A 144,179-nucleotide genomic window follows, 5' to 3' on the forward strand; every position below is an offset into this window, starting at 1 on the left:
CATGATTAAAAGCAAAAATGCTCACATAGCAATGAAATGGGGGTTGTGGGGAGCACTGGGGCTGCATCTCAATGATCCTCAGCCCAGCTGGGATGGATAGGGGCTGTGTGCTCCTCTGATCCTTGTGTTGGAAGTAAGCCAGGCTGCTGAGAATTGGGAAGGGCTGATCTGATCTGCAACAGTGGAAAATCACGGTAACTTAAAACTAGAGACTGGGATGGCCAAAATGGAATTAAGAAGGTTAGTCTTTGAGCCTCAATACCATAGTGTGATTTGTTCTCACATAGCCTCACAAATTTTTTTCTCATCAGCCATTAGGCCAGAAAAAAATCAATCATTGGCATATATTGAGCACTTATTGAGCTCTGTACTAAGTACTTGGGACAGTACAATGCAATAGAGTTGGGAAATATGATGCTTGCCCATAAGTATCTGAGCTGCAAAATCTGCATCAGCCTTGGCCAGACCTGAAATTCCCTTCTCACTCTTATCCAGCCCTCCTGCCACCTTCTGTTTTCCATTCCAACAGCCTAAAAGACCAGTTTCCTCCACAAGCAGAGATTCCATAAAAGCCCCATTCCAACCGAAAAGAAAGGAGAGGCAGAGGATATTAAGTTTCCTTTCAGCTGACTGATTTTCAATGGGCCCCCTGCCTGATTTTCATTTGGCCCATCCTGATTCTTTTAGTCCCTCAACTCCAGGGCACATGAGGCTCTGCTTCTTTCCCTGACTCATAGCTACAATCTCGTTTACTTACGCCCACACGCATCTTTGCCTTGTGTATTTTCAACAGTTTTTCTCCATGCTCCCTGGCCTCATCTAGTTTGTCATCCAATTAACTCTGCTGTCACGTTTCCTTTCCTCAGTAATGAGCTGTCTATAAAGCAGTAGCAAACGAATAGAAGGGAAGCTAAGCAACACAAAAAAAGAAGGAGAGGAAAAGGCAGGGAGCTATTCCAGATGTCCCAGTTCTGCCAACTCATGAATTTTAAATAATTTCCAGCCGGCACCACGATATATTATTAAATGGATATTGCCCTGATTAATATCTTAGAGTTAGTGCCTTCCCTTGACAACATGGTAGACTTGTGGTTTCACTCACTAATGGAAATTATAATACACCACCAGGTCACCTTAAGTCTTGTACATTGGGCAAAGAGCCTAAAATCCTTATATTGGGATCAGCTTGGATTTTCCTGTTATGCCTGCAAGCTGCTCAGGACAATTAGCGCCACAGTGAACGTATGTAAACTGATCAGTTGGAGGAGAGTAGAACATTGAATTAACTTATGGTAATTTTGAGTCCTCCAGTTTACTCCCTCTGCAGAATCACTGCAGCAGTTTGAGCTGTGAAGTAGCCATTTGTGTCTGAAGACCTTTGTCAGAGGGGGAGAAGGGAAATATGGTGGAAGAACTGTCTGACTGCTTTCTGATTTTGTTTAGAAACCAGAGAAGATAGCCCTGATCTTGGCCCCAAAACCCCATCCATAACTGCATTCACGCTGAAGATCTCTAGGATGATTCAATTAATCAGTGAATCAATCGTATATCAATCGTTTCCTGTGAACAATGAACTTACAGCCTAGAGGGGGATTCATACAATTATATAAATAAATTATGGATGTATGCATAGGTGCTGTGGGGCTAGGGAGGGGTCAATCAGGAGTTAAGATCTTAAGTATCAGGGTGTCGCAGAAGGGGGTGGGAGAAGAGGAAATGAGGGTTTAGTCGTGGAAGACCTCCTGGAGGAGATGGTTTTAATAAGTCTTTGAAGGTGGGGGAGAGTGATCATCTATAAGATATGAAGAAAGAGGATGTTCCAGACCAGAGGCAAGATGTGGGCAAGACATTTTAGGCAAAATAGATGAGATTGAGGTCTGGTAAGTAATCATTAGATGAGTGAATTATGCAGGCTGGGTTGTAGTAGGAAATCCAGGAGGTAAGGTAGGAGGGGGCATGGTGATTGAGTGCTTTAAAGCCAGTGGTAGAGTTTCTGTTTGATGTGGAGGTTGATGGGCAACCACTGGAGGTGCTTGAGGAGTGGGGAAATATGGACAGAAAAGTTTTGTAGAAAAACTAAACAATTAGAGCAGCAGAGTGAAGTAGAGAATGTAGTGGGGTGGTACAGGGGGCAGGGAGGTCGGGGAGGAGATTACTGCAGTAATCAAGGTGGGATTGGATAAGAGTTTGGATTAACATAGTAGCAGTTAGTTTGGAGATGTAAAGATGGATTTTAGTGATGTTGTGAAGATTGAGTCAAGAGGATTTGGTGCAGATTGAATATGTGCGTTGAATGAGAAAGCTGAGTAGAGGATGCCACCAAGGTTACGGGCTTGTGAGACAGGAAGGTTGGTGATTCTGTCTGTAGTAATGGAAAAGTGAGGAGGAGGATAGGGTTTGCATGGGAACATAAGACTTGTGTTTAGGACAAGTTGGTTCTAATCCCGCTTCTGCCACTTGTCTGCTATTTGACCCTGTGCAGGGCACTTTACTTCTTTGTGCCTCAGTTACCTCATCTGTAAAATGGAGATTGAGACTGTGAACCCCATTCATTCATTCATTTAATCATATTTATTAAGCTCTTACTGTGTACAAAACACTGTACTAAGTGCTTGGAAGAGTACTATATGATAACAAATAGACATATTCCTGCCCTAAATGAGCTCACAGTCTAGAGAGCCCCATGTGGGACAGGGACTGTGTCCAGCTTCATTTGCTCATACCCACTCTAGTGATTAGTACAGTGGCTGGTACATAGTAAGCTCTTAACAAATACCATGAGAGACAGAGAGAGAGACAGAGACAGAGAAGTTAAGTTTGAGGTGTTGGTGAGACATCCTGGAAGAGATGTCAAGAAAACAGGAAGAAATGAGTGACTGCAGAGAAGGAGAGAAGTCAGGACTAGAGATTAGATTTGGGAATCAGCCACCTAGATATAAAAATTTTGGTATTTGTTAAGTGTTTTCTATGTGCCAGGTACTATATTAGTCTGTTCTGCTTCAGTTGTCTATATATTTATTTCAGTTCGTTTCCTGTTGCTCTTCAACATTTTCTATCCCTCAGTGACAAGCAACCTAGATTATTCAAGGAAATACACTAAAGATAGGATCACCACAGCACAGGTCCACTGACTTCTGTCTTCCTCCCTCACAGTGAGTCCTCGCATGACCAAATCCTGCATCTAAGAGGAAGGTCAGGGGCCATTTTGTCCATTCCCCTGTTCCCTAAACAATTCAGAACCAATTTTTTTGTTTGTTTTCAAAAATCTCTCCAGAGTAGAGACAGTACATTGCTGGGAAGAAGTCAATTAGTCTGCTCAACATGCCCTTGAGGCAATACTGCCAGGATGCTCTTGGGGTTCAGTTAAAAAGAGGTGGCCCCCCAAAAAAGAACAGTTGAAAGGAAATGTTCTGAAGCTGTGGAAACCCAGCACTTGTGACCTTCTGGGAAGAGGAGAGGAGGGTGGGGTTGATTACAGGATAAGGTTCCGCTAAAGCTGCCTCTGCCATCTCCTGCCTAATTACAACTCATTCACCTCTTTTGAAATTTGATTCAAGTATCATCATCAGGCCTTTTTTTAACATTTGTCAAATGCTTATTAAGTGCCAGACACCGAACTAAGTGCTGGAGTAAATACAAGTTAAAACCAGTTTGGACACAGTCCATGATTCACATGGGACTCATTGTCTTAATGCCCATTTGACAGATAAGGTAACTGAGACACAGATAAGTGAAGTCACTTACCCAAATGTTACACAGCAGACAGGTGGCAGAGCCAGGTTTAGGCTCCAGTTCCTCTGACTTCCAGGTCCATGCTCTATCCACTAGGCCACTCTGCTTCTATGGCTTCCCCAAACTAGCTCCCCCTGGCTTGAATAGCTACCATTCTCAATCAGTCAGTCAATCAGTGGTACTAATTGAGTGCTTACTATGTGCAGAGCATGATGTCTAGCACTTGGGAGAGAACAATACAACAAAACAAATGGACACATCCCCTGCCCATAACAAGCTTATGGTCTAAAGGACTGTAGAAGTCTAGAGCATTCCCTCAGAGGACCTATGCTTTCTGCTTCCTGGGGAACTTCCCTAGCTCTCCCTGATGCCCACAAGCTTTGAAGGTTCAGTACATTGTTCTCCGTTTTTACCTTCTCCCAATTCCGCAGACCACATTTCCCCTCTCATCCCTGAAGCAAACCAAAGTAGACTTTTGTCCACCTTGTAGGAGAGTTCCACAAAAAGGTAAAAACTATTATTATTATGGTATTTGTTAAATGCTTACTCTGTGCCAGGTACTGTACTGAGGGCTGGGGGTAGATACAAGCTAATCAGGTTGGATACAGTTCCTGCCCCACATAAGGGCTCACAATCTTAATCCCCACTTTACAGATGAGGTAACTGAAGCATAGAGAAGTGATCTGCCCAAAATCACACAGCAGACAAGTGGCGGAGCTGAGATTAGAAGCCGGGTCCTTCATGATTCCCAGGCCCACATTCTATCCATGCTGCTTCTCTGGTATAGCCAAATTATTCAGAATAACTAAATATGTTTCCCTGATCTAGACTCAACCTGGGGCCCATTTTCAATATAGAAAGTTGCAGTTTTAGACCAAATTTTAGTTAATGTTCATTGTCTGAATTAAAATTTATTTTCCTAAGTTTCTGCTCCATCTCACTTAGATTGTGATTCCCTTCTAAGACAGGAACCATTTATTAATGGATTTGCTCATAATAACCCCAGATCTTAGAATGGTGCCGTGCCATTGTAAAGGCTTTATAAATATTATTATTAACACTAGAAACTGCTATTACTACAAATAATAATAGTAACTGTACCAAAGCCCAGTGAAACATACTAAAAACTAGTTCTCAGTGTCCTTGAATTCTTGTTTAACTTCAAAGCAAAATGCATGTTTAATATTTAAACAAATTGCTTGATATTTACCCAGCAATATTTTTCTTTTAATGGCAAGCCAGAATTAAACAGGAATGGGAAATATTTCCACAGACTCAGATTTTGAATCACATGTCTTTACTCAAAAGCAATATCCCTTTATGACTACTACTGGAGGTAGGGGGAGAAAGGCAAGTTTCAATTCATTCTTTCATTCATTGAAAGGTTACTGTGTGCAGAGCACTTTACTAAACGCTTGGAATGCACAATTAGGCAACCCAACAACAGGCTCACAGTCTAAAAGGGGGAGACAGCTAAACAAAACAATTAAATGAAATCTTCATCTACAGATGCATTTCTGAGTTTGTCAGAAGTGTTACTCATCATGTGGACATTCTAACAGCTCCACTGGGGCACTGGAAAGAGTTTTTCTCTCATAGTCAACTCTCACCAAGATGATTTGGGTAAGAGGTTTTAGCTGAATGATTTGGGGCCAACAGAAAATATGCATGAAAGGTACAATGTCAATTTTACTTTTAGAAAGAGGAAAGTATGGTCTCCCTCATCAGTACTGATTTGGATTCTTCAATCTTGTTTGAAGAATAAACAGTGATAAAATGCCAGTTACCCACCAGGGAAAACATCCCATATAATTCCTGGTTTAAAATGAGCAATTGTGTTTTTCAAAGCATTTTAGAATGATTTACAATGCTCTGAATATTAATAAAATTTATCAGTGTTGATTTCCTAAAATGTTTTCACATTAACTGTTTCAATTATTAATTTCTGAGAAGCAGTATGGCCTAATGGAACAGCTCAAAATACCTGGTTTCTAAGTCCCGCTCTGCCACTTGCCTGTTGTGTGACCTTGGGCAAATCTTTTAACTTCTCTGCACCTCAGTTTCTCCATCTGTCAAATAAGGATTACATTTCTGTACTCCCACACTCTTAGACCATGAGCCTCATGCAGGACATGAACTGTGTCTTTTTTGATTGTCTTGTATCTTCTCCAGCACATGCCACAGTCATGATTTTCTCCTCAGTGCATACTTGCCAGATAAGAAGTATCATTAGCCCCATTTTGCAAATGAAAAATAGGCAAGAAAGGTTAAGAGACTAGCGCACAGTCACACAGCAGGCCAAAGCTGGACCTAGAACTGGATTTCATGATTTTGACCTGTGGCCTAGTGGAAAGGACACAGGGCAAAATCATGAAATCTAGGTTCTAGGCCCAGTTTTGTGGGGAAGTCACTTAATCTTTCAGTGTGCTTATTTCTCATCCATAAAATGACCTATCCATTAAGGCGTATTGCCTTTTCAAACAGCTATGAGGTTGCTCATTGTCTTCCCCTTCCTTTGTAGACCATAAAGTACAGAGGTGAAAGCACTCAGAGATTTGGGGAGGACTATTATTACACCAAACAGCAAACACATCTCGCCTGTGCCTTCCTCTATCAGAGTCCTAAACCCACTTTCTGAAAGCTCTTTCTAAAACCAAGGGTCTTGGTTGCAACTGCCTCACCTCCCCTTAAGGGTCTCCTGGTAGATATCACAAAGAGGGGTTTCCAGCTGACAGGGTTGGAGAAGGCATTCTGTTGGCTGGGGGACACTTTTCAAAGGACTAGACCCATCCAATGATGTCTTCTGGAAGTCAGAATAGGTCTTAATGTCACTAGCAGTCCCTCCCACACTGGTTCTGCCTTCTGGGACCCTCTTCTACCATCACCTCAATCAATCAATCATATTTATGGAGTGCTTACTGTGTGCAGAGCACTGTACTAAGTACTTGGGAGAGTACAGTATGCCAAAGTTGGTAGACTTCCCTGACTGAAATTGCTGTTTATTGGAGTGACTGACTTTCCTATTTGCAAACCCTAAGTCTCACTGTCTGCCTGAACTAATTCAACCCGAGGCTGCACAACGCAGCTCTGCAGGATCAGTTCTGGGGAGATGCCAGCTAGCCTTAGGAGACAGGGACCCGAGTTCATCTGTCAAGCAGTTTTCCTACCCTAAATTTTTTAATGGTGTTTACAGAGTGCTTGCTGTGTGGAGAGTGCTGTGCTGAGCACTTGGGAAAGTACAACAGAGTTGATTTGAGTCGATCCCTGCCCAGGGGGAGATAAACATTAAGAAAGATTAAGAGTAGGGGATAAATGTTCATTCCATGGGTGACAGACCAAGGACCTAGTTTTTAGAGCTGTTTAACTTAGAACAGGGAGCCTCCCAATGTCCAGTTGAACCTCTTACTGAGGGACTACACAAATTGATTATAAATATATTGATTTGCATACTGGAATGTTTAGGCCCTAATTCAGTGTTCCATCTTTCCATTCTCATTTTCTCCTGTTGTAAATCATTTTGTGTCTGTCACCCCATGAGAAACTTGTGGACAGGGAGCATAGATTCTACCTATAGTCCAAGCTCTTTGTTGAGGGGGAGCAATGTAAGCAGAGGGTTTGTTCTGAGGGGGAGATTTTTAAGAGTGGAACTACATATCAGTATGCAGTCTGCTTACAACAGTGATGGGAGACTGGAGCTGATTTGGTTCAGCATAAAGCAGCTCTAGCCCTCTACTCTATGGACAAATAACTATTAAGTGATGCACTGTGGAGAGTTGTTTTTTTAGTCAGGCCAGGATCAGAGGCAGGAAGTCAGAATGTGGTGTTAATGAGACATCAAACGCCAAGCCGACTGTCAATAAGGCTTGGTCATACATGCACACAAGGATGGGATCTGTCTGTCAGTAGTTTCGTGATCTAATGCAAAGGGCAGCTAGATACCTACAGTTTGATCCTCAAAGAATAGGTTTGGACCCCCATTTTCTGTGTCTTGCATAGGTTTCCCTCTCCAACTGTGGGAATTATATTTCTGAAATCCTATTAGTTGGCAAAACTCCATTTGGTAAGAGCAAAGACTCATTCATTAGGGAGGTCAAGAAGGTTTGTGGTGGTCAAAATGAAGTGTTATAAGTCTGCATCAAACATGATAAATATAAATAATGAAGAAACATAGAAGGTGTAAAAGTCATTTTACTTTCCTGTAATAAAGTGGTCATAACCCAAATGCAAAATATTATGAAAAATGGACCAGAACTTGACTGTTTAGTAAGTTAACTTTCCTGACCCTTTGCATGAATTGTTTGAATTGCTTAGAGTCCTTGATTAAGAGCAAAAATGTCAAAATCTCAAAACCGGGAGACAAATGACTGGATCTTTATGGTGAAAAGCTCAACACAAGACTGAGCGTGGGGGGTCAATCTGATTCTAGAATTGAGAATGCCGTATGGTGTGAGCAAGAATGTGAGGGATTTGAAATGGTAGGTGGTAGGGCTAAAGCATGGCCTCAGAAAACTGTGTTTATTCCAAACTGTAGACTGAGATTGCCAAAATGATATCCAGAATAACCTCACCAGCAACAGGATTTATTAAATATCTACTGTGTGCAGAGCACTGTACTGTCTATTGTGTGTAAAACACTACTGATTCCCTACTATGCTCCGAACTCTGCACTGAGTGCCTACTATATGCAGGCCTGCTGCATCCAGAGCACTGTAATGGATACCTTCGGTGGGCAGAACATTTTATAGAGTACCTTTTGTGTGCAGAGCACTGCACGAAGTACTAGGGAATATGTGCTAAAATTAAAATCAACATCCCTTTCCAATATTAAAAGTTGACCACGAAACTGTAGTTTGTAAGGGAAATGTGCATCAAGATGCTTTGTTGTTATCAGTTTACTTTCCCCTCCAAACAGTTGGATTGGCTCAGAGTCAGTGGCATGATTGTCTAGGAGGGTTAGGGCCTAGAAGAATGTGCAAACAGGATATGCTACCCTTAAACCAATATTCCCTCCTTTTGAAGCCTTACCTCCTGAAATAAGCTTGTTGTGGGCAGGAAAGATGTCTACCAACTCTACTGTATTGCACTCTCCCAAGGTACAGTGCTCAGCACTGAGTAAGAAGCAGCGTGGCTCAGTAGAAAGAGCATGGGCTTTGGAGTCAGAGTTCATGGGTTCGAATCCCAGCTCAGCCACTTGTCAGCTGTGTGACTTTGGGCAAGTCACTTAACTTCTCTGTGCCTCAGTTCCCTCAACTGTAAAATGGGGATTAAGACTGTGAGCCCCACGTGGGACAACCTGATTCCCCTGTGACTACCCCAGCGCTTAGAACAGTGCTCGGCACATAGTAAGCGCTTAACAAATACCAACATTATTACATTATTATCACTCAATAAATACAACTGAATGATTATTTGATTGATTGAAGTATGTAAACTGCAGCAAAAAAAATGGATCTGGAGAAACTAATTATCTTCCTCCTCCCAACCACCCAAAAGTCATCAGAAGCATAATAATTACAATAACTGTGGTGTTTGTTAAGCCCTTACTATGTGCCAAGCATGTAAATCTGGATGATAATAATAATATTAATAATAATTATGGTATTTGTTAAGCTCTTACTATGTGCCAAGCACTGTTCTAAGCGCTGGGGCAGATACAAGGTATTCAGGTTGTCCCACGTGGGGCTCACAGTCTTAATCCTCATTTTACAGATGAGGTAACTGAGGCACAAAGAAGTTAAATGACTTGCCCAAAGTCACACAGCAGACAAGTGGTGGAGACAGGATTAGAACCCATGACCTTCTGACTCAAAGCCTCAGCATCCTGACCTCAACCTCAGATCTGCCTGCAACAGGGGAAACGGGATTACAACCGAGGCTCTAGACAGTGAGATCCAACAAAGTCCTTGATTTTGGCTCTGGCAGCCATGTTGGAAACAGTCAAGGCTCACTGGGGGAGATGAGCAGAGGTGTCTTCCTATTCCATGCAAATTATTCTCCCTTCCATATCTACTTCTCCCTCTATGGGCCTTTGGGTGCTTCTTGCTCCACATGATTCCCCTTTCCCTCCATGTTCCTGCCTTCCCATCCTGTCTGTGTCTCTGTCTCCCCTCCCTCTCTGGCAGGTTGTTCTCAATATCTGTGTCTGCTTTACCCCCACATTAAGTGTGGTTGACTGGCTATTTTCATGAAAACTGTACAGTTGATTAATCAATATTATTTATTGAGCCTTTACTGTGTGCAGAGCACAAACTGTTCCATGATTCCTCCCCTCAGAGTATTTTTTTTTCTTTTTGACCTACACGACTAATCTCCCAATGCCCAGTGGTGGAGATGGGCATTCTTAAATGTGATACCATGCAAATCTGTAAGCCCAGAAACCTTGGGCTAGATTCAGCCCATAGAGATTTCTAAATTGTTATTGTATTTGTGAGGTAAAGAAGTAAAAATGTATGCTTTTCAAAACTGATATCTCAAAGCAGAAACTTTTCCTCTGAGGCTGTTGTAAGTAGGCTTCATTATTCTCTGAAAATTGTCATGCCAGATCTAATCTTTTTTATTCTCTTTTCCTAATGACTCAGCAGATATGACACAATTTTCCTCAGAAACCAATGTCTCTTAAAAAACATTTCAGTTAACCTTTTCAACAGAAAGAACTACCCATTTTATATCATCAATAATGCCACCATGTTATTACTACCCCATAAGGCAGAGATCAACCCCCAATAATCTCATTACATATTATTTCTGAGACATTGATTCATTCAAAATCCATTCACTTGGGAATTTTCCTTAAAAATATCTTGGGTATAAGCCAACAGTTTAAATTTGTTGATTTTTTTGGTTTAATAAAGTATTACCGGATGAAATATGATTATTTACAACTTATTCCAATTAGGTAATTACACACTTGGGGGTGTATGTACAGTTTTGTGATTTTAAATTGTGTTGGACAGAGAATCGGAAAATAGATTGTCGGGAACAAGTGTGAACTCATGGAATAGGTTATGAGATCAAATTTTTTTAATTTAATGTCTAGGTTTCTGAAATCTAATTGTTTCTCTTTCGAGTCTTTTTTGATGTCTCTTTAAGTACAAAGATAGGTAGCAGGAAAAGGTGATAGGCTAGAGGGAGCTAGGGTAGGTTGAACTTTAACTTAACTTCTGAACTCTGTTACCACAAGGTAGCCAGCTAACTTCACTTACGCCCTCAAGAGTAGGAAAAGAGGTTATTTACTCACAACAAAGGAAAATAGAAATGAGCAGAAACAGCTAAAATATTGACACCCCAGACCAACATGCTCATTTGGCATAATTACACTTATTGACAAGGCACATATCTATGAGAGAGCTTATTAAAGGGCAGAATTGACCAAAAGCAAAAAAAATTAACTTTCCTTGAAATAAAAACAGAAATTTCTAAATGTTTCCTGTTTCTAAGAATCGGGAGGAAAAAAAGAAAGATTAAATGCATAGTTCTAGAATAGCTCAGCCACTGTGAAGATGAGGAAATAATCTTTATTACCCAATCTGCTTTTGTGCTCCCTGCCTCTAAGGCATTTAAGGAGAGTTGAAGAATGTTATCTACCTTTTCTTCATGTCAAAACCTATGCCCTACTATAACAGTTTATTGCTTTACCTGGAAAAATATAACTCCTTTCTCAAAGCTTCCTCCACAATTGCCTGTCTTTTGTTTCATAAGCAGATTTAGCTTCTATTATTCTATGATTCATTTCTACTATTCTTCTCCCCAAATAAATAAACTCAAGGAGAAAAGTACTTAGAAACATGAGTGGTCATTTTTGTACTTGGGCTCAAGTATATCAGGTTGGACATCATCCTACCTATGCATCGTTTCATGTTAATGATGTACATTTATTTGTATTTCTTTATTGTACAATGTATAGGGTTTTTTTGTTTTTTTTCAGAGCAGCTCAAACATAGTTATAATCAGGCTACTAACCTTCATATCACTGCAGGAAAATAGTTTGAGGCAGTGTTGCCTAGTGGAAAAAAGCACGGTACGGGTGCTCATGAGTGATTATCATGTGACCTTGGACAAGTCACTGAACTCCTCTAAACCTCAGTTTCTTCATCTGTAAAATGGGAAGAAGAGAGATTGTGAGCCCTGTATAGGTCAGGGACTGCTTCTGATCTCAGAACCTTGCAACTCCCTCTGTGCTCAATACATACTAAGCTCTGAATAAATGCTAAAGTTATGACTATTCATTTGTGTCTCCTCTAAAAATGAAAGAGGAGGGGTCAAAATGGGAGGTGCCACCTAGAACTATGGACAGATGAGGTTAGAGGTCTAAGCCCTCATCCAGGTCCAGAAAATGGGTCAGGCCTTCTCAGCTCTTTCTCAAGAGCAGATCCCTTGCCTGTTTTCAAAGTCTACGCCCTCAACCTCGGCCTTCGATTCAAACCTTCTCACCTTATAAAAATACCTGCACCTTCTCTTGTTTCCTCCCCGTCCATCATCTTCAGCCATTCACTCTGTGATGGCTCCTTCCCCTCTGCTTTCAAAGATGCAGTTCCCCTGTACTAAAGAAAAGCCCTCCTCATCTCCTTACCTAAGGCTTGTCTTCCCCCTTGACTTTCCCATCATTGTAATAATAATAATAATGTTGGTATTTGTTAAGCGCTTACTAGGTGCCGAGCACTGTTCTAAGCGCTGGGGTAGATACAGGGTAATCAGGTTGTCCCACATAAGGCTCACAGTTAATCCCCATTTTACAGATGAGGTAACTGAGGCACAGAGAAGTTAAGTGACTTGCCCACAGTCACACAGCTGACAAGTGGCAGAGCTGGGATTCGAACTCATGACCTCTGACTCCCAAGCCCGTGCTCTTTCCACTGAGCCACGCTGCTTCTCAACCATCATCATTCTTCCTGTCTCACAAACCCAGAGCCTTGGAATTATCCTTGACTCATCCCTCTTATTCAATCCACATATTTAATCTGGCACCAAATCATGTTGGTTTTACCTTTACACCACCACTTAAATCCACCCTTTCCTCTTTATCCAAACTGCTACCACGCTTATCCAAGGACTTATCATGTCCCACTTTAATTAACACATCAGCCTCTTCGCTGACCACTATACTTCTTGTCTCTCCTCACTTCAGTGAAGACTTCACTCTGGTGCCTGGATCATTTCTCTAGAAAAACATTTAGTTCATGTCTTGCCACTCCTCAAGAACCTCCAGTGGTTCCCCATCCACCTGGGCATCAAACAGAAATTCGTTATCATGGGCTATAAAGCATTCAATCAGCTCTCCCCGTCCTATCTCTTCCCTGCTTTCCTACTTCAACCTAACCTATACCCTTTGCTCCTCTTATGGCAACTAACCATACGTCGATCTCATCTATCAAGCCACTGACCCTTGTCCACATCGTCCCACTGGCCTGGAACTCCCTCCCGCTTCATACCGGACAGTCCACCTCTCTCCCCACCTTCAAAACCCTACTAAAATCACTTCTCTTCCGGGAGGCCTTCTTGGAATAATCTCTCATGACCCATACTCACTCTCCCTTCTGTGTCATCTGTGCACTTGGATCTGTACCCATTAAACACTTGAAATTCATCCTACCTTTAGTCCCACAGCACTTATTTATATATCCATAATTTATTTTAAAGTTTGTCTCCTCCTCTAGTTTATAGATTCCTTGTGAGCAGTGATCATGCCTGCCAACTCTATTGTACTGTACTTTCCCAAGAACTCAGTTCATGCTCCTCGCACAGTAAGTGCTCAGTTAGTACCATTGATTGATTGAATGATTCTCTGGATCCCACTGCCCTGTCAGGCTGTCACCCCATCTCCCACCTCCCATTCCCAACCAAACTCTTTTGACAGGTTATATGCACCTTCCTTTACCTTCTACAATCTAGGTTTTGTCCCCTTCACAACACTGAGATCACTCCCTACAAGGACACCAGTGACCACAGTAAGCACTTAATAAATACAATTGAAATACGATTGAATTGAATGAATGGCCACCTTCTTGCCAAATCTAATGGACTCTGTGTATCTTAATCCTTCTGAGCTGCTTTCTGGTCTTGGAAATATGGTCCACTTTCTTTTCCTGGAAAAAACATCTAATTTTGGTTCTCATGACACAGTCCCCTCTTGGATCTTCTACTTCTTTGGCCAACCTCGATCAGTCTCTTTCTCTAGGTCTTCCTCAAACTTTCACTCCCTAAGTGAGGGTGTCCCTCAAGGCTCAGATCTTAGTCCCCTTGTTTTCTCAGTTTACACTCACTTTCTTGGGGAGTTCATTTACTCCCCAACTACCATCTCCCTGTAAATTACTCTCAAATCTACCTTGTTAGCCTCAACCTCTCTCATTTTCTGCAATTTCACATTTTCTCCAGCATCCAAGATATCTCCGCATGATGTCCTGCTGTCACCCCCAACTCAATATGCCCCACCCAATAGAGAAGCAGTGTGGCTCAGTGGAAAGAGCACGGGCTAGGGAATCAGAGGTTATGGGTTCAAATCCCAGCCATGCCACTTGTCAGCTGTGTGACTTTGGGAAAGTCACTTAACTTCTTTGTGCCTCAGTTACCTCATCTGTAAAATGGGGATTAAGACTCTGAGCCCCACATGGGACAACCTGATCATCTTGTATCCCCTCCCCCAGTGCTTAGAATAGTGTTTTGCACATAGTAAGCGCTTAACAAATAGCATCATCATTATTATTATTATGTTCAAAACCTAATTCCTTATCTTCCCTCTCAAATGCTCTTCTCCATCTAAGTTTTCCATCAAAGTTGATACCACCATCCTCCAGACAGCTCGGGCTCATAACACTGGCTTTGTCTTTGACTCCTCCCTCTCTTTCGATCCCCATATTTAGTTTGTCACCAAGTCTCATCAGTTCTTCCTTCACATTCTTTCCAGAATCTGCCCCTTTCTCTCCATCCAAATTGTCACAAACCTGATCTAAGAACTTACTGTACTCTGGCTTCACTGCTGCATCAGCTTCCTCACTGTCTTCCTTGTCTTAAGTCTTTCTCATTTTTATGAGGGGGTTTGGATCATTTTTCTAACACACTGTTCTCCCTACATCTTCCCACTCCTCAAAAACCTTTAGGAGTTGCCCATTCCTCTCCACATCCAGCAGAAATGCCTATCAACTTTAATGCACTCAATCCATTCTTTCTCTCTTATTTAACCACTCTTCATTCATTCATTCAATAGTATTTATTGAGCGCTTACTATGTGCAGAGCACTGTACTAAGCACTTGGAATGAACAAGTCGGCAACAGATAGAGACAGTCCCTGCCATTTGACGGGCTTACAGTCTAATCGGGGGAGACGGACAGACAAGAATGATGGCAATAAATAGAGTCAAGGGAAAGAACATCTTGTAAAAACAATGGCAACTAAATAGAATCAAGGTGATGTACATTTCATTAACAAAATAAATAGGGTAATGAAAATATATACACTTGAGCAGACGAGTACAGTGCTGAGGGGATGGGAAGGAAGAGGGGGAGGAGGTTAAGCTGCGGAGAGGTGAAGGGGGGGCAGTAGAGGGAGTAGAGGGAGAAGGGGAGCTCAATCTGGGAAGGCCTCTTGGAGGAGGTGAGTTTTAAGTAGGGTTTTGAAGAGGGGAAGAGAATTAGCCTGGCGGAGGTGAGGAGGGAGGGCATTCCAGGACCGCGGGAGGACGTGGCCCAGGGGTCGACGGTGGGATAGGTGAGACCGAGGGACGGTGAGGAGGTGGGCGGCAGAGGAGCGGAGCATGCGGGGTGGGCGGTGGAAAGAGAGAAGGGAGGAGAGGTAGGAAGGGGCAAGGTGATGGAGAGCCTTGAAGCCTAGAGTGAGGAGTTTTTGTTTGGAGCAGAGGTTGATAGGCAACCACTGGAGGAGTTTAAGAAGGGGAGTGACATGCCCAGAACGTTTCTGCAGGAAGATGAGCCGGGCAGCGGAGTGAAGAATAGACCGGAGCGGGGCGAGAGAGGAGGAAGGGAGATCAGAGAGAAGGCTAGACGCAGTAGTCTAGCCGGGATATAACAAGAGCCCGTAGCAGTAAGGTAGCCGTTTGGGTGGAGAGGAAAGGGCGGATCTTGGCGAGACTGTAAAGGTGAAACCAGTAGGTCTCGGTAACAGATAGGATGTGTGGGGTGAACGAGAGAGACAAGTTAAAGATGACACCGAGATTGCGGGCCTGAGAGACAGGAAGGATGGTCGTGCCATCCACAGTGATAGGGAAGTCTGGGAGAGGACCGGGCTTGGGAGGGAAAATGAGGAGCTCAGTCTTGCTCATGTTGAGTTTTAGGTGGCGGGCAGACATCCAGGTGGAGACATCCTGGAGGCGGGAGGAGATACGAGCCTGAAGGGAGGGGGAGAGGACAGGGGCGGAGATGTAGATCTGCATGTCATCTGTGTAGAGATGGTAGTCAAAGCCGTGAGAGCGAATGAGTTCACCAAGGGAGTGAGTGTAAATGGAGAACAGAAGAGGGCCAAGAAGTGACCCTTAAGGAACTCCAACAGTTAAAGGATGGGAGGGGGAGGAAGCGCCTGCGAAGGAGACTGAGAATGACCGGCCAGAGAGATAAGAGGAGAACCAGGAGAGGACAGAGTTTGTAAAGCCAAGGTGAGATAAGGTGTGGAGGAGGAGGGGATGGTCGACAGTGTCAAAGGCAGCAGAGAGGTCAAGGAGGATTAGAATGGAGTAGGAGCCATTGGATTTGGCAAGAAGGAGGTCACGGGTGACCTTAGAGAGAGCAGTCTCGGTAGAGTGGAGGGGATGGAAGCCAGATTGGAGGGGGTCCAGGAGAGAATGGGAGTTAAGGAATTCTAAGCAGCAATTGTAGATGACTCGTTCTAGGATTTTGGAAAGGAAGGGTAGTAGGGAGATAGGGTGATAACTGGAAGGGGAAGTGGGGTCAAGAGAGGGTTTTTTTAGGATGGGGTGACGTGGGCATGTTTGAAGGCAGAGGGGAAGGAGCCATTGGAGATTGAGTGGTTAAAAATAGAAGTTAAGGAAGGGAGGAAGGCAGGGGTGATGTTTTTTAAAAGGTGAGCAGGAATGGGGTCCGAGGCGCAGGTGGAGGGGGTGGCACTTGCGAGGAGGGAGGAGATCTCCTCTGAGGATACTGGAGGGAAGGAGTCTTCTTCCACTACACCCCAGCATGCATTCTTTATTCCTAAAACTAACCTACTCTCTGTGCCTCTTTCTCATCCCTCCTTGACAACCTCTTGCCCACATCTCTCATCCTGTCTTTATTTCCCTCCCCTTCCCATCTGACAGACCTCTGCTCTCCCCATCTTCAAAGCCCTTCTGAAATCACATTTCCTGGAAGTCTTACCCAGTTAATTTCTCATCTCCCTACCCTATTTAATAATGATAATAATAATATACCCTATTTAATAATGATAATAATAATATACCCTATTTAATAATAATAATAATAATTGTAAAGTTCTTATTATGTACGGGGCACTGTACTAAGTGCTGGGGTGGATACGAGCAAATCGGGTTGAATACAGTCCCTGTCCTACATGGGGCTCAGTCTCAATCCCCATTTTACAGATAAGGTAACTAAGACACAGAGAAATGAAGTCACTTCCCCAAGATCACAAAGTAGACAAGCGGTGGAGTCAGGATTAGAACCCATGTCATGCTGCTTCTCCCCCCTCAGTTGTAACTTCTGCATTTCAGTGCTACTTCTGCATGAGGATACTCCCTTGTAGCACTTTGATACAAATCTTTATACTCCATTACAAAATAATCATGATTTATTTTAGCTGTATTTCTACAGATGAGTAAACTAAGGCATAGGGAGTTTAAGTGACTTGCCCAAGGTCACAGAGCAGGCAAATGACAGGCCTTGAAGGAGAACCCCGGTCTTCTAAATCCCAATTCTGTGATTTTTCCACTAAGCTACACTGTATATGTCTAACCTGCATGACCGTGGATTCCTAGAGAGCAGGGATCATATCTACTAACAGGGCTCTGCACATGAGTTCACAATAAGTACCATTGATTCATTAATAATTAAAATTTATGGTATTTGTTAAGTGCTTGCTATGTGAAGAACACTGTTCTAAGCAATTGAGGATGGATGCAAATTATTCAAATGAGACACAGTCCCTGGCCCAAATGGGGCACGTAGCTAAGTAGGTGGGAGAACAAGAATTGGTTGCTTGCTTGATTATGGATTGATTGGTAATCCATGGTCACAAGCCCTGCCAATTCTGTTAAATGTTTGCAGCATCAGTTGCCTCTATAGTTACTTATTTTCTTTTCTTTTGGCACCTACTCTCTTTTTCACTTTAGGAATCTGCAATGCTTTACTTTGCAACTTTCCCTCTGAATCTCTCTCTTACACTGCCTTTCTCTCTCTCCCCTATTAATTTTGAATGGATTTTTCTTTGTCGGAAAATATAAATAAAATTGTGCATCCGTGTAAATCAGTTCGCTCCTCTTAACCACTTCAGTATGAAATCGCCTCGAGTGAGTGTTATGTTGGGACTTCCTTCCTCCCCGAACACCTTCCAAGTTCACGGAAGCGGATATTTGCAATCAAATGGAGAAAAACGGCGCTGTAACTATCTAGCCCCGATCCCTGAGAGTCCTGCCTTTTTTTAAAAGCAATTTCTTCCTCCCCTTTTTGGGGACAGAGCTGTATTGCACTGAATTTCCTCTGCCTCCAGGTTGGTATCCGGCACCTCCGAAAGAAGACCGAGCGTCCATCCCCTGCGAAACTGTGGGCAGAAGTGATGGGTGGGGAAAAATCAGCACTTCCCGGTCACCCCAAGCGCTCCCCAACTCGCCATCTATGCAGTCCGGGGCAACCAGTCCTGGGCGCATGCCCCTGGCAGGTCGGTCCTGAGCAGATGCTCATGGCATCCCGGTCCAGGGCAGATGCCCACGCCAGGTCGGTCCCGGGCAGATGCCCCCGGCAGGTTGGTCCTGGGCAGTTGCCCACGGCAGGTCGGTCCCGGGCAGATGCCCCCGGCAAGTCTGTCCCGGGCAGATGCCCACGGCAGGTTGGTCCAGGACAGTTGCCCACAACAGGTCGTTTTCCCGGGCAGATGCCCACAACAGACTGGTCCTGGGCAGAAGCCCACGGCAGGTCGGACCCGGGCAGATGCCCCCGGCAGGTCGGTCCAGGGCAGATTTTCATGACATCCTGTTCCAGGGCAGATGCCCCCGCCTGGTCGATCCCGGGCAGATGCCCCCCGGCAAGTCATTCCAGGGCAGATTTTCATGACATCCTGGTTCAGGGCAGATGCCCCCGGCAGGTCGGTCCCGGGCAGATGCCCACGGCAGCCCGAGGATCCCTCCTGGCAGGGCGGGGTGGAGGGGTGGTAAAGGGGTACTTTCTAGACTCTGAGCCCGGTGTGGGTTGGGATTGTCTCTCTTTGCTGTATTGTACTTTCCAAGCGCTTTGCGCAGTGCTCCGCACACAGTAAGCGCTCAATACATACGACTGAATGAATAATAGCCTAAACGCGGCTCCTCCCTCCCCTGCCGGCCAACAGAGCGACCCCTTCCCTCCCCCTCACCCCTTGCTCTCTGCCCCCCCTTTCCCTCTGCTCCCCCTCCCCTCCCCTCCCCACCCTCTGCTCCTCCCCCTTCCCCTCCCCTTAGAGCACTGTGCTCATTTGTATATATTATTTATTACCCTATTCATTTTGTTAATGAGGTGCATATCTCCTTGATTCTGTTTATCTTGATGATGTTGTCTTGTTTTTGTTTTGTTCTGTTTTGCTTCGCTGTCTCCCCCTTTTAGACTGTGAGCCCGTCATTGGGCAGGGAGTGTCTCTGTCTGTTGCCCAATTGTACATTCCAAGCGCTTAGTATAGTGATCTGCACATAGTAAGCGCTCAGTAAATACTATTGAATGAATGAATGGTCCATGGGTGATGCTGGACCTCCAGAAGTCCAGGCTCCCCTCGACCCCCGGCCCCCTAAGGCTTGGGCTGGAAGAGGGGGAGAGTGGAAGATGCGCGGCGGGAGGAAAGATGGTCCTTTCTCTGGGAGCGGCCCGCACTGGTCCTGCACCGCCGGGACCTCCAGGCCGGGAGGGATGAGGGGGGATGGACCGGACCCCCAAACCCCTGACCTGGGCACAGGCCTCAAGGTGACCGGGAGCAGGGGCTGGGGGAGGAAACGGGGGGCGGGGGGGACGGTCAGGAGTCTGCGGGGGATGGAACAAAGAACCGGAGCTCAGCTGCCTTTAGCGCGCATACACACACACACTCTCACACACCCTCTCTCTCACATACACAAACCCTCTTTCTCACACACACACACTCTCACACATACACACACACACCCCCTCTTTCTCACACACACACTCTCACACATACACGTGCTCACGCACACACTGTCACACACATACCCTCTCACACACACTCTGTGTGTGCATATATCTATGATTCTATTTATCTATTTTGGTGGTACTGATGCCTGACTACTTGTTTTGTTTTGCTGCCTGTCTCCCCCTTTTAGACCGTGAGCCCCTTATTGGGCAGGGATTGTCTCTATCTGTTGCCCAGTTGTACAGTCCAAGCACTTAGTATACTTGAGCACAGTAAGTGCTCAATAAATGCGATTGAATGAATTAACTCTCTCTCATACACACTCTCCCACACACACTCATACATACTTCCTCTCTCACACACATTCTCTCACAAACACACTCACACATACACACTCACACACACACACATTCTCACACATACACACATTCTCACACATACACACTCACACACACATTCACACACACACACTTTCACACATACACATTCTCTCACACACACACAGTCTTTCAAACATACACAGCATGGCTCAGTGGAAAGAGCACGGGCTGGGGAGTTCAAATCCCGGCTCCACAGCTTGTCAGCTGTGTGACTTTAAGTCACTTAACTTTTCTGTGCCTCAGTTCCCTCACCTGTAAAATGGGCATTAAGACTGTGAGCCCCACATGAGAGAAGCTGATCACCCTGTATCCTCCTCAGGGCTGAGAACAGTGCTTTACATATAGTAAGTGCTTAACAAATGCCATCATTATTATACACACTCACACACACACAGTCTCTTACACGCATACACACTCTCTCACACATACTCTCTCACACACTTTCACACATACTCTCTCACACACATACTCTCTTAACCATACACACACACGCTCACACACACATTCTCACACATACTCTCAACCCTACACACACTCACACACACACACATACACAGTCTGTCATACACACTCTCTTACCCATAGATACACTCACACACATACACACTCTCTCATACACACCTTCTTACCCATACACACACACATACACACTCTCTCACACACACCTTCTTACCCATACACACACACTCTCACACACACACACACACTCTCTCACACACACACTCTCACGTACTTTCTCTCTCACATACGCACACTCTCACACTTTCTCTCTCACATACACACTCTCACGCACTTTCTCTCTCTCACACACACACTCTCACGTACACATTCTCACTCACTCTTTCATACATACACACACTCTCACACACTCTTTCTCACACAAACACTCTCACACACCCACACCGGCTCTCATATCCTCTCTCACCCACACATACACTCACTCTCTCACCCACTCTCACCCACACATACACTCCACTCTCTCACCCCCACTCTCTCACACACATACACTCTCTCCCCCACCCCCGAGCCCCCTTTCTCCTCTTCTCATTCATTCATTCATCGCTATTTGCCCAGGGCCCCACCCTCTTCTGTCTGTAGGAGGGCCTGGCCCGCGCCTCTGCAGCCCCCCGCCTCTGCCCGTCCGTCCGGACCGTGGATCGATGGGCCCATCCGCCCACGCCCTCAATCTCTTTGCAATGTGCCATCTGCGTGCCTGGAGAATCCTCTCCCTCCCCACGTGGGCATGCTGCCTTTCCTGCGGGCAATCGCCTCTCTGGGCGTTGTAGCCGTCCCCCTCCTCCCTAAGCTTTGCAGGAGGAGACCCCCGGCCCCTCCCCCCGGCTGTGAGCAGCTGGGCTCTTTGGTGGGCAAAGAGGAGACCCCCCCTCCTCGTCCCCGTTTTTCCCCATCCCTTCCTCACTCCAGGCAGAAGGGGGAAAAAAAATGTAAGGGAGGGGGATCTGGGGAAGAAAGGGCTGGAGGAGGGGCAGGCCGCACCTCTCGCCCGGGGGACCAGCCGGACCCCACCTCTTTTTGCAGGGTCCATCGCCCCCCTCCCAGAACAATAAATCCAGGGAGGGCGTGCCTGCCGCTCCTTTCCCGGTCCCTCCCCTCCCTTCCCCGCCCCTTTCCCTGGCAGCTGAGCTCGCCGTGGGCCACCGGAGCCGGACCGGGATCGTCAGGCGTGGCACCCCCGGGGTGCGCCTTGGCCATGCGTGCCCCCTGGCACCCACAGGAGCGCCTCGCTGCCCCCCCTGCAGAGGCCAAGACGGCGGCATTAGAGGCAGCCCTCCTGCGCATCTCCTCCTAGGTAATCCCAACTCCGCGGGATCCAGCCCCCCATCTCCCCGGGGCTGGGCAACCCTGGCACCCCCCTGGCACCAACCCCGGGAGAAATGGAGGGGGCGCGGGGGAGTGATCGTTTCCGAGGCCTTGGTGGGACTCTGCTGATGCCCGTTTACTTCCATTGATGTCTGTCTTTCCCCGCCTGTGAGCCCGTTGTGGGCAGGGATGGTCTCGATCTGTGACTGAATTGTACTTTCCAAGCGCGTAGTACAGTATTCCGCACACAGTAAGCGCTCAATCAGTAGGATCGGATGGATGGATGACTCCAGCGTTCGGGATGTTGGGGAAGAGGGGGCAGTCCTTTGGAGAAGGTGGGTGAAGAAGAAAAAGTAGGTATTTGTTTTGGTGTCTGACTCCCCCGTTGAAACTGTCAGCCCCTTGTTGGGCAGGGATTGTCTTTATCTGTTGCCCAATTGTACATTCCAAGCGCTTAGTACAGTGCTGTGCACATAGTAAGCGCTCAGTAAATGCGGTTGAATGACTACAGCTTGCAGAGGTGTGGGGTGAGTGGCGTGTTCGCGGGGAGAGACGAACCCACGAAGGTTTCTGTTGCTCCGATGTGCGAGAGATTAAATATCGCCGAGGGGGATGGATTAGGAGCCTTCAAGTATGGGCTGTACATTGACATAAACGTTGTTGCAGCGGTTAAAAAAAATGTTCTCCGGGGTACCAGATGAAATTAACCAAAGCTTTAAGAACTGGAATTCTGGCAGCTTTTTCCCCCCTTTTCTTTGCAATTGTGTTTAAGATGTAAGGACATTATCGTGGATCATGATGGTCCAGGTGTCTTTCTCAATTGCAGTTACTACTACGTTGGACTTTTAATGGGAAGGTTTATTTTTTCCCCCTTTCCACCATTTGCTGAATTGGTGTTTGACTCCTTTATGTATTCTCTCTGGCCCAGAGAGGGGATTTAGCAGGGTTTAGGAGAAGCTAGTGAAGTTTAAGCTGTGTGTTTTCAGCCCGACTCGCCTGCCGAGGAGAGCTGAATAGATATGTTTCTCTAAACAGTGCTTTCCAGGAATTTAAATGAGACTTTTTTTTTGTGATTGCTTTACAAGCCTCCCCGACGAGAACGGTATTTGTTTTGTCAGGTTGAACTTTCTAAGCGGTTTTTTATTGGGTGAGGCACTTTCTCAGGAAAAACCTCCGTTTGGCTGAGTGCTGCTGAACTTCTCTTTTCTGGGACACATCGATCTAGGTTGAATGTACATTTTGTCAATCTCATCTCCTCTGTAATTAAGTCAGGCAAGATCCATTTAATCCTTAGTCAAAGTCGGAAAAAAAATGCACTGAATCAGTCGTTGGAGCAGAGGAATCGTTGGAGAGCCGGCTAATAACACACTTAGCTTTCATATAATTCCGCACATGTAATGGGTTATAAGCACTGAGACATTTGATACTTTATTTCAGTTTACTAGGAGAGTGGATGAAAGGAAGCTGAAATATAAACTTGTCGATTAGAAAGCCAGTTTGTGTTGAGAGGAGAAACTCCTGTAGATAGTTGGAGATCAAAGATCATCCTGCTGTAGCCACTTTAGGGTAAAGGCTTAATTGAAATGGAAATGGATGTGTGGGCTCGTGTGTCCCTCCTGTGCAGTAAAATCCACGGTATTTTCACAGACTTTATTCAAATATTAGAAAAATGATCAGGGATAGTACCCAGGTGGATGGAAAGGGCAAGAAAAGTGGGGGACAAAAAATCAGACAGGCTTCCTTGAGCCCAAAGCAATCTTTTAGAAAATAAAGGAACTTCAGTCGAACTGGTGCAATTCAGTTCTAATTACCATGGCTGATGGTTTCCTGATGCATTCTTTCCTTCCCTAATTATTCAACTTTAGAGGCCAGGTCTCAGATGGGTCAGGATCTCCCTGGCTCTCTGACCCCAGCCCTTTTTGAGGAAGGGGTGGAAAATGTGACCCTGAGTTTTGGGCCCATTAAAAGTACCCTGGAGAGAAAGGTCATAATAATTTAAACAAAGTCGTGTTGCAAAATATTTCTGTGGCTTTTGGAGGATTAACTTTATGCCTTTGGTGATGTTCTTGAATATTTCACTCTTTTCCTTCAAGTCTCCACTGTGTTTTCAATTACTCAGCGTTTTGTAACAAGTGGGTTGGCCATATTCAAGCTAGAAGTAGCACTTTATGTTCAAACTGGCCTTTGCAGTCTGAGGGACACAGAATAATTTGTTTCAGCAGAGTGCAACACATAATTCAGAGGCTGGAAACAGATTTACAAAGAAAGGATGAAGGAACTGGGATTGTTCAGCCTAGGAAAGTGAAGCAAGAGCTGAGTGACATACTAACAGCCTTCTAACATGGAAGTTTTTTTAATTGGGAAACACCTTCAGTTGCAGTATTGTGATCACAGATTAAGGTTAGACCAGGACTCTCCCTTTTTTTTTTTTTTTTAATGGTATGTGCCAGACACTGTTCTCAGAGCTGGGATAGATATAAGCAAATCAAATTGGATACAGCCCTTGTCCCACATGGGGCTCACAGTCCTAATCCCCATTTTACAGATGAGATAATTGAGGCCCAGAGAAATTAAGTGACTTGCCCAAGGTCATACAGTGAACAAGTGACAAAAACAGAATTAGAACCCAGGTCCTTCTGACTCTCAGGCCTGAGCTAAATTCAATAGGGCACTACTTCCCCATTTAGGAAAGGGACTGTCCAATCTAACTGTTTTGTATCTACCCCAGCCAGTGGCATGGAGTAAGCACTTAATATATACCATCATCACCTCTCCAGAAGATTTCCAAACAAGTGTCCCCAGGGAGAGTCTTGATGAATTCACAGGTTCACGCCCTCTTAACACTTTAGAGTGAAACTAATGTATGAAAACACAGAAAGGTTATTAGTGGCATCAATTCTTTGAGAATAAAGTTATGCTCAAAATAATTTGGTACTCTTCCACTGGGTATTGTAGGAGTCCTCAGTACATGAGCTTCTCATGTAGAATTGGATGCTGAGGGCATGCAGGCAGTAAATTTCAGAGTTCTTAGAAATGTACTCATTAAGAGTGAATTGAGGAAAGCCGTGTGGTGTTCACAAACCTCAAACCTTCATCTTTAGGAATGATGATTTAAATAAAGCAAGGTCATGACTCACTGGACCTGACCCTTCCATTTCAGACTGAACTAGGGAAGCAGTGTGGGCTAATAGAAAGAGCATGGGCCTGGGAGTCAGAGTTCCTGAGTTCTAATCCTGGCTCTGCCACTTGCCTGCTGTATGACTCTGAGGAAGTCACAACTTCCCTGTGCCTCAGTTCCCTTATCTGCATAATGGGGATTCAGTACCTTCCTACTTAATCTGTGAGCCCCATATGGAACCTGATTATTATATCTACCTCAGTGCTTAGTATAGTGCTTGATATGTAGTAAGTGCTTAACAAATCCCACAATTTTTATTATTATTACCTGGGCTGGGGAGCTCAACTGCTCAGTCCTTTTTATTATTGGGTGAGGGTCAGAAGATTGGAAAGAAGGAAGAGGGAAGCAGGAAATAGGAAATTTTGATTTTTGTTTCTCTCCTCACCCACCCACAATTTTAAGCATTTGTTGAGTAATACATTTTATTCAGTAACATTAACCTCCCCCTCCCCATCTCCGTCAAATTAAGTTCACTAAAATGATGGACTAGAGTAATCTAAATAATTGTTTTGATTCCACAGCCTGATATTATTTTAAGGGAGAATAAAGCAATCTGTCCTGGTTCCTAGTTTTGCATTCCAACCTGTAATTTTCTCCAAATGAGTAGCCCAAAGGTAAAGGGGCATAGCTTCAGTCTTGCATCCTGGGATTGAAGTCTTTTGAGGCAGATTTACCCTGTGGTGGTGAGAGGTCAGCATGCCTAAATCCAGATGAGATTTCCTAATTTAGAAGTGGGGAAGGTTCCCTCCACACTCCTTCCCTAATCATCAGGTGGGGCAGCCATCTCTGGGAGAGGTTCAGCCCACAGAGCTGCTCCCCAGTGCCCTAGGGGGCCCCATGCCTCTTGCTGAGCTGTAGAGTGCTTGGTCCAAGATCATATTGTCCCTGAAAACCAGTGGCCCCTAAGTCTTTGGTTAGGGTGGAGGGAAGACAGTGGCAGCAGTTTAAGGGTCGAACTACTGTATCGGCTTAACGTTCTGCACATTCCTGAGTGACTTATCCTGATCTTTTCTCATGATGACCATGTCTTTCCAGTTTGGGGAGGAATAAAAGATAGATTTTTCTTCCCATCAGACCTTTTTCGAGGGTTAAGGGGACCTCTTTCCTCAGCCCTGAGGATTACCTTTACAATACTAGAACGCTGTGAGACCATAGTGGCTTAAAGCTTTTTACCTGAAGCGATGAGGACACAGAGAATGCTGCCCACCTCTCCCTAAATCCATTATATTCCTTGCCTTGACATTGTCACCTTAGGCTGTTTCCTCTGTGACTTGTTGCAGTTACAATCCACTGTTCCCATTGTCTTGGTAAATACCATAACTGGGTGGCTGATGAACCCTTTAGCTTGGGATAGGCAGTTTTACTCCAGAATTACACAACATTTCAGTCAGTGGTATTTATGGACCACTTGTATTTAGAGCACTGTAATAAGCACTTGGGAGAGCATTTCTGGCCTTTCCTGCTCAGCCCAGGAAGTCACTGGCAATGCCTTGTGGATGTCACCTACCAGCGTATCGAGGTCATTTACCCTGGGTGATCCTCCAGGTTTAGAGAGGAAACTCTGGGGAAGGTTAAGGAAAGGAGATCCAGATGGGACAATTCATTAGTCAATAAGTGGTTATAGTAGTAATAATGATGGTACTTAAGCACTTACTGTATCTCAAGCACTGTTCTAATTGCTGGGGAAGATACAAGTTTATCAAGTCCCACACAAGGCTCACAGTCTAAGTTGGAGGGACAACAGGTACTGAATCCCCATTTTACAGTTGAGGAAACTGAGTCATAGAGCAGTTAAATGACTTGGCTGAGGTCACGCATTAGGCAGAGCCCTCGTTAGAGCCCAGGTCCTTTGACTCCCAGGCCTGTGCTCTTTCCAGTAGGCTACACTGAGTGCTTACTATGTGCAGAGCACTTAATGCAGTGCTTGGGAGAATATAATGTAATAGAGTTGGTAGACACGTTCTCTGCCGCTTCAGAAGCCTACAGTCTAGAGGGGCAGGTAGACGTTGAAATAAATTGCTGATAGGGGAAGTGGCAGAATATAAGGATACATGTATAATTGCTGAGGGTGGAGTGAATATCAAGTGCTCAAAGCATGCAAACATTCTAGTGCAAATCTAGTGGATTTATACTGGGCCAAAGTGGTTCATCTCAATCATAATTACTGAGCACTTACTGTGTGCAGAGCACTGAACTAAATGATTGGGAGAGTCCAATATAACAGAGTTGGTAGACATGTTCCCTGGCCAAAACGAGTTTACAGGCCAGCAGATGCCTCTATTCTAAACTTTCAGAGTCCAAGGTTGTTCCAGGTGGTCCTTGCTGTGGCTTGGAGCTGCCTCCCAACATATAATTCCCCTCCCACCTCCACCACACACACCCAGTTCTTCAGATCCATTTTCTAATCTGCCCAGGCATCTGTCTCCTACAGGAGCACCAATTAAGCAATCAGTGGTATTTATTGAGTGCTTATTGTGTACCGAGCAATATACTAAGCTCTTGGTAGAGTACAGTATAATAATTGGTAGACATATTCCTTCCCCACAAGGATCTTACAATCTAAAAGGGAAGACAGATATGAATATGACTTAGTAAATGGCTGATGTACATAAGTGCTGAGAGTCAGGTGAGTACTTACTATGTGCAGAACACTGTATTAAGTGCTTGGAAGAATGTAATGTAATAGAGTTGGTAGACACATTCTCTGCCGTGCCAGAAGCTTACAGTCTATAGGGGGACGTAGATGTTGAAATAAATTGCTAATAGGGGAAGTGGCAGAATGTGGGGGAAGTGGTGCAAATGTAAATGTAAAGGTGACACAGGCAGTGGGAAAAGAGGAAATGAGGGTCTGGTCAGGGAAAGCCTCTTGGAGGAGATACACTTTTAATAAGACTTTGAAGGTGAGGAGAGTAATGGTCTGTCTGATAAAAGGGGGAGGGTAATTTTGTTTCAGGCCAGAAGCAGGATGTGGGTGAGGGGTAGTTGGTGAGATAGATAAGATTAAGGTACAGAAGTAGGTTGGTGTTAGAGTGAAGTTGTAGTTGGGCTGGGTTGTAGTAAGAAATCAGAGAGTTAAGTTAGGAAGGGGGCAAGATTGAGTGCATTGAAGCCAATGGCAGCCCCAGAAATGATCTGGTCTTGTAGGCTCTTTGAATTAGTCCTTTAATTTTTTTTTGGGGGGTGGTGTTTAAATGCTTACTATGTGTGAAGTACTGCTTTAAGTGCTGGGGTAGAGACAAATTAATCAGGACTCTCACAGTCTAGGAGGAAGAACAGCTATGGAATCTCCATTTTGCAGTTAAGGAAACTGAGGCGCATAGAAGTTAAATGACTTGCCTAAGGTCACATAGCAGGCAAGTGGTAGAGCCAGGATGAGAACCCAGGTCCTCTGTCTCCCAGATCCTTGCTTTATTCACTAGGCCCTTTCATTTCTTTTGGAGCTTAGCTTTGTCCACCTGATTGAGGTTGGGCAGTCAGGCTGGGACTTAAATGTCCTGAAATGCCTTCTGTAGGGAGTAGTTGGAAGAATTAGCATCTTTGACTTGATTTCTTTCTCCTCATGATTTTCTTCCCTCCCAAGTGCCTCCCTTCTCTCTGTCCCTTCTTGCCCCCTAGTGTCTCCAAGCTTACCTGGTGGGTTTGCACACAAAAACCCCACAAAACAACAAAAAACCCCTCTGGACCTGCAGTTTTTCACACTCTCTTCTCAGGAGGCAGAGGTGAGTTCTTCTCTAGGGTTTTGGAAAAAGCTAATTCTGATGGAGATTAGTGTGGGTAGATTTAACCTCCCTGTGTTTACTAACTCTGTTGTACTCTCCCAAGTGCTTAGTTCAATGCTCTGCATACAGTCCATGCCCAATAAATGTCATTGATTGATCTAGGATAGCCCTGCAGGGTCTGAGAAGAGGATAGAGGTTACTGGGATGTTATTAAACTTGAGCAACAGGCAACTAGGGTATTTGGAGAATATAGGCACTGAAGTTGGAATACAGTGATGGAGATTGATATGGGAGGTATACAAGGATTAATGGGATGGAATTTCAATATGAAAACATAAGACGAGGCTCAGGGAAACTTCACCGGTGGTAAGATTCATTGCATTAATGAACAGTATAGCAAGAGAGATAGTGAAAGTTTTATCCTTTGGTATCTTTCAAACAATATTGTGTAAAGCATGAATAAATAAGCTTGTTTTGGGCAGGGAATGTGCCTGTTTATTGTTGTAGTGTACTCTCCCAAGTTCTTAGTACTGTGCTTTGCGCACAGTAAACGCTCAATAAATATGATAGAATGAATGAAATATGCTATGGAGAGAATGCCTTTATCACATGATTGCTAAGTCCCCTCTTTCCACAGTTTATCATTAACACATTAGATTCAAGGCTAAGTAGAAATCTGACATGCAGGGCTTCAGCCTGAAAAGAGTGTTTTATTAAACTTAAAGCAGTTGGCTTGCCTTGTTCAAATTATATAAATTTATCAAGTGGAGGTTTTCCCATTTTGGCAATTGTTGTAGTTTCTAAAATGACTTAGTTTTTTAAATTAAATTGGGGAAAGGGCAAATCCCTTAGATAATCCAATTGCTTTCATTGTTTAGAAGTAACTTTGAAAAGTAGTTTCTGTGTGTGCACAATGATTGCTTTCCTGAAATATTCCATAAGGGTTTTATTATGTGTTAAAACCCGCATTTATAATACTGACCCTAAGTGGGGAAGAAAAAAGAGAAAATTATCCTGAGGCTATACCTCACCATAGTCTACCCAGAGATATTTGGGTCCAATCAAGAGGTAGTAAATTATTTCATAGCTGCAGAGGTCTTGCTAAAATACAGTGTGTTTTTTATTATTATTATTAGAAAGATTCATTTTACAGGCCTTCTGAAAATCATTCCTCTCCCTGGAAACAAGCACAGACCTTGAGGAAAATATATCTTATCTTCAAGGGTTTTAGAAGTTTTGTGTAGCCTAGGCATGTGGGCTAAGTAAATGGAATTTCCTGGCTCTAGTTGCTTTAGGGCTTAGCCTCCTGTTGGATAAAATGAGTGGATTGTTTGTTTTCAATATAGATAGTGGCCATCATCATTAACTATAAGAGCAAGTCATTTAGAGAGACAAAGGAAAATTCAGCAGGGGGCAAGATAGAAGGCTTCAGAGGCGCTACTCCTCCTTAAAAATGGCAGATAAATGCAGGCTAGAATGTGTTTTGTTTTTCTCAATCATTCACGTTTATTGAGTGCTTACTGTATGCAGAGCACCGTAAGTGATTGGGAGAGTACAATATAACAGACTTGGTAGACCTGTTCCCTGCCCACAATGAAATTTCAATCTAGAGGATGAGCTTTCAATCTAGAGAACTGTAATTTTGCACTTAGTCTCAACAGTGTCTTTTCTTCCCTGTAAATGTGATTTTTTTAAATATCAATCCATTTTTTATGGTATTTAAGTGCCTATTAGATGCCAGGCACTGTACTAAGAGCTGGAGTAGAGACGAGCTAATCAGGTTGAACATAGTCCCTGTCAGTTGTATTTCATTCATTCAATCATTTATTGAGCGCTTACTGCATGCAGTGCACTGTACTAAGTGTCACTGAGCACATATGGTGTGCAGAGCACTGTACTGAGTGCTTAGGAGACTCCAATACAAAAATAAGCACACATTCCCTGCCCACAACGAGTTTACAATCTAGAGGGGCAGACAGACATTAAAATAAATATTATGCATATTATACATCCCCCACATAGGGCTCACAGTCTTAATCCCCATTTTACAAATGAGGTACTGAGGCACAGAGGAGTTAAGTGACTTGCCCAAGGTGACCCAGCAGACAAGTGGCAGAGCTGGGATTGGAATCCAGGTCCTTCTGACTCCCAGGCCCACGCTCTATGCACTAAATGATGTTGCTTCTCATATTTATTTGAGCACTTACTATGTTCAGAGCACTGTACACAAAAAGGTGGAATAAGCTTTATACTGCAGTCCTGAAATCTTAGGAGGGTATGCAGCTGACCCTGCTCTGTCTGCTAGATAAATGTTAGAAAGAGTCCTTAAATATAAATTATTTCCTAGTTCTAATAAGCAAGGGTGAGTGAAGTTAACCAAGATAAAATTACAGTCAATCCGTGGTATTTGGTTTAGTGGCAAGAACGTGGGCTTGGGAGTCAGAAGGCCATGGATTCCAATCCCGGCCCTGCCACTTGTCTGCTGTGTGACCTCGGGTAAGTCACTTCACTTCTCTGTGCCTCAAGTCCCTCATCTGTAAAATGGGGATTAAGACAACCTGATCACCTTGCATCTACCCCAGTGCTTAGAACAGTGCTTGGCACATAGTAAGCACTTAACAAATGCCATCATTATTATTATTATTTATTGAGTGCTTACTATGTGCCAAGCACTGTTCTAAGCACTTGGGAGAGTGACCACCTTGACCTTCTGTTCATTGGTAATAATTATGGTAGTTTTAAAGCGTTATGTGCCAAGCACTATTCTAAGCACTGGTGTAGATACAAGTTAATCATGTTGGACACAGTCCCTGCCCCACATGGGGCTCACACTCTTAATCCCCCTTTTACAGATGAGGTAACAGGCCCAGAAAAGTGCAGTGACTTGCCCAAGGTCACACAGCAGACAAGTGACAGAGCTGGGATTATAACTCTGTCCTTCTGACTCCCAGGCCCGGGCTCTGTCCACTAAGCCGATCCTCACTTCATTTGTGGACAGCCATGAATTGTGGTGTCCTGAAGCCAGTCTGGATGCTTGACTGGTCATGGGGTTTTTACAGTTAAATCATTTGAGCTAGTAATATGACTGTGTCAAATACAGAAGGTTAATCTTTGAGCCTGTCCTAAATTCAGGAAACACTCATAGATGCAGTTTAAATAAAATACGAAGAAAGTCTCATTTACATTGAAAAAGGGGGGAATTTATTCACCTGGAAATCACAAGTATTTCCCCTACATTGTTCCTCTACCTTCTGTTCAAAATGAGGAACCTGGGAACTCTTAACCAATCAAGTGGTTTGACTAAAGGAAAATTTCTTAGGTGGTAATAGCCTCTTGTAGGTGCCCTGAGGTGTATAGTGTGTCATTAGCCATTTGTGATGAGGCTTTCCCCACCTGTAACTTATTTTAATGTGTCTCCTCAGCTAGAGTGTTGTAATCACCTGGAGGGTAGGGATCTTGTCTGCTTACTCTGTTCTAAGTGCTCAGTACAGTGCTCTGCTTACAGTAAACACTCAAATATAGTTGATTGGATGCTTGCACTGGGGCTGTCCTATGTATTTTTTTTTTTAAAAAAAAGGTCTTCAGAGAATCAATTCCAGACTTCAATGATTTTCTTTTTAATAGCAGAATTTGTGATTTTTGTGAAATTGGTGTGATATTAAAATATCAAAGGAGTAGAAAAGCAAAAAGGCAAGGAATTGTGGTATTGGTGCTCAATACAGCATATTGATTGTTTGATATTACGGCTCTCTGCTTCAGTTCAACTGCAGAGCCAGGACTGTTTGGTGAAATATGAGCTCAGCAGGAGGTGAGTGGTGTGTGAATCATGTTTGTGTTTTTATTTTAGACTGTTTTTGCCTTTTGAGCACTTCAACATAAAGGCTCCATAAATGCAGGCATTGACAAAGCACCCAATTCCAAAATCAGAATAAATTAGTAAATGTAGGTGTGGGAATGATGGAGTTTGGTGTGGGGGAGCTTGATACCTATCCTCTTTAATTCCCACTGAAATGATGAAAATAATAATTTTGGTATTTTTTAAATGCTTACTATGTGTCAAGCACTGTTTTAAGCACTGGGGTAGATACAGGTTGTCAGACACAGTCCCTGTCCCACATAAAGCAGCAGAAGCAGCGTGGCTCAGTGGAAAGAGCAAGGACTTTGGAGTCTGAGGTCATGGGTTCTAATCCCAGCTCCACGACTTGTCAGCTGTGTGACTTTGGGCAAGTCATTTAACTTCTCGGTGCCAGTTACCTCATCTGTAAAATGGGGATTAAGACTGTGAGCCCCACGTGGGACAACCTGATTCCCCTGTGTCTACCCCAGCGCTTAGAACAGTGCTTGGCACATAGTAAGCGCTTAACAAATACCAAATACCAACATTATTATAAAGTCTCACAGCTTAGGTATGGATGCATAAACTGGATCTAATCATTTAGAAAACTTTATGACTAATTAAACAAAAACCCTTTATAGTAGATGGGGAAATTGTGACCTTTTCAAAAGCATTATACTTAGAAAATACATGTGATAAAATTATAATTAAAAATCCTTGAATTCAGGTTAGAGATTTGGGTGGGTGGATGGAGGGGTTATTCTCAGAGTGGTTTTTGCCTCTAAAAGTTTGGGAGAATTTGCATCTGAAATATAGACTCCATTCATTATGGAGACTCCAGAGAACAGAAAAGGTAAAGAAAAAGACAAGAAAGAAGAGATGTAAAAATGAGTCACTCTAAGTTGGCTAGGCAGTGAAAGTGTAATATTAAAAACACAGCCCACAAAGTTTTATGTGTTTAATTCAAAGCAGGTATATTAAAATAATATTATATAAATTCACAAATTCTCACAAATCCAAGCATTTTGGCTCGCATTTTGAAGGACCTGCAAATGTATCCATTTAGTTGCCTAACACCGTGTTTGGCAGCAAATACACATATTAGAATTTACATCACTTGTATCCTGGGTCCTCAGAATAGAAAACTGTATCCTCTGTTACCTGCTGCTGACAAATGTTGGCTTCTCTACAACCTGCCTGTGGGGCATGTTCTATTTAAGTGGTTTGAAAGTATGTGATTATGCTTCTTGTACTTGTCCAGATTCTTTCTCCTTATGGAGACAGTGACATTTACAGTATCTGCAGGCTGAATGAATTCTTTGGCTCAGGCTTTTAACATTTACCCGCATTGGCTCCTGAAACCCTCCCTGTATTGACATTAGCCCTGCAATTAAGGTGATCTGATCCAAACAAACAGGTTGCCTGTACGGCCACATCGATGGAACTGGGCCATGGAGACTCATCAACATTGCCCACTAGCCAGAGTTTGAGGAGTCAAGTGAATCTTTCAAATTCTTGAGAATTTTTAAAAGTGGACTTGCTTTAATAGCTGTAGTGTTTTTTATTAGCTTACCCTGTGCCCAGCACTCTCCTAAGTGCTGGGGTGGATACAAGTAAATTGGGTTGGACACAGTCCCTGTTGCATGTGGGGCTCACAGCCTTAACCCCCATTTTACAGTTGAGGTAACTGAGGCACAGAGAGGTTAAGTGACTTGCCCAAGGTCACACAGCAGGTAAGTGTTGGTGTCTAGATTAGAACTCAGGTCCTTCTGACTCACAGTCCTGTGTTCTCTCTACTAGGTCATGCCACTTCTCTCTGAGGTCCACTCAGGTGGACCCTGTTTTTCAAAGGTTGTCCTGCATCTGAGACTTGATTAACTCTATCAGTTGATACAAGGAAACCTAACCAATGTTTAACATGAGCAGTTCTATACCCTCATCAGAGAGGGAAAGCTTCTCATATTCATCACATAACACCTGTACCGTCTTTTCATTACTGGATTCCAAAAACACTCAGACCGGTGCGACACACATAATTGGCAAATAATTAGTCAAGGAAGTAGCTGGATGCTGTCCACTGAGAGTGATAAAAGCACATTGTAGTGGATGCATAAATATAGCCAATCTTAATGATAAAATCTACAAAGATGTTCAGCCCTGGGGTGAGGGGTGGTTAGTAATCAGTCCCTTTTCAGGATGGGTTCAACTGTTATTAGAGTCTGCAGTTCCATGAAAAGGAATTCCTGCAAGGACTGGATAGGAGAGAGAAATTTGAATCATTGCTGCTTTGGCAATGGGGATAGAGCCATCCCTGACCATAATTAGTGGTTTCTTTATCCTTTACCTCTCTTTGGTGCCTAACCGTTTGAGGGGGAATCTGCCGCTGTCTTGTAAGCTTGAGGACTTTGGAAATTTTGGGGCAATATCCCAATATTGGAACTCTATAAACGGAGACATATAAAACTGGGTTAAATGAGTAATCCTAACATTCATCAATCAGTCAGTGGTATTAGAGTGCTTAGTATGTTCAGAACACTGTACTATAAAAAGTACAATAAAAGAGAGTTGTTGGACATGATTCATTCATTCATTCAATAGTATTTATTGAGCGCTTACTATGTGCAGAGCACTGTACTAAGCACTTGGGATGAACAAGTCGGCAACAGATAGAGACAGTCCCTGCCGTTTGACGGGCTTACAGTCTAATCGGGGGAGACGGACAGACAAGAACAATGGCACTAAACAGCGTCAAGGGGAAGAACATCTCGTAAAAACAATGGCAACTAAATAGAATCAAGGCGATGTACAATTCATTAACAAAATAAATAGGGTAACGAAAATATATACAGTTGAGCGGACGAGTACAGTGCTGTGGGGATGGGAAGGGAGAGGTGGAGGAGCAGAGGGAAAAGGGGAAAATGAGGCTTTAGCTGCGGAGAGGTAAAGGGGGGATGGCAGAGGGAGTAGAGGGGGAAGAGGAGCTCAGTCTGGGAACGCCTCTTGGAGGAGGTGATTTTTAAGTAAGGTTTTGAAGAGGGAAAGAGAATCAGTTTGGCAGAGGTGAGGAGGGAGGGCGTTCCAGGACCGCGGGAGGATGTGACCCAGGGGTCGACGGCGGGATAGGCGAGACCGAGGGATGGCGAGGAGGTGGGCGGCAGAGGAGCGGAGCGTGCGGGGTGGGCGGTAGAAAGAGAGAAGGGAGGAGAGGTAGGAAGGGGCAAGGTGATGGAGAGCCTTGAAGCCTAGAGTGAGGAGTTTTTGTTTGGAGCGGAGGTCGATAGGCAACCACTGGAGTTGTTTAAGAAGGGGAGTGACATGCCCAGATTGTTTCTGCAGGAAGATGAGCCGGGCAGCGGAGTGAAGAATAGACCGGAGCGGGGCGAGAGAGGAGGAAGGGAGGTCAGAGAGAAGGCTGACACAGTAGTCTAGCCGGGATATAACGAGAGCCCGTAATAGTAAGGTAGCCGTTTGGGTGGAGAGGAAAGGGCGGATCTTGGCGATATTGTAGAGGTGAAACCGGCAGGTCTTGGTAACGGCTAGGATGTGTGGGGTGAACGAGAGGGACGAGTCAAGGATGACACCGAGATTGCGGGCCTGCGGGACGGGAAGGATGGTCGTGCCATCCACGGTGATGGAGAAGTCTGGGAGCGGACCGGGCTTGGGAGGGAAGATGAGGAGCTCAGTCTTGCTCATGTTGAGTTTTAGGTGGCGGGCCGACATCCAGGTGGAGACGTCCCGGAGGCAGGAGGAGATGCGAGCCTGAAGGGAGGGGGAGAGGACAGGGGCGGAGATGTAGATCTGCGTGTCATCTGCGTAGAGATGGTAGTCAAAGCCGTGAGAGCGGATGAGTTCACCGAGGGAGTGAGTGTAAATGGAGAACAGAAGAGGGCCAAGAACTGACCCTTGAGGAACTCCAACAGTTAAAGGATGGGAGGGGGAGGAGGCTCCAGCGTAGGAGACCGAGAATGATCGGCCAGAGAGGTAAGAGGAGAACCAGGAGAGGACAGAGTCCGTGAAGCCAAGGTGAGATAAGGTATGGAGGAGGAGGGGATGGTCGACAGTGTCAAAGGCAGCAGAGAGGTCAAGGAGGATCAGAATGGAGTAGGAGCCATTGGATTTGGCAAGAAGGAGGTCACGGGTGACCTTAGAGAGAGCAGTCTCGGTAGAGTGGAGGGGACGGAAGCCAGATTGGAGGGGGTCTAGGAGAGAATGGGAGTTAAGGAATTCTAGGCATCGATTGTAGACGACTCGTTCTAAGATTTTGGAAAAGAAGGGTAGTAGGGAGATAGGACGATAACTGGAGGGGGAAGTGGGGTCGAGAGCGGGTTTTTTTAGGATGGGGGAGACGTGGGCATGTTTGAAGGCAGAGGGGAAGGAGCCCTTGGAGATTGAGTGGTTAAAAATAGAAGTTAAGGAAGGGAGGAGGGCAGGGGCGATGGTTTTTATAAAGTGAGTGGGAATGGGGTCCGAGGCGCAGGTGGAGGGTGTGGCACTTGCGAGGAGGGAGGAGATCTCCTCTGAGGATACTGCAGGGAAGGATGGGAAAGTAGGGGAGGGGGTTGTTGGGGGGGGGGGAGGGGAGAGGCGGAGGGGTGACTTTGGGGAGCTCAGACCTGATCGTGTTGATTTTCGTGAGGAAATAGGTGGCCAGATCATTAGGGGTGAGAGATGGGGGAGGGGGAGGAACAGGGGGCCTAAGGAGAGAGTTAAAGGTCCGGAACAATCGGCGGGGGTGACGGGCATGGGTGTCGATGAGGGAGGAGAAGAAGCTTTGCCTGGCGGAGGAGAGGGCAGAGTTAAGGCAGGAAAGGATAAATTTGAAGTGTGTGAGGTCGGCTTGGTGCTTGGACTTTCGCCAGCAGCGCTCAGCAGCTCGAGCATAGGAGCGTAGGAGGCGGACGGAGGAGGTGATCCGGGGCTGTGGGTTAGTGGAGCGAGAGCGGCGGAGGGAAAGGGGGGCGAGAGAGTCGAGATGAGTACAGAGGGTGGAGTTGAGAGCGGAGACCCGCTCGTCGAGAGTGGGAAGAGAGGACAGGGCGGCAAGGTGAGGCGAGATGCTATTGGAAAGACGGATGGGATCGAGAGAGCGGAGGTCTCTGTGGGGCAGTAGCGAAGATTTGCAGGGGGGAGGGAGTGTGAGAGATGAGGCAGGTGAGAAGGTTATGGTCAGAGAGAGGGATTTCAGAGTTGGTGAGTGAGGAGATAGTGCAGCGGTAGATGACGAGATCGAGGGTGTGACCGAGTCGGTGAGTGGGCGCGGTATGGCGGAGGAGGAGGTCGGCAGAGTCGAGGAGGGATAGCAGGCGGGCGGCAGAGGAGTCGTCGGGTACGTCCGTATGGATGTTGAAGTCTCCAAGGATCAGAGTGGGCAGAGAGAAGGAGAGGAGGAAGGTGAGAAAGGGGTCAAGGTGGTTGAAGAAGTCGGAGGTGAGACCGGGAGGGCGGTAGATGACGGCGACAAGTAACTGGAGTGGGTGGTAGAGGCGAATGATATGGGCTTCGAAGGAGGGGAAAGAGAGGGAGGGGGGAGGAGGGATAGTGCGGAAGCGGCAACAGGGCGAGAGGAGGAAGCCGACGCCTCCTCCCTTACCGGTGAGTCTGGGGGAGTGGGAGAAGGAGAGGCCTCCGCTGCTGACAAGGAGTTTGCATACTACATGGTGAAAGAGACCTTAAAATCAATTGCAGATAGGGTAAATAGTAGAGTATAAGAATATGTACATAAGTGTTGTTGGACTTGGGGTGATTAGCAAAGTGCTTAAGGGGTACACTGTGTTGTCAGAATAGTCAGGGCTCCTATTACTCAGGGGTGGTGTTCTTGAAGATAGGGAAAACCTGCATTTTAGTCCATGTACCTTGACCTACACATGGATGCGCCATAATCATTTCTTCCAGCACTGCATTGCCCTCTATAAAGATAGGATAATAATAATAATAATGTTGGTATTTGTTAAGCGCTTACTATGTGCAGAGCACTGTTCTAAGCGCTGGGGTAGACACAGGGGAATCGGGTTGTCCCACGTGGGGCTCACAGTCTTAATCCCCATTTTACAGATGAGGGAACTGAGGCACAGAGAAGTTAAGTGACTTGCCCACAGTCACACAGCTGACAAGTGGCAGAGCTGGGATTCGAACTCATGAGCCCTGACTCCAAAGCCCGTGCTCTTTCCACTGCGCCACGCTGCTTCTCACTCCTTAATTCCACAACAATGTTTTACCCACAGTGCATAACAAAGCATGTGTTATGGAAAATGGAGTGAACTTGGTATCATAATCAGTTATTCTGAATTGTTAAAAATAATGTTTTTTATTAAGCACTTACTATGTGTCAGGCTTCGTACTAAGTGCTGGAGTGGCTACAGGCAAATCAGATTGGACATAGTCCCTGTCCCACGTGGGGCTCACAGTCTCAATTCCCATTTTATACAGATGAGGTAATTGAGGCACAGAGAAGTGAAGTGACTTGCCCAGGGTCACAGCAGACAAATGGTGGAGCAGGGATTAAAATGCATAAACTTCTGACTCCCGGGCCTGTGCTCTCTCCACTTCAGCATGCTGCTAAGGTATTGCCCCGGTTACAGAAGTCCTACAGTTCTACAGAAGTCCTGGTGTCCCCTCCCTTCCTCTCAGAAATCTCCAGAATAGCAAGAGTGGGAAGCCAATTATCCAAATGCTGGTTATCAAAACTGTGATAGTTTGCATAATTAGAAATAAAAAGGCTGGATAACTAAACAAAATTGGGTTAGCATCTGTCTGGGAGAGGTTGATCCAATTTTGTTCTATTTATCCAAACTTGCCATTATCCGGACTGACTCTCAGTTCCAATTGGTGCAGATAATTGGCTTTATGCTGTAGTAGAAACCTTACAGGGCTTCCCACCCAGTTCAACTTGGATGATGGACTTGAACTGGGAATTGTTCACTAAACAGATATTGTTCATTTCCCCCACACAACTGGCTTAAAATAGGGACTTAAGCAAAGTCTCCTCAGTTGTAACTGAGCCATTGCTTGCTAATGTGATGTTTTTAACCCAGAGAAAAATGCAGGGGTCTGAGGAATATTTAAAAGAACTTCCCAGCTGCTTGACGTAGTTGCCCACACAAAGGACTTAGAAGCAGGTGGGACAGGGGACAGGATTCTAACTCTCTGGGGCCCTGCTATGTTTTTTTTTATGGTATTTGTTAAGCGCTTATTCTGTGCTAGTTGCTTAGTACAGTGCTCTGCACAAAGTAAACACTCAATAATTATGATTGAATGAATGAATAAACACTGGGGTAGATACAAGCTAATCAGTTTGGGCACAGTCTCTATCTCATATAAGTCAGTCTCCATTTTACAGATGAGGGAACTGAAGCACAGAGAAGTTAAGTGAGTTGCCCTAGATCACACCTCAGAGAGGTAGCAGAGCCAGCACTAGAACCCAGGTCCTTCTGACTGCCAGCCCCGTGCTTTATCGACTAGGCCATGCTGCTCTGGAAATTAAGTGCAATGCACTTTGAAGAGTGTTTTTGGAGCTGGCTCTTAATACCATCCTGTGGTGGACCAAGGGACTATGTTTCTTCCTTGGGAACAAGAGGTGGGGCCAGGAGTTTGATGGAAGTTTCCAGAATAAACCTGGGCCTAAGTTTGGACTTTGCATTCAGGTGTTTTCTCCCTCAACCCAAACATTTTTGCATAATCCATAAAGGGTATTTATTGAGCACTGTAACTAGACACTTGGGAGAGTACAATACGATAGAGTTGGTAGATGCATGGCTCAGTGGAAAGAGCCTGGGCTTTGGAGTCAGAGATCATGGGTTCGACTCCCGGCTCTGCCACTTGTCAGCTGTGTGACTGTGTGTCTGTGGGCAAGATCCGCCCTTTCCTCTCCACCCAAACGGCTACCTTACTGCTACAGGCTCTTGTTATATCCCGGCTAGACTACTGTGTCAGCCTTCTCTCTGATCTCCCTTCCTCCTCTCTCACCCCGCTCCAATCTATTCTTCACTCCGCTGCCCGGCTCATCTTCCTGCAGAAACGATCTGGGCATGTCACTCCCCTTCTTAAACACCTCCAGTGGTTGCCTATCAACCTCCGCTCCAAACAAAAACTCCTCACTCTAGGCTTCAAGGCTCTACATCACCTTGCCCCTTCCTACCTCTCCTCCCTTCTCTCTTTCTACTGCCCACCCCGCACGCTCTGCTCCTCCGCCGCCCACCTCTTCACCGTCCCTCAGTCTCGCCTATCCCGCCATCGACGCCTGGGCCACGTTCTCCCGTGGTCCTGGAATGCCCGCCCTCCTCACCTCCGCCAAACTGCTTCTCTTCCCCTCTTCAAACCCTACTTAAAACTCACCTTCTCCAAGAGACCTTCCGAGACTGAGCTCCCCTTCTCCCTCTACTCCCTCTACCGCCCCCCCTTCACCTCTCCGCAGCTTAACCCTCTTTTCCCCCCATTTCCCTCTGCTCTTCCCCCTCTCCCTTCCCATCCCCTCAGCACTGTACTCATCCACTCAACTGTATATATTTTCATCACCCTATTTATTTTGCTAATGAAATGTACATCGCCTTGATTCTATTTAGTTGCCATTGTTTTTACGAGATGTTCTTCCCCTTGACTCTAATTATTGCCATTGTTCTTGTCTGTCTCCCCCGATTAAACTGTAAGGCCATCAAAGGGCAGGGACTGTCTCTATCTTCCAAGTGCTTAGTATAGTGCTCTGCACATAGTAAGCACTCAATAAATACTATTGAATGAATGAATGGATAACTTCTCTGGACCTCAGTTACCTCATCTGTAAAATGGGGATTAAAACTGTGAGCCCCACATGGGACAATCTGATCACCCTGTATCCCCCCAGCACTTAGAACAGTGCTTTGCACTTAGTAAGCGCTTAACAAATACCACCATTATTAGATGCAATCTCTGCCCACAAGGAGTTTACAGACTGCAGATCATCCCAGAATCAGATGCCCACCCTAGCCTATTTTATAGACTAGCAGGTCCATTCCTTCACACGAAGGGGTGTTGTATTGAATTCATCAGAAGGCTCTTGCCCCGCCAACAAGGCTATTTTATTTTCCTAGTGCATCACATGGTCCTCTCTCCCTTTACCCATCCCCAGCTCATTGTGTTTACCTTGTAAATACATTTTTCTGCAGTTTTACAATCGTGACCTTAATGTGGGCCTGGATTTTGATTGATGCGAATGACCTAATGGATAATAAGCAATGTAGCCTAAATAATGTGGCCTCAATGAGAACATCGGGATCCCAGACATTAAAACAAACCCCTCTTATCTCCTTTCTGGGTTCCCAGCATTTTTGATTGCAACATTGGCTAGACAGGCTTGGATTCATACTGTACGAAACAGTCGGTGGAATGGAGGGGGAGAGCAAAGCACATTCTCCTGAAGGAGGACAAAAGGAAGGGGATTTGGCCTGCCTTCTGGGTAACAAGTATTTTGTAGGGGACCTTGTACCTTCTCTAAAGAGGCTCCATGCAATATGTGGAAGATTCCTGAAAGCAGATTGTTTCAAAGTCAAACAGCAGGGCTCTTCCCCTTGACTCTGACTTTACCTGTTTAAAGTGGATGAGCTTCAGCTCCCATGGGTGGTCCTTCAAAAAAAACTCTAAAATATGCTTCTTCTTTTGGAAAGGGTGGAGAAAATCCCCTCTTGGTGTTGAGCAACTAAGTATTTTCTGTTTGGCTGGGGGCACTACTCTGTGCTTATTTTGGATGGCATTTTAATCATTTTACAGTGTCACAAGCACTGTTCTAAGCACTGGAGTAGATGCAAGTTAGGTCAGGCACAGTCCCCATCCCACATGGGGCTTTCAGTCTAATGGGAGGTATCAAATCCTCATTTTGCAGTTGAGGAAGTTGAGGCACAGAGAAGTTGTGACTTGCCCAAGGTCACACCGTAGACAAGTGGTGGAGCTGAGATAAGAACTCAGGCCCTCTGGCTCCCAGTACCTCGTTCTAGCCACTAGGTCATTCTGCCTCCATAGCGTTTCCTAGCAAATACTTGCTTCCTTTGGGTTCATTCATTCATTCAATTGTATTTACTGAGCGCTTACCATGTGAAAAGCACTGCACTTTAAGAGTAGTATTATTGAGCATGTCAAAGAGAACACTGGATATAGATCTTAAGGCATTTTGGACCCAACTCTGGGAATATTCACATTTTTGAGAAGCAGCTGGCTTAGTGGAAAGAACATGGGCATGGGAGTCAGAGGTTGTGGGTTCTAATCCTGGCTCTGCCACTTGTCTGCAGTGTGACCTTGGGCAGTCACTTAACTTTTCTGAGCCTCAATTACTTCATCTGGAAAATGGGGATTAAGACTGTGAGCGCCACATGGGACAACCTGATTACCTTGTATCTACCCCAGTGCTTAGAACAGTGCTTGGCACATAGTAAGGGCATAACAAATACCATCATTATTATAAACAGTCCTAGACATCATGGCCACAGCTGAGAATGCCTTTTGGATCTAAGGAGCTTCTGATAAGATACCGGGGACATTCTTGGCAATTCTTACCCCTGTCTGCACAGGTGGATGTTTCAGGCATGGCCCATAGTACGTTTATACTTGTGTTGCCAAACAAGTGGTGAAAAGCTCCTCCCCATCTGAATGCTCTGAAGAGAAGGTGTCTGCCTCTTATCGAGTGCTAGAGGTCTGTTAGGTAGCTAATGTTCTAGACTCACCGTGTGGTCCTGGACTCACCATTCAGTCCTGTATGGAGTCAAGTAGGGGCTAAGGTCAAGGAGAAAAGTAAGTAATAGTAATAATTATTGTGGTACTTAAGTGCTTACTATGTGCCAAGCACTATTTTAATGGCATTTTTAATAATATTTAAGCAATTACTATGATAGACTCTTTATGGAGCTCTGGGGTCTCGTCTTATGCCGTCGAGTCGTTTCTGACTCAGAGAGACACCACAGACACATTTCTCCCCAAATGCCCCGCTCTCCATTTGCAATCATTCCGGTAGTGTATCCATAGAGTTTTCTTGGTAAAAATACGGTAGTGGTTTATCATAGCCTCCTTCCGTGCAGTAAACTTGAGCCTCCACCTTTGACTCTCTCCCACGCCATTGCTGCCCAGCATGGGTGAGTTTTGACTTGTAGCAGATTGCCTTCCACTCGCTAGCCACTGGTCAAGCTAGGAATGGAATGGGTAGGCCTCTGCTTGACTCCCCTTACCGTAGCTGAGACTGGTAGAATACTGAGCTCTGGGGTAGATACAAGTTAATCAGGTTGGACATGGTCCCTGTCCCACATGGGGATCACAGTCTTAATCCTCATTTTACAGATGAAGTAACTGAAGCTCAGAGAAGTGAAATGACGTGCCCAAGGTCACACAGCCGACAGGTGGCGGAATCAGGATTAGAACCCAGGTCCCTCTGATCCCAGGCCTGTGCTCCGTAAAGTAAGACACAGTTTGTGACAGGTGTGAGGTGAGAGTACCAGCCCCTCTTTTTGCCTTCACTGATTTTTCTGCAGTTCAGTCCTTTTCCTGAGCCCTCCAGGCCTGGTGGAAGAATAATAATTGTGTTTTTTGTTAAACATTTACTATGTGCCAAACACTGTACTAAGTGCTGGGGTAGGTACAAAATAATGAGGTTGAAGGCAGTCCCTGTCCCATCTGAATTTCACAGTTTAAAAGGGAAAGAGAATCCCCACTTTGCAGATAAGAAAACTGAGGCCCAGGGAAGTGAAGGGATTAATCCCTAGTCCCACAGCAGAAAAGTGGTAGAGCCGGTATTAGAACCTGAGTCCTCTGACCCCCAGGCCTGTGCTTTTACAGTGCCGAGATCAGTCAGTGGTATTAGAGAAACAGCGTGGTGTAGTGGATAGAGCATGGGCCTGGGGAGGAGGGAATCAGAAGGACTTAGGTTCTAATCCTGGCTCTACCACATCTTCTCTGTGACCTTGGGCAAGTCACAACTTCTGTGGGCCTCATATAATAAATTATAATAATAGTGAATAATAATTCTAACTGTGGTATTTAAGCACTTAATATGTGCCAAAAGCTGGGGTAGATACAAGATGATCAGGTCCCACATGAGGCTCACAGTGTAAGTAGGACAGATAGAAGAGGTATTGAATCTCCATTTTGCAAATGAGGGAACTGAGGCCCAGAGAAGTTAAGTGACTTGCCCAAGGTCACACAGCAGGTATGTGGCAGAGCTGGGATTAGAACCCAGGTTCTCTGACGCCCAGGCTCTTTCTACTAGGCCACACTGCTTCCCCGTGAACCAGTCAGGAAAGGCTTTCTGGAGGACATAGGAGTTTAGAAGGGCTTTATATGTGGGAAGAGCTGTGGTTTAACAGATCTGAACAGGGGGAGGAGTGGCAGACGTGAGCTGGAGGCCAGAGGCAGGAGGGTTGAGAGCAAGCTAAGTGTTTGGGAGGACGAAGAGTATGAGCAGTGGGTTAAGAGCCAAGTAAGGTGGAGGGCCTTTAAATACAGAGCAAGAAATTTCTGCTCAAAGTAGGGGGAGATGGGGAGCAATTTTAGGAGTGGAGAGTTGTGGTATTTGTTACACACTTACTATGTGCCCAGAACTGTGCTAAACCCAGGGGTAGAAACAAATTCCTCATGGGACACACCATCTAAGTGTGAGGGAGAACAAGCATTAAATCCCCATTTTGCAGGTGAGGGAACTGAGGCACAGAGAAGTGAAGTGACTTGGCCAAAGTCACACAGTGGGAGAAGCAGCATGACCTATTGGAAAGAGCATGGTCCTGGAAATCAGAGGACCTGTGTTCTGCCAGTTGCTTGCTGTTTAACCTACAGCAAGTCACGTAACTTCTCTGAGCTTTAATTTCCTCTGTTATAAAATGGGGGTTAAATCCCTATTCTCTTTCCTTAGAATGTGAGACTTATGTGGGCCAGTGACTGTATCTGACCTAATTAACTTGTACCTACCCCAGTATTTAGGACAGTGTTGGCATATACCATTAAAAAAAGTCAGATCTAATATTAGAACCCTGGTCCTCTGCCTCTCAGACCCATGCTCTTTTCATTAGGCCACTTTGTTTAGAACAGTGCTCTCTCTCTGCAGTGTGTGCTTAATAAATAGTATTAATACTACCATTACTTCTGGAATGGGAGGATGGTGCTGTTACCAATCAATCAGTTGTATTCATTGAGCACTTACTGTGTGCAGAGCACTATATTAAGCACTTGGGAGAGTATAGTATAACAGAGTTGGTAAACATTTTTCACTGTCCACAGCAGAGGTGGAAAAGGTAGAAAGAGGCCTGGTTTTAGGAGCAACTGACTCTAGGTTCTGTGGATTTCTGCAAAAGTTCCCATTCGACACTTACAGAGTTGTCCTCAATGTGGGCAGGGAATGTGTCTCCAACTCTGTTACGTTGTATTCTCCCAAGTGCTTAGTACAGTGCTCTGCACATAGTAAATGCTCAATAAATACCACTGACTTGAATTCGAAGACGGCAACACTTACAGTGAAGTTCACCTGTGAGAGCTTGTGGGTCAAAGTCTAATTTGGGAGCCACAGGTCTGACCACATTGTGCACACAAAAAGACTTTGTGTTATGTTTAATATTTACAGTGCCTCCCTGACTCTCATTACTTAAGATTTTTTTTTCTGGATTTCAGCCACCCTTTTCTTAGGAGCAATACACCGTACAGATTTGTCCTTGGCAGTTGACTCTGTTTTCAGCCGAAAAGAAAAAAAAACATTTTGTTGCAAAATGCCCATTACATTTATAGCAATAACATATGCCTGTTACTTTCTTGTTGGCCAAGGGATGTCATTCATGGTCATCCACTGTGAGTGACCTAGGGTGGCTGAATCCCACTCTGGTAAAGGAAATATGTTCTAAGGTGGCAGTTGGGTTGACATGACTGGGAAGGTGGGAGATTTGATCAGGGAATACTTCCTGGAGGTGGTGCTTTAAAGGAGGGATTTTAAGATGGTTTTAATAGGGATCAAGACTATGAGCCCCCATGTGAGACATGGATTGTGTCCAACCCGATTATCTTAATATCTACCCCAGCGCTTAACAGTGCCTGGCAAATAGGGCTTAATAAATACCAATTAAAAAAAAAGTTTGAAGGTGAGACATATGGCTTGTTCATGTTGGCCATTTTGAGTTTCAAAACCACCACCAAATAAGACCACCCAGTTATCCTATAATGCTGGGGTTTTATTCCTGCAAAATACTACATTAAGGAAAACTTGCATCTTAATACCTAGTCTTCCCACCACACACATGCTAACAACTCTTTTTTCCAGCACCACGTCACGCTGGATACAAACAAGCTCATATTGTTACATGAACGTTCCCTAATTCCCTTGTAGCTTTCTAGCCAAAAAAAGCATAGTTTATGCTGATTCGTATGTTGAGACATATTGGAATTATGATCCAGGAAACCCAGACTACGATTCTTCTCCGTTGCACTCTTGGGGTCTTGGTGCTTACCATAAGACCTATCCATAAACTGTTGCATATGGATGTGCTCTCTATTGTCTTACAAGCAAAAATTAGACATTTTCCATCTTCTAAATATGTATAAAGGTCCTGCCCCTTTTGCCCCACCCTCAGGGGTGGGTAACAGATAAGAAATAATATGGAATTCCCCAAGTTACTTCCTGCCTATTCAGCCTAAACTGTCTCAAGCTATTTTGCATCCTGACATTGGCTATTATTTCCTAGATGTCAGGAGGGGCTCAGCCTTTGGAGTGACTGATTGGCATGTGATTTTATATCTGAGGGAAAACAAAATCTTTTGGGACTTGAACACTCTTCTGTCACCAGGTGTTGACTCAAGATGGATTTGTGTGTAAAATCTCCAGGGGACAGAGTAGCCCTGCTGCTTGAAATACATTGGAGAGATCTGATGGAAACTAAAGGCTTGCTTGGCCATTTCTCTTGCTCCCTAATTATAGTAATTAATGCAAATTGTGGCATTTGATTATTTGCTCAGTGCTGGGGATAGAGACAAGGTTATCAGATTGGACACAGTTCATGTTTTCCCTGTAGCCCACAATTTATCCCATCCCTATTTTACAAATGAGGTAATGGAGGCCCAGTTTTAAGAGGTCATTGATTTGTATAAGGTAACACAGGTTGTTTCCAATGGTAACTCTGGAACTTGAACTCCAGTCTTCTGACTAACAGTTCTGTGCTCCTTCCAGTAGGCAACCCCATCCTCTTGCTAATTATTATTATTGTTGTAGTTATCATCATTATCATTATTATTATAATTGTATATAAGCACTTACTATGGTTTTTTATGGTATTTGTTAAATGCATACTAAGTGCCAGGCACTGAACTAAATGCTGGGGTAGATATAAGCTAATCAGGTTGGACACAGTCCCTGTCCCACATGTGACTCTCAGTCTTAATCCCTATTTTACAGATGAGTTAAATGAAGCACAGAGAAGTTAGTGACTTGCCGATGTTTCCAGCACTGTTCTAAGTGCTGGGGTAGATACAAATTAATCGGGTCAGACCGTCCTTGTTCCATATGGGGCTCACAGTCTAAATAACGATATGATTAAATATTCAGTGAAAGGAGAAACAATCGATTAATCGTCCCCATCAGTATTCTTTACTTGGTGCCTGCTGTATGCAGAGCGCTTCAGTAAGCACTCAGGTAAAGATGGAAGTAGAAGGCATGATCTGCAAGCAAGCTTACCCAAAATCACAATTACTATAGCTAAGAGTGGGGTAAACAAAAATCAGTTTAAATGATAAGCACAAACCATGTGTGCAGGAGTGGCTAATGTAATGCTATAAATTACTTGCATATTTATCCTTAGCATTTTGTGGGTGTTTTTTTAAATCAGAATTTTGTTTGCATTTATATGTATATATTCTATATATTATGTGCATATATCATATACAATATATTATTTGTAATTGAACCTTCAATTTTATTCTGATTCTACTCCTTGCTGCTATTTCTCTGTCTACCCCACTAGTGTGTGATCTATCATACTTATTGAGTGCTTACTGTGTGCAGAGCACTGTACTAAGGGCTTAGGAGAGTGCAATATAACAGACATATTCCCTGCCCACAACAGGTTTACAATCTAGAGGGGGAGACATTAATATAAAGAAATGAATTACAGATATGTATGCAAGTGCTGTTGGGCTGGGAGGGAGGTTGAATAAAAGGAGCAAGCCAGGCCCATGTATTTTTATTTCTGCTCTATTTCCCAAGTGCTTAGTACAGTGCATTGTACTCAGTTGGAACTCAGGAAATATCATTACTACCTCAGAAAAGTGGTGAATTGGTCAGGGAATGCTTCCTGGGGGATGTGAGTCTAGGATTTTTCAGCTCAAATTACTAACTTGTTTTATTTAAAAGCTCCTAGAAATGACCTGAACATTTCCAAGGAAGGAAGGTCGGACTGAATTTCATTTTCAGAGTATATAAGGAACTTGAGCACTTACAATTTGATGAGCTGAAAATCTGCATTGGATCTTGGGCCCCCAAAACTAAGGACTCAGCTGTGATTCAGCTCAGGAGATATTCATCTTTAAATCTGAAATCCATATGACTTATGGGAAAAGGAAGCTAAAGAAGGAGAAGAAAAAGGCAAAAAGTAATGAGGAATCAGTTCATGGCTGGCCTGGTCACTCGCTGAAAGGAGATGGCATTTGTCGAAAGAATTCCTCACCCACGTCCATTACCATAAAGATGTTCTTAATCAAATAAAACAGAAAACGGTACGATTAAATGCCAGAATGAAAATTAACTAGGCTGAAAATAGATTCAATAAGGTCACTCTGGAGATTGAAACAGAGACTATCTGATGTGTAATGCACCATTCCTATGTGTATCTTGAAATTGGTAATTGTCTTATTGATTCTATAAAGAGTAAGTAAATCTGCAGTGAGGTAGGTGAACACATCTGCACATGACACGATCCATGCCATCTTGGTGCCTTACAAAGTTCTTTAAAAATATTCCACTAACAAAGCACAATATATAAGCCACTCGAAAGTGGGTGTCAGGGGTGTCTGTATGTTTCTTAGGCACCTGGAACAGTAATAATAATTATGATATTTGTTAAACATTTACTATGTGCCAGGCCCTGTACTAAGCTCTGGGATGGATACAAGCATATCAGGTTGGACACTGTCCCTGTCCCTCACAGGGTTCGTGGTCTTAATCCCTATTATACAGATGAGGTACCTGAGGAATAGAGAAGTTAATTGACTTGGCCAAGGTCACGCAGCAGGTAAATTGAGGAGCTGGGATTAGAATCCATAACCTTCTGACTCCCAAGCCTTTGCTCTGTCCACTAAGCCATGCTGCTTCTCAGTACATTGCTACAGTATGTTGCACGTGGAATGTCTTGAGCCAGGGATAGGGGAATATCTCATGATAAATCATCTTTTGAGGCTCAATCCAGTTTCAAAGATGCTGGGACTAGGGATCTACACAAAAGCATTGATTATAGTTGGACTGGTGGGATAATGTCACTTGCATTTTCTCCTCTCTCCATTATATTCCTGCTGGAGAAGGGAGTGCGACAAGCAAGTTGCACTTTGTGAAATGCATGAATCAATGAATTGTATTTATTGAGCGCTTATTAGGTGCAAAGCATTGTGCTGAACACTTGGTAGTCATAATAATATAATAATAATAATAATAATTATGGTACTTGTTAAGCGCTTACTTTATGCCAAGCACTGTACTGTGTGCCTGCAGATAGAAGTTAGGTTGGACACAGTCCCTGTCCCACATGGGGCTCACACTCAGCAGATAGGTGGCAGAGACAGGATTAGAACCCAGCTCTGACTGACTCCCAGGCCCGTGCTCTATCCATTGAGCCATGCTGCTTCTCTGTATGTGTTCTAAGTACAATACAACAGAATCAAGGAGTCTGGAGCAACTTCTTGAAGCATATGAAGGCAACCTCCCCGACCCTCCATGTCAGTGCAATTATGAACCTCCTTCCCCCAAAACATCCCTATAAAACAAAGGATCCCAAGCTTATAATCAGTTTTTTTTTAATAACAAAACTCACAACTTACTGTAAAAAAAACTTTTCACAGTTAAAAGTCATTGCAATATACAGTGGAGGCAATAATTTTCTCAGAACTCAGTTTTATTACATTATAGTTTTTAGTACTTAAAAAATAACTGCCTGCAATAATGAGTACATGCAAGAATTTTACATACAAAGCTTCTTTTCACTCCAGAGTGTGTGTGGGCAGGAAATCCAGCAGTATCTGTTCAATGTGAATCCCTTTAGTCAGGACCATGTTAATCCCTCCACCATTTGTTTGCCTGGGGCTAATGGATATTCTGTGCAACCCTCCCCCCGCCCCCCCCCCCCCCCCGCCAACATGTGATGAGTGATGTCATTACATCATACAGCATATAATGACACTGAAGGCATCTTTCTTTTTATGACATTTAAGGGCTTACTATCTGTCAATCCCTGTTCTAACCATAGGGGTAGATAGAAGTTAATTAGGCTGGGCACAGTCCCTGTCCTCACAAGAGGAGGGAGACCAGTATTGAATCCACATTTTACAGTTGAAGAAACTGAAGTTCAGAGAAGTTAAGTGATTTACCCAAGGTCACACAGCAGGCAAGTGGTGGAGACAGGATTAGAACCCATGTCTTTTCGCTCCCAAGCCCATGTTTGAACCACTAGGCAACACTGCTTCCCCTATTTAACAAATTAAAGCCAGCTCCATCCTCATGCAGGCTTCCTTGGCTCCCTGAACTCCTCCCCACCCAGCACAGTGGATGCTGATCTGCTCAAATGTATGTCCCAGGTGAATCTCCCATTAATAATCACAAATCCCCCATACAAGGTAGGCTATACTGGGGTAGCTACTTCAGGGTCAGCTTTCTAGCAACCAAGGACTTTGGGGCTGGGCCGGGAAGGAAAAGCAAGGTGGAGTCCTCTAGACTGTAAGTTCATTGTGGGCAGGAAACGTGGCTACCAACTGTTACATTGTGCTCTCCCAAGTGCTCAGTCCAGTTCTCTGCATAAAGTAAAGCACTCGATAAATGCTACTGAATGGTGGGTTGGTGGGTTGATCCTCTGCCCCATTTGTCTCCCTGCAGTTGGAGGGGGCACACTCCACTTCCCAATGTGTGGAAGCTGAGCCAGGAGCCAGGGGGTGTGAGCTGGGTGGGCTTGGGCTGCAGCGCCCTGCTTACCTGGAAGCCGTGGCTCCCGTTGGCCCTTCTACACACAGCCCTTGGCGGGAGGCTGAACCCAGAGGGACTGGTGGCAGTCCCCCTGCAGGATTTAAACTATAAGCTTGTTGTGGGCAGGGAACACATCTACCAACTCCGTTGTATTCTCCCAAGTGCTTAGTTAGTGCTCTGCATACAGTAAACTCTTGGGCAAGTGACTTCACTTCTCTGTGCCTCAGTTACCTCATCTGAAAAATAGGGATTGAAACTGTGAGCCCCACATTGGACAGGGACTGTGTCCAACCTGACTTGCTTGTATAATAACTATGGTGTTGGTTAAGCGTTTACTATGTGCCAAGCACTGTTCTACGAACCGGGGTAGATATATGGCAATCAGGTTGTCCCACGAGGGGCTCACAGTCTTAATCCTCATTTTACAGATTAGGTAACTGAGGCACAGAGAAGTTGTGACTTGTCCAAGGTCACACAGCAGACAAGTGGCAGAGCTGGGATTAGAACCCACATCCTCCTACTCCCAAGCCTGTGGTCTTTCCACTGAACCACACTGCTTCTCATAAGAATGTTGGTATTTCTATCTATCCCAGCACTTAGCGGCTGGCACATAGTAAGCACTTAACAAATACCATAATTATTATTATTACCACCATCAATTGAGATAAATGAGTTCGAATCCCAGCTCTGCCACTTGTCAACTGTGTGACTGTGGGCAAGTCACTTAACTTCTCTGTGCCTCAGTTCCCTCATCTGTAAAATGGGGATTAAGACTGTGAGCCCCATGTGGGATGACCTGATTCCCCTGTGTTTACCCCAGCGCTTAGAACAGTGCTCTGCACATAGTAAGCGCTTAACAAGTACCAACATTATTATAAAGAGTGAGAGTTGAAGGCAGCTTCAGGCAGGGATTGGAGTATTGGGCTGGCAGAGCTCGCTCTGTCAGAACTGCATTGCAAAGTGTCCAGGGACCCTCCCTTAGTCCAGGACTTCAGTCTCATGAGCCACTCCTAGACTGTGAGCTCGTTGTGGTCAGGGAATGTGTCTTATATTGTATTCTCCCAAGTGCTTAGTACAGTGCTCTGCACACTCAGTAAAGCACTCAAGAAATACGAGTGAATGAATGAACACTGTATCTGTCCAGCCAACTTTAGGTGAGGTAGAGGGGAATGTCTCTTGAGTGTCATCTTCTCAAGGGCAGGGATAATATTCGTGATAATAATTGTGGAATTTAAGTGCTGACTGTGTCCCAAGAACTGTACTAAACGAGGTAGTAGAGTCAAGATCATCATGATGGATATAATCCCTGTCCCAGATGGAGCTCACAGTCTAGGAGGGAGAACAGGTTTTGAATCCCCATTTTGCAGATGAGGGAACTGAGGCACAGAGAAGATAAATTCATTCATTCAATCTTATTTATTGAGCACTTACTGCATGCACCGCACTATGCTAAGCCTTTGGGAAAGTACAATGCAGCAATAAAGAGAGGCAATTCCTGCCCACAGTGAGCTCACAGTGTTCAGGGGAGAAACAGACATCAATATAAGTAAACAGACATCATTATATAGAAATAAAATTGCAGAAATATACATAAGTGCTGTGGGATGGGGAGCAGTAGAAGAGCAAAGGGAGCAATTCAGGATGATGCAGAAGGGAGTGGGAGATGAGGAAAAGTGGGATCTTAGTCTGGGAAGGCCTCTTGGAGGAGGTGTGCCTTCAGAAGAGTTTTGAAGGGGGTGAGAGTAATTGGCGGATTTGAGGAGTGAGGGCATTCCACGCCAAAGGTAGGATGTGGGACGGGGGTCGGTTGTGAGTCAGGCGAGAGCGAGGCACAGTGAGATTAGCAGCGGAGGAGCGGAGTGTGCAGGCTGGGTTGTAGAAGGAGAGAAGTGAGGTGAGGTAGGGGGCAAAGTGATGGAGAGCTTTAAAGCCAATGATGAAGAGTTTTTGTTTGATAGCGAAGTGGATAGTTAACCACTGGAGATTTTTGAGGAAGGGGGTAACATGCCCTGAATGTTTCTGTTGAAAGATAATCCAGGCAGTGGAGTGAAGTATGTACTGGAGAGGGGATTATGATGATGATGATGGCATTTGTTAAGAGCTTACTATGTGCAAAGCACTGCTCAAAGTGTTGGGAGGGATACAAGGTGATCAGGTTGTCCTATGTGGGGCTCACAGAAGTGGCTTAGTGGAAAGAGCACAGGCTTGGAGTCAGAGATTGTGGTTTCTAATCCTGGCTCTGCCACTTGCCTGCTGTGTGACTTTAGGCAAGTCACTTAACTTCTCTGGGTCTCAGTTCCCTCATCTGTAAAAATGGGGTTTAAGAAATGTGAGCACTACTTAGGACAATCTGATTACCCTGTATCTCCCCCAGTGCTTAGAACAGTGCTCTGCACATAGTAAGTGCTTAACAAATACCATAATTATTATTATTATTAATCCCCATTTTACAGATACATCTCTTGAAGGCCTTTCCTGATTATTATTTCTTCTTCCTGGGTCATATCTTTCAACTACATCCTCAGCCCTTCGCTGCAAACCAATAACTTAGTCAACCACCTACCACTCCATAAATACTACCGATTGATTCATTGAAAGGTTTGTGGTATGAAAGGTAGTCATGATTGAGGCTATTTTTAATCATTCAATTAGTTATTTGTACTTGGATCTGTGACCATTGGACATTAGATATTCACTCCACCCCCAAGCCCACAGCACTTATGTATATATCCTTAAATTACATGTTATAAATTACATATTTATTCATATGAATGCCCATCTTCCCCTCTAGTCTGAGCTTGTTATAGGCAGGGAATGTGACTGCAAGTTTTGTTATATTATACTCTCCCAATTATGTAGTATAGTGCTCTGCCCATAGTAAACTCTCAATAAATGCCACTGATTGATTTATTGTTTTGATTGATTATTTGAACACTTATTGTGTGCAGAAATTACCTGAAATAATCAGTCCTTTGATACATTTTTTTTCCTAGTGGATGAGGGAGTTAAAAGGAATGTTTGTCATTAGGATGATTAATTATGAATATCAATAATTATAAGATGGTCTTTAATTCTCAATTCAAAGAATAGTAGCCAACTTTTGACTGATAGATCACTTTGTGGTCTATTGAAAGATGCGTCACAGGTTTATTCCAGATCTCTTTAGAATAAATTTATATTTTACTTTGGTCTCCATCTGTCTGCAATAATACATGCTTTTTTTCAACTTAATTTCAAGGCAGAAGTCCTCTTGCAGTCCTATTATCCGTGCTCTACTCTTCCATTAAATCCCAGCATCCCCTAACTCTGTTTTTAGGTATTCCATCTGCTTGTGACATTTTCAACCCACAGATAGAATCCCATTATCCATCCCAGAGAATGACCCACAGAAGAAATTTCTGTTTACTAATCATTGACTTGAGTAATGTCACTTAGCTTTGCAAAAGGCAAGGCCAGAAAGAGGAAATGTCAGCCCTTTCACCATATTCCTTTGATATTTTTGTTATGGTATATAAGTCTTTACTATGTGCCAGGCACTGTATTAAGTGCTGGGGTAGATGTAAGGTAATCAGGTCCCACATGGGGCTCACAGAGTAAGTAGGAGGGAAAACAGGTTTTGAATCCTCATTTTGCATATAAGGAAACTAAGGCACAGAGAGTTAAGTGACTTGCTCAGGGTGATACAGAAGACAAGTGGTGGAGCTGCGACTAGAACCCAGGTCCTTCTGACTCCTAAACCTATGCTCTATCCATTAGGTCACACTGCTTCCCATAAAGCCATTCAGAATGTAAACTGGGGTGGCACCCTAACCTAGTTTGTACCATGGCAATACTATTGGTCACAAAAATTGGTTCTGTTTCATTCAACAGTATTTCTTGAGAGCTTACTATGTGCAGAACACTATACTAAGTGCTTGGAATGTACAATTCGGCAACAGACAGACACAATCCCAGCCTAGTGACGGGCTCACAGTCTAATCAGTTTATGCCCTTCATGAAAAGTAGCCAAATGTGTGCTCTTGAGGTGAGTTAGTTTTCTTCTCCTGTGTTGCTGCTTCTCAGTCTAGAATCATCAGGTGTTGAATTATTTTTTGTATGACTGTCTAAAATGGCAATGGGATGGGTGTTACAAAGCCATTTATGAAAGCTCTGAGATTAGCCTTAGTCACTTAATAATTATAGCATCCGAGGAGAATAGAACCGTTTTCATCATCTTTGACCCCTTTACAGTGATTTCATTAAAAATAAGATTTCATTCATGGTACAGTTCTTAAACAGGATAAGAAAGGGGCCAGAGTTCAGTGTCCTTGCTCAAGACATGCTGTGAGGCCAGTGCATAGCATATTAATAATCATTCATTACTGGTTAAAAATGAAGGCTGAATTCTGATCTTGTAGCAGAAATTCCTTTTGGAGGTGTATTTTTTCCTTTCAGATTTAAACTCATCTCTTCATACTGCTCAGGAGTCGATTAGAGAGCCAGATTGTGTTCAGCCTTATCACATCCATTTGAAATAGTTTTGAGGGACTATGAGTTCAGTATTCATGTGATAGTGGTCATAATCATTTTCCTCTCTCAAGAAGCAATTTGGAAAATGTGTATTTTGTACTTCAGCTAATGCTGTGTTAAGTCAATGTAATACAGCAATGGCAAACATTTGGAGAGCAAAGGAGAGGAAAAAAAGCCCTTATTTTAATCCTGCCAAGAACCAAAATAAGAGGAACAGTTGCACCCGAGTGAAAGGCACCATGAAAATCCGTATTGTTTTATCATTATGGCCCATTATTATGAGTGTTACCATCAAAGAATGAGGATGTGATTTCTAATATAATCACTTTCCCATTTATCTGAAAGCATTTTTCATTGTGGGACTTGGTCCATATTTTATTACATATTTCTGGGCAGTGATGGTGGCTGAAGCATTTTGCTTTCCTGAAATTACACCGAAGCTATGTTGTTACCTTAGTGGATTCACAGTTTGACAGTCACAAAAGCAGCACCAGGTGCTGCAAACAACTGAGCATAACAAGGCAAAGTGTTTATTGTGTTTGCTTTGGTTGGGGCAGTTAGACACACATTGGCCTTTTCAAACAAAGCAAGGCACACGTGTGTGTGTGTGTGTGTGTGTGTGCGTGCGTGCGCGCACACACACACATTTCACTTCCAGGTATTTGGGCAGGGAACATGTGAATCAACTCTGTCATACTCTCGCAAGCACTTATTGCAGTGCTCTTTACACAGTAAGTGCTCAATAAATACAAATTGTTGTTTAATCAGCTTTAATACGAAGGATAAGTACATTTATTTGCCCCAAAGTAGGTTCTTCCAAATCTTTTTTCGTGGAGGGGTTAAAGGGAGGCAAATTCCATTTTCTTGAGCATGGTGCTTTTCAATCAGTTGTCTTTATGGAGCATCTGCAGTATATTGAGCACTGTGTTAAGCACTTGGGAAAATGCAGTGTATAGCTACCAACCGTTTAGTAGCTCTGCACTCGGTTCAAATAAGAACAAAATCATGGGTTTAAGAGTAAGTTTGAAAACTTTCTTTATTTTCCACTCTTGACTCAATACATGTACAAAGGTTTGCTTCATTTCTCCGCGTTCAAATCTAACCCTTCTTCCCAACCTCAGCTTGATTGACATTTGGGATTATTATACTCTTTAATGGAATTTAAGCACTTATTATATGCCAGACACTTTACTAAGTGCTGGGGTAGGTTCAAGATAATCAGGTCAGACATAGTCCCTGTACTATATAGGGCTCACAGTCTTAACCCCCATTTTACAGGTGAGGAAACTGAGGTACAAATAAATTGAGTGACTTGGCCAAGGTGACACAAAAGACAGGTGGCGGAGCCAGGGCTAGAACCCAGGTCCTTCTGCCTCCCGGGCCCATGCTCTTTCAACGAGGCTATGCTGCTTTCAACTCCACTGCATTCTCCCAAGTGCCTAGTACAGTGATCTTCATGCAGTAAGCACTCAATAAACAAGATTGATTGACAGGATGCCATTAGGTTTCTGGATTATTGCTTTGTTTCTGTGACTTCTGCCTTCACCTTACTCTCACTGCAATAACCCACACATGAGGCATAGCTGGCTCTTCCCCTTGAGTTAGGAGCAGGTGGGTTAGACGGGAAACCACCCCAGTTGGAGAATGGAAGGGCACAAAAATGCCCTGCCTCCTCATATCCAACTGGCAGTTAGTCTCCCCTCCTTCAAAGATGAATTGAAGGCACATCTCCTCCATAAGTCTTTCCCTCACTAAGCCCTCCTTTCTTCTCCCATTCCTTCTGGGTTGCCCTGACTTGCTCCCTTTATTCATCTCCCCCACCCAGCCCCACAGCATTTATGTACCTATCTGTAATTCATTTATATTCTGCCCCCCCCTCATCCCGCCTCTAGACTGGTAGCTCACTGTGGGCAGGGAACACATTTATTGTTATATTGTGCTCTCCCAAGCACTTAATACAGTGCTTTGCACACAGTAAGCGCTCAGTAAATACGATTGAATGAATGAATTAATTAATTCTTTCTGTGGAAAGGAGTGCAACAAACACTGCACACGAGGGACAGTGTCAAAAACAGATTCCAGCACTGGGAGCGTCATAGTAAAACAGGGCATTCAATCCATGGTACTCTTTGAATGTCTACTCTGTGCAGAGCACTGGACTGTACGCGTGGAGAAGTGCATCAGAAGCAAAAGATACAAGTCCCTCCCCTTAGAGGTTTGCGATCTGAAGGTAATCAGTCTGGACCACAGACCCTGTGAGCTTAAGGGTAGAAGTTTTAAAACACTGGTTTGTCAGCCAGAGGGAGGGAGAACAGAGGAGGGACAGGAATGAGGAGCAAAACTAAAAGAGTTCAAAGGCAAATAAGTTCGATTGCAGGTGATCCTTATTACTTTTCCGTGACCTCTTTTGCCCCTTCCTCTCCAGGCCTCAAGTTATCTAATAATTCACCTTGCTTTTTGGTGATCATCATCAGTAGTAACTGAATGTCTGCTGTTGCAGAGTGCTGTAGTGAGTGCTTGGAGATCATTATCCTGGTCCTTAAGGAGCTGACAGTTTAATGGGGGAAGACAAGCAGACATAAACTGATGCATGTAAAACAGTTAAAAGGGTGAGAATAGAGAGCTATATAACAGGTCCAGGTGGGGAAGTAGATCAGATCTAAATAAAAGTCGAGTAAATGTGAGTGTTTACTTTATTAGGCCTTAGGGAAGATGAAAGCTCAGTGATGCCTCCAAACCCGTTAGCCCAGATAAGTTTGGGCTGCAAAAAGAAGCAGCATAGCCTAGTGGCTTGGGAGTCAGAGGACGTGAGTTCTAATCCCGGATTTACCACTTGTCTGCTGTATGTCCTTAGGGAAGTCACTTAATTTCTCTGTGCCTGTTACCTCATCAGTGGAGTGGGGATTAAGATAGTGAGCCCCATTCGAGATGGGGACTTTGTCTAATTCGATTACCTTGTATCTACCCCAGCCCTTGTAACAGTACTTGGTACATAGTAAGTGCTTAACAAATGCTAAGTGCTTAGTATAGTGCTTTCCACACAGAAAGCACCCAATAAATATGATTGAATTGACAACAAATAGAATAATTATTAATAATTATTATTATTATTACTTTGCCCATGAATGTGGTGAAATTTTTAAACTGTGAACCTGTTTGTAGATTGTGATCCCATTGTTGGGCAGGGATTGTCTCTAACTGTTGCTGAATTGTAAATTCCAAGCACTTAGTGTAGTGTTCTACACACAGTAAGCGCTCAATAAATACTATTGAATGAATTTCATTGTCAGATAGAACTGTATAGCCAGTGTCTTTGAGAAACAGTCCATCAATCAGTTATACTGACTGAGCACTTACTCCATATCTGTAATTTATTTCTAGTAATGTCTGTCTTCCCCTCTGGACTGCAAGGTAGGGAAAGTCTGTTTATTGTTATGTTGTACTCTCCCAAGCACTTAGTACAGTGCTCTGCACACAGTAAATGCTCAATAAATACAACTGACTGTACAGAGCTCTGCACTAAACTCATCTGCATTAACATCATTCTCCTCTGATAAATGGCCTACTCCATTCATTCATTCATTCAATAGTATTTATTGAGCACTTACTATGTGCAGAGCACTGTACTAAGCGCTTGGAATGTACAAATCGGCAACAGAGACAGTCCCTGCCCTTTGACGGGCTTACAATCTAATCGGGGCACAGTGCCCCGATTAGACTGTAAGCCCGTCAAAGGGCAGGGACTGTCTAATCCAGGCACTGTCTAATCCAGGGACTGTCTAATCCAGGCACTGTAACCGGCATATATTTCCTAAGGATGGTGCCTGTGTTCCACACCCTCTGCTAACTAATTTGCTTTGGATTAGAAGAAAAGAAAATCTTGCCTCACATATCCTCCCTTGCAAATTCACATACGGTGCCAATTTTCCCCACCAAAATTTCCATAAGAGCAGTGAGTTCTGACCACGTTTGTCCCTGGATTCAAACACATCTTCACACCCTCTTCTCGATGTTAGTCCTAGAGAGATCTTGCTCATATGATGTCAGGACTTGGGAGAGTGAGGTCATGAAGCGTACTTTTACGATTTGTGAAAGCAGTCTGATTATAAAATTGGAGCTGGGGAATAATCAAATATATAGAGAGAGGGAGTGGGAAAAGTTGATTTTTTTTTTGACCCTTCGGGACCTCAATCCCTATATTTACCTTAAAACATATGGTTGCCATAAAACTTCTAATAAAGGCTTCTAAGTTTCTGTAATAAATGTGCTGTTGGTGAACAGGTTACAGACAGCGAGCCTCTCAGGGGCATGACTCCAAGTTTGAAGGCTTTAATTTAAATGGGATTGTGTATAAATAGGCCAACCATATGTCCTTCTGAAACCAGTCTGCCTACCTCGTACTGTCCCTGCAGCTGCTCTTCCTCATTTTAAATGCTTGGACTTCATGTACAGTCTCGAGCATGTTCAGTGCTGGCTTGGTTTTGGGCCTGTAGCAAGCGTGGGATTTGGAATTTTTAGGTTCCTAGAATACTGGAGTCCTTTGAGCTCGCAGCCTCCACAGTCCTTTTCCCTCACACTCTCGGGGTCACCTGTAAGTAAGCTCATCCTCTAGACAGATCTAGAAGATCGTTGTGAGCAGGGAATGTCAGTTATACTGTTAAATTGTATTCTCCCAAGCACTTAGTACAGTGCTCTACACACAGTAAGTGCTCAGTAAATGTGCTTGACTGAGGGGAGCACTTACAAGCACCAGATGGTGGTCCAGACATCCTCTTTCAACCCCAATGCTAGGGGAGGCCTGGGAATCAATAGCCATGCATTCCATTGCTTCTGCACACAAAAGCATGGAGAGTTGTTAATGTCCTGAGGCTTGGGTGATCCTTAGGAGCCAGAGATAGAATCATAGAACCTCAGTTGTATGAGAATTTGAGATGTCACCAGGTGGTTCTAGAAACTGACTTTAGAACATTGCAAAATCTTTTTTTTTTTTGACTTTCAATTTGGAAATCCCACTGGATAGGATAGTGCCTAGGGTCCAGAACAGAGAGCAAATAGATAATATTTAAAACAAATGAAAATATAATTTTATTTGCATATACATTTGCATCTAGCATGGTTACTCATCAACTTTTCTCCAGCTGTTATTGTTTGCTTCAGTAATCCTGCTGCCCACCCACCCCTTAATAAGCTTCAGTTTCCCTTTACCACTGGCCTGTTGTCAGGGGTGGGGCAGGAAGCCTTCTTAGCTGTCTCTGGTTCCTGAGCTTCAACTAGGTGAAAGAGTGAAGCATCCAGCCTCCCCTTGGGTATCTGTACTGCAGCTGCCCAGACAATGTGTTGGTTGGCAAGGGCAGCATTGCATAGTGGTTAGAGTGTGGGCCTAGGAATCAGAAGGTCATGGGTTCTAGTGTCGGCTCTGCCATTTGTTTGCTGTGTGACCTTGGGTAATAATAATGTTGGTATTTGTTAAGTGCTTACTATGTGCAGAGCACTGTTCTAAGCACTGGGGTAGATATAGGGTAATCAGGTTGTCCCACGTGAGGCTCAGTCTTAGTCCCCATTTTACAGATGAGGTCACTGGGGCACAGAGAAGTGAAGTGACTTGCCCACAGTCACACAGCTGACAAGTGGCAGAGTCAGGATTTGAACCCATGACCTCTGATTCCCAAACCTGAGCTCTTTCCACTGAGCCACGCTGCATCACTTTACTTCTCTGTGCCTCAGTTCCCTCATCTGTAAAATAATGATTGTATTTGTTAAGTACTTACTATGTGCCAAGCATTGTTCTAAGTGCTGGGGTAGACACAAAGTAGTCAGGTTGTCCCACGTGGAGCTCACAGTCTTAATCCCCATTTTACAGATGGGGTTACTGAGGCACCAAGAAGTTAAGTGGCTTTCCCGAAGTCACACAGCTAAGTGGTGGAGTCGGGATTCGAACCCACGACCTCTGACTCCCAAGCCTGTGCTCTTTCCATTAAGCCACGCTGATTGGGATTGTGAGCCCCACTTGGGACAGGGACTATGTCCAACCCAATTTGCTCGTATCCACCCCAGCGTTTAGAATAGTACCTGGCACATAAGTACTTAACAAATGCCATAATGATCCTTTTTATTACTAAATGCCTTCTAAAAGCGGGCGGGCAACCTCTGGAAGAAGCCACTCCTTCATCCTTCTCTCTGTCCCTGTACTCTGCCCTCTCCAATAAGCATAATTTTAAACTCCGTTAAGGCAGGGACTCTATCTTTTAATTCTCTTGTTTGTGCACAAAGGCCTTGGACAGGTGTACCCCACAATAAAGCAGGTTAGGCAACTTTCTTGACTAATTTTATTGTGGGATAGAGTGTCCCATAGACGTACATGTTTAATGTTGGAATCTGTTCCAGAAACTCTGGAAAATTAATAAGACCTTCCTCTATGAGCTGTATAGACTCTTAAAATAAACACCACAAAACTATTGTCTAATCTTTGTTAATCATTTAGTGCTCAATGACACAATATCTAAGGAATTTTAATATTGTGAGGTTTTAGAAGGCATAAAACCTAGAAGCAGCATGGCCTAGTGGATAGAGCACAGATCTGGGAGTCAGAAAGACCTGGGTTCTAAGCCAGGGTCTGCCACTTGTCTGTTGTGTGACCTTGGGCAAGTTACTTAGCTTCTTTGGACCTCAGTTCCTTCATTTGGAAAATGGGGATTACGACTGTGAGCCCTCTGTGGGACGGGGACTGTGTCTAACCCAAATACCTTGTTTCTACCTCAGCACTTAATACAATCCCTGGCACACAGTAAGTGCTTAAAAAAATCCACAATTATTATTATTGTTGTTAGAAACTAGGTGATAGAGTAATGATTTTTCAACTTTAGTCTAATTTAGGTTCATAATAATGATTATGGTATTCAAGCACCTGCTTTGTGCTAAGCACTGTACTAAGTCCTGGGTAGTTACAAAATAAGGTTGAGCAGCAGCCTTCTTGTCTTCATGAAATGCTCTGTTACAGACCAAGTCCTTCTGAAGACAACTTCACCTTTTTGAACTCTCTTCTCCATCCAGAGTCTTCTTCAATTATTTTATAAATCTATCTGCTTTCTTTAAAATTGATACAAGACTTTCAAAACCAAAACTCTTGAGCTACTGACCATGATTTCTCCTGCAGTTTGCTTTGGCATCATGCAGAGATGCATTAGATTGTTTCTGTATCAAATAATGACAGATGTGTCCCCAGGTGTCATGTATCGTAGGAGGTTGTATCCTGGGATAAGGCACCAAACAACAATGGCAAGATCTCTGGGTTTGGGGTGTCATGAGGTGACTGTAACCTGGAAGAGCCTGTACAGTGCTTTACGCAAAATACAAGTCCAGTACACCCAGGCACTCCAATCGGTGATATTTACTGAGCACTTACTGTGCGCTGAGCACTGTTTTAAGCAATTGGAAGAGTATAGTACAATAGAGTAGTATTGCTCCCAGCTCACAAGGAGCATTCAAACTAGAGTTGATTTCAAACTCTTGGGAAGCAGCATGCCAAGAGGAAAGAACACGGGCCTGGGAGTCAGAGGACGTGGGTTCTAACCCCAACTACATCACTTCATTCATTGTCGTATTTATTGAGCACTTACTGTGTGCAGAGCACTGTACTAAGTGCTTGGGAGAGTACAGTACAACAATAAACAGACCCATTCCCTGCCCAAAACAAGCTTACAATCTAGTAAGCAGAAGTAGCTTGGCTCAATGGAAAGACCCCGGGCTTGGGAGTCACAGGTCATGGCTTTGAATTCCACCTCTGCCGCTTGTCAGCTGTGTGACTTTGGGTAAGTCACTTCACTTCTCTGTGCCTCATTTACCTCATCTGTAAAATGGGGATTAAAACTGTGAGCCCCTCGTGGGACAACCTGATCACCTGGTATCCCCCCAGTGCTTAGAACAGTGCTTTGCACATAGTAAGCGCTTAACAAATACCACCATTATTATTATTAGCATGAATGATAATATTAAAGTTAGCATAAAGTCTAGTATTATGCTAAGATTCTTTTTTTTTTTTTTAAATAAATCCCAAGTACACTGCACCTCCCCCTAGGTTCTTATTTGAAAGTGCAGTGCTGCTAGATTAGGCCAGGAGAAAAGTCTCCTTTAAGAAGAACCCATTCCTAGTAAAGCTGTACATTATAGCTCTGTACTTGATTAATCTGCCCCATTCCCCCCAGTTTTAGTTTTGCACTTTATAAATTCTGTTTGTTCAAGCAAACCATTCCCAAATTAATGAATGAGAATGTGACTGAGCAAAACAACAAAGTAATATAAGCCCTTCCACATGGCTTGGGTGCTACAAAGTCCCTGTCCATTTGGAATGAAAGGAAAGTTATAAATCGTAATAAGCCAGTTTGAAGGGCATTGTTTTTCTTAGTGACTATGCAGTCACCTATTGATAATGAGCTCAGCCTGTTGTCAGTCCATGATGAGTGTTTGAAGACTGACTAAAGTAGGCAGATAAGAGTGAAGGCCAGGAGGGGGAAAGCTTCACTCTGGAGACCCGCCTACATGTTCTCCCTGCCGTGCATCAATCTATCAGTTATATTTGAGTGCTTACTGTGTTCAGGGCACAGTACTAAGCACTTAGGAGAGTGCAATCTAACAATATAACAGACACATTCCTTGTCCACAGTGAGCTTACAGCCTAAAGGGCTGTAGACTTTGCTATAAAGCCTACAGACTTTGATATAAAAATTATGGATATGTACATGAGTGCCATGGGGCTGAGGGGTGGTGAAGAAAGGGAGCAGGTCAGGGCGATGCAGAAGGAAAGAGGAGGTGCTCAATAAATACAACTGAATGAATGAAATGAGGGGTTAGTCAGGGAGGGCCTCTTGGAGGAGATGTGCATTCAATAAGGCTTTGAAGATGGAGAGAGTAATTGTCAGGTTTGGAAAGGGAGAGCGTTCCAGGCCAAAGGCAGAACATAGGTGAGAGTGCAGCTAGTAATAAGTTTTGGCCTTTTCCTCACCTACCCTACAATTACAGCTGGCACTTCACTGAAAAAGTTCCTGGGTGACCAGTGCCACCCATACATATGGCATAAGTGGCCAGCATATGTGTTGGTTTGCCCTTATAATTTGGGTTTCCCATCTGTCTTGTCTCTTCACTATAAATTCTGTAGTTCTGTTGAAGGAAATGTATTTGAACTCCTGTATCTCTCTGGGTATTGGACATTTTGGTCCAGTTGGAATAGAGACATTTCTTAGCAAGCCCAGTCATCAGAGGACCTGGGTTCTAGTCCCAGCCCTGCCAATTGGCTTCTTGAGCATGACACTTGAGCATGAAATTCCCTGGTGGTAGAAAAAATCCACACCGTTAGATTGGAAGCTAGTTGAAGGAAAGGACTTTGCCTTTCACCTGTATTGTGTGTTCCCAAAAGTCCCAGGTCAGAACTCTGCTTATAAGAAAAGCCCAATACAGTTGTTGGTACATGATAAGCAAGCAATGAATTCTGGTGACGATGACAAAAAGCTAATGATTATTCATGACCATGGCGTTAAGTTTCATTTCCAATTTTAGACCTCTACAGTCTCCCAAATGGTAGTACAATGCTCTCAACTGGCACACAGTAAGCTCTCAACAAATACCAGCAATGGATTGATAGTGCAGTGATCAGTACTGTACCTTGCTCTGCTCACAGCGTGGCTTAGTGATTACAGCACAGGCCTAGGGGTCAGAAGAACCTGGGTTCTAATTACGGATTCTCCACGTGTCTGCTGTGTAGCCTTGGGCAAATCACTCAACTGCTTTGGCCCTCAGTTACATCATCTGTAAAATGGGGATTAAGAGTGTAAGTGATTAACTTGTATCTACCCCAGTGCTTGGCACATAGTAAGCATTTAACAAGTACCATTATTAGTAGTAGTAGTAAATATTGCTGATGATGAGAAGCTAGTGTGTGACTACCGGAAGCGTAATAGTCCAACTTGGTTGTACTGTACTCTCCCAAGCACTTAGTACAGTGCCCTGGACACATAAGCTCTCAATAAATATGATTGACCAATGGATTGATTGGCTCAAATTAATGGGAAACATTGACCACAGAGGCAGCAAAGCGTGCAGCTGCTATGCCACTTTGACTGGGAAGACCCATCCTTTCTGTTTCCTAATTTACATCCCCTTCCCTGGAGAAGGACGAGCCCTGAGCTGGCACTCTGAAGCCAATGTGGGGAAACAACAGAGACAGAACCTCATTTAATGAAACATTAAGATACAGTCTTCCACTTGACCTAGCCGACTTCCTGGAGCAAAGATTTGCGGAAATTCCCTCAGCCACAAACTGAGCAGGAAGGAAGAGGGCCTTGGTTTTTCACCTTTCATCACCAGGAGGAAGGAGGATATTTGTTGTTAAATATGGAAACAGATGTGGAATTGTCAAGAGAGAAATTTGAATTCTGTTTAGGATTAAGTTGCCTTCCTCCTTCCTGCAGACTGACGTGCCCTTCATTCAATCTGTGGGATTTATTGAGCACTTACTAAGCACTTGAGAGAGTACAATACATTGGGGGTTGGTAGACATGATTCCTGCCCTCAAGGAGTGTACAATCCAGAGGGCAGCGGCTGACATAGATCGCAAGGCAGTGTCTGATTCTGTAAAAGTGTTCTTTATTGAGATACTTCTGGATCAGTCGGTATTTATTGAGCACTTACTGTGTGTGTAGGTTCAATTCTGAGTCCCCTCCTATTCTTCATCTACACCCACTCCCTTAGATAACTCATTAGCTCCCATGGCTTCAACTACCGCTTCTTGGTGGATGATACCCAATTCTACATCAATCTTAGTGTGTCCAAAACAGAACTTTTCTTCACAACCAAACATTGTCTTCCCTCAGATTTTCCCATCATTGTAGATAGTACCACCATCCTTCCTGTCTCACAAGCCCATAACCTTGGCATTATCCTTGACTCATCAGCCTCATTCTACCCATATATTCAATCCATCACTAAATCCTGTAGGTTGAGCCTTCACAACGTTGCTAAAATTTGCCCTGTCTCCTCCATCAAAGCTGCAACCATGTTAATTCAGTCATCCTATCCTGCCTTGATTACTGTAACAGCCTCCTTGCTGACCTCCCTGCCTCCTGCCTCTCCCTACTCCAATCAGTACTTGACTCTGTTACCTGCAACATTTTTCTACAGAAACATTCAGGCCATGTTTTCCCCACTCCTCAAGACCCTTCAGAGGTTGCCCATCCACCTCTGCATCAAACAGAAACTCCTCTTCACAGACTTAATCACCTAGCCACCTCCTACCTATTCTCGCTATTTTCCTGCTACAACCCAGCCCACACACTTAGCTCCTCTAATGCTAATTTTCTCACTGTACCTCCATCCCCTTGTCACTGAACTCTTGCCCACATCCTGCCTCTGGCCTGAAATCTCCCTCCCTCCTGAAATCTGGCAATTATTCTGCCCAGTTTCAAAGTGTTGTTGAAGGCGCATCTCCCCCCAACGGCCTTCCCTAACTAAGTCCTCTTTTGCTTTTCTTCAGCTCCCTTCTGCATCACCCTGACTTGCTCCCTTTATTCATCCCCTCCCCATCCCAGCCTCATAGCACTTATGTACATATCTGAAATTTATTTATTTATATTAATGTCTGTCTCCCCTTCTAGACTTTAGGCTCCTTGTGAACAGGAATCTTGTCATATTATGCTCTCTCAGGGCATTAGTACAAGTGGTGTGTGCACTGCAAGTAAATATAATTGACTGACTAAGCACTTCTCCACCCTTTAAAAATACACAAAGTGCACCCTCCTTCAAGACACCTACTGAAAATTTTTACTTCCTCAAAAACTTAGTGTTTTGTGGTCCCATTTAGATAGCTTTGCAGCAAGTAGATGGAGTCAAATTACAGAGACTATTCCCCTCAATCTTAAGCCCCTCCAGCAGCCAAAACCCCACAGAAATACTTGTCTGGGTGGCAGGTGACAGTAGCTAATTAGGAAAACTTTGGCAAAAATAAGCTCCTGACTAGCAAAAACATAAAGGTGACATTTTTGATATAATAAAATACCAAACCAACTCTCTTTCTGAGTCCATGGTGTGAAAATCTGTAGACTGCAAGGTGGTTGTTGGTGTGGTCTAGTGGATAGAGCACAGGCCTGGGAGTCAAAAGGACCTGGGTTCTAATTCCCCTCCACCCTTTGCTATGTGACCATGGCAAATCACTTCACTTCTCTGTGCCTCAGTTCTGTCATGTACTTAATAATAGTAATGATGGTATTTGTTAAGCACTCACTATGAACCAAGCACTGTTCTAAGCGCTGGGGTAGATACTAAGTAATCAGGTTGTCCAACATGGTGCTCACAGTATACATTCCAAGCACTTAGTACAGTGCTCTGCACATAGTAAGTGCTCACTAAATACTATTGAATGAATCCCCATTTTACAGATGAGGGACCTGAGGCCCAGAGAAGTTATGACTTGCCCAAAGTCACACAGCAGACAAGTGGCAGAGGCAGGATTAGAACCCAAGACCTCTGACTCCCAAGCCCATGCTCTTTCTACTAAGCCACACAGCTTCTCTTAAGTCTCTTAAGACTGTGAGCCCCATGTGAGACAGGGAGTGTGACCAATCTGATTTAGCTTGTATTAACCCCAGTTCTTAGTATAGTGCCCGGCACATAGTAAGTATTTAACAAATATTATTTTAAAAAAAATTAAGGCCACAGAGTGCTGGATTGGATGGATGTGGATTCCAGGAGTCCCCACAACACCTAGCGCTTAACAAATACCACAGTTATTTTTATTGTACTCCCCTAAGTGCTTAGTACAGTGCCCTGCACATAGTAAAAGCCCAATAAATATGATTGATTGAAAACATCTTGATATTGTGAGTGGCATTCTGTCGATGCTGTCCGGTGGCCCCTATCAGAAACTGTTTTGTCTCTGATGAATTGTTACAGCATCTCTGTCAGGCAGGGCCGTTTCACAGATGAGGAAGTGGACTTCCCCCAGGTCGGCCAGCTGAGCGTGAGATCCGGCAGCCTCCGGCTCAGCCTTGCACTCTGCTCCCTCAGTACAATTCCTAGACTCAATAGCCGAGCAGCCCAAAATGGCAACTAGAAATCAGGAGTCAGTTCTCCCTGGGGCTTCTCTGGGCCTGGGTTTCAATTTCAGCATGGTCAAGTGGAAAGAGCCTGGGTTTGGGAGTCAGGAGGATCAAGGGTTCTAATGCCAGCTTTGTATTTGTCTGGGCAAATCCCTCCTCTCCCACTCCCTTCTGAATTCCCTGACCTGCTCCCTTTATTCATCCCCCTTCCCAGCCCCACCACATTTATGTACATATCTGTAATTCATTTATATTAATGTCTGTCTCCTCCTCTAGACCGTAAGCTCACTGTGGACAGGGAATGTGTCGATTGATATACTGTACTCTCCCAAGCACTTAATACAGTACTCTGCATACAGTAAGTGCTCAGTAAACATAATTGACTGACCCATTTCACTTCTCTGTGGCTACCTCAGCTGTAAAATGGGGATTAAGAGAGTGAGCGCCTTCGGGACATGGACTGTGTCCATCCTGATTAACTTGTGCTTTAAGCACTTACTATGTTCCAGGCACTGTACTAATACTAGTAGAAAATATTTAGGCTACCAGAGTGCCATTATAGGGTGTAGATTCCAGGAGTCCCCACGGCACCTAGGGGCTGGAGAAAGTTAAACAGCTTCGAAAGTTTCAGACCAGAGTTGCCAACTGTTGAGACTAGCAGCTTGAATAAAAATGATTGGCTTTCAAAGGATTTTACTAACAGGTCAAAAATGGCAGAGGGAAGGCAGCTCACCTGTATTTACGGACGTCAAAGTATTTTTCTGGGCCTTATCAACAAGTTTTTACAAACTGTCTGAGAATTTATGGATCGCTGGCAACTCTATTTCGCCCTTGAAGTCTAGGTGTGTCTTGGGAATTATAGAATTTGTCCTGTATTTCCAATCCTCCATATCTTTGTTGCTTTCATTTCTTGAACTGCCCAAAGAAGGACTTTAGTCTGAAGCATCAAATGAAAGCATTGTTCTCTAAGCTGTTCTTTTGGTGTAAATCTGAATCAATGTGAAATGTTTGTTGGTAAATCTAAGAGTGAACATGAAAGTGGTGATTCTGACTGTTCTTAAGGAAAATGTTGAGTCAAATTCCATAGGCAATGAATAATTTCACTATACACCTTCAAATGCTAGAGTGAAGTAAAGTATAAACACACAAGAGCTTCTGAATGAAGTAAAAAAAGGAAACATTCCACTGGCTTCCAGATATCACTTCCTCTTCTCTAATTCCTTGCTTAAATTGTACAATTCAGGATGGAGTCAGAAAAAAAAAGTTTGGAAGAAGAATATTTTGTGCAAGTTGTAAAAATGATTTCACATTCCCAAATTAAGCAAGGGATGAAAGGAGATTTAGCTGAGTCTGCTGAGGAAGTGGGAAAACCTGCCGGGAGGGGACGGGGACCTTTAAACGAGAAAGGATTGCTGACTTGTGAATTTCAAATATTTTCTGTGTTCTGAGTGGGCAGATTAAAAGAACTTTCTCCTGGACTTTTAGTACCCCACTATTCACGTAATGCTGCCAACAATCGCCCTGGGAAGGAGGGTTGGTAATTCAGTAGCTTTAGCCATTTAAAATTTTCCCCTCTACAAGGCTCATGTGAGCACGCTATTAGAGAACAATTCTGCATTGGCCCCAAGGGACTAATGACTAGCCCTAATAGATTTTCCCCCCTTCTCGTTTATATGATTTATGACCCACCAGGTGATGGGTTATGTCATTTGGGTAATATATTTTCTAAGATGTAGTGTATAATTTCTTCCAATTTAGAATATTAGGAAAATGTGTTTCTATTCCATTGAGCATAGAGTTTTTTTACACTCTTCAACCATTTGTTCATTTCAAGGAAAATGGTAATATACAGCACATCTGAGTCCTTTGGGCTTCTCTCTTTGCTTCCTAGTGTCTATAGACATGTCCCATGTCAAAAAAACACATTGACACTTTAATGATCGCCACCAGCCATTTCCTCCCTGGAATTTGCAGTTGATTGTGATGTAATCATCTTGCCAAAAGTTTCTTTAATTGCCATCAAAGAATTCCCAGCTTTACTTTTTCCACAAGTCTAAGGCAAATTTTTCCACTTGGTTATTAACTCTATGCCCAAAACCATATAATTCCATATCGCGTTTCATTTCTGGTGAGGCATTCAAAGCCCTCTGCCAACATCTTGTTGGGTTTCATGGTAGCATGGGGAGAAAGGAAGAGTATTCCTGTTGTCCCCATTTTCTAGATGGAGAAATTAAGGCCCAGGGTAAACTCCTTGTGGATAAACTCCATGTCCTCCAATTCTGTATTATTGTACTCTCCAGAGCAGTTAGTACAGTGCTCAGAACACAGTAAGTACTCAATACATACAATATATACAATTGATAAGCAACAGAGCAGACCCTAGAGCCTGCCTCTGAGTTTGTTGGTTTTTGTTTTTTTTATATGGCATTTGTTAAGCACTTTGTGCCAAGCACTGTACTAAGTGCTGGGATAGATACAAGCTAATCAGGTTGGACACAGTCCATGTCCCACATGGGAATCACAATCTTAATTCCCATTTTATTATTTCATAGATGAGGTAACTGAGGCACTGAGAAGCAAAGTGACTTGCCCAGGGTCATATAATAATAATAATGTTGGTATTTGGTAAGCGCTTACTATGTGCAGAGCACTGTTCAAAGCACTGGGATGGATACAGAGTAATCAAGTTGTCCCACATGAGGCTCACAGTTAATCCCCATTTTACAGATGAGGTAACTGAGTCACAGAGAAGTTAAGTGACTTGCCCACAGTCACACAGCTGACAAGTGGCAGAGCTGGGATTCGAACTCATGACCTCTGACTCCCAAGCCCGAGCTCTTTCCACTAAGCTACGCTGCTTCTCAGTCATATAGCAGGCAACTGACAGAGATGGGATTAGAACCCAGGTCCTTCTGACACCCAGGCTTGTGTTCTATCCACTAGGTCACACTGCTTGTAAAACATCAGTAGAATATTGTCATATTAAGGTTTCTGCTGTGGCTCAGTGGAAAGAGCATGGGCTTTGGAGTCAGAGGTCATGAGTTCGAATCCCGGCTCTGCCACTTGTCAGCTGTGTGATTGTGGGCAAGTCACTTAACTTCTCTGTGCCTCAGTTACCTCATCTGTAAAATGGGGATTAAGACTGTGAGCCCCACGTGGGACAACCTTATTCCCCTGTGTCTACCCCAGCGCTTAGAACAGTGCTCGGCACATAGTAAGCGCTTAACAAATACCAACATTATTATTATTATTAGGATAATATTTTGGGTGATTACCGGGTATAGAGTGTTGTACAAGGCTCTCAAGAACAAACAATAGAAGTGAAATGATGACATTAGTGGTATTGGTTATTGACTATGTGCCTAAGCACTGTTCTAAATACTGGAGTAGATACAAAATAAGTGAATCAGACACAGCCCTGTCCCATATGGGGCCCCCAGTCTAAGGAGGTGGGTAGATAGAGTTCTTATTCTGATTTTACAGATCAAGAAACAGAGACCCAACAAAGTGACTTGCCCAAGATCACCAAGCAGGTGAGCGATGGAGCCAGAATTAGAACTCAAGATTCCTGACTCCCCATCCAGAGCTCTTTCCAGGGGGCCTCCCTGCTTCTAGGGAACAGTGTGGCTAAGTGGTTAGAACATGAGCCTGGGATTCAGAAGGCCCTGGGTTCTAATCCCAGCTCTGCCACCTGTCTGCTGTGTGACCTTGGGAAAGTCACTTCACTTCTCAGTTCCCTGATCTGTAAAATCGGGATTGAGAATATGAGCTGCGTGTGGGTGGGGACTGTGTCCAACCTGATAAACTTGTATCTACTTCAGTGCTTAGAATAGTGCTTGGCACATTGTAAGTGCTCAACAAGTACCATGATTATTATTTTCCAAGGCTCAGTCCCTGCCCTCTTGGAGCTTAAACACTAATGGAGAAGCCTAGAGTATCAAGGCCCATCTTATTTGGTTTAAATCCGGTGTCGGCTCAGATGATGGTCACTGCAGTGCTCCATCCTGGAGCTCCTAATCTTAAATAACAGTAGTAATAATGGTATTTGTTAAGCACTTACTATGTGCCAGACATTGTACTAAGTGCTGTGGTAGGTACAAGCAAATCGGGTTGGACACATCCCTTGTCCCACATAGGGCTCACACTCAATCCTCATTTTACAGATGAAGAAACTGAGGCACAGAAATGAAGTCACTTGCCCGAAGTCACACAGCTGACAAGTGGTGGAACTGGGATTAGAACCCATGACTTGACTCCCAGGCCCATGCCCTATCCACTGTGCCATGCTGCCCAAGAGGGGTTCCCTCTGCTCCTGCCTACCACACACACCTCTCCCCTGAGAGCCTCTTAACTGGGTTCCCCGCCCAGAGATGTCCAGTCGAGCAGGCTGGCTCTGGGTTTCTCCTTGCCAACTGTTGGATTATCTCATTCCAGGTGGTGCCCTGCTGTGCCCAACGCACCCCAAAACCGCTGCCGAGGAGCCTCCCCTGGCCCTGCCATGAAACCAAACCTGAAGCAGTGGAAACAGCTGATGCTTTTCGGGATATTTGCCTGGGGACTCCTGTTTTTGGCCATCTTCATCTACTTTGCCGACAGCAACCCCACCGCGCCGGTCCCCAGCACCTTCTACGTGGAGCCCCGCAGGCTCCTGCCCGTGCAGGGGAAGCAGCGGGCCATCATGGGTGCCGTGCCGGAGCCGGCCTTCCCCGAGGGTGAGGCGCGAAGCGAGACGCGATGTGAGTCGCTCCTTTGCGCCGACCTCCCCGACTCCCTCTGGCCCGAGCCAGAAGACGCCGGGGATATCGAAGAAGAGTTTTTCTCCCCTCAGGTTCAGAGAGGGCGGGAGTCCCCAAGGGCGCACGATCCCGCCCTCGGTGACTCCTCGTTCACCGCCGACCGGCCTGGGCCTCGTGGTCTGGCCAGGCGTGGGGCGAGCCTGGTTTCTGCCGGGGAGCAGGGCCTTTTCCGGTCCGGCCGAGTTCCCCGGAAGAGAATAAAGAAGAGACGTTCGAAGCGCGGGAGGAGCCGGCCGCCGGAGGAGGCAGACGAGTGGGAAAGGCTGTATAGCAGCGCCATGTCACGTTCCTTCCTTTACCGGCTCTGGAAGGGTAATGTGTCGTCGAGGATGCTGAATCCCCGCCTGCAGAAAGCCATGAAGGACTACCTGAGCATCAATAAGCACGGCGTGCGCTTCCAGGGCCCGAGGAACGGCAGGCTGACCGGCGAACAGCTGCTGTGCCAGCTCAGGGACCGCGTGCATGTGAGGACGTTGGATGGGAAGGAGGCCCCCTTCTCGGCCCTCGGGTGGGACAAGCACGTCCCGCGGACTCCCCTGGCCAAGCTCTATCCCCGCGGCTTCGGGAGCTGTGCCGTGGTCATGTCTGCGGGGGCCATCCTCAACTCGTCCTTAGGCGCGGAGATAGGTGGGTCCCGTTACCTTCCGGGGGGTGGGGAGGGAAGGTCGTGGGCCGGGTCTGGGGAAGGTAGGTGGGAGTGGGTAGGTGGGCCTCTTCAATCCCTAACCGTCTAGCCTTTATACCCAGCGTTATGATTTTGGTGTGACAGGCCTTTCTTTTCCTCTAACGGTTTCTCGAGCACTGCAGAATGCTGCTCCTCCCTCTGTCCTCAGAGTCTTCCATACCACATCATTTGAAGGGCCCAGGTATCTAAGTCTCCTCACTCTTCTCTGCTGCTTCACATCCTGCCACCTAGGATGTCTCTGTCCATCATAAAGCGAGATGGGTCTGTACGCTACGCTGAGAAGCATAGTGGCCCAGCGGATAGAGCACGGGGCCTGGGAGTCAGAAGGACCTGAGTTCTAATCCCAGCTCTGCCACTTGTCTTCTGTGTGACCCTGGGTACATCACTTAGCTTCTCTGTGCCACAGTTACTTTATCTGTAAAATGGGGATTAAGACTGTGAGTCTCATCTGGAATGGGAACTCTGTCCAACCTGATATGCTTGTACCCACCCCAGCGTTAGTACAGTACTTGGTATATAGTAAGCGCTTAACAAAAACCACAATTATTATTACATGAAACAGGTAGCTCTTATTGTGGGGGCAGGGGGAGCACTCTGATAGACTGCTAACACTCTAAGTAAATATTTGAGCACTTACTGTGTGCTGAGCAGTATACTAAGCGTTAGGGAGAGAACAATACATTAATGTTGGTAGACATATTCCCTCCCCACAGTGAGCTAACACGGCCCAAGCACCAGGCAGGCTAAGTCTAAAATCAGACTGGGATCAGCCTCCCAATTTCTTACAAAGTGACAGGAGCCTAGAAGCCATTGAGGAGAACTAATTCCTCCTCTTGCCTGAGGTTTGAAAGTGGCCATGAAGGCCTACAATTTTCCAGCCTCAGAGGCAGGTAGATATGCTTCTGGCCATCGGCAACCATTTTGGGAACTTGACTGTCTTGTTTGCCAAGAGGACCTTGCTGAAGTCTTTTGAGAGCCCTGCGAGAAGCAGCGTGGCTCAGTGGAAAGAGCACGGGCTTTGGAGTCAGAGGTCATGGGTTCGAATCCCGGCTCGGCCACTTGTCAGCTGTGTGACTTTGGGCAAGTCACTTAACTTCTCAGTGCCTCAGTTACCTCATCTGTAAAATGGGGATTAAGACTGTGAGCCCCACGTGGGACAACCCGATTCCCCTGTGTCTACCCCAGCACTTAGAACAGTGCTCGGCACATAGTAAGCGCTTAACAAATACCAACATTAACATTACATTATTGCCCCATGCTGTCAGTTGTGAATTCCCTGTTGGTTTCTGTCTGAATTTGGAGGGCCATGCAAAAGGCATCTATCAATCTATCTCATTTAATGAGCACTTAATGAGTGCAGAGCACTGTACCCAGCACTTGGAAGTCTACAATATAACAGACCATAGACACATTCCCGGCCCACAATGAGGTTACAGTCTATATAAGGGGAGGCAGTAATATAAAAAAAAAAACTGTGGATATATGTATGTGCTGTAGGGTAAAGGGAGGGACTAATAAAGGGTCAAAGTGTGAGAATGACTAGGAGTGGGAGAAGCAGAAATGAGGGCTTAGTCACCAGTAGATCAGGGGCCCAGGATCATCCTACAGATATACACGCACACACACACTCACCCTCCCTCCCCCCAGACACACATCTTTTGTTCCAAATTGGGGAGCTATTTCTACTATACTGTACTCTCCCAAGCGCTTAGTATGGTGCTCTGAAAATATCTCAATGTGGGCAGAAAATGTCTGTTTATTGTTATTCTCTCCCAAGGACTTAGTACAGTGCCTTGCACAAAGTAAGCACTCAGTAAATACGATTGAATGAATGAATGGCTCAGATGGGATTATTCTGCATCCCAAATTCTGATATTTAACCCAATCCCATAGCTGTCCCCATTCCCCACCTCCCAGGACTTGCCTCTGTGGCAGACCACATCCACAGAGTTATGCCACCCCAGTTAGGCTCCCTGGCATCAATGCCCACGGGGCTTCTGTCCTCTTCTCATTATCTAGAAGCTCCAACAGTAACTTCTGCTGTAGATTGTAAGCTCCTTGTAGTCAAGAAACATATCTACCAACTCTCTTGTAATGGTCCCTCCCAAGCCCTTAGTACAGTGTCCTTCACACATTAAGCACTTAGTAAATAGTGATTGATTATAAATTCTCACCAGTGTTCCCTTTCTGAACTGCTAGTTCTCTCATAGTGTTACACACTCCCCCTGCCCCCTGCAGATCTCCTATACTTATTTAAATATTGGCCAGGTCCTGATGTGTTAAAGACCCTCTTGGGGAGGAAATGTCATGCCCTAATCTGTATTGGACAAATGGAATTAATGATGTTTATTGAGCGCTTGCAATGCAGAGCACTGTGCTAAATGCTTGGGAGAGTAAAATGCAGTAGAGTTGGTAGACATGATCCCTCTCTTAGAAGAGCTTACAATCAAAAAGCTGGCTGTGCCCATCAATAAATCAATGGTACTGAGCCCTTACTATGTGCAGAGCACTTAGGAGTGTTTAAAGGCAGTTAGTATGTTAAGACATCATCCCTTTTAATGGTATTTGCTAAGCTCTTATTGTGTGCCAGGCACTGTACTAAAGATATAAGCTAATCAGCCTTCAGGAAGTTTACAAGCTAGTCGGGGAGGCAGATATTATAATAGATTACAGATAGGGGAGATGGCACATAATGGATGTGTACTTTTGCAGTGTGGGGCTTGGATGAGTAATAAAATGCTTAAGGGGTAAAACAAGCCACTTGAGGTAATACTAGTGCCAATTTGTGCTAAGCAGGCAAGGCTAAAGGTTTTGGAATCTCATTCCACTACGGACACAACCAAGCTCTTAGAATTAGACCCCTTCTTTACCCTCCCCTGCAAAAAAAAAAAAAAAAAACACTTAAGCTAGAAGAAACAGTGTTTTTATTTCTATTAGCTAACACCAGTGGAGTGTCAGTTCTGTGATAAGTTCCTAGCAAAACAGAATTAATAATAGCTATAAAGTCCTGTATTTATGAGGCACTCTCCTCTAAGAGTTCAATGCTTTTGTGTGCAGACATTGTCTAATTTAACTGATTAGGCTTTCAGGAGCTCTTGGGAGAGGGCAGGAATCATGATCCCCATTTGCGTGTAGGGGAAATTGAGGTGAAAAGCCACTTGCTCTGTTCCATTTGGCCGGACTTCAGATCAGTATCAGTTTGCCCAGTGCCCTGTTCATTAGACCACACTGCCTCACTGCCATTTTTATTTCTGGTATTTACATGCTTACTATGTGTGAGGCACTGTACTAAACGCTAGGGTAGATACGAGTAAATCAGATTGGACACGGTCCTTGTCCCACAAAGGGCTCACAGCCTTAATCCCCATTTTACAGATGAGGTACCTGAGGCCCAGAGAAGTTGTGACTTGACCAAGGTCACACAGCAGACTAGTGGAGGTGGACTTAAAACCCAGCTCTTTCTGACTCCCAGTTTCATGCTGTATCCACTAGACCATAGCTGCTTTAGGACTCTGCCTTTGCAAACAGCTAGACAGTTTGGTAACTATTTTGTGGGCAGGGGTCAATCAATGGTATTTATAGAGCACTTACTGTGTGGAGAGCACTGTACTAAGCACTGCTCACCAGGAGCTTTTGGTTTAGAGGTTTTGTGACTACCAACTCACAGTATACTCTTCCAAGTGCTTAGGACAGTGCTCTGCACACAGCAAGTGCTCATTAAATATGATTGACCGAAACAAGGAAAAGTCTAGTATCATCCAAGGTCAGCAGTCTCTTTTCTGAGGTAATGGTGGGAAGCGTCAAAAAAAGGTCAATCTTATTGCTGCCCAGACATACTTGGGCCTACAGCCATCCTCAGCCTCTCCTCTTCCTCCTGGCACTGTCCTCAGTGCTAACTGGACATATAAATTCATTCCCTGCTTCTGGCTTTGTCTACTGCTCAGGGTGAAAGAATTCCAAGTGAGGGAAGGCGGGACTGGAAGGGCGAGGCCAAAGGCCTGCCTGGTGGTGGAGTGCTCTTGCCGTGAGCCACCCCAGGAATCAGTACTAGACCTCTGAGACAGCAATCTGGGGTCTGCATTCTTCTGGCCTCTGCCCAGCTAGGCCCCGGGCCAACTGTTCCCCCTTCCTCTCTGGAATAAACCAACACCAAAGTCCAAGTGCATCTTTAGAGACCCTGGCTAGTGCGGGGCTGCACTTTGGGCTTTGGGCATTAGTATCCTTGGCACAAAACTGTCACCCACTTCCTACTAACCCGAGAACCAGTTGGTCCCCATCCTGGTCCCACACCTGCCACATGGCATCGTAGGGATCCCAGACCATGGGCGCCAGCCCAAGTTATAATAATCATTGTGGTGTTTAAGCGCTTACTATGTGCCAGACACCATATTAAGCTCTAGGGTGGATGCGGTTCGTGACCCACGTGGGGCTCACTATCCTAATCCCCATTTTACAGATGAGGAAACTGAGTAGTGACTTGCCCAGGGTCACACAGCAAACAAGTGGTAGAGTTGGGAGTAGAACCCAGGTCCCTTCTGACTCCCAGGCCCATGGTCTATCCACTAGACCACACTGCTTTGGATGTGACCAGATTTGGGTTTGAGACTTTAAGGGGCCCAACCTCTGGACCCCGAAGCCCCAGGGTAGCAAGCAATGGTGTTTACTGAGCATTTACTGTGTTCAGAGTACTGTACTAAGTGCTTGGGAAAATACAATACATACATCTGGCATACAAGTGACCTCAACCTCTCCCATCTTCTCCTCCTCCTGCCCCTGTCCTCAGTGTTTAACTGGACATCTAAATCCATTCCTTGCATTTGGCTTTGTCTATTGCTTAAGGAGAGAGAACCCTAAGGGAGGGAAGCAGACATTTAAACACATGTTCACCCTTCCTGTTGCGCCCAGCTCTGCTTTGGCATCTGGCTGTGAGTTGCATCCAACCTCTTGGTTACTGAGAGGAAGAAGAACCCCCTTTTACACATATGTCCCACTGAGTCAGAGAGGAAACAGCTCACACACTTGAGTCTCTGATGGGAGGGTTAGGGCTGGGCCAGATATGACTCTGATGGTTACGAACTCGTTCATTTATTCAATTGTATTTGAGTGCTTACTAAGCGCAGAGCTCTGAACTAAGCTCTTGGAAGAGTTCAGTATAACAATAAACAAGCAACCTGATTAGCTTGTATCCACCCCAGATCTTAGTACAGTGCATGGCATATAGTAAGCGTTTAACCAATACCATTAACAACAACAACAACAAAAAAAAACCAGACGCATTCCCTGCCCGCAATGAGCTTACGCCTGCTGAGACCCCAGAAATTAAGCACTTAGTACAGTGCTCTGCACACAGTAAGCGCTCAATAAATACAATTGAATGAATGAAACTTGCAGCCACTGGCAGAAAAGATGGGAATTGTCATTCAGCCTGGATTTAGAAAGCAGCATGGCCTAATGGATAAGAACATCGACCTGGGAGTCAGAAGGTCATGGGTTCTAATCCTGGCTCCACCACTTGTCTGCTGTGTGACCTTGGACAAGTCGCTTCACTTCTCTGGGCCTCAGTTAACCTCATCTGTAAAGTAGGGATTAAGACTGTGAGTTCCATGTAGAACAGGGCCTGTGTCCCACCTGATTAGCTTGTATCTACCCCAGTGCTTAGAACAGTGCTTGGCACATAGGAAGCGCTTAAATACCATCATCACTATCATCATCATTATCATTTACTGGTTATAGGGCCCCTTAGTGGAGCAGCGTAGCTCAGTGGAAAGAGCACGGGCTTGGGAGTCAGAGGTCATGAGTTCGAATCCCGGCTCTGCCACTTGTCAGCTGTGTGACTGTGAGCAAGTCACTTCACTTCTCTGTGCCTCAGTTCCCTCATCTGGAAAATGGGGATTAACTGTGAGCCTCACGTGGGACAACCTGATTACCCTGTAGCTACCCCAGCGCTTAGAACAGTGCTCTGCACATAGTAAGCGCTTAACAAATACCAACATTATTATTAGTATTATTATTATTTGGGTCAGGCTGGTTTTTTTTCCCTGGCCTTTGTGTTCACTACAGCAGGGGCTCTAAGTCTACAAACTTGTGGTTCAGCTGACTCTCTACCGAGGAGATAGGGAGGGGGAACTTTTCAGAGAAGTTTTCTCTCCCCGAAAGGCAGTAAGATCAGGAAACCCAAGCAAACCTGCCCCATCTCTGATCCATTGAGCAATCAAATGCAAAATGTCATTGTGTCCCAGAGGGAAACACATTTCTCTTGTTTTCCCTTAGCGCCCTCTTGTGTTTTCCCCGGTGGCTGTACAGTCCCATAGCTCGTGGTTCTTAACTCATCACCTGAGCCACCAGCTAAATTGTTTCTGAAAGGTGATCGATCGCTCAGGCACTCATGAAACCCTTCATCTTGGATGTGTTGTTTTAGAGCACTTGGGAGAGTACGGTATTACAGAGGTGGCTATGTTCCCTGCCCACAATAAGCTTATAGTCTAGAGGGGGAGATTAACATTAAGTGAATAAATTATAATAATGTTGGTATTTGTTAAGCACTTACTATGTGCAGACCACTGTTCTAAGCGCTGGGGTAGATACAGGGTAATCAGGTTGTCCCACGTGAGGCTCACAGTTAATCCCCATTTTACAGATGAGGTAACTGAGGCACAGAGAAGTTAAGTGACTTGCCCACAGTCACACGGCTGACAAGTGGCAGAGCCAGGAGTCGAACCCATGACCTCTGACTCCCAAACCCAGGCTCTTTCCACTGAGCCATGCTGCTTCCCGATGGATATGTACATAATTGCAATGGAGTTGAGGAAGAGGTGGGTACAAATCCATGTGCAAGGGTGGCACAGAAAGAGGGGAGAGGAGGAAATGATGGTTTAGGGAAGGGCTTTTGGAGGAAATTTGTTTTTAATAAGTTTTTGGAGATAGCAAGAGTGATTGTGTGTTGGCTGTGAAGGAGGGAAGGCATTGCAGGCCAGAGGCAGGATGTGGGCAAGAAGTCAACACCAAGAGAGACAAGATCACGGTACAGTGAATAGGCTGGCATTAGAGGAGCCAAGAATGTATGCTGGGTTGTAGTAGGAAAACAGTGAGGTAAGTTGGGAAGTGGCAAAGTGATGAAATCCCTTAAAGCCAATGGTAAGGAGATTCTGTTTGATGTACTGGTGGAAGGGAGTTTCTTGAGGAGTGGGGAAATATGGACTGATCAATTTTGCAGAAAAATGAACCAAGCAGCAGAGTAAAGTTTGGACTGGAGTGGGGAGAAGCAGGAGGCAGGGAGGTCAGCAAGGAGTCTGATACAGTAATCAAGGCAGGATAGGATAAATTTTTGGATCAACACGGTAGCAGTTTGGATAAAAGGGAATGGGTGGATTTTAGCACTGTTGTGAAGATGGAACTGACAGGATGTGGTGACAGATTGAATATGTGGGTTGAATGAGTTGACTTCAGGATAACAGGAAGGTTATGGGCCTGTGAGACAGGGAGGATGGTGGTGCTGTCTCCAATTATGAGAAAGTCAATGGGAGGAAAGGGTTTGAGTGGGAAGATGAGGAATTCTGGTTTGGATATGATAAGTTTGAGGTGTCGGTGGGAGATGTCCTGAAGGCAGGAGGAAATGCAAAACTGCAGAGTAGTGAAGAGATCAGAACTGGACATGGAGATCGAATCCCAGCTCTGCCACTTGTCAGCTGTGTGACTGTGGGCAAGTCACTTAACTTCTCTGTGCCTCAGTTACCTCATCTGTAAAATGGGGATTGACCGTGAGCCCCACGTGGGACAACCTGATTTCCCTGTGTCTACCCCAGCGCTTAGAACAGTGCTCTGCACATAGTAAGCGCTTAACAAATCCCAACATCATTATTATTATTATTATTAGATTTGGGAATCAACCACATAGAGATGAATCATGGGAATGAACAAGGTCTCCAAGGGAGTGGATGTAAATGGAGAATAGAAGGGGACCCAGAACTAAGACTTGAGGAACTCCCACATTTAAGGGGTGGGAGGCAGAGGAGGAGCCCGCAAAAGAGACTGAGAAGAAGCTACCCAGGCAGAGTTGTGGCAGCTGGCTGGGGGATTTATAGTTCTGGCAAGAACAACGAACCTTCCCATGGCAGAATGACTGGACTACAGGATAGTCTTCCCAGCGTGAGGAGGTTTGAAATGGGGGAGCTCTCTGTCCAGACCTAGATTTGCTTGGCCTATGCTGGACTCTTTGTGGCTAGCCGCACAACGCTGCTAATCCCTTCAGCAACTGTTCTTCCTTCTTTCATGGAAGACCAAAGAACAAACCTAATGCTTTTTACCTTGGTGTGCTCTTACTGATATCCTAATGACAGTGAGTGCAGGCTAAACTTCCTTCACTCAAGGCCTCTTGATCCACACATAACTCAAAACACACTATCTTGGCAGAAATTTTTTCTCCCTATATTTCAAGTTGATTATTTTAAGCCCCACAGGATCATAGTCAGTTAATGGAAGGTTTGGGTTTGGGCTTTTCAAGCTCTGATGGTAGAGGAGGTTTACAGTGTTTGGCCCCTACAAATCTCAATTCACAATTCCCTTCCCGCACTGACTCGACATTTCTCCCACTCATCTTGACTCCATTCTGAGCAGAAACAGCTTGGAAAAGACAGCTTGGATTAGTCAAAACTGTAGGGCCTTTGCCCTCCTTTCCAATTCACCTTACTCCCCTGAGGACAGTCTAATTCCCACCTGTGTAATTTTCTCCCAGTGCTTACTACAGTGCTCTGCACCCATTAAGCATTTAATAAATGTGATTACTACTACTGCTATCACCTTGACTACTGTATCTGCTCTGTGATGTTTCCCTTCTACATTCTCAGCCTTTGTAAAGTCTCTAATAAAGGGATATGAAAGAAAAATAGAATCACCTGCCATTGCCCTAGAACAGATGTCAATTTACGTAAAATAGAGGCAGAGCTTGGTTTTACACCACCATTAATTCCCGAAAATTTCATATTAAGATGGAACCAATAAGGATTGATTCCTGAACCAAGGTCAGATCCCCCTCTTTTTAAGAACATTACCCAGAATTGTGCACTTATTTGGTAATATATGAGCAATAGAGCTATATTGATGTTTTTATATTGAGTCAGATTAATTATTAGGGTATCCAGTTTTACCTTCAGCTCCCATACAAGCAGTGTGACCTAGTGGAAAGAGCCCTACATTCCAATACTGGCTCCGTCACTCGTCTGCTTTATGGTCTTGGGTAAATCATTTCACTTTTCTGTGCCTCAGTTCCCTGGTCTGTAAAGTGAGGACTAAATAACTGTTGTCCCTTGTGCTGTGGTGGTTAATGTTTGCAGTGCTTGACGCTGAAGAGATCTGCTCCCTTGATGACAGTCCCCCATGCAGGTCTGTCAATCAATCAATGGTATGTATTAACCATGTACAGTGTGCAGAGCATTGTACTAAACTCTTGGGAGAGTCCAATAGAGCAGAATTAGACATGTTCCCTGCCCTTAATGGGTTTACAGTCTCAGCAGTTGATTCCTCGATTTCAGCTGGCACACGGTACTGTCTGAAGCTTTGTTTTACCACATCCTTAAAATGCTTCCTTTCCCTTCCCTACTTTCCGTGTCCCAATTTGAGCTCTCCGTACAGCACCTGTTAGGATATTCTGCCGTCTCTCATTCTGACACATGGCTTACCCAGCATAGCTCTTGTAGGGTGAGTCTAGCTTCCATGCTGGGAAACTTCCCTCATTCTAGAATTTCAGTGATCGTGATCTTGGCTTGCCCCATTGATTTTAAGCAAGCCCTGAAATTGACACTGGTGAAACTGCTCAAGGACTCAGATAAGCCACTTGTGTGTAGTTCAGGTCTCACAGTTGCAGAGGTCTGGAGTAATAATGGATAAAGCACAGGCCTGGAAGTCAGAGGAGCTTGGTTCTACTCCTGGCTCCACCACTTGTCTGCTGGGTGACCTTGGGCAAGTCACTTCACTTCTCTGGGCCTCAGTTATCTTTAAAATGGGGATTAAAACTGTGAGACCCATGAGAGACAGGTATTCTATCCACCCTGATTAACTTGTATCTATTCCAGCACTTAGTACAGTTGCTGGCCCAAAGTAAGCACTTACAAATCCATGAAAAAGTAGTTTGTCCACATGTGTGCAATATTGATCAAGGTTTGTGCATTACACCCCAAATTCATCAGGAAAGTAAGCACTGGGATGTAAGAGAACTGGATTCTCTCGAATGTCAGCTCATCTGTAGACATGCACGCTCACTGTGGGCAGGGAACGTGTCTACCAGCTCTGTTGACCTCTCCCAAGTGCTTAGTTCAGTGTTCTGCCCACAATAAATCCTCAATAAATACCATTGATGAAGGTGACTGGAAAATGGGAAGGCTGATACAGCAATTTAGTTCCTTGGATGAGTGGTCAAGTGACAGTACCCTTCCCTAAATCTGGACAGTTTTATGAACTATGTTTGCTTTATAGGGTACGAAAATGCAACATGCACCTTAAGGCTACAGTAATTCATTTTGAGCATCTTTAATGTTAGAGTATAGCAGGAGAATCAGATATTATTGGAGAGTAGATTGGGCTGCTATCCAAATGGCAGCATCTTGGAATTGAAATGAATGTTCACTTTTTTTATAGTATTTGTTAAGCACATACTAAGTGTTAAAAACTTTTACTAAGCGCTGAGGTAGGTGCAAGCTAATCAGGTTGGACATAGTGCATGTCTCACATGGGGCTCACAATTTTAATCCCCATTTTACAGATGAGGTAACTGAGGCACAGAGAAGTTAAGTGACTTGCCCAAGGTCACACAGCAAACAAGTGGCAGAGCCTGGATTAGAATCCAGGTCCATCTGACTCCCAGAATTGTTCTCTATCCAGTAGGTAACACTGCTTCGCTCACAATCAGATCATTCTTTCTCTTCTTAACAAATGCTGGAGAGTGGCTGAAGTAGTTCTGCTAAAAAGATACCATTTTGACTGTGGTAAATGTTGAATTTTGAGGTTTGCAATCCCTAACAGTCTAGATTGTTTCATTCTACAGAGGAAAAAAAAAAGTAAGTCTGTTGCTTATCTGCCCTTAGATGCTCATGATGCAGTTTTACGATTTAACTCTGCTCCTACACGCGGTTATGAAAAAGATGTTGGGAATAAAACATCCCTGCGCATCATTAACTCTCAGGTAAGATTGACTCCCCAGATGCTATGCCAACAGAGCGTTTGTGATGCAGAGACCCGTCTCTGAATTCTCTCCCAAGCTCTTAGTGCAGCACTTTGCACACAGTAAGCACTCAATATATACGATTGAATGAATGAATGCGAGTAGTTCCCAGCAGAATGGTGCTGAATTTCTGGTGTTTTAGACTTCCAGAAGGACGGCGCTGTCCACTAGAGAATTTAGGAATGAGATGGATGTAATGTAAAAGAGAATAAGAGTCAGGAGTGGAAAATCGCCTGGAGAAATAATTTGTTTCCTGGTCTTTGCCAGAAGGAAATGAACTCTGGGTTAGGGAGAAGGTTACATGTAGAATCCTGGGTGGAAGATAATTTTGTCTTTTTTTTTTTTAAATGGTATCTGTCAAGCACTTACTATGTGTCAAGCACTGCTCTAAGTGCTTTGGTAGAAACAAATTAATTAGGTTAGACATGGTACCTGTTTCTCATGGGACTCTCAGTCTAAGGAGGAGGGAGAATAGGAGAACTGAGGCACAGAGAAGTTAATAGACTTGCCCAAGGTCACCCAGCAAGCAATTTGCAGAACTAGCATAAGAACCTGGGTCTTCTGACTTCTGGGGCTCTGCTCTATCCACTGGCCCATGCTGCCTAGTAGATACAAGGGGAAATAGAGATAAGAGAAACAGGAAAAAGTAAGTGATGGTAATGTCATTAAATGCTAATTCTATGCCAATCTATGGGGTAGATATGTAATATAATAGCAGACAGAGTCCTTGCGCCACAGGTTTGAGAGGAAGAGCTGGTATTTTATCCCCATTGTATAGATGAGGAAACAGGCCTAAGACAAGCCAAGTGACTTGTCCAAGGTCACACCGCAAGCAAGTGGCAGAACCAGAACTAGAACCAGGATCTCCTAACTTCCAGCTCATTGCTCTTTCCATTGAGGCCGGGCTTCAATTTGAAACTTTTTTTTTGTTTTTTTCAAATGGTATTTGTTAAGCGCTTGTCAAGCACTATTCTAAGCACTGGGGTAGATACCAGTTTATCAGTTTGGATACAGTACCCATCCATATGGGGTTTACAGTTTAAGTATTGCAACCCCCATTTTATACTTGAAGAAATTGAGGCACAGAGAAGATAAGTGACTGGCCCAAGGTCATCTAGCGGGCAAGTGGCAGAACCGGGATGAGAGCCCGGGTTCTGTGACTCCTAGGCCTGTGATTTTTCCACGAGGACGTGCTGCTTTCTTAACTCAAAGACAGATAGGTGTGGGAAAGAAAAGTGGATGTCTTGGAGGGTAACCATTGCTCAGTTTCTTTCAATGTCCTGATACCACTGACAGAGGCAGAAGTCTGGGCTGGATGGACCATGGCCTGACCAGTTATGATGTTGCTCACAATAATAATAATGATGGTATTTGTTAAGCACTTACTATGTGTGAAGCACTGTTCTACTCGCTGGGGTTGATACAAGATAATCAGGTTTTCTCACTTGGGGCTCACAGTCTTAATCCTCATTTTACAGATGAGGTTAACTGAGGTCCAGAGAAGTTCAATGCCTTGCCTAAAGTCATAGTAGACAAGTGACAGAGCCTGGATTAGAACCCACGACTTCTGACTCCCAAGCCCGGGCTCATGACTCTAAGCCACGCTGCTTCTCTTGTCTGGATGGCCAGTGTCTTTCTTTATTTGGCAAACTTTCTCCTTGTGTGTGTGTCTCAAATTTTTTTCCCCCTCCAACTTCCAGGCTTCACCATTGGCCAATTTTGACCATTTACCCTCTGGACCACCACAGCCAGCAACCTTTGGTTTGGAGATGCCAGGGTTTTGTGTTCCCTATCCATTCATCCCTGTTTTCTTAGAAAATGGGCTATAAATTTTTAGGCAACAATTTTGTTGGTGCTTAAAACCTTGAATGTGTTCTCAAAAGTCCCATTTCCTGAATAGTAAACTAAGAGGAAAGAGCAAGTTTTGCTTTCAGCTTTCCCAGCAGAAGAGCCAATGCATCTTCCTCTCTGTTTAGAAAGGAGGTGAGGGCGTGGGAGCAGAGGGGTAAGAAATGAAAGCTTCCTCTGCCCCAGCTCAGAGCAGGTGAATCACTTACTCTTACTCATTTCGACCAGAATAGCTCCAGGCTGCAGATCTCTCTCTTCCAGGCTCTTTCTACTGTCAGTCAGTTTAAAATAAAAAAAATGAAAGCAAGGAAAACAGATAAGCAAACACCTGGATGCTGCTATGTGATATTTTTTCTCATTATGGGCAAGGAATGTGTTTGCTAGGTTTGCTGTATTGAGCTCTCCCAAGCACTTCGTACATTGCTCATTCATTCATTCACTCAATCATATTTACTGAGGGCTTACTGTGTGCAGAGCACTGTACTAAGCACTTGGAAAGTACAATTCGGCAACAAATAGAGAAAATCCCTGCTCTGCACATAGTGGTCAATAAATGATTGATTAATTCAACTCTAGTCCACCTCCTTCGATATTGAGCACCGACTATGTGGGTGTGCTTGCAGAGCACTGTATTAGGTACTTAATCACATCAAATAAAAGTAGAAGATATGGTCCCTGCCATACAATGTACTAAGGGAAACAGGCAGACATATAACTCTTTTCTCTCCTCCTAGTACCTACCCCTCTCCCGGGACAGTTTGTAGCACTCAAGGAAGGCTGTCTCAACACCCTCCAAAGCAGACACAAGCATGAGGGTGCGTTATTGATGTGATGGAGATAAAGCACAACAGCCCGGAACAGAGTTCTGGCAAGAAAATGAAGCTGGGATAGCTGTTCTGGTTTCTCCATTCAGCTTCGCCACGGCTGCTCCAGAATTCACAGTCCTGGGAAGGGATTACAGGGAGCCTGGGATGGGGCAAAGGGCGGGGAAGAACTGGGTACCTGGGCGGTTGGCCAGAGGGCCGGTTTGGCTGACCTGGTCCAGGCTGAAGAGGCCCCACACAACCCATCTTGCATGCCTACAGCTTTGTCTCCAGCCGCCTCCCCCAGCATCACTCGCTCCTTGTAACTTTCCCAAGACGGGGAGAAGGGAATTTCCCTACAGATGGGTTTGTGATATCTTTCCAGCCTGAACTCCAGCTGCCACGTCCCCTTCTATTCAGCTGCCCATTGCTACTGTCCAGGCCAAGCCCGGTTTTCCAGGTGAAGGCAGCAATGGTTCCTTCCCTGCCCCACTCCTGTCCTCCCATTGTTGCGGTCACTGGGTGCTCAGAGCGGGAGTTTAGGATATGTTTCAGGGAGGAGTTAACCGGACAGACTGAGAGAGGTGAAGGGTCAGCTCAGGTCCCTCAGTTGGTCAGTCGTATTTATCGGGTGCTTACCGTGTGCACAGCACTGTACTAAGCTCTTGGGGAGTACAATAAAACAATATAAAAGACACATTCCCTGCCCCCAACAAGCTTACAGTTTGGAGGGGGAGATGGACATTAATATAAGTAAATTACCCTACCATCTCAGTCCCATAGCCCTTATATGGCCTAGGTTGTGAGCCTGTGCTCCCACCAGGCTGTAGAAAAACTGGTGTGGGTGTGAGGGGAGAAAGTGGACAGGGATAGGAGGACCTTCCTAGGGGTTTCTCACAAGAGGAAGCCAGGGAGGAGCTAGGGTATCTGGCCTCTGGTCCAGCCTGATATGTCATCCCATTATGCTGAGTGTCCACAATTACGTGTGATGTAATGGATGTAGGCACCTCTCGGTGTCACACCTGGAGAGTTTCCAGTACTCTATCTGTCTCAACTTTGGGAGGGAGAGTCATGCAGAGGCATATCCATTCCAGTCCTAGCTTGGGCAGTGGCTAGTAAGTGGAAGGCAATCTGCTACAAGTCAAAAGTCACCTTTGCTGGGCAGCAGTGGCATGGGACAGAGTCGAGGGTGGAGACTCAGGTTTAGTGCACATAAGGAGGCAAAGGTAAATCGCTTCCATATTTTTACTAAGAAATAACTACATAGATATTCTGCAATCTCCCAGACCGATTGCAGATGGAAGAGGGGAGTTCTGGGGAGCTGTGTCCATGGCATCGCTATGGTTCGGACATGACTCGACAGCATAAAACAACAACAGTGGATGTAGGTGCAAGATTTTGTTTTGTTTTTTCACCCATCTGAATGCATTTGGATGATTTAGCCACTGCTCAAGATTCTCTGCCATATTTCCTCATGGTTGTCACAGGCGATTGAGACCTAACTTATCTCTAACTCGAGTGCACAAGAAGCAGTGAGTTCTTTGTGAGATGGGCCTGAGGTCTTGTTTTGTGTTACAGATCCTGACCAATCCAAGTCACCATTTCATTGACAATTCCTTATATAAAGATGTCATTTTAATCGCCTGGGACCCTGCTCCTTATTCTGCCAATCTTAATGTGGTAAGGATACCCTCTCTGGACCTTCTGCCCCCTCGTTCTGGTGGTGGGGAGTAAAGTGTTATTCTCTGAGCCAGATTTCACCTTTTTCCTTTCAGCAGGAAATGCAGGGATTTGAACTTTGAAGAGTTGTTTGTGCCCCTCCCAACCAGGGCACTGTCTTGTTTTGGAAGGTGTGAGAGAGATGACCTTTCTGGCAGGAGGAGGAGATTTTCCCAGTGGAACATGGTTTTTTTTTACCAAATACTATGGAATGTTCAGATAGGATCCCGGGGCAAGATGCCTAGTTAATAATAATAATAATTGTGGTATTTGTTGAGCATTTACAGTGTGCCAGGCACTGTACTAAGCACTGGGATAAATATAAGGTAATCAGGTTGGACGCAATCTCTGCCCCACATGATGATGATGGTATTAAGCGCTTACTGTGTGGCAAGCACTGTTCTAAATGCTGGGGTAGATACAAGATAATTAGGTTGTCCCACGTGGGGCTCACAGTCTTAATCCCCATTTTACAGATGAGGTAACTGAGGCACAGAGAAGTTAGATGGCTTGCCCTAAGTCACAAAGCTGACAAGTGGCAGAACCAGGATTAGAACCCATGACCTCCGACTCCCAAGCCTGTGTTCTTTCCACTAAGCCATGCTGCTTTTCCCATGGGGCTCACAGTCTCAATCCCCATTTTATAGATGAGGTAACTGAGGCACAGAGAAGTGAAGTGACTTGCCCAAAGTCATACAGCAGACTATTGATGGATCTGGGATTAGAACTCAGGTCATTCTTACTCCCAGCCCTGGGCTCTATCCACTAGGCTGTTCTGGGTCCGGGTTGAGATAGCCCAAGAGTCCCTCTGGCTAATAAAGTGACGGCCTCTGCCTGCCACCCCATTCACCTGTCCAGCGTAACCAGACCACCCAGTCTCCCCACCCCTCCCCAGAACCTGGCATATACCTGGCAGGAAGAATTGAAGTCTCATCATAATCACCCTGTAACACCTAAGTTTTCAGAAATGGAACCCCAAAGATCTTGTCATTTCCCAAGGACTTTCTATTGCGCTCTGAACACAGTGGCATTGATTGAGTCGTTATCGTGTGCAGAACGCTATACTAAGCACTTGGGAGAGTACAGGACAATAGAGTTGGTAGATGTAGATGGTAGAGAAGCGGCGTGGCTGAGTGGAAAGAGCATGGGCTTGGGAGCCAGAGGTCATGGGTTTGAATCCCGGCTCTGCCACCTGTCAGCTGTGTGACTGTGGGCAAGTCACTTTACTTCTCTGTGCCTCAGTTCCCTCATCTGTAAAATGGGGATGAAGACTGTGAGCCTCATGTGGGACAACCTGATTACCCTGTACCTACCCCAGTGCTTAGAACAGTGCTCTGCACATAGTAAGAGCTTAACAAATACCAACATTATCATTATTATGTCATCCTGACCCACAAGATGCTTACAGTCTAGAAGGGGAGGCAGACATTAAGGTAAATTACCAATGGATATTCATTCCATTTTATTTATTGAATATTTACCATGTAGAGAGCATTATACTAAGTGCTTGAGAGAGTGAAATACAACAGTAAATAGACACATTCTCTGCCTACAATGAACTTACACCTAAGTGCCATGGGGATGGAGTGAAAATCAAAATGCTGAAGGGACAAACCCAAAGTGCATAGACAGTGCAGAAGGGCGAGGGAATAGAGAAAGTGAGACTTAATTAGGGAAGACCTCAGTAGAGCAAACATCTTCCTCTTTCACAGCTGGGCCTCTGGCCTAGACAACTCTCGCAGGTCTGTGGCCAACAGGTGATGCAGATGAGAGTGGCAGCTGGGCCTAGGGTACCCCCCATTCCTGCTCATCCACCCAGACAGCGTCTCCTGCTTGTGGAATGGCTTTGGCTTTCCTCGGGGAAGCCAGAGCCCAGAAATGTAACCCGTGGTCGGGGAAGAGGATAGTGGTTGGAGGTGGGACCCCTGGGGTGGTGTGGGAGTTCTGCTCTTGCCCTGGGGAGGAGGAGCCCCCCCGAGGTGCTCAAACTTGTACATCCACCTTCCCTCACTCTCCCCGACGTTCCGTCCGAATGGCTCAGACTTCAGAGGGGCTGGTTCAGCCCAGACTCCGTCAACCCTGGACATTTCACTGCTCTGCCCAGCTGTGCCTCCCTTTCCCACCACTCTTGCTTCCTAAGCTTCCTCCCTCTCCACTTGTCCCTCCAGCCTCCTCCTCACTCTTCCTGGTTCAAGTGATTCCCTGGGCTAGGGTAAGGTAAGGAAAGGGCCTTCTTAGTTTTTGTTGACTGCCCAGAGAGCCTAGAACCCAGAAACGAGATCCAATTTGTGTTTTTTATTTTTCTTATGGCATTTGTTAAGCACTTACAATGTTCCAGGCACTGCATTAAGAGCTGGGGTAGGTACAAGCTAGTCAGGTTGGACAAAGTCCATGACCCACGTGGGGCACACAGTCTTAATCTCCATTTTACAGATGAGGTAACTGAGACACTGAGAAGTGAAGTGACTTGCCTAAGGTCACATAGCAGACAAGTGGCAGAGCCGGGCTTAGAAACCAGGGCCTTTTGATTCCCAGGCCCATTCTCTATCCACACTAGTCTAGGCTGCTTCTCTTCTGTGCCCTTGCACTTGGGCTTCTACCTTTTATTAACTCCCCCACTCCAGCCCCACAGCACTTATGCACCTAGCCAAAATTATTTTATTTATATTAACTTCTGTCTCCCCCTCTAGACTGCAAGCTCTTTGTGGGCAGGAAACGATCTATCAACTCTGTTCTATTGTACTCTCCCAAGTGCTCAGTAAGGTGCTCTGCACACAGTAAATGCTCAGTAAATACCATCAGTTGATTCTGTTGCTTGTCCCTCACCAGGTGCTGTACTTTTGACCTCGAGGTCTGATTTGTGCTAGGCCTGTGAGTATTGGTTATTAATAATTATGGTATTTGTTAAGCACTTACTATGTGCCAGGCACTCTAGTCAGCAAATTGGGTTGGGCACAGTCCCTGTCCCACGTGGGGCTCAGAGTTTCAATCCCGATTTTACAGATGAGGTAACTGAGGCACAGAAAAGTGAAGTGACTTTGCCCAGGATCACACAGCAGACAAGTGGCGCAGTCGGAATTAGAACCCATGACCTTCTGGCTCCCAGGCCCATGCTCTATCCATTATGCGATGCTAATCTGTGGTCTTTCTTATTTCCAGTGGTACAAGAAGCCAGACTACAACCTGTTCACTCCTTACGTGCAACATAGGAGGAGGTACCCAAGTCAGCCATTCTACATCCTTCACCCCAAATTTATCTGGCAGCTGTGGGACATCATCCAGGAGAATACGAGAGAGAAGATCCAGCCCAACCCACCATCCTCCGGCTTCATCGGTAGGCATGTTGCAAAGGGGAAAAAAAGGCAGGAGCGAGGGCCGAGTGGGGAAGGTCGAGCACAGTCCGTTAATCAGTGGTATTTAGGCGATTACGATGTGCAGAACACTGTACTAAGCGCTTTGGAGAGTTTAGTACAAAAGAATTAGTAGACATGTTCCCTGCCTTTAATGAGAGTACAGTCTAGAGCCTAAAGCAAGATCTAAGGCGAGTGTTTGCAGGTATCTCAGCACCGACATGTAGCAGGTATTCATCGTTCCTGAAGGGGAAAAATAATTTAAGGTAATTAATTGATCGGTAGCTGAGTGCTTACTCTGAGCAGTGTGCTGTACTAAGGGCTTGGAAGAGTGCAATATATCACAGTTGGTAGACACATTCGCTGCCCACAGTGGGCATAATAGGAACTAAGAAAACTCATCGCTGTTGATAGGTGTCAGTTCGTGACCATTCAGAATCAATCCCAAAGAAATCCATGGTTTGGGTGGACTTCTGTTTCCTAATGTCTCTTCAGAAATCACTGCTTTCTCTCTTGGGGAGGAGCCTGATGATTAGGAAAGAACTTGCCATGTTTGCTATGTTTCTTTGAAACCAGAGTAGCCACAGATTTAGGATGTTCCCTCTAATACTGGATAGTTCACAGTGCAAAGGAAATTTTCATAGCTTATTTTATGGCTTGTGTTTTTTCCTTATTTATGTTGATGATATCACCAATAAAATGAGAAGCACCTCTAGCTCTCTTAAACTGTTCCATAACTTTTTACCTCCCACTGTACTGAAACTCATACCTAGCCCATGTCTGTGCTTCTCCTTCTATTGCTATCATTGCAACAATTGCCTCCTCCCTTCTTCCCTTGCTGACAATCAATTGTATTTATTGAGTGCTTACTGTGTGCAGACCACTGTACTAAGCCCTTGGGAGAGTACAGAACAACAATATAGCAGACACATTCCCTTCTTCAGCCATTCCCTTTCCAATGGCTCCTTTCCCACTGCTTTCAAGCATGCCCATAATAATAAGAATATACTGAGCATTGACTAATAATAATAATGTTGGTATTTGTTAAGCGCTTACTATGTTCAGAACACTGTTCTAAGTACTGGGGTAGATACAGAGTAATCAGGTTGTCCCAAATGAGGCTCACAGTCTTAATTCCCATTTTGCAGATGAGGGAACTGAGGCCCAGAGAAGTTTAGTGACTTGCCCACAGTCACACAGCTGACAAGTGACAGAGCTGGGATTCGAACCCATGACTGCTGACTCCCAAGCCCGTGCACTTTCCACTGAGCCATGCTGCTTCTCTGCTTCTCTAGTGAACTAAACGCTGGTGTAGATACAAGAAGGGGCTTATAGTCTAAGGAGGAGAAAGGACAGGTATTGAATTCCTATTTTGCAGATGAGGGAACTTATGCCCAAGGAAGTAAAGTGAGTTGTCCAAGGTCACCTAGTAAGTATGTGGTGGAGTCGAGATTAGAACCATGCTCGTGTCTTCCCTGTCCTAAAAACATCCTCACAGCTCCCTCCACATACTGCCCAATCCCCTTCCTACCATTCCTCTCCATACTCCTTGATTGAGTTGTCTGTATCAGTTATCTTCCAATTCTCTGCAATCTGGCTTCCCCCACTCCTTCCACTCAATGGAAACAGCCCTCTCTAAGGTCACCACTGACCTCCTTCTTGCCAAATCCATCTTCTTTAAGCCATCTGTTGCCTTTGGCACTATGGACCACCCCCTTCTCCTGGAAACATTATCCAACCATGGCTTCACCAAAACTGCCCTCTCCTGGTTCTCCTCCTATCTCCCTGCCAGCTTTTTCTCAGTGTCTTTTGTGGACTGCTCCTCTGCCTACCATCCTCTAGTGGGGGTGCCTCAAAGCTCAGTTCTAAGTTCCCTTCTTTTCTCCCTCTACACCCACCCCATGGAGAACACATTCACTTCCACGGTTTCAACAACTATCTCTATGCAGATGATTCCCAAATCTACCTTTCTAACCCCTGTTATTTCTCTAATTTGGTATTTAAGTGCTTACTATGTGCCGAGCACTGTTCTAAGCGCTGGGGTAGACACAGAGGAATCAGGTTGTCCCACATGGGGTTCACAGTCTTAATCCCCATTTTACAGATGAGGTAACTGAGGCACTGAGAAGTTAAATGACTCGCCCAAAGTCACACAGCTGACAAGTGGCCGAGCTGGGATTCGAACCCATGACCTCTGACTCCAAAGCCCGTGCTCTTTCCACTGAGCCACGCTGCTTCTCTATTTCTCCTTCGTGGTCTCACATTTCACATCTCTATTTGATTGTCCTGCTAACACTCAAACAGGTTTTTGTTCTCCCTGATGTTCCTACAACTGTAAAAAGCACCACAATCTTCTGTGCCTCATAAGCTTGCTATTATTCTTGATTAATCGCTGTCATTCAAGCCACACGTTCAGTCTTTAACAAAATCATGTCATTTCTACCTTCACATCTCTAGAATCTCTCCTTCCCTCTCCATTCAAACTGCTGCCCAACTGATCTAAGCACTCATCATTTCCCACCTCTTTTTTAGTGGTACTTAATTGCTTACTATATTCCAGGCCCAGTACTAAGCACTGAGATAGATAAAAGTTAATCAGGTTGCACCCAATCCATGTCCCACATGGGCTCACAATCTTAATCTCCACTTTGCAGATGAGTAACCGAGGCACAGAGAAGCTAAGTAACTTGCCCATGGTCACGCAGCAGGTTAAATATAGAGCTGGGATTAGAACCCAGGTCCTCTGACTCCCAGGCTTGAGCTCTTTCCACTAGGCCAGGCTGCTCCTCTATTACTTGACTACTGTATCAGCCTCTTGGCTGACCTCCCTGCCTCCTATCTCTCCCCTGTCCAGTCTACACTTCAGTTTGCTCCCCATATTATTTTTCTGAAAAAACATTCAGTTCATACCTCCCACTCTTCAGAAACCACCAATCATTGACCATGTTTCTCCACTTCAAACAGAAACCCCTTACCATTGGCTTCAAGTCACTCAATCAGCTCTCTTTTTCCTACCTAGCCTCACTGATCTCCTACTACAGTAAACCAACCTTCGCATTCTACTATTCTAAAATTACCTGCCCACTCCCATTACTCTCTCCACCTAGATCTCTTCTATCCCACCACCGGCCCCTAGCCCCCATTCTTTTTTGGTCCTGGTACTTCTTCCTTCATATCCCTAGCCCACCACTCAAACCTTTCTAAAATCACATCTTCAAGAAGACTTCCCACATTAACCCTTTATTTCCCCATCTACCCTCCCCTCTGTGTCCTGCTAGGCACTTATTTACCCCTTAAGCTATTTACCCCTTAAACACTTGGATACTCATCCCAACCCCTCCGTACTTAAGCAACTCTTCTTATATTCTACTATTTTCCCTCCCTAATCTATTTTAATGTCTGTCTCCCTGAAGACTATAAACTCCTTGGGACAGAGATCATGTCTACTAACACTGTTGTGTTTTCCCAAAGCACTGAGTTCAGTGCTTTGTGCATAGTAAATACTAAATAAATGCACTGATTGATATATGGCAAGCAGCAGCCTGCAGGCAAACGACTACAAAAGAACCCAGAAAGGGCAGATTGAAATTGTCTTTCACATCCCCACTCCTCTTCCACCTGTCCTCTCCCTCCCCATTTTGGCTTTGCAACAATTGACCTAGGAGTTTAGTGACACCTTCTGCCTTGCTGGAGGAGGGTGTTAGCTGGGATTGTTTTAATTGGTCAAGAAGGTTGTGGGTGTCCAGGGGAACAAACAGTATATGTTCTTCCAAGTGTCCGGATGCCACTGCCTAAGAGAGTTTGTGGACTGAATGGACCATTGGCTTGGCTCAGTGAGAGTAAGGGCACAGAATTTTCCATTCTTAGGCTCATAGAACTTAAAAGAGAAGAACCAAAGGTTATGACCTTGGACCGCACAAACAGGTCTTCCCTTCTGCCTCCCCACCTTCAACTTTCACAACATCACTAAAATTCACACTTTCCTCTCCTCCAGACTGCTGCCGTGTTAATACAATCTCTCATCCTATCCTTCCTGGATTACTGCATAAGTCTCCTGGCTGACCTCCCTGCCTCCTGTCTTTCCCCACTCCAGTCCATGCTTCACTTTGCTGCCTGGATGATTTTTCTACAAAACCATTCAGTCCATGTTTCCCCACTCCTCAATAAACTCCAGTGGTTGCCCCTCTAGCTCTGCATCAAACATAAACTCTGTATGATCAGCTTCAAAGCACTCAATCACCTTGCCCCCTCACACACCTATTTCTCTGATTTTATACTACAACCCAGCCCACACACTTCACTCCTCTGGGAAACTACTCACTATTTCTTGATCTCATCTATCTCACTGCTGACTTCTCGCCACGTCCTGTCTGGCATGGAACTCCCTCCCTCTTCGTATCCTACAGGTGATCATTCTCCCCACCTTCAAAGCCTTTTGAAAGCACATCTCCAAGAGGTCTTAGCCAGCTAAGCCTTCATTTTCTTTTCTCCCACTCCTAAAGTGCCCTTGTACTCAGATTTGCACCCTTTATTCACCCAACCCTCAGCCCTAGAGTACTTATGTACATATCCATTATTTATTTATATTGGCTTTCTCCCCTGCTAGACTGTAAGCTCCTTTTGGGCAGAGAACGGATCTGTCAATTCGATTATTCTTTCCCAAGCACTTAGTACAGTGCTCTGCACATAGTAAGTACTCGATGTATACTTTAGCTCTGTTAACATTCTTTGGTCGATCGAGACTATTTATTGAGCACTTAAGCTCAACACCAGACTAAGATCTTGGGAGTTACAAAGGAATTGGAGAACCCAATCCCTTGCCCTCGAGGGGCACTTCAGTCTAGCAGGAGAGACAGGCACTTCAATAGAAGAAATGAAATTGATGGAAAATGGATCTCAACTTCTCCATCTTCAGTCTCTTGCTCCCATTTTATTTTTGTCTCCAGCATTCTGTTATCAAGGGGTGTGCCCATCCCATCTCTCTGCGTTTTCATTGGATCCTTTCCCTTCCCACCCAACTTTAGCATAATCCATAGCATTTGACGTGGATGTCTTTTCTTGTCTTATGCCATCGAGTTGTTTCCGACCCATAACTACACCATGGACACATCTCTCCCAGAATGCCCCGCTCTCCATCTGCAATCATTCTGGTAGTATATCTGTAGAGTTTTCTTGGTAAAACAAAATATGGAATTGGCTTCCCATTGCCGCCTTCTGCACAATAAACTCGAGTCTCCATCCTCGAGTCTGTAGCCACTGCCCAAGCTAAGAATGACATGGGTAGGCCTCTGCTTGATGCTCCCTCCCATAGCCAAAACTGGTAGAGTACTGGAAACTCTCCAGTTGTGACCCTGACAGGGGGTTGACATGGATGAGTCCACATTAAATTCTTCAACCGTGATTGAAAGCTACAGTCAAGCTCAGCACTTGGAAAGAGAAATCAGGAGTGATATTTTTTTTTTTAATTTTTCTCTCGAGTGCTCTAGGGAGCTATGTATCCCAGCATCCAAATGTCTTTCTTGCCTGAATTTCAGCTGCCTATATTACCCCTATGTGATTCCTCAAAAATATGCCCAGAGATCAATGTGGCTCATTTTGCAATTTATCTGATAGCCTCAAATCTGTCAAAGTCTGTCTTCACCCATATCTCAATTTCTTTGACATCAAGAATGAAACTGAATCAATACACTTCTTTCGTGTTACCAAAGAAATCTTACAAATGCCCCTTTGGTGTTCCGAAGTCATGTTGTGAAGGAAATGGATTTTTTGCCATTGCACCTGATAATTTTCCAAGGACCCTAAAGGGTACAACTAGTTACTGAACAAAAGATCCACCTCCAAGACCCATTAGCTCTATCAGTATAACTCTGATCACTGCTGGATTTTGGGCCAAAGCCAGGAAAAGCGAATTTAAGAAATAAAGCTACTGGTCATTTTCTTGGGCTGAACTCTAGCTATAAGATGGGGTGTCACACCCTCCCAGGAGCAGACCAGTGACCATCCAGCCCAGTATCCTGTCTTGAGTTATGGGACGGTTTGCAGGGAATGTGTCTGTTTTCTGTTATATTTGTCTCTCCCAAGCACTTAGTACAGTGCTCTGTACAGAGTAAGCACTCAATAAATAAGACTGTATGAACAGCTCCAGTAAACTTCTCTTAATGGTTCTTTGGATAATTCACTGTCTTGGGCACCCATTCTTCAGCCAGTCAATAGATAGCTTTTGTGTGCCTAAACAGTGTCCCAAGCAGTATGTGCAAGAAATAAAAAGGGGAAACTAGGAGCCATTTTGGGGTTTGGTTTTTTTTGTTGTGCTTTTTTTTTTCTTATGGTATTAGTTAAGCGTATACTTTGTGCTGTACTCAGCGCTGGGGTAGATACAAGCTAATCAAGTTAGACACAGTCCGTGTCCCATATGGGGCTCACAGATTTAATCTTCATTTTACAGATGAGGTAACTGAGGCACAAAGAATTTAAGTGACTTGCCCCAGGTCACTCAGGTGTTCTCTCAAAAGTGGGCGTAGACCAATCTCATCAGGTCATTGATCTAGGAGGGGCTGGCTACCTACAACTTTCGTCTTCCAAGATGCCAGAAGTGAAACAGTACACTTTTTAGAGGGTGGAAATTGCAGGTAACCTGGTTCCCCATGTGCTTTGGGGCTCAGGAATTCAGGAGGCCACATGGTTTGAGACGCAGAGGTATGCTCCAGAAGGTACTGCACTGGCTTCAGTGTTGCAGCCATTTCCTCCTTGCTCCCAAATGGGCCCACACATTGCGGGTCCAACTATGATCAGGGGCCCACTGCATCCGTGTACAGTGCACAAGGATGGACCCAAATTCCTCTTCTGTGGCAATGTGTGGGGAGCATTTGCTGGATTTGTGCAACCTCAAATGCTTCCCATCTGCAGATAATTACTCTCCTCCCTCTTCAAAACCTTATCGAAGGCACATCTCCTCCAAGAGGCCTTCCCTGACTAAACCCTTTTTTCCTTTACTCCCACTCCTGCCTCACCCTGACTTGCTCCCTTTATTCACCCCCTGCCCCACAGCCCCACAGCACTTACATAAATATGTATAATTTATGTCAATGTTTGTCTCCCCCTCCAGACTGTAAGTTGTGGACAGTAAGTGGTCAATGAATATAGTTGACTGACCACAGAGGAGAGATTACCTGTGATTTTCATTTTGGGGGAAACCTTCCTAAATATAGGCTTGATCCTATTTGCCTACAAGATATTTCAAGCTCCTAGAAAAAACTGCTTTCTTTTCAGCACCCACCATGAGCATTGGAAAAAAATATCTGCTTGCTTCAGGTGCTGAATCAAAAATGCCTTTTTATTTGCCACAGTGCTTTTGCCTGTGGTAGGGAAAGTACTTCCCTTTGAGGATCTGAGATTAGTAGATTGGATGTAATATACAAATCAGCCATGCTCAGTTACCTTTTAATTACAGAAACACATTTCATTTCATAATTTGCAATTTACATACACTTGCTCTGCATGTATATGGATTAGAAAGCGTAACTAATCTTTTTGTTAATGGTGTCCTTGCAGAGGAAATTAGGGTTTTACCCATCACCTAAGGACAATTATAATACTGATACATATTTGGGGAAATAAATAGAGGGTAGTCCCTGAAATATTGTTTAATCTTTGGGGAAGGAACTAATTCTGGGCCTGAAAATCAATCATATTTATTGAGTGCTATGTGCAGAATATTATACTAATAACTTGGGTGAGTACAACACAACAATATAACACACATTTCCTACCCATAATGAGTTTACAGTCTAGAGGGGGTGACAGACATTAATATAAAGAAATTATGGATATGTACATAAGTGTTGTGGGGCTAGAGGAGGGGCAAGTCAGGATGATGCAGAAGAAAGCGGAAGAAAAGAAAAAGAGAGCTTAATCAAGGAAGGCTACTTGGAGGAGATAGGCCTTCAAAAAGGCTTTGAAGGTGGGGAGAGTCACTGTCTGTTGGATATGAAAAGCAACAATGATTATAGTGTGATGGCCCTTCCCATTCCGCCCCCTACCCAGTCATCCAGAGAAGCAGCATGGTTCAGTGGAAAGAGCCCGGGCTTGGGAGTCAGAGGTCATACGTTCGAATCCCAGCTTTGCCACTTGTCAGCTGTGTGATTGTGGGCAAGTCTATTCACTTCTCTGTGCCTCAGTTCCTTCATCTGTAAAAGGGGGATTAAGACTGTGAGCCTCACGAGGGTCAACCGGATGACCCTGTATTTACCCCAGCGCTTAGAACAGTGCTCTGCAAATAGTAAGCACTTAACAAATACCAACATTATTATTATTATCCTTTTTGAAATGATGACCCCTGAATGGGCATATTTCTTTGGTAGGATATGATCAATTGAGCATCTGCTGTGTGCAGAACACTAGAAAAAGCAATTGAGAGAGTATGAAGAGTTGAAACTTAGGGCTTCTATTGTGACTAGCATGATTCATTCGGTCCTCTAGTCTGAAACCTGTAACCAGTGCCAATGGAAAGTGTCCATCAGGAGTTTTTCATTTTAGGTAGATTTTATTGCTGAATTGACGAGTGATATTTCTAGAATATAGAGATAAGGTGGTTCTGCAGTCATTGAATACATTAAAATGAAGACACTGAAATTCTCAAAAGCAATTTCAAATTTTTAACTTTCTACTTGACACTGTGGCAGATTTTTAATTTCCCATCTGAATGCAAATAAAACATTAAAACCCATCAAAGACCATATTTGTATTGCAGATTTTACATCGAACATCTTGATTTTGTTGTTAAATGAACATAATAGTCACAGCATTTGTAATTGGGTTTTTCAGTCTACATAGTTATTGGGTTATCCCATTTAACAAGTTTATGTTTCACAAAATGTCTTGATGGTTAATATGAGAGATGATTTGAAATTTCTTCAGCTTTCTTGATTTACCTCCCTGAGTCAAGCCCAGGAATACTTTTTAATACTTCTTCAGACACTTTTGTAATTTCAATTGTATTTATAATAGATACAAATCTTCTTGCTGGCTAGGATTAAACCAAAACTGTCCATCTAGTATATGCATAACAGTCATCTGTGAATAGGCTAACTCCAAGGATGATAGATTTATCAGTTTATTGATGGGTAAGTCTTTGCTTTCCTTTAACTTTTTTTATCCTGCTTTAAATATCAGAAAGTGAAATTGTTTTCAGTAAGAACAAACATGGGCACCATTATAAGTGATATTAGTTATGTGGTAGAAATGTTCAAACTGCAAAAGAAAGCAATTGTTATGAGGGCCAACTCCTATGCAGAACATTGTTGTAAGGGTTAGGAAAATCCAGAAGAGGTAAAAGTTGTCCCACCATAGAAAGCTTATAATCAAATGTTGGGGTGACAGGCTAACACCAATTATGTGCAATTAGGAGAAGCAGGAGGAAGACACAACAGTTAATAGTAAAAGTATGAGGAGTAAGTGAATCAATAGCTAGTATAAGTGCTAAAGAGAGCTCTTGGGTTGACCCAAGCAGGGGTGGTGGAAATTAAAATTTCTTGAGGAGACGGGTTTCAGAAAGGCTTCGAAGGCAGGGAGGATTTGGGCCTGGTGGATTTTAAGTGGTCGGGGGATGGACATACGCTAGAGGAAGAAGGCTTTATTTCATAAAACATGGGAAGCTAAAATATTGGGAAGCTAGTTGTATTGTTTAATTTTAGGCCATGAAGAAAAAGCATCACTATATAAAACACCAAAACTCTTGATTATTTTCTTTTGCACTGTGTTTTTTAATTTGGTTTTCTTGATGAGCTTTTTTTGCCCTTTACTTATAAACAGTAAACATGGTTTTTCAAATTAATCTAATAAGCATAAAACATTAAGTGCTGTTTGAAAGCCTGAATCATTAAAATTGCATAGAAGGAACTAAATGCATTTTTTGTTTCAATAGAACCCTTAATATAGATTCATTCATGCAAACTGGCTGCACAAAGAATGTAACATTTATTTGATTATGTTTAAAGGTTTTTAAGAGATTAAATCCCAACAGATGGGTGTGCCAGTTAGATTGATTTGATAATTTCCTGAGGAATATCTGAATTCTTATGTTCCCATCCAGAAGTTCTGTCGAGAATGTGATAAATTTTTGAACTTCTCTCAGAGCTAGAAACGGACTTGTATAGATGAACTCTTAATATAGCACTATATAGAGGGGACTTTGGTTTCGGAGAATCTTTCACGTGACTACTGCTGTAGTACTCTGGGGATAAAATGAGAGCCGCATGGCTTAGGGGATAAAGCATGGGCCTGGGAGCCAGAGGCCCTGGGTTCTAATCCTGACTCTCCACTTGCCTGACTCTGTGATCTTGGGCAAATCACTTCATTCTCTGTGCCTTAGTTTCCTTAAATGCAATACCTGTTCTCCCTCCTACTTGACTAACCACCCCAGGGACAGGGACTGTATCTGGTCTGATTGATTTGCATTTCCCCCAGCACTTAGAATAGTGCTTGACACACAGAACTAAACAAATACCATTAAAAAACCGATTGATATCTTGAATCCCATTTGAGATGGGGGAAATTGAGCTTACAAAGAGAATCAGTGGTGGGGAGTTGTCCAAGAGTTACCTCAGTTGTCTCATCTGGGGGTTAAGACTGTGAGCCGCATGTGGGACATGGATTCTGTCCAATCTGATTAGCTTGTAGCTACCTCAGAGCTTAGTATAATGCCTGCCACATAGGAAGGCCTTACAAATCATTTAAAGAAAGGGGGTGGAACTAGTTAGAGGGCAAGCAGGCTGCTGTCTAAGCGGCACACAGCTGTGTTGGAGACTGTAGAATGGCAGCCCCATTTTGGTGGCAGGATCAAATTGAGGTGCCACTGAGTGCTGCCACAGTTCTCCCCCACACTGTGCCCCCTACTCTCCCTTGAAAAACAGACCCTAGGAAGAAGGGACGCACCCTACTTGTGTCTCCGGAGCAAGCACCGTAGTTTGTTCTCCTATTTTTCTCGATACCAACACCATCATTTTCAACAATCGGGTCTTCACTACCTCTCTAACAAGATCTTAACTGGAAGTCAGATTTTTTACAGCCAAAGGTGTTTCTTTTTCCCCAAAAGAGTTGAGAGGCTTAATTAATTCCTGCAGATTTAAAGGCTCTATGCAATTGTTTAATATTATTAGTGGTTGCTTTTCTTAAAAGATGTGGTTGAGTTCTATGCTAACTGTAACGTGAGAGTCCTGTGTCCAAGTCAAATTGAATTTCTCCATCTGATGAGGAATTTTTCCAACTTCAGTCTCTTCTAAAAGTAAATATTACTTTATTATTATTATCAACAAATTTAAATGCTTTGTTGTCTTTGAAGGGGGTGCCTGTTATATTCACATAGCCGCAAAGGAGATGACTAATTTATTGGACCTCTATTTCTTTTACATCATGGAATGTGATGAAAAAGGGTCGGCCTATGTTTTGGGAAGAATTGTTTTGGATCCATAGGTGTTGTTCTGTAAAGTGCTTGACACACTGCAGATTTAAATTCATGTTCAACAACAATGGTCTTAGTCTTTTTATGAGCCTTTCCAACAGGATTGCTTTGAGTGCTATTCATTGCAACCTTTCAGCTTGCTTTCTATTTTCTCTCTCACCTAAGTTAAATAACTTTGCATTCAGAAGAAAGAATCCTTGCTGAAACTATATCTTTCCTAGTTATTCAGTAAAAAAGTGTTTTCACCGAACCATACAAATGCCTTGAATAAACCCCGAGAGTGTAACTATCCTGGAGACCTTTCTCAAGATTAATTCATTCATTCTTTGAAATCTGTAGCCAGTGCAAATATGATACACTATCACTCCAGAGGATATTTGTAATCCCACCGCCCCCACTCCTAGGGAAAGGGATGCACTATCAACTTCTAAAGACTTGCCAAGAGCTCAACAATAATAATAATTGTAGTATTTGTTAAAGACTCACTGTGCCAAGCACTGTAGTAAGGGTTGGGGTAGATAAAAGATCATCAGGTCCCACATGGGGCTCACATCATAAGTAGGAGTAAGAACAGGAATTGAATCTCTATTTTACAGAATATGGAACTGTAATGTCAGGGTTTTGTGTCCACGTCAAATTGTATTTCTTCATCTGATGAGGAATTTTTCCAACTTCAGTCTCTTCTAAAAGTAAAATTGTCTTTGGGGGTATAAGGAGAGGTCTATTATATTCACTTAGCAGCAAAGGAGATGACTTTTTTCTATTGGACCTCTATTTCTTTGGCATCATGGGGAGCAAGTTAAGTGACTTACCCAAGGTCACACAGCAGTCAAATGGCAGAGGTGGGATTAGAACCCAGGGCCTATGATTCCCAGTCCCATGCTTTTTCCAGTAGGCCATGCTGCACTAACTTGCACCCTCCCAAAGGAAGATGTTGAGTAAGTCCTTGACTCAGAGAGAAGGCCAACCTAGTTGAGTGGAAGCCTATCCTAGATTGCCAAAGCTTGAATAAGCCCAAGGCCACTCAGAATGCTCAAGTTCACCTCCTGGCCAATTCTCAGCTCATCAATCACTCAATCACCACACCAAATAAGTGACCATTAAGACAAGACATTTCTGAGCTATAGTTCACACAGTCCTCAACACAGGAGAAACAAGGCAGGAATAGCTCAGTAAGATGAAACCCACCTGCAGTTCACACTGAAAAAATTGACCCCTCTTCATCTCTATAAAATAATTTGCAGAACCCTCATGTATACTGACTTGCAAATGACATGTCACTTTTGCTGAAAGCAGTAATAAATCATTTCTGTCATCCGGATGGAATTGGAACTGGGTGGGTTTCTTAACTCATCCTCTAGTTGCTGTAATCAATCTATAGTATTTGTTGATGGCTTACTTTCTACAGAGTTTCTACTTTATACTACCAAGTGCTTGGAGAGTACCATAAAGTTAGTACACATGTGAACCCTGCCCTCAAGTTGCCGATAATCTATCAGGGGAGACAGACACTAAAATAAATTACAAGTAGAGGGAATCTACAGAGTTTAAAAATATGGACATTAGTTTTATGGGAAGGTGGGGGAGGATGTGAATACCCAACTACTTGGAGCCACAGTAGGAGGTGAAATAGTTGGGGAGATGAAAGATTTTTCAGGGAAGGTCTGATAGAGGCTGCCTGTATAAATTCCATTATCAATTACCCATCCTGCTTTCTGCATCAGCATCACTTGCACTCAAGTTTGCGTCTTCAGATAGTGTGGTTCAGTATTTCTTTATGCACCTGGTGGTATGGAGAACAGGGTGCTTTTTTATTTTTTTAATGGTAGTTAAGCACCGGCTATGTGCCCAACACTGTCATAAGCACTGCGATAGGTACAAGTCAATCAGATTGGACATAGTCCCTGCCCCACATGGGGTGAAGAGGGGGTCACAGTCTAATAATAATAATGATGGCATTTGTTAAGCACTTACTATGTGTCAAGCACTGTTCTAAGCACTGTAGGAGGGACAGTACAGTACCTGGCCCATAGTAAGTGCTTAACAAATACCATTATTTTACAGTTGAGGAAACTGAGGCACAGAGAATTTGTGGCTTCCTCAAGGCCACCCAGCAGGCATGTGGCAGAACCAGGATTAGTGATCCCCATGTGGGAGAGGGATGGTGTCCAACCCTATCTGCTTATATTTATGCCAGTGTTTAATACAGTGCCTGGCATATAGTGAGCACTTTACAAATACCAAAATTAATATTATAAGAATCCAGGTCCTCCAATTCCCAGGCCCATGCTTTTTCCACTGAGCTTCACAGCTTGCTCATGATTGGATGACAGAGCCCAGTGAAAAACTACTGTTGTTCCAGCATTCTGAACCTGGGTTATCCCAGCAGAGAACAAAGGAAAATTGCCTGAATAATTAAAGCAAAAAGTGAATTTTGCCTTAATGATCTGAATGACTTACACCATGCCATTCTTCACTTTGGCCTTGAAGAGGTAACTTAAGACCCTGAGAAAGGGAAGGTTTTTCGGGGGTATTGTCTAATTAATGGTCGTGTCATGTGAAAATGAGGGTAATATTGCCACCAGCCATTTAGAACTGTTAAGTTTTAAACTGATTGCAAATCTACAACAATGAATACAAATGACAGTAATTGTGACTAAGATCTTCCCTGGCATTTGCTGATTTTTATTTCCCATAGTTTTGTGTCTCTGTAGTTGGCCATGCAGCCATTCCCACCCCCACCAGGAATGCCAAGAGGTGTGTGGGGGGAGATGGGGGGGAGAGGGGGACGGACAGGGGACTGTTTAAATAAAATTCCCCTGTCAAGGGAAGATGGTATTAGTGGCTTTGCCTCATTCACAGAGGTTTTTCTCTAACCATTTCCCTGTGAATACAGAGGGATTACTCTATCAAGCTTCTATAAGAATTTTCCATAAAAGCCAGAGCATAAATGGGGATTTTTTGATGATTGTAAGCTCCCTGGAATAGGCTCAACACATAGATTCTTCTCCTCAGAGGGGACAAGAGAAAAAAAAAAACAAGATTCAAAACTAGGTAATCTTATCATGGATAAGCAAACATAGCTAGGAGAAGCAAAGTATTGAGATTGGATGTCAGAAAGCATACATTTAACTTGACGCAGCTCACGGGAAAAGGCAGAGAATGTTGACTGGTAAATTAAGCCAGCACCGTTGGAGACTAACTGGATCTGGGCTGGAGCCAAGCCGAGCACACTTAGGCTCTGAGTTGTCTGGCCAAGCACAAACTGCAACCTCAGAAAACCTCCGCAGCTCAGTGGTCCTAAAGGCGATAAGCCATCTTTATGTTCAGGATTTTCCTTCCATTCTCTGGCCTGGTCCAGAATTGCATAAAATTTCCTAGCAATCACAGAACATCAGGGAAGTTGCCAAAATGGATATGGTGACTGTCCCCATTTCCCTGGAATCTGTTAATCATCTCTTCGCTCTAAGTAAGGATTCCTGTAAGCTCATCCCCCTTTAGACTGCAGACTCGTTGCAGGCAGGGAATGTGTCTGTTTCACTCTCCCAAGCGTTATTACAGTGCTCTGCACACGGTACCCAATAAATACAACTGACTGACTAGAAACTCAAAAGTTCCTTCAGTCCCCTAATTTAGCTGGATTGTTGTCCACTCAGTTACGATGGAAGACTTCAACCCATACACTTGGGAATGTAGAGCCTTGGTTGTGTGTCTCTTACATATCTGTTGCTGAATTGCACTTTCCAAGAGCTTAGTACAGTGCTCTGCACATAGTAAGCGCTCAGTAAATGCTATTGAATGAATGAGAGATGCATAAGAAGGTAGGAGCAAGGGAGGAATCTTTATGTTATTCAGGGTTCTGTCTGGCCTATTTTAAAGTAACTTAACATCGCCAGCATGTCTTGTTTCCACCTGAGGTCCGGTCTTCCAGACTTGGAGCCTCTTGTGGGACAGGGACTGTGTCCAAACTAGTTACAGTGCTTGGCACATAGAGCTTGACAAATATCACAAGCATTGTCCTTATGGGTGTTAATTCAGCATATCCTCAGGGTCTGTGTGACCTGTGAGAGTAAGCATGTGGCCCTAAGCACTCCCCATCTAAGAGGGGAACTATGTTTATTCTGGGTGGACCGGGGTGGACCTTTCCCAGGATGGGGTTTCATGGAGCTGGGGACCTAGGAGGTGCAGCGTCTGGTGTTTCATTTCCAGGAGGACTTGGGGGGCACCGGCTGTTTCACGGCTCCTCCTCTGGTTCAGTTGAATGACCATCACCTGCGATGGGTACGTGGAAGGGGCATCGGCAGCTCTTGGGGGCTGGCAGTGGAAGAGGATGAGGAAGCATTTGTAAAACTGGAGAAGAAAAGAACAAGCAGTGATAAGTAAATGGCCACCGTGACACATTTTTTGCATTCAGTTCAGAGATTTGAAGTGACAAAAGTTTCAACGAATTTCAAATGGCAGTTGGCGTCACAATCTCTGGCAGTGGCTGGATGTCAATCACAGCATATCCTGTTGCAGCCTGTGATTCACTATAAAATGGGTAATTACAACTATCAGTCTCTTCCTAAAAGGGCAGAGTGAGAGCAGCAGCAATGTTACAGTTATCTGTCAACCTCTCTCATCCAAGTGATCAATTTACAGGTGCAGAAAGAATGGTAGAGGAAAGCCATTTCTGCCCGCAATGGTGCTCACAATCGAAAATCTAGCGTGGTCCAGTGGAAAGAGCAGGGGTCAGGGGGCCAGGAGACCTGAGCTCTGATCTCTGCTTTGCCACTTGCCTCCTGCGTGACCTTGGGCAAATCACTGAATTTCTCTGTTTGTTTTCACATCTGCAAAATACTTGTTGAGCCCCATGTGGGAGAGGACTATATTTGATCTGATTGTATCATATCTACTGTGGTACTTAGAATGTGCTTGACACAGAATAAGCCTTTAACAAATACAACAATCATCATTATCATTTCCAACCCATTGTTCTTGTAGTCCCCTCCCTGGATCCATCCCCCCTCAGCTTCACCCCACCACAACCCTCCCCTTCAAGCTTCCTTAAAAGTCTTTCTCAGAAGACCTTCCTTGTCATGCCATCCTTCAGCCACACTGACACCATCAATTTACTTGTTATTGATTTATCTACTTTGTCATTAACTGATTTTTTTTCACTCTTTCTCATTTGTCCATTTGTGTCCACTTGTTTCTCCACCCCTCCCACCCCCCAAAATCCCCTCAAGGGCAGGGGCTATCAATCCTTCTTATGGTCTCTAAGCCATGGTCTACCTCTAGTAAGTTGCTCAGTAAAAACCACAGATGGGAATGTTAATAAGAGAATTAAGTCCTTTTTAAATGTTCTTGCAGGAATACTCATCATGATGTCCATGTGCAGAGAGGTGCACGTGTACGAGTACATCCCGTCGGTCCGCCAGACCGATCTCTGTCACTACCACGAACTCTACTATGACGCAGCCTGCACCTTGGGCGCCTACCACCCCCTGCTATACGAGAAGCTGCTCGTCCAGAGGATGAACAGGGGTGAGAGGGACGACCTGTACCGCAAAGGGAAAGTGATTCTTCCCGGATTCCGGGCCTTGCGCTGTCCTGCCCCCGACCATCTCCCCCACTCGTAGAGGTGGTGGTTTTTCAGAAACGATGTGCAATAAGGTACTACTGCTGTACTCTAAACCACAAAGGAATACTTGAAGTTGTAGTGTAGACCAACCTAGTCTTGAGTCTTTAAACTGTAATTTAGTCGCAGGCATGAGAATTCTGCCTTCCTTCCTAAGCCATGGAGTATTACTGCTTTGCAAATAGGAAGGAGGGGGGAAAAAAAAGCTTAACTTCAGAAAGGTGCAAAAAAGCCTAGCTAGACAGAAAAATACTGTTATCCCGTGGATGGGAAATGTCAGAAAATGATCGTGTTTCCCTCTGCCACACGTGCCAAGTTGCCAGCTTAAGTTCAGTTGCAGTCTTTAATAGGTAGACCCAATATTATGAGTTATACGCAGTACTCTCTCTATTTGAAAATGAAGGCCTTTTCAGAATTGCTACAGGGTCTTGCACACCGGTGTGTTGATGGACACACACCCCCCCACACACACACATCTGCCCCTTATCCCCACTACCCACCCCGCCAACACACACACACCCCCCTGCTCCCCACAGAAAAACTCAAACGTCCTGGAATATGATGGTTTTAGCCACTCTCACTGGGAGATTAAGTAATTTTCATTTTAACACTGCTCTCCCTTTTTCCTTTCATGTTTCATGCTCCTTAAGAGTCAAGTTAAAACCCTTAAAGCAGGCAGGCCATTACAGAGACCTGAAAGAAGGTGGTGGACAGCCTGCAGCGGGGGATCCTCGATGGCTTTCCAGATGGCCCTTGGTGGACACACCCTGATTTCCTGCAGGATTTTGATCCCATACTAGTGAAGCACCATTATGAAATGAGAGGATCCACATCTTGAGTAAAGTTCTAGCCTTAAAGGGCCCTGGTGTGTCATGTTTGGAGATGATAGGATGGGGCTGGTCAGCACCACCACCGCAACCCAACCAGAGTCTCACAATTGCTCAGGCACCATTGTTTCCTCACTGCCGCAGCAGGTTGGTTCTGGGCTCACCCCTAGGGATCACTTCTATCCAGGTGACTGGAATTTCTGGTGCCATCCTCCTCCTTGAGGTTCCTCTGGTACTGGTAAAATCACTGTTTCTCCCCAAGCTGCATAGATTGGACCCTCCACCTTGTTTCCACCAAGACCTGAGACCTTCCTACTAGGGATGAAAAAAGCCCAAATCAGATTTTTTTTCAGAGTGATTCTCTCTCTAACTTCTCATAAGCTCCATCCTGCTTGCTTCACTGTTTGGGTCCCAGCCCCTTTTCTTCCCTATCCCCCATGGGGAGCGATGTTCCAAATGGGGAGGTAGATGAATTCCCAACTCATCCTGGGAACTGAGCGAACCTTTCTGAGAAGGAGAATGCCATCACCAAGGGACTGTCCTTGTTGCCTTGAAACATGTCCTGCTCCAGCCAGGGCTAGGCCAGGAAACATCTTAACCCTGCAAGATTCTCCATAGTTTCATTTCTGTTCCTGGACAGACCTCGGGTCTGGGAACTGAAACTCTTTCATTCCTCCACCGGGCAAACCTGTGAGACTCAAATCTCAGGCCTCACGCTCATCTTCAAGATCTGCCAACGTCTCATAAAGCAGTAATGATGATTTTTCAACCAGAGGTGAAGCAATATCCTTCCCAGTGAGGGACATCATTGGATCGAGTGGAAGCCAGAAGGGATGTTTCCATATTGACCTGCAAGTTACGTGTCAGACATCATTTCATCATTTCCACTTAGAAAAATAAAAGTGGGAGAAAACATTTTAACACCTTATTGAGACACTTCCCTTTTGCTTGGACCAAGCACTCCCTGCTCCTGACACCCCATTTTGCACCTGGTTTAAACATAGCCCAAAAAGACTGCAGAAAGCCCTCCTGGGGTTGAAAGTGGCAGCACAGAACTAGTAAATCTATTCTCGGTGTTAAGGTGTGATCTAGCTGCCAGAGAGCTAGTTGAACACATCATTTGAACTCTCAATCTTCATCTCTCTTCAGGAGAGTTTATGGGATAAATTCAGTAGAAATGGGGGATTTCCAAAAATGTAAAGAAGCATTCTCTGACTTTGTAAACTTTATAGCTGTAAACTGGCTCTTGGGCAAGCAACCCCTGTCCTTTGATTTATAGATATAACAATGCATACACTCATGGACACAAGTGCACTCTCCACAGCAGCTTAGGGAATTTTTATTTAATGGTATTAATTGAGCACTGTACTAAGCACTTGGGAGAGTAAGTCCTTATTTACCAGTCACTGTTCTCAGCATTGTGATAGGTACAAGCTAATTACCTTGGATACAGTCCATGTCCCCCCAAGGGATTCACAGTCTTAATCTTCATTTTACAGAGGAGGTATATGAGACACAGAGAAGTGAAGTGACTTTCCTAAGGTCACACAACTGACAAGTGGCAGAACTGGGATTAGAACCCAGGTGCTTTTGACTCCCAGGCCTGTGTTTCATCCACCAGACCGTGCTGTCTCTCTCTCTTTTTTTTAATTACAAGCTTTTGAAACACAAAGTGGATGGGAGTACCCCCCCACCCCACACACACTCACCCAGTATCCCTAAATCCGTAGCCTTTGTCCTAAAAATTATTTTCTCTCCCCTTCTGCACTTGGGTCCTCAGACAAGAGTTATTTCAGCTTCACTGCCAGGCAGTCTCTTGTATTTCAGAAGAGAGATAGTGGCTTTTAGGATAGGATCTCATTCCCTTTCTGCTCCCAGATGCTGGGGCTTAGTGGCTCCCCAGACTAGACGTAGGGACCCCATGTGATCAGGGAGTCCACCCAACACCTCCTAGAGGACTAATGTCCTAGATCTGCTCCAGACTTTGTATTTTTTCCAGACAAACCCCAACTGATGACTCAGAGCTTGCCTGCTGATGAGTAAATGAATGGACCCACAGAAACATTCAAGTCCATAATTTGCTCAGAGGTTTTTGCGGATGTTCTTCGATCTCCACTGGGTGTGCTGTCGGTGATTTTTACCAACGAAATGCATTTTCATCTGTATCTCCATTTCTCCTCTATGCTGAGGGAATGAACACATCTGAAGAAAGTGAAGGGGAACTCAGTATGAACTTTGGAATTTGTATAAAACCCAATCAAAACGGAAAACCGTGGAGGCTCCAAAGAACCCAGGAAATGCATATGCTTCTGCATATGGATTGACTTTCTGGAAAGGGTAACGTTCATTATAATACCTCCTCCGGCAACACTCAGTGAGTCAGGCAACTACTTTAAATTATTTTAGAGCAGGCCCTGTAAAGGTTATACAGGTTGAGCATTGACCAGCCCAAATCCAAGTGCAGGGCTGTACTGGGACAGTGTTGTATAAACCATTTGGGAAAATAAGGTCTGCGAATAGTGGATATAATCTCTCCACAAACGTGGGCCAGAGAGAATAGGTTTTTGTATCATTCCTCCTTTGGAGCCTCCTTCTGCCTCTCCCCTAGTTCAAGCTCCATAGAGTGAGGCAATCAGATTTCCAACGGGACACCAGCAAGCCATAAAGGTGACGTGTTTTAGCCTGACAGCTGCCACAAATGACACCCTCTACCTGCTGCATTCCACTATGTTTCACGCTAGCCTTAACACTTCCCCCAGTAACATATATCCCAGCCCAGAAGAACAACTTCCTAGGGTCACCCACATCACTGTCTGTCACATTCACTTGCCGGCCCTGACTAGGGGCACGACCCTCACAGCAGCCTGAGGTGGCCAAGAAGAGAAATGCCTTGCCTTAGTGAGTTCTTTTGGATTTCAAAGGAGAAATTTCCCCCTTCCCAACCAGGAAGCCAAGAGCCAGGACATCAGCAAAACATAGAATATCTTTCCCTCTTTTCCTACCTCTTAGATTCTGTTTTTTAATGGGTGTTCACCCTTGAGATATTCAAGCAGATATTCAAGCAGTTCTGATTCTGGGGAAAATAAGCAGCCTGCTCAAACACCTCATTTCTCCCAAATAAGCAGAGGAGCCAATTCAATTTTAGGAGTCAATCAATCAATGCTATCTATTGAGTATTTAGTATCTATTGAGTGGGTAGAGCTCTGTCCTAAGCACTTGAGAGAGTACAGCAGAGCTGGTAGACATGTTCCCTGGCCTCAAGGAACTTACAGTCTAGAGTAGCAGAATCTGACTTGCTGAGTAGTTCACTCCTTGAGACAGGGGAGGGAGGTGCTATAGAGCTATTCAATTCACTGATTTTCTCTACTTTCAGTGAAAAGTTTTTGTGGTTTGGCTTCTTGTTTCTCTAGGATAACAACAATGATTAAACCTGATATAAACTGATTTGAGATAACTATCTTATCCCAAGCCAATTGATTCAGCCATTTGCAGCGTCATGGGTTGGTTAACTTTTTAAGGGAGCCTCTGTCCATTCTATTCCATTCTGTCAGTTCACCTTTCAGAATCAATCAGTCTGTAATATTCACTGAACACCTACCAAAGTACACAATCCACTTGGAAAAGTACAAAGGAATGATGCTGCATGGCGGATGGTGTTTAAATGTAAAAGATGGTGTGTATTTTTCTCCTTATCTTTCAGAATATTTTCACATCTTCCACAGGAAGAAATGGTCCAGGAAGCCCATCTCCCCCATGGTGGGCTTCCGCAGTGCTGAGGTCAGAGAGGGATGTGTGCTGAGCCATTGTAGATGGGCCAACCAACAGCCCGTGATGGGTCTAGCTGGCAGCAGGCTTGGAGGGAAAACAGAGGTTTGGGGGCATATTTCTGAGGATTTTCTTCCAGTGTTGACAGGTTTTGTTTTTGTTTTTTTCCTGGAGAAATCAGGGAATTTTCTTGGAGAACCCTAAGATTTCCCTCCCTCACTCCCCGCCCACCTGACTGATCTCAACATCACACTGAACCCAGATAGGCACTTTGACCTCAGGAGGGACTGGTCATTTGGGTGATGGGACCTGGGGAGGCTGTCAAGGAGGGGAGAGAAGTCTTGGGGTGGGGTGATGTTAGCACCCCCTCCACCCTCCTTAAATCCCCTCCCCAACTCATGAGTTTGTTGTTTCAGAAGAATGATCCCCGAACCATTGTTTGCTGAGTCACAGAAGAGGAAAAAGCAACTAGGAAGATAGGTTACTTTGGGTAAATAAATTTATATTGCCTTTTACTGTCCTCGTTTTCCAGTCCCTGTAGCTGCTTGACTGAGGTAACACCGGTTGGTAGATAAATTATGGCATGTGTTAAATGGGCTAAGCTGGACATTTTGCTCTCTCTGCACATTTCCACTGTGAAACTCTACAGGTTTATATCCAAGGGTGCTCGATCACTTGGACATTAGTCCGTCAATAAATCCAGATGTTCCTCTGTTTCTTCCAGAAAGGGAAAACTCTGAGTCTTAATTATTTTAGCCAATGAACCAAACCTTTTTAGTAAAATAACCTGACCTGCTGCTGCAGGGGTGGGACCGGTTGGCTCTAAGCACTGCTCGAGTGTTTGTGTCCCATCCAGATCGGCACCCATGGTTCTTTCGCTGTTGTCGTCTTCCTCTTCCATGCGTCTCTGAGCTGCTGAAACACTCTTCCAAAGGTAGCATTCCGTGGCCACAGATTAAAGATGGAAAACATGTGGCAAGTAATGTGAAATGATGTTCCCCTCAAGGGAGAAAGAGAGCTTGTTTCCCCTGCTCTCCGCTTGGGAATGAACAGTTTGCTCTGTACCCTTTAGGGAGGGTGACAGAGGGTAGGCATAATTGCCTAGATGTTCTGTGCCCTTGAGAGGTGAGAGAGGACCTAACCTGATTTAAATGTTTAAGTTCCAAGAGGTGCTCAAATAAGCAGTGCCTCTCCGAGACTCTCTGGATGAAAAGCACTCTGCCCTTTGCAAGATACTCCAGAAAGGGTCAGTCACGAACACGTCTGTGATTCTGGAAATGGCAGCTGTGTTCAAACTCTCCATTTACCCATTCACCATGCCCTGTTTTGCTCTAGGTGACTAAAACAATTCAGATAGAAGCCAGTGTACTTTTTTAATAGCTTTGAAAATTTTTTGGTACGATGATTTTTTAAATGAAATGTGCACTCTCCAAAAACAGCTTTGAAGCTTTCCGGAAGTCACATTTTTACAAGTGTTTGTATACATTTTAACACTTTTATATTTTCTATTTTTTGGTTTTGTATATTTTTATGTATGCACAGTGTACAGACTTCTTCGTGTAAATAAATCATTTGTTTTCATTTGTCTGGGAGTCTTGCTTTCTTTTCTTCTTTTGTGGTGTGAGCGTAGTGGCAAATCCTAAGAAAAGTGAGCAAGTAGGTCACAAATAGGGCAGGTCACTTAACATCTCTATGCCTCAGTTCCCTCATCTGAAAAATGGGGTCTAATACTATAAGCCCCACGTGGGACATGGACTGTGTCCAACCTGATTTGCTTGTATCTATTGTTGTTTTTTAGTATAGTGCCTGGCACATAGCGCTTAACAAATACCTAACATAAAAATAGAACTGTGTTGTGATTCAATGGTAAAGGCTGTCCCCTCCCAAGTAGACCCACATTTAAAAAGGAAACTGAGCCCTGTGCAGAAATACAAATGAAGGCTGCAGGGGAACACATTTAAAAACAAGCCCTATTGAAAGTCACACACATTTAAGTGGTCTCTGTTGAAGGGAGATTTTTTAGGAGAGGCCCAAGGTGACTTAAAGCTGTAACAAGGCTCAATAACATGGGGACCCGAACCAAAGCTTAGCATGACATCAACCAGTCAGTCAATCTATCATATTTCTTGAGCTCTTACTGTCTGCCAGATACTGTACTAAGCACTTGGGAGAGTACAGCACAACAATATAACAGACACATTCCCTGCCATGAGTAAGAATAAGGAGAAATTCCTCTTAGAAGAGGCTCTGAACATAGAGGTAAAGGAGAATAGAAAAGCTATCCCAAGAGCAAGAGAAACATAACCTTCAGCCCCAAACCCTCTCTTTCTCTGCAGTCTCGCATTTCTTGCTGCCTTCAGAACATCTGTACTTGGATATCCTGTCAACAACTCAGACTTAACATGTCCAAAACAGACATGTTATCTTCCCATCCAAACCTTTTTATTATGATTTTATGGTATTTGTTGAGCTCTTACTATGCCAGGCACTGTACTAAATACTGGGGTAGATACAAGTTACTCAGGTTGGACATAATCCATGTTTCACATGTGGCTCACAGTCTTTAACCCCATTTTACAGATGAGGTAACTGAGGCACAGAGAAGTGAAGTGACTTGCCCAAGGTCACAGCAGGAAACTGGAGGAACTGGAATTAGAACCCAGGTCCTTCTGACTTCCAGACCCATGCTCTATCCACTAGGCCATGCTGCTACTCTGTCGTCCTATCCTCCTGACTTTCCCATCACTATAGAAGCACCACCATCCTCCCTGTCTCACAAGTGTGTAACCTTAGTGTTAACCTTGACTCACCTGTCTAATTCAATTAATCCAAGCACTTACCCTACCCCCCTGCATCAGCCTCCTCACTGACCTCCCTGCTTCCTTCCTCTTCTCCACTCCAGTCCATACTTCACTCTGCTGAATGGATCATTTTTCTACAAGACTGTTCAATCTATGTTTCCTTAATCCTCAACCTCCAGTGCTTGCCCAACTATCCCTGCATCAAACAGAAACTCCTTACCATCACCTTGCTTCAAAATCACTCAAATCACCTTGCCTCTTCCTTCCTTACCTTTCAGTTTTCCTAATACTATTCTTACCACACACTTCACTCCTCTAATGCCAACTTTCTCACTGTACCATAATCTTTTCTATCTCGTTGTTGACCTCTCGCCCACGTCCTTCCTCTGACCTGGAATGCCCTTCCTCTTCATATCTGACAGATGATCACTCTCCCCACATTCAAAACCTTATTAAAAGCACATCTTCTCTGAAAAGCCTTCCCATCTAGGCCCTGATTACCTCTTCTCCCACTCCCTTCTACAAAACCCATTCACTTGTTATTCACCCCTCGCTACATTACAATACATGCCCCAAAATTGTTTATATTAATGCCTGTTTCCCCCTCTAGACTATAAGCTCGTTATTGGCTGGGAACATTACCAACTGTGTTATATTGTACTCTCCCAAGTGCTTAGTACAGTGCTGTGCATATAGTAAGTACTCAATAAATGCAGTTAATTGATTGATAATGTATATTCTATCCACATACCTTTGAACTCCAGCTGGCTCCTGTATTTTTCTTCCCATTTAATACCCAAGGATTGTGTTATTCTTGTAAATAAACCTTTAAAACTCAGCAAGTGAAATATTAGGAGAGTAACTGGCATTAAAATGACCTAAAATCCTCTTTGATGTCAAATTACCTTTGGTAGTTCACCAATTGCTGCAAGGGAACAAAGTTCACTTGAGAGGAAAAAAAACTTGTCTTTTGGATTTCTTGTAAGTTTTGAGATTTTTTTTTGGTATGACAGATAACTGACATGACCCATTGGGGAATTCTAGGCACATAAATTGCTCGATAGACATGCTGAATGTCTGTCTTCTCCCAAACCTTCAAGTTTTCTTCAATTTTCATTTCCACAGTTGGATCCTATAACTGTTCCAGAAATGGTTTGGTCTGTGGTTTTATGATTATGCGGAGGCCTCATTCATTCATTAATTCATTCATTTAATCATATTTATTGAACACTTACTGTGTGCAGAACACTGTTCTGTGAACTTGGGAAAGTACAAAATAGCAACAGAATGTGAAAATCCCTCCCCAAAATGAGTCTAGGAGGGGGGACACAGGCCTGAATACAAATAATCAAACACTGATGTAAATAAAATTACAGATATGTAGATAAGTACTGTGGGGCTGGGAAAGGGAGGAAGAGCAAAGGAAGCAAGTTGGGGCGATGCAGAAGGGAGTGGGAGAAGAGGAAAAGTGGAGCTTAGTCTGGGAAAGCCTCTTGGAGGAGATGCGCCCTCAAGGCTTTGAAGTGGGGCAGGGTAATTGTCTGTCAGATTTGAGGAGGGAGGGTGTTCCAGGCCAAAAGCAGGACATGGGCCAGGGGTCAGTGGTGAGACAGGAGAGATCGAGGCACAGTGAGAAGGTTAAATTACCCTCTAGCCAAGGTACTTATCATCTAGCAGGACAGCAGATAAATGGTCCTTCAGTTCAGTGGTCAATCAGTGGTATTTACCGAGCACTTACTGTGTACAGAAAACTCTACTAAGTGCTTGAGAGAGTATAATATAACAGAGTTGGTAGATATGTTCCCTTCCTGATAATGATGTGCTGGCTGTATTATTAAATCCACTAGTGAGTATCTTGCATTTTGCTCTGCTGTCTGACTCTCCCGTTTAGATTGTGAGCCCGTCATTGGGCCGGGATTGTTTCTGTTGCCGAATTGTACATTCCTAGCACTTAGTACAGTGCTCTGCACATAGTAAGCACTCAATAAATACTATTGAATGAATGAATGAATCTTGTGAGAGACTACTGCACACTTACACATTTTGTCCAGGAAAATGCAGTAGTGCTCCTTTTTTTGTTTCCTTGCCATTTGGGTGAGCTTTGCTTTGTTTTGTTTTACTATCTGTCTCCCTATTTTAGACTGTGAGCCCGTTGTTGGGCAGGGATAGTCTCTATCTGTTGCTGAATTGTACATTCCAAGCGCTTAGTACAGTGAATGAATGAACTACACTTTGAGAGGAAGTTATGTCTAGCTGCCTTCAGGATTTGCACTTGCACTGCTTTTTGCAGCAGTGGGGATGTTTTGCACTGAGTCATTCACACTCTTTGATCGCCTGGTAACAACTGGTAGGGAGAATTGGGGGCAGCCTGTCATCACGGAACAGATTATTTTTGAGACCCTAGCAGCAGCAGACACCACCATGCCCCCACCCATTTGGTAAGCCATTGTCGAGCACCAGATCAAACTTGCTTAGTAATGGTTTGGACAGTCATTGATTCATTCAATATTTATTGAGCGCTTACTATGTGCAAAGCACTGTACTAAGCGGTTGGAATGTACAATTCGGCAACAGATACTTTTCCAGTTTATTACAGAAACAAAGGGAAAAGAAAAACACAACTGAAAAAAAAAGCTCAGTTATGCTTTGCACAAAGACCAAAAAGAGGTGAAAAAATTAGAGCAGGATTTATGCAAGGAAGAGGTGGGTTTCAGAAGCCAGCACGGCCTCGCTGCACTTCTTCCTCCAGATAGATCTGACAGCTTGATGTCAGTAGTTGTCCAACTGCAAAATTTCCCCTCTGTCAGCTACCACTTTGATGAGGAAAGACCTCTCCTAAACAAGTTTCCTCCTGACCCTGTCCTCAGCCGACCATAGCTGTTTGGCCTCTCTCAGTGCTTTGTAGGCCCACTACAGAACCACTGCTGAAGAAGTGCTTTGCTCCTGTACGAGTTATCACAGCATCTTTGAGGGGTCAGAAGTGTCTCTGGCCTCATCAAAGCCAAGAAGGGAACCCCAAAGGAATGGCAGCAATATTTTGATATCCTCAGCCTAAATCATGCTGTTGAAGATGAGGACCAGCAAAATATAAACCTACTAATATGCAAAGGCATGATGTTTGGAGAAATAGTGAAGCTTAGTGGAAAGGGCATAGGCCTGGGAGGCAGAGGATCTGGATTCTAATCCCAGCTCTGTCAATTGCTTGCTGTCTGGCCTGCGGTAAGTCACTTCACTTCTCTGGGCCTCAGTTCCCTTAACTGTAAAATGGGGATTAAATACTTGTTCTCCCTCCTGCTTAAAAATGTGAGCCCCATGTGGGACAGGGGCTGTATCCAACCTAGTTAACTTGTACCTCTCCCAGTGCTTAGAATAGTGTTTGACACATAGTGAGTGCTTGACAAATGCCATAAAAGAAAAACTTGCACGACATATTAAAGCCAAAGGATATGGCACTGATGACATTCCTACAGGCTAAGAATGGAGGTACACTTGGCTCAAACACCTAGACAATTTTCTTTTCTCAACATACAGAACAGTGAAGAGATCTCTAGGATCATCCTCATCTTCAAGAAGAAAGGAAAGAGATAAGACTGTGGTAAATATCAAGGTGTCCATGAATCATTTTCCTTTTTCGGCAAGACCCTAGCCGGGATCAGCTGCTAAAGAGTAGACTTGACGAAACGCTCCCAGAGTCACGGTGTGGCTTCCAACCGCAACATGGAACAACAGACTTGATTTTGGCTGTTTATCAGATGGGAAGAGTTCGGGGACCATGCCCAATCCCTCTACATGGTTTTCATTGACCTTAAAGAAAGCATTTCATATATTCGGGAGATCTGGGCTCTGGAAATTGTTTAGCAAATTTGGCTGCCCTGAAAAGTTCATCAAGATTATGAGACTGCTTGATGACGGCCTAGCTAGCTGGGTCAGAGCCAAGGACTTCCCGTCCAACTGATCCCCATTTACCAGTGGAGTAAAGCAGGGTTGCGAAGCAGGTCTGGTCCTGTTTAATTTATTCTTCACGGTCAACCCAAAAGATTTAAACAGGATACCTGGATGCAGACCTTGGAATACGCACCTCTGGGGAACTCTTCCAATTTAATAGATATTTCAATCAATCAATCGGTCATATTTATTGAACATTTACTATGTGCAGAGCACTGTACTAAGTGTTTGGGAGAGTATAATGTGACAGAATCTGTAGACACATTCTGCCTAAAATGAACTTTTATTTGTGTATCATCTGTTGCCCCAGAGACTGTCACTCAAGAATTCCTGTAGGCTCCACATCAAGAAGACATGCAAATGACTGTAAACCTGTTCACATAGCCAGCCATTGTAGGCTGCCAATAAGTAAAAAGAAAACTGAAAGTGATTTACCAGCCTCCACCACAGAAGTCATTTTGTTTGTTTGTTTTGGCTTTTATGGTATTTGTTAAACACTTACTAAGTGCCAGGCATTGTACTAAGTGATGGAGTAGATAAGAGCTAATCCTTCTCCCTCCTACTTACTCTGTTAACCCCATATGTGACAGGGACTGTGTCCAACATGATTAACTTATATCTACTCTCAGCATTTAGAATACTGCTTAACACCTAATAAAGGCTTAACAAATACCATTAAAAAAATTAGCTAAATGCTGTTACAAAATTATTGGTGAAGGTAGTACTAAGATTGGAAGGGAAAACTTAAAATGACAATTGAATCTGGAGTTTCCTTCTCCTTAAACGGATTTTAAGAGTTAACTAAAATAGGGTTAGTCTGAGAAACTTTGTCATTGATCTCAAGGGGTCTAATAAGGGGACAGCTGCACACAAAGTAGTACAGTGCTCTGCACATAGTAAGTGCTCAATAAATATTATTGAATGAATGAAAGTAGAGATTTAATTGCTGAATATCACAAATTGTATCAAAAATGGGGTTTATTTGTTCATCCTTGCTTGTTAAATTTGTTCAAATAGTGTTTAACATAAAATTTCCATTAGGTTAAGGGTTATCAATACAAGTTCTGTATGTTTTCTCCACTATAGCCTGGCAAATAGGAAACAATTGCAAAGGCAAAGGCGACATTCAGATATTTTAATAATAGTAATAATAATATTGGTATTTGTTAAACGCTTACTACGTGCTGAGCACTGTTCTAAGCACTGGGGTAGATATAGGGTAATCAGTTTGTCCCAGGGGCTTACAGTCTTCATCTCCATTTTACAGATGAGGGAACTGAGGAACCGAGAAGTTAAGTGACTTTGGGCAAGTGACAGGTGGTGGAGCCGGGATTAGAACCCATTACCTCTGAATCCTAAGCCAGTGCTCTTTCCACTGAGCCACGCTGCTTCTCATATATGCATGACACCGAGTGACAAGCATCCATCTGCTCTTAGCCCTATTTGCCAGGCTATAGTAGAGGATTTGGAAAGTAAGAGAAGGATAATAATTCAAAAAATTGTTAAATTGTTATGAATAATTTTAAAGAATGAATTAAGAATAATTGTTAAATATTATTAGGAAAAGGCTATTATTTCAAACTTTATCAGTTGTATCTGGCTACATGATGCTCCTGGTTACTTCTCTGCCTCACAATTCTATGGTTAGTATTGCCTGACTTTGACAGGTCTGGGAAAGGAATCATCACTGAACTGCCTCCCAGAGAGCCTGATTTCAGTCTTAGCCATGATGTGACAGCATCAGGGAAGGGAAACTGTTTCTACCAGGCCACCTGTTTCAACATGACCAGTGGCCTTCACCCCTGTATCCACCTCTGCCCAGAGTGTGAGAAGCCTGCTCTGCCTGCACCAAGTGAGGAGCCATGGGATGGGTGAGTGTCCCGTCCCGCTGAATGCTCGTGGGGCAGGAAGCCAGGTGCTTCGCCGTGGGTGTGTAATGCATAAGTAGATTCTTCCCAAGTGGGAATGCTCATGGGTGGGAACTAGGGGCTTCACCATGGGTAAATAACACATAAGTGAATTTCCCCCAAGTGGGAAGTGCTTGTGCTAGCCGCTTCACCATGTGCAAACAAACCATAAGTGATTTCCACCTGGGTGGGACCTGGGTGTTTTGCCACGTGCAAGTAACACATAAGTATATTCCTCCCGATAGGGAAACTCTATTATCATTAAATAATCATATTCCTCCCCAAAGGGAGGTTCAATTTGCCACATCCAAAATAATCAAATAATTCAATTCACCTCATGGAATACATTTTGTATAAAACTCAGCCTTTCCAACCCTCGTCTCTCTCTCTCTCTCTCTCTTTCTCTCTCGCCATGCTGATTCCCAAACGAACCCATCCCCGGACACTGGGTAACACATACTCAACATTTATTGTTATTGTTTTTGTTTTATTGCTATTATTTTTGTCTGTCTGTCTCCCCCGATTAGACTGTAAGCCTGTCAATGGGCAGGGACTGTCTCTATCTGTTGCCGATTTGTAGATTACAAGCGCTTAGTACAGTGCTCTGCACATAGTAAGCGCTCCGTAAATACCATTGAATGAATGAATGAACATTAAATGGTATTTATTAAGTGCTTACTATGTGCTAAGCACTGTATTAATCGCTGGGGTGGATACAAGCAAATCACAGTCCCTGTCCCACGTGGGTTCATAGTCTCAATCCCAATTTTACAGATGAGGTAACTGAGGTACAGAGAAGTAAAATGACTTGCCCAAGGTCACACAGCAGATAAGTGGTGGAGCTGGGATTAGAACCCATGTCCTTCTGACTCTCAGGCCCGTGCTCTGTCCACTACCCCAAGCCGCATCCTTTTAAGGACGTTACAACAAAACTTCACCCGATGCTGCATCCCAGTGGAAAACTGAAAGTCAATTGTCCAGGATCGATCAGCACTTGCATTGCGATCAAGAGAGGAGTAGCTCTCTTCAGGCAAAAACTTCACAAGTAATGAGAGATGAGGAGGCAAAATAAACAGTGCCAGGGTGCTGTAAATCTCAAACAGGACAGCAAAACCAGGAACTAAACTTCTGCGTGCAGAATATATCTAGGTATACCAGATTGGGCTTGCCAATCACCCACACATTAATAGGTGAATTTCTCCACCAGTGGCATCTTCCTGAAAGTACGAAGGTCAATTTTCGATACTGGCTCCAAATTCTGCCAGCCATTTCCAATAAGTGATGCCAGAGTTTCTGGGAGATGACAAGGTACCATATGGAAGTCACCCTTGGAGATTCTGAGGGAGCAAGGTGGAAAAAAGTAACATCCCATACTCTGAACCATAAAGCTAGGAAGACAGGAGGAGGGGATAACAAAAAAAATAATAATAATAGTACTTGTTAGGTGTTTACTATGTGCCAATTACTGGGGTAGATTCAAGACAATCAGGTCTCACATGGTGCTCACAGTCCAAGTAGGAGAAAAAGGAAAAATGGAGGAATAGTAGGCCTTATGCTGCCACCTAAACCCTGTCCTCCCACAACTTTCCCATCACTGTAGACAGCACCATCATCCTTCCTGTCTCACAAGCCAATAACCGTAGCATTATCCTTGACTCCTCTCTCTCATTCAACCCACATATTCAATCCATCACTAAATCCTGTGCGTTCCACCTTCACAACATCACTAAAATCCACCCTTCCTCATCATCCAAATTACTACCACATTACGTGGTTCAGTGGAAAGAGCCCGGGCTTGGGAGACAGAGGTCATGGGTTCGAATTCTGGCTCTGCCACTTGTCAGCTGTGTGACCGTGGGCAAGTCACTTCACTTCTCTGTGCCTCAGTTGCCTCATCTGTAAAATGGAGAGGAAGACTGTGAGCCTCACGTGGGACAACCTGATTACCTTGTATCTACCCCAGTGCTTAGAACAGTGCTCTGCACACAGTAAGTGCTTAACAAATATCAACATTATTATCCAATCACTTTTCTTATCCAGCCTGTATTACTGCATCAGCCTCCTTGCTGACCTTCCAGCCTCTTGTCTCTCCCCATTCCAATCCATATTTCTCTCTGCTGTCCAGATCATTTTTCTACAAAACCTTTCAGGCCATGTTTCCCCACTCCTCAAGAAACTCCAGTGGTTGTCCACCACACAGCAAACAAAAACTCCTCACCATTGGCTTTAAAGCACTCAATCACCTTCTCCCGTCCTACCTCATCTCACTACTCTCTTGGAATACTAATCTCTTGGGAAGCAGCATGGCTTAGTGGAAAGAGCACAGGCGTGGGAGTAAGGACGTGGGTTCTAATCCCGCCTCTGTCAATAATAATAATAATAATAATAGTGATGACATTTGTTAAATCCTTACTATTTACAAGGTGATCAGGTTGTCCCACATGGGGCTCACAGTCTTAATCCCCATTTTACAGTTGAGGGAACTGAGGCACAGAGAAATGAAGTGACTTGCCCAAAGTCACCCAGCTGACAAGTGGCGGATCCGGGATTACATTTGTCTGCTGTGTGGCCTTGGGCAAATCACTTAACTTATCTGTGCCTTAGTTACCTCAACTGTAAAATGGGGATTCAAAGTGTGAGCCCCATTTGGGACAACTTGATTACCCTGTATCTACCCCAATGCTTAGAACAGTGTTTGGCACATAATAAGCACTTAACAAATACCACAATTTAACGGCAGGGACTGTCTCTATCTGTTGCCGACTTGTTCATTCCAAGCGCTTAGTACAGTGCTCTGCACATAGTACGTGCCCAATAAATACTATTGAATGAATGAATGAATACTACAACCTAAACCACATACTTGGCTCCTCTAATGCTAACCTTTTCAATATACCTCAATCTCATCTACCTGTCCGCCGACTCCTCACCTATGTCCTGCCTCTGGCCTGAAATACCCTCTGTCCTCAAATCCAACAGACAATTACTCTTCCCACCTTCAAAGTCTTATTGAACCAACATTTCCTCCAAGAAATGTTTCCTCCAAGAGGCCTTACCTGATTGATCCCTCCTTCCCTCTCTTCCCACTCCCTTCTGCATCACTCTGACTTGCTCCCTTTAATCATCCCCTCTCCCTGTCCCCCTGCACATATGCATATATCTGAAATTTATTTATTTATTTAAATGTTGGTCTCTCCCTCTAGGCTATAAACTCGTTGTGGGCAGGAATGTGTCTGTTTATTGTTATATCGTACTCTCCCAAATGTTTAATACAGTGCTCTGTATACAGTAAGGGCTCTATAAATACGATTGAATGAATGAAGATATTGAATCCCCACTGTGCAGATGAAGGAACAGAGGCTCAGATAAGTTAAGTGATTTGCCCAAGGTCACACAGCAGGTCTGTGGCAGAGCTGAGATTAGAACCTGGATCCTCTGACCCCGAAGCCCATGCTCTTTCCACTAGGCCATGCTGCTTACCTACTCTGTTGGGTAGCTTCTGAGGAAGCTTCCTTTTTTTATGTCAGCCTAGTATATAGAAAGCTTCAAAGACAGGTGACTCACTGTCCTCTTACTGCTTGGAATTAGTGTGTAAACTATTGCTGAATGAGACTCTCACTTCCAATATACAAAATCTGCTAACACAGGGATTCAGTAATGATGGAACCCGTTTCAGGCAGGGAAAGATTGGAAAAAGGAGAAAAATGAATTTCAGCAATGTGGAGTGGATTCCACACACATTTCAGCCTGAGGGAGACTTCATCCTCTCCTCCATAGTAGCCCAGGATGTATGGGGCTGGGGAACCATACTTACCCAGAATCCTTCTCCCCCTTTTTGGGCTAAGTCACAGTAGAACATGGAGATATTAGAAAAAAAAAGAAAGAGAGAACCTACCTTCCTTGCTGCCGTTTTGCTGCTCAATTCTGGACCTAGCAAAGCAAATATGAAAGACTCCTTCGACTTGGTTGGAAGTACCCTAGTGGATACTTAGTTTCTCTAGTCTAAGAGCTAATTTATCCCATCAGACTTCAATGGCATTGAGCTTTTCAGAATGAGCCTCTAATAATAATAATAATAATAATGATGTTATTTGTTAAGTGCTTATTTGTCAGGCACTGTACTAAGCTCTATCTCCCGAAGACCTTATTAGAACTCAACTATCATGCAAAGCAGTGAAATATTCTCCAGATCCCATTCCAACTAAGCTAAAGAAACTATCAATCAATCAATCATATGCTTACTGTGTGCATAGCTCTGTACTAAGGGTTTGGGAGAACACAATATATGACACAATGGTAGACATGTTTCCCACCCACAAGGAGTTTACAAACCATGGATATTTTGCTAAACAGCCTTAGGCTTGCTCAACTATGGCTTTTGTCAAGCTCCTCTCTCAGTCTTCCACCCTTGCTCCTTGGGAATTAGAGAATCTTAGAATCTTCAATTTCAAGAGACCTTGCAGAATCATCTCATCCAGCCCCCGCCTTCAGGCAGATATAAGACTGCATTATCCAGGACGTTAGCTCAGAATCCTGTCCTTAAAAGGTTTTGGACATTCAAAGACCCTCATTTAGTCATTCCTTCACCTTCTCTTTTCTAGGCCAAACAAACCCAATCCCTTTAACCTTTCTTTCTAGTATCTATTTCTTCATTTCTGCCTCCTTCTTTGGATCCTCTACAGTTTCTCCACAAACTCTGTGAAGTGTCATAAACAGAACTGGCCATGGCAGGACTCTTATATGGTTCTGTCCAGTGCAGTTTTGCAGAAGGATTTCTGCCTAAATTTCCCATGGTTACTTCCATTTCCTCATCCTAAGACCATGTTGGCTTATTTAATACTAGCATGGTACTCATAATCAGTCTCTGATCCACTGTGACCACCACCACCCTCTCAGGCCTTTTTCTGATGGGCTTGTGCCTAGCTACCCTTTCCCTAAACTGGACTTATATTTTTATGCTTTGCTTCCTTCAGTATTACCTTGCATCCTGGAGAGCAGCATGGCAGAGTGGAATGAGTACAGTAGTTGGCATCAAGAGAGCTGAATCCTAATCTTGCCCCACCACCTACCTCCTGTGTGACCTTGCGCAAGTCACTTAACTTCTCTGTGCCTCTGCTTCCTCATCTGTTAAATGAAGATCAAATATTTCTCTTCCTTTGCCCTTAGACTGTGAGACTGCTGGGGTACAGTTACTGAGGTTCATGGAAAAGCAGCATGGTTTAGTGGAAAGAGCACAGGCTTGGGAGTCAGAGGTCGTAGGTTTGAATTCCGACTCTGTCACGTGGTAGCTGTGTGACTTTGGGCAAGTCACTTAACTTATCTGTGCCTCAGTTATCTCATCTGTAAAATGAGGATTAAGACTGTGAGCCCCACCTGAGACAACCTGATTACCTTGTATCTCCCCCTGTGCTTAGAACGGTGCTTAAATTAAATACAATAATTATGGTATTTAATAACTGCTTACTATGTGCCAGGCACTTAAAGAAGCAGCGTGGCTCAGTGGAAAGAGCACGGGCTTTGGAGTCAGGGCTCATGAGTTCGAATCCCAGCTCTGCCACTTGTCGGCTATGTGACTGTGGGCAAGTCACTTAACTTCTCTGTGCCTCAGTTCCCTCATCTGTAAAATGGGGATTAAGACTGTGAGCCCCACGTGGGACAACCTGATTTCCCTATGTCTACTCCAGCGCTTAGAACAGTGCTCGGCACATAGTAAGCACTTAACAAACAAATACCAACATTATTCACTGTTCTAAGAGCCTGGGTAGATACAAGATAACAAGGTTGGACACAGTCCCTGGCCCACATAGAGCTCAGTCTTAATCCTATTTTACAGACGAGGGAACTGAGGCATAGAGAAGTTAAGTGTCCCAGGTCACATAGCAAACAAGTTGCGGATTTGGGATTAGAACCCAGGTCTTCTGGACACACAGCAAGCACTAACCAAAAGCCCCAATTTTCATCATCTGTCCTTTTTGAATTTTATTATGTGTAGGACAACTTTCTCAATTTTTCATCTATAATTTTATCCCTGATTTGCAGTCAGACAATCAGTTGAATTTAATGAGCACTTACTGTGTCCAGAGCATTGTTTTAAGCGTTTGAGGGAGTACAATAAAATACAGTTGGTAGACACATTCCCTGCCCGCAAGGAGCTCAGAGTCTCGAGGGGAAGGCACAGAATAGTCTCAGCAATTTTTTGCAGTTTAGCATCATCAGCAAATTCATTAAATATTGTGACTAGTGCTTAGTATAGTGATTTTGAATAGTGCTTAGTACAGTGCCTGACACATAGTAAGAACTTAACAATTACCATTAAAAAATAAATAATAGAAGTAATCCCAGGTTAGGACCCCTGTCCCAACACTGTGGATGTGATTATGAGCCAGCTGGGCAGTCATAGGTTATAGATAAAAATTATACAGATTGTTGATAAAATTGTGATGTGGTACAAAACCAAAAGCCTCCTGAAGTTGAGAAACAGCTCCCTTGCTTCTGGGTTCCAGAAGTTACTTTGAGATCAGAAAGGGGCATGACATCTTGTATCACTTAGGGACTTAAATGCTCAGGACAGGATAGTGAAATTCTAATAATAATAATCACTTAAGTGCTGGTTGAGCACTTATTATGCACCAAGAACTAACTGTGAGGGCAGATACAAGGTATTCAGATCAAACACAGTTCCCGTCCCCACGGGAGATCATAGTCTAAGGGGGAGAACAGGTATTTAATCCTCATTTTACAGATTCATGGCTGTCTCCCCCTCTGGACTCTAAACTCGGCAGGGAATGTATCTGCTAGTTCTGTTGTACTTTCCCAAGTGCCTAGTACAGTGCTCTGCATATAGTAAGTGCTCAATAAATGCCACTCATTCAGAGTCCCTTTGGATTTTTTCAGAGCCCTCTTTACAGTGTAAGGAATTTTTCAATCATTTCACTAAAGAAGCTGTTAAAAATTTCGAAGTTGTGAAACCAGGGTTCTTTTACCAAGAAGCCCGGAAATTTTTACTTCTTTAGCAAAACACTGCATGACATTCACTTGCTTATAAATTCTTCCTTGGCTTTTGCCCTTGCTCCCCTCCATGGAATTTCTCTCTTGTGAATCAAGAAAACATTGGTAAATTCTGTAAGAATTTTTTTTGTTGTTTAAAGTTGTTCAGATTGACAGAAATACTGAGATTTAGCAATCCAGAAAACCCAGAAATTATTTTCTTGCCAGACTCCTCCATAAACACTTACTCAAAGGTAATAATAATAATAATGTTGGTATTTGTGAAGCGCTTACTATGTGCCGAGCACTGTTCTAAGTGCTGGGGTAGACACAGGGGAATCAGGTTGTCCCACGTGGGGTTCACAATCTTAATCCCCATTTTACAGATGAGGTAACTGAGGCACCGAGAAGTTAAGTGACTTGCCCAAAGTCACACAGCTGACAAGTGGCCAAGCCGGGATTCAAACCCATGACATCTGACTCCAAAGCCCGTGCTCTTTCCACTGAGCCACAAGATCAACACTCATGTGACTGATGGAGATACTATTCATGGACCTGATTATTTTGTATCTTCCCAAGGGCTTAGTCCAGTATTTGACACACAGTAAACACTTAACAAGTTTTATTATTGTTATTATCAACCAGTGGTATTTACTGAGTGCTTACAGTGTGCAGAGCACTATACTAAACACTTGGGAAAGTATAATACCACAAAGTTGGTTAAAGACAATCTCTGCTCACAGGAACTTGCAGTTTAAAGGGGGAGATAGACACTGAAATAGATTAGGGATAGAGGAAATAGAGTATAAGGATACCATCATCATCATTAATGGTATTTACTAAGTGCTTACTATGTGCAGAGCACTGTACTAAGCACTTGGGAGAGTACAATACAACCAAGTTGGCTGACATATTTTCTGCCCGCAAAAATTTTGGCATAAGTACTGTGGGACTGAGGTGGTTATCAAAATGCCAAGTGCACTGTTGATATAGAAGGGAAGGTAAATAGGGAAATAAAGAGCTAGTAAGGGAAGGTCTCCTGGAAGAAATGTGGTTTTAGGAGGTTTTTTGAAGGTGGGGAGAGTGGTCGACTGTCAGATATGAAAGGGCAGGGAGTTCCTGGCTCAAGGAAAAAGGCTAAAGGATTAGTGGTGGGATAAATGAGATAGAGGTATAGAGAGTAGACTAGTGTTAGAAGAGGGAAGTGTGTGGGTTGGGTAGTAGTAGGAGATTAGTGAGGTAAGGTAGGAGGGAGAGTGCAGATTGAGTGCCTTAAAGCTGATGGGAAAGAAGGTCTGTTTGATGTGGAAATGGATGGGCAACCACTGGAGGTCTGTGAAGAGTGGGGAGGTATGATTGAATGCTTTTCAGAAAAATAACTTGGGCAACAGAGTGAAGTGTGAACTAGAGAGGGGAGAGATAGGATGCAGGTCAGTGAGGAGGTTGATGCATTAGTGAAGACAGGAAATGATGAGTACTTGGATCAGTGGGATAGCAGTTTGAATGGAGAGGAAGTGGCAGATTCTAAAGATGCTGTGAAGGTAGAACTGATAAGATTTGGTCACAGATTGAATGTGTGGGCTGAATGAGAGAGAGCCGAGGATAATGCCAGTTATGGGTTTGTGAGCCTGGAAGGATGTTGTCCCTGTCTACAGTGCTAAGAAAGTCACAGGGCAGACGGCGTTTGGATGGGAAGATGAGCATGCTTGTTTTGGACCAGTTTGAAGTGTCACTGGGACATCTAAGTTGAGATGAGATGTCCTGAAGGCAGGAGGAAATGCAAGACTGCAGAGAAAGAGAAGGGTCAGGGTTGGAGAGTTAGATATTAATAATAATAATAACTGTGGCATTTGTTAAGCACTTACTATGTGCCAGGCACTGAACTAAGCACTGGGGTAGATACAAGCTGATTGGGTTGGAATAGTCCTTGTCCCACATGGGGGCTCATAGTGTTAATCCCCATTGTCACACAAGAGACAGGTGACAAGTCTTAAATCATGCCTGAACTCATTTTTGGTGGAGGTCTATTTGCTAAGTTATTTAATGTTCAGTTCTTGGTTATCCTACCTCTTCCTTGAAGTCCCAGGATGTCTAAATTTGGTTGAAAATTCCTGATTCCTTCCTGAAGCTGCTACTTAGGCCACACAAGCCTTCTGTTATGCTTATATGAGTGTCCAAATCTTCTTTATTGATGGTAGATTATAGAAACAACTGGCCATAATGCGCCATATTTTTAACTATTTTTTTGTATTTTTAAGGGTATTTGTCAATGTTTACTATGTGTCAGACACTGTACAAAGCCCTGGGGAAGATACAAGTTACTCAGGTTGGACATGGGGATAATTGTCTTAATCCCCATTTTACAGATGAGGTGACTGAGACATAGAGAAGTGAAGTGACTTGCACAGCAGACAAGTGGAGAAGCTAGGATTAGAACCCAGGTCTTTCTGACTTCCAGACCCACGCTCTATCCACTAGGACACTCTGCTTCTTAGAAAAACCAGTGAGTCAATTAATCAATTATATTTATTGAGCACTTACTGTGTGCAGAACACTGTACTAAGTGCTTGAGAGAGTACAATACAAGAGTTGGCAGTCAGGATCCTTGCTGACAATGAACTTGAAGTCTAGAGAAGCAACATGGTGTAGTGGATAGAGGATGGACCTGAGAGTCGGAAGGTCATGGGTTCGAACCCAGGCTCCGTCACTTGTCTGCTGTGTGAACCTGGACAAGTTACTTTACTTCTCCTTGCCTCAGTTACCTCATCTATAAAATAGGGATTGAGACTGTGAGCCCCACTTGGGATAAGGACTGTATCCAACCTGATTTGATTGTGGCTACCCCAGCGCTGCATATAGTCGGCGCTTAATAAATACCATAATAATAATTATTATTTTTATTAGAGGAGTAGACACACATTTATATGAATGAATAATTTATAATATAAAATTTAAAGATCCACTATAGTAGTGGGAAAGGCAATGTGGTGAAGGGAAGAGTGAGAGTTGATTAAAAGGGTAGAAAAACATCCTGATGCAATGGTTCTACCCTAAAAGTTGTTCCTTTCCAAGAAATAGCCCTGGAAACATTGATTCCAGTAGCCAGTTTGGTCCCCTGATGGATGAGTGGCTGTTCTAGGCCAGTATATGTTGGCCAGATTTAACCAGTTTATGGGCTTCCTTGGTTTGCCTTCCATCATTGCACTATCCCTGGCCTATGGGATGCAGAGATGAGTTTCTTCCATTTTAGGGCAAAATGAACATCAAATCAGTAGGGGCACGGTCCTGGAAGCGTATCTCTAAGCAACCTCTTGGCAGTTTGCCAGAGGTTATAAACATTCTGTGTCTTGTCAGTGTTTTCTATCTCCCTGGACACGTTCAGGAATGCAAGGTCTGTCGGGTCTCAATGCTTAAACATTTATTGTGCTCAATTAACTACTGATCGGGAATGATGGAGATGCTAATAGGGTACTCACACAGGATCAAACTTGGACATTTTGATTTATATCTTATTCTCCTGGGGAGGATGGGAGGGGTAAAAAATTAAACGAGGTACTATCGCTTGCAGAGGGGACTGAGAAGAGACAGGAACCATCCCAACAAGCCTGCTAAAACAGATTGCAAGGCAGCATCTGTTGTACTTAGAAAATAAATCTTACATCTAGGCATATCATTTTCACAGCCCGCTTCACCTTAGAGAGCTATTGGCAACTCATTAAGCTTCACTAGTGGTCTCAAGGGGTGACTTGAAGGAGTTCTGGGAAGACTTGTGGGGGAGTGATGAATAAATAAATAAATAATTATGGTATTTGTTAAGTGCTTACTATGTGCCAGGCCCTGTACTAAGCGCTGGGGTAGATACAAGGAAATCAGGTTGGACACAGTCCCCGTCCCAAGTGGGGCTCACAGTCACTCCCCATTTTACAGATGAGGTGCCTGAGACACAGAGAAGTAAAGTGACTTGTCCAAGGTCACACGGCAGACAAGTGGCAGAGACAGAACTAGAACCCATCACATTCTGACTCCTAGGTCCGTGCTCTGTCCACTATGCCATGATTCTCACAAGATCCCCCTCCCCAGATAGAGCCCTTCCCACCTCTGACTTTGGTACCTTTCCACAGTGCCCTAACCTGTGCTATAGGCTTCTCTCCAGGCTGCCTGGATCTGACTCCACTACTTGTCTGCAGTGTGACACTGGGCAAGTCACTTCTCTTCTCTGTGCCTCATTTACTTTATCTGTAAAATGGGGATCAAGATCATGAGTCCCATTTGGGACAAGCACTGTGCCCAGCTCCATTTGCTTCTACCCACTCCAGTGCTTAGTACAGTCCTAACACATAGGAAGTGCTTAACAAATACCCCAATTTATTATTATTATTATTATCTGGTCCATCCTGATTTGCCCAGAACCTGACCAGTCCATAGCTCTCATTCCTGCTGCAAGGAAGTTATTGGTTCCTGTGTCAGACTGACCGTCCCTCAGAGGTGTCGGGACAAAGCCTTCAAAAATCAACAGGCTTGTAAGTGCTGGCCACAGAGCTCAACCAGAGGCAGAGAGTGTGATTGACTATGGTCTCTTCTATTCTTCTCCGGGTCAAGGTAGTTCCGGAGTCACTGAAGGATGGTGTCATCAAGACCCTAAAGCCCTTCTGTTTTTTCCCTTCCAGGAATGGGAGAGAACTGAGAAGCAGTGTGACCTAGTGGAAAGAGCAAGTGCCTGAGAGTCAGAGGACCTGGGTTCTAATCCTAGCTCTGCCACTTGTCTGCTGTGTGATCTTGGGGCAAGTCACTTAACCTCTCTGTGACTCAATTTCCTCATCTATAAAATAGGGAATCATTCCTACTCCCTCCTACCTATATTGTGAATCCTATGTAGGAGATGGACTGTGTCCAACCTGATTACTTTTTAACTAACCCAGCACTTAGAACAGTGCTTGGCACATAGTAAGCGCTTAACAAGTACCATAAAAAAAAACCTGGAGATTTTTTCCAGGCAAACTTCAAATCCTCCATTCTAGGGCACAACCAGTACCCATCGGCTCATGGATCAGCAGCCTTAAACAGTCAACTCCTCACTGTTGACTTTAAGGCACTCAGTCAGCTCCCCTATCCTTCTTAGCTTTGCTGATTTCCTATTTCCTACTGATTTTCAGTCTTCACACTTTGCTCCTCCAATACCAAGTTACTCACTGTTCCTCAGTCTCATTTGTCTTGCAGTCGACTACTTGTTCATATCCTCCCTCCTGCCTGGAACTCTCTCCCCTTTCATATTCCACAGACTACCACTCTTCCCATTCTCAAAGCCCTCCCAAAACCAGCACCTCCTCCAAGAACTAATTTCCCTGATTTCTCATTTCCCCTCCCCATTCTCCCTTCCTTCTGCCTCATCTACACACTTGGAGCTGTACTTTTTAAGTCTTTGTTACTCTCCACACCCCCAGTCTCACAGCATATATGTACTTCTCCCCACACTCTGCCACTTCCCCTACCTGTAATTCATTTTAATGTCCATCTCCTCCACTAAATTGTAAACTCCTCCCGGGCAGGGATCATGTCTGCCAACTGGATAATACTGTACTCTCCCAAGCACTTAGTACAGTGTGCTCTGCGCACAGTAAACACTCAATAAATACCATTGGTTGATGATTGATTGATTGAGCACAGGGAACATCCTCTAGACTGTAAGCTTGTTTTGGCCAGGGAACGTGTCCATTAATAAAGTTGCATTGTACTCTCCCAACTGCCTAATACAATGTTCTGCACGTAAAAAGGACTCGATAAATACTCTTGATTGATGGATTGATTGATTTGGGGTCCAGCCAATGTCTTCCCTCCCAAGATGGGATGTAGGAAGCTCAAAAGAGTCTTATCTCTTTTCTCCTCCCTCTATTTCCCAGCTGAAGGCAGCCCTGTGGCACAGATGCCCTTCAAGACCTGCCTCCAAATGCAGATATGGAAGTTAGAGCTCTAACTGGGTTCTAAATAGAAAAACAGAAAGACTTTTTAATGAGGCAATCAGGTAACAATTATTTAAAAGGTCTCATCTAAAAGATCTTTTCTTTTTCCTTCAGCACATTCCATTCCTCAGGTTGCTTTCTTCTTTCCAGCCCACTCCCTGGGGTACACTTTTCTCTTCTCCATGCCCTCAATCGCACTTAAAGAATCCCAGTTCTGAGGCTCTCCAGGCCTTTCCATTTAAACTCCCTTCCTCATTGAGGGCTTCTTCTTCCCAGTTATTGAACCCCCTCTTCTTTTCCCAATCTACCCCTATGATTGGCTGCATTCCAGGCAGAGCAGCCAGCTAAGTGCCTACTACTTATTATTATTATTGTACTTGCTAAGTGCTTACTTTGTGCCAGGCACTGTTCTAAGTGCTGGGGTAGACATAAGTTAATCAGGTTGGACACAGTCCCTGTCCCACAAGGGGCACGCAATCTTAATCCTCATTTTAGAGATAAAGTAACTGAAGCATAGAGAAGTGAAGAAACTTGCTCAAGGTCACACAGCAGACATGGGGTGGAGCTGAGATTAGAACCCAGGTTCTTCTGACTCCCAGGCCCATGCTCTATCCACCGAACCATGCAGCTTCCTGCTAAAGTAGATTAGATTTCCTTCTGGGAGGCTGGTACTCAGGAGTGAATTTCTGTCTGTTCTAGCAATTTCTTCAGGGTTTTTTCCCCCCATCTCTGAGTTTGGGCCTAGGTTGAGTTACCAGCACAGGAAGTATAATTCTGGAGGAAGAGGAGAAAGGGGAAAAGAAAGAGAAGAGAGGAAAGGAGGGAGAGAGGGAGAAAACAAAGGAAGAAAGTGAGGGAGGGAAAGAAAAGCTGGTTTGGTGTTTGGGAGTTCCAGATGATTGAGTGTATCTGTGAATTCTGCATCTCTTTGTGAAGTTCCTACTAGCTAGTAATAAACCTACTCTAGCTGGGAAGCTGTGTGGCATAGCAGATAGAGCAGCAGCCTGGGAATGAGAAGATCATGAGTTCTAATCCCAGCTCCACTACTGGTCTGCTGTGTGACCTTGGGCACATCTATTCACTTCTCTATGTCTCATTCCTTCATCTGTAAAATCGGGATTGAGACTGTGAGCTATACTTGGGTCAGGCACTTTGTCCAAACCCGATTTGCTTGTATCCACTCCAGAGCTTAGTATAATGCCTGGCACAAGGTAATCACTTAGCAAATGCCATGATTATTATTATATTGGACAATCATCTGCTGAGTTTGAATGATGCGGATGTTAACTCGGTGGGGAGTCTTGGGTAGAGATTTCAAGAGGCAAATTTGAACTCAATCTCAACTTTAAAATTTCCTAAAATATTTCAATGGTTTTGATCTGGGGGGATGAGAGCAACCATAAAGGCATTACAGTATTTGTAACAGACTTATGAAGTCTGAATTTTACATTGGGGTGTGAGTTTTCAGGACATGAAGAGGAGATTTCAGTTACTGGCTACTCCTGAAGACAAAAAAAACTGTTTCATGTAACTGGAACAGGTGGTTATGATTAATGCCCAGTTTATTCCCAAAAGTTTCTTCTTGTTTCCATAGAGGATAAAGGTCTTCCACAGTGGCTGAGTTAGCTGGGGACATGTCTGTGTGTTACTGTTGCTGTAGACTCACTCCCAATATACAAAGTATTGTTAATCAAATGGGGTTTGGTAATCAAGATGCCAATTGTTGACAGTGAAACAATTGAGAAGTTGTGTAGCCTAGTGGAAAGAGTTCGGGTCTGGGTGTCAGAGGATCTGAGCCTTCATCCCAGCTCTGCCACTTGTCTATTGTATTGTGTGACCTTGAGCAAGACATTTAGCTTCTCTGTGCCTTAGTTTTCTCATCTGTAAAAAGGAATACTTTTTACAGGTACTTTTTACAATACTCCTCCTTCCTACCTAGACTGTGAGCCCCATATGAGACAAGGACTGAGTCCAACCTGACAAGCTTGTATCTACCTCAGTGCTTAGAACATTGCTTGGAACCACAAAAAGAAAAGAGAAAGGAGTAGGAAACTAAAGATTGGATTCAAGATATATTGCATTTCCAGGAGGCATAGAACAAGAATAATACACTTCCCAGAAGCCTCCCCTGCCCCTTTCCTGTGCTAAATTTATAAAGAGACAAGAAGCAGCATGACCTAGTGCAAAGAATATGGGCCGGGAAGTCAGAGGACCTGGTTCTAATACTGGCTCTGCCTCTTATCTGCTGTGTGACTCTGGGAAAGTCATTTAACTTCTCTGTGTCTGTTACCTCATCTGTCTGGAGATTAGGACTGTGAGTCCCAAGTGGGACATGGACTTTGTCCAAACTCCTTATTTTGTATCTACCCCAGTGCTTAGTACAGTGCCTGGCACAACGTGAGTGCTTAACAAATACCATTAAGAAGAAAAAGTGACATGGAAGTCCAAAGAAAAAGAACAAACCTAAAGAGAGAAGGGGCTTACTTACCTTGTTTGGTATCCTCCTGCTGACTAACTCTGGGAAAATCATCAGGGAATTGAGATGGTTTAGCTTAGACAAGAAGAGACTGAGGGGTGACTTCCATTTTAGAGGAAGGGTTTTGAGGAGGAAGACACTGATCAGGGGCTATAGTGGAAAGAGCACAGGTTTGGGAGTCAGAAGACGTGAGTTCTAATTCTGGATGTGTCACTTGTCTGCTCTGTGACCTTGGGGAGGCCACTTAACTTCTCTGTACCTCAGTTACCTCATCTGTAAAATGTGGATTAAGACTATGAGCCCCACGTGGGAGAACCTGATTTCTTTGTATCTACCCCACCATTTAGAACAGTGCTCAGCACATAATAAGCACTTAACAAATACCATAATTATTATGGTAGAGGTCTCAAAAGGAGAAAATGATCTTAAATTAAAACAGGAGAGATGACAGTTGGACATTTGGAAGAGCTTGTTTGGTTACCAGGAAGATATAGACTGGAATAGACTACCAAAGAAAGTTGTGGAATTGTTGGTCCAAGGCAGGAGCCTGGATTGGATGACCAGATGACATCTCATGGCCCCATCATGTCGAGGGCACTATGATCTGCATGGGACATAAAATTGACCCTGCACATCTTCTAGAGAGGCAAAAAAGAAAGCAGCATTTCCTGTCATTCATCTCTCATGAGTTATTAGTGAGGTACTTTATGGTACTTGTTAAGTGCTTACTATGTGCCAAGCACTGTTCTAAATGCTGGTGTAGATAAAAAGTTATCAGGTTGCACACAGTTCCTGTCCCACATAAGGATCACAGAATAGGTAAGAAGGATTAGGATTGACTCCCCAATTTAAAGATGAGGAAACAGGACACAGAGAGATGAATTATTGATCCCTACTCAATAGCTCATCCCAGGTCAAAAGAACCCTCATTCATATTTTTATTTTAATGATAATTTTTAATCACTTACTATGTGTCCTGGGATAGATACAAGTTAATGAAGTTGGACAAAGTTCCTGTCCCACATGAGGCTCACAATCAAAGTCGGAAGGAGAACAGGTATTGAAGTTCAATGACTTGCCCAAAATCAGGCAGTAATTAGTAATAACAATAATAATAATTGCTAATGGATTTCTACGTGCCAAGCACTGTACAAAGCACTGGGGTAGGTACAACATAATCGGGTTTCACGTGGAGCTCACAATCTTAGTAGAAGCAATTGGTAGAGTTGGGATTAGAACCCAGTCCTCTGACACCCAGGTCCATACTTTTTCCACTAGGCCACGCTTCTTCTTCAAAGAATGATGCAGCAGGGAATTTTAAGAACTATTCAGCCGATGTTAAAATATTATAACAATCAAGGACAATGCCCTATCAATTAACCGGAACCATTATTTTGACAACTGTCACTGAGCAATAATTACTTCTGATAATAATGCACCACGGGGCACATTTGGAAGTCTACATTGTAAAATGTAATCAAGTCTTATTAAAAGGAGACATCACTCCAGCCGCCTGCGATTATATCTCTGCTAGGAAGGGTGGAGGTGAAATGTCTAGAGTTCTCAAGAGGCTTGCTCACTTTGGGAACTAATGAGGTGATAGGATTCATCAAGTTCTGGTATAATTGTCAGAAATGAAAGAAAAAATGCAATTGTAATCTCAATATCATCTCCTGCTTGTTCAGTGGAAAATATTTTACTTGCTTTTGTATTAATTCATTTTTTTGAGGTCAGTGAAAGGAGGAGAAAGGGACATGACTGGATTTGTTAATAATTATGTCTGATGGGCTGAGTCAGATTTATGATAAAGAAAGTAAGGAATCACAGAGTTAGAGTAGGGCTCCAGGATCTCAACTCTGAACCATAGGTTACTAGATGTCTAATTGGGAGCACTGACAGGAATTAATGTAGTCATAGCTTCCCGAAAGCAGCTTTTAAGCTCAGCTCAGGATCAACTTTTTATTACATGGCAGTTTTCCGTTGGGTCTTTGAGGTCTAATGCACTTCAACCAATGAAGCCGGCAAACCCTGTTGAAAAGGAGAGCTGCTGGGGAAGTAATTTAAAATACAAATTTTAAAAGCCATATTGAATATCATGGTTTAATATCAAGTACTAATGTTAATCTCTCCTATGAATCGAAGCCTTATCGTGGCTGGAGAGATTGCATACGCTGATGAAGCTGACCATCACTTCCCCCCTACAAAGCCCTCTTGAAGGCTCACCTCTGCCAGGAGGCCTTTCCAGACTAAGCCCCCCTTTTCCCCTTTTCCAGCTCCCCCTCCCCACCACCTTGCCCTGACTCAGTCCCTTTGCTCCACCCCCCTCCCTGCCCACAGCACTTGTGGATATATGTACTTATCTATAATCTATAATGGAGAAGCAGTATGGCTCAGTGGAAAGAGCATGGGCTTGGGAGGCAGAGGTCATGGGTTCTAATCTCAGCTCACACAAAATCAGCTGTGTGACTTTGGGCAAGTCATTTAACTACTCTATGCCTCAGTTACCTCATTTGTGAAATGGGAATTAAGGCTGTGAACCTCATGTGGAACATGGACTGTGTCCGATTTTGTGTCTACCCCAGGACTTAGCATAATGCTTGGCACATAGTAAATGCTTAACAAATACCATAAAAATAAATCAATAGTACTTATTGAATCCCCTTTCAGGGTCGCACCTGGAGAGTTTCCAGTACTCTACCAGTCTCAGCTACGGGAGGGACAGTCAAGCAGAGGCATACCCCTATTCCTAGCTTGGCCAGTGGCTAGTGAGTGGAAGGCAATCTGCTACACATCAAAACTCACCCGTGCTGGGCAGCAGCGGCAGGGAGAGAGTCGAAAGTGGAGACTCAAGTTACTTTGTGGAACGAGGCAGTGGTAAACCACTTCCGTATTTTTCCCAAGAAAACTGTATGGATACACCACCAGAACGATTACAGATGGAGGGCGGAGCATTCTGGGAGAGATATGTCCATTGTATCACTGTGGGTTGGAAACGACTCTACAGCATAGGACGAAACAATTTATTGAATGATTACAATAAGCAAAGCACTGAGCTAAGCGCTCTAAGCACTGTACTAAGGAATTTGGGTTCACTGGTCAATGGGTCTAGAATGGCTTTGCACATGTTTCATGATTCTTGTCTGAGTTCTGTCTGAGGTTGTTCCAGGGAGAAACCTAGGGCTTTCGATCCCTGAAGCAGGCTGCATCTCATCTCCTGGATGGACTTGATATCAAAATAAGAGCTTCCCTAAGCTTTCTTCCCAAGAATGACCCCTCAGCTCACCAAAGGTCAAGCTTCAGAGACATTAGTGGGGATAGGACAGGCACGTTTTAAGAATCAAATGCAAAAAAAGCCAATAATAATAATAATGGTATTTGTAAAGTGCTTACTATATAATAATAATGGTGGTATTTGTTAAGCACTTACTATATGCCAAGCACTGTTCTAGGCACGGGGGTAGATACAAGGTAATTAGGTTGCCCCACATGGGGCTCACAATCTTAATCCTCATTTTACAGATGAGAGAACTGAGGCATAGAGAAGTTAAGTGACTTGCTCAAGGTCACACAGTAGGCAAATGGCAGTGAGGATTAGAACCCACATCCTCTGACACCCAAGCCTGTGCTCTTTCCACTAAGCTATGCTAATTGCCCAAAGTCACACAGCAGAGAAGTGGCAGAGTAGGGATTAGAACCCACGACCTCTGACTCCCAAGCCCGGGCTCTTTCCACTAAGCCATCCTTCTTCTCCACCATGCTCTGACTAAGCACATTCTTGTTTCTGAAAGTTCTTAATAAACAATGCTCTATAAAACAGGCTGGAATCAAACAGTCACATACTGTTTTTATACCAGGAAAATTAAAATGTCAAAACCTGCAAACTCCACTTAATAATCATATTTGAGAATTTATTAAGTGCTAACTATGCATGAAACACATAGCACTGGCAAAGATACAATCTGATCACAATCAATCTACGAAATTTATTGAGTGCTTACTGTGTGCAGAGCACTATACTGAGAACTTGGGGGAGTACAATATGACAGAGTTGGTAGACACATTTCCTGCCCACGCTGAGTTTACAGTTTAAAGGGGGAGACAAACATTAATAATAATAAATAAATCACAGATATGTACGTCTGTGAAGCAGAGAAGCAGCATAGCATAGTGGATAGAGTATGGACCTGAGAGTCAGAAGGTAATGGGTTCTAATTCCAGCTCTGCCACTTGTCTGCTGTGGGACCCTTGAGCATGTCACTTCACTTCTCTGTGCCTCAGTTACCTCATCTGTAAAATGGGGATTGAGACTGTGAGCCCCATGTGGGACAGGGAATATGCCCAACATGA

The 144,179-nt window shown here is 44.1% G+C and overlaps 1 protein-coding gene and 2 non-coding genes across 3 annotated transcripts; all 3 read left to right on the forward strand.

Moving 5' to 3' along the window:
* Positions 1 to 21,937: 21,937 nt before the first annotated feature.
* On the forward strand, positions 21,938 to 113,338 carry ST6GAL2 (ST6 beta-galactoside alpha-2,6-sialyltransferase 2). The gene is made up of 6 exons (XM_029058193.2): positions 21,938 to 22,201; positions 74,111 to 75,099; positions 86,233 to 86,330; positions 90,599 to 90,700; positions 93,899 to 94,073; positions 110,900 to 113,338. The coding sequence occupies exons 2-6, from the start codon at positions 74,175 to 74,177 to the stop codon at positions 111,166 to 111,168; spliced, it is 1,569 nt and encodes a 522-aa protein (XP_028914026.1). The 5' UTR covers positions 21,938 to 22,201; positions 74,111 to 74,174; the 3' UTR covers positions 111,169 to 113,338.
* On the forward strand, positions 90,025 to 90,162 carry LOC114809466. The gene has a single exon (XR_003757250.1). It is a non-coding gene; the product is annotated as a small nucleolar RNA SNORA7 (small nucleolar RNA).
* Positions 113,339 to 142,489: 29,151 nt separating the features above from the next.
* LOC114809476 lies at positions 142,490 to 142,624 on the forward strand. Its single transcript, XR_003757260.1, has one exon. It is a non-coding gene; the product is annotated as a small nucleolar RNA SNORA7 (small nucleolar RNA).
* Positions 142,625 to 144,179: the final 1,555 nt, after the last annotated feature.

Source organism: Ornithorhynchus anatinus, chromosome 2 (assembly GCF_004115215.2).
Source record: "Ornithorhynchus anatinus isolate Pmale09 chromosome 2, mOrnAna1.pri.v4, whole genome shotgun sequence".
NCBI lineage: Eukaryota > Metazoa > Chordata > Mammalia > Monotremata > Ornithorhynchidae > Ornithorhynchus > Ornithorhynchus anatinus.

Excerpts from the sequence above, each read along its gene's own strand:
- ST6GAL2 (XM_029058193.2), top strand. The coding sequence starts at position 74,175 with ATGAAACCAAACCTGAAGCAGTGGAAACAGCTGATGCTTTTCGGGATA. Across the intron at positions 86,331-90,598 it reads TGCGCATCATTAACTCTCAG|ATCCTGACCAATCCAAGTCA; the intron begins GTAAGATTGACT and ends TTTGTGTTACAG. Across the intron at positions 90,701-93,898 it reads ATTCTGCCAATCTTAATGTG|TGGTACAAGAAGCCAGACTA; the intron begins GTAAGGATACCC and ends TCTTATTTCCAG.